Here is a 130,662-nt window from a genome sequence, read left to right on the forward strand (position 1 = left end):
CTTAGGCTGAAGAGAAAAAGGGGGAATCAATCTAAGTTGCTATTCCCCATTCCAAGAAACGTTACTTTCTTGTAAGAGACTTGATAAACAATCTTGAAACGGGTGCATGAAAGGATCACTTTTCTCCCTGAGTGGCAAAGAGAAGTGAGTTCTGCGTGCAAGCCAAGAACTAGGCAACCGGCTTATGAGGGAGCCACGGGCGTGCCCTAGGTGACCGGAGGACAGCGGAGGAACTAGGACTGGGACATCTGGCCCTCTCAGGAGGAGGGATGGTGCAGTTGGTGAGGTCTAAGGGCGGCGAGGGGGACCCCGTGCACAATGAAAATGCGGGTCTCGTCTTAAAAATGGTGAATAATTTGGAGATGGTGACAGCAGAGCAGTAAAGCAGCCCAGGCCCTTCCAGCCACACTAGGGGGCACATTCTCCAAGCAGGCCCGGCCCCGCCCCACCCAGGGAAGTTCTCTAGGCAGGCGCGCAGGACACAGCCACTGACAGGCCATACACCAGGCACTGCCTCGCCTCTGCCTCTGCGGGACACAGTTTAGGCTCGGGCAGCGGGAGTCAGCACCGCCGAGAGTGCAGTGCGTGTTGACAGATCAGAGAAAAAAGGTGCCGACCTGCCCGAGGGCACAAGGAAGGGACTGGAGAGAAGAGCGCCTGCAGGGAGCTCTGCCTCTCAGTTCAGGATCCAGGGGGATTAATGGCACCTCCTCTGGGAGGGGACCCAGGGCTGCGGAGAGAGGGACTTCCTTCAGTCCCCGCACCCTGCCCTGGGGGAAAGGGCTTTTCAAAGTAACCTCTGAATTGAAAACGAAGCTGGAGAAGCGGCCTGCTCTGCTGCTTCCTGGAGTTAGAACCAGTGGGAAGAGGTGACAACCGGCAAGAAAAAGAACCAGTTTGTTTTCTTCATCTTCTCTGTAAACAATGGTTGGTCCTCTGGGAAGTTTTAACAAAGAGAAGATTGAAGCCCATAGGAGAGGGTTAAGAGCATTGACACGGGACAGTGGGGACAGTGGACTTTGATGAGCTTGAATGCGGAGCCACACGTGGCTGCAACGGAAGCTCAGGACATGCGCCCTGCCTCTGGCTCTGTTGACCTCGGGAAGTGGGACCTTGCAAATAAAGCCTTTCACATCCCGCCCCCAGTGCAACTCCCAGAAAGCTCATTTTCTGAAGATATTGCAAGAACCTTGCTCTTAAGAGTGACAGGGGAATTTAATTCTCCCGTAACACTCCTCTTTCCAACTTTACATACATTTAAGGTTTTCTGCAGGGTGAAATCTAACCAACTGAGCTACCTGGCCTGGCCTGGATTTTTGTTCATTTTTAAATTAAGTAAGAAAATTGGATCATTGAATCAATAAAATGCAGAAAATGTTAGCATGTAAGATTAGCATTAATAAGCAATGTATGTTTATTATTGCAAAAGAGATTTTAAAGAAAGGAATTAGTCTAAAGCAAGATAGTTTCCCTTTTTTCCTAAATATGGTAAAACTATAGATTTAACAGAAGTAAAACAACTGGTGTTACTAGGAAAGTGGGGACCCAATAGACTTCTAAAATGTTATCAGAGGGTAGCCCATGAGGAGACTCTAGGCTTTGCTTTTGTCCAGCTTTGGCTTTTGCTGATTTCCTAATAACATAGCCGCGTTTTCAGCAGCACATTGTAGCTCTAAAAAGAGGAAATGAAGGCTCTCTGGTGCCAGGGACCTGCGATCCGGTGGCAAAAGCCCCACAGTACCCTCCTCACATTTCCAGGACCTAGGCCTGCGGCCCGGCCCGGGGGATCCTAATGGAAATCGTGTTCTGAAGGGAAGGGGGGACCCCCGCTGCGGGATGGGCTGTTTTCCTCCCAAATCGCGGCAGCAGCGCTCCAAGGCATCCTTGACCTTGTTCAGAGCTGGAGGGCCGCCTCTGCTGCTGCGCACGTGGCGAGGCGGGGACGGAGCCAGCGGGACCCGTACCCCGCCGCGCAGACATCGGACATGCATTCCCGGCTGGGGGCTGCAGAGCACCGCAGGACAGACACCCCGAAGGACTCCCCGTCGGCGGGTTCGGAGTAACAGCGTAACGAAAGGAAACGAGAATCGACCTCCACCTTCCGGACACACTTCCCTCTCTCCTTCGCCCCGCCCCATCCCCTACGCTCGGCCCCCTCTCGACCCTCGGGCCCCGCCCCGCGCCCTGCGCGCGCAGAAGAGGCGCACCAGAACCCGGAAAAGCGGTTCCATCCGGGTGCTCGGCCAGGGAAGGCATGGGGCGTGGCTTTATGACGACAGAGGGTGGGAGGGGCCAACTCCGGGGCCCTGGACTTCCGGAGGGAGTGGGCGGCCGCGTCCCCGCCCCAAGGACGCTCCATTCTGGACAAGAGGGGGGGTCTCTAGCCTCACACTCCGTTGGAGGCGGAAGGATGGCCTTAAGCAGTTTCACAGCAAAGACTCCGCCTTGTGAAGCCTTTTTCCTAACCCTTCCTCGGGCTCCTCTCTCCTCCCTCCTGGGTAACTCCGACGCCCCGCGCGTCCCGGGCGCTTCCCCCCCTCTGTTCCCGCGCGGGTGGTGAGGCCCTCGGGGCGCGCAGGCGCAGCGCGCTCGGGGCGGTGCCGCTGGGGGGCGGGTGACGCAGCGGCGTTGCTGCCATTTTAAGTTGTTTGTTCTGGCTTCTCGGCTCAAACGCGACTCTGCCGGGACCCGGGAGGCGCCGAGGCCGCCGCCGTTTCCGCAGCCACCGGTGGCGGGGAACGAGGCTGTGCCGCCGCGGACGCGCGTCCTCTACTCGGCTCTCCGCGACCCGCTGTCCCGCGAGCCGGCGCCGCCGGGGGCCAGGAGGACTCGGAGCAGATGCTTGGACTGAAATAACTTTACTTGGGCTTGACCGCCGACGGACCTTAGCGCAGGGCTCCCTCCTCCCGCCCCCTCCCGGGACCGCCGCTCTCCTCCCCTCCCGCTTTCTCTCTCCCGCCGCCGTCCCGTCCGCCCTCCGCCCGGGGCGCCGAGCCAGACTATGGGTCCCAGGTGGGGGCTGCGTGGCGGCAGCAGCGCGGGCGGCCCGGCCCCAGTGCGCGCCGCAGCGGGGATGGGGGGGCTCGGTTGGCTGCTGGTGTTCTCTTGACATGGCTCCCGCCCGAGCCGCGAGCAGCGCCCCCGCCGCCGCCTCTTCCGCCGCCGCCACCGCTCCGCCCGCGGGCTGCGGCTAAGGGCCCGCCCGCGACCCCGCCCTGCACCATCCAAACTCGGGAAACATGGTCTGTTCAACGTGAGCGCGCGAATCCGGGAACTCCATTTCATTTTTCGGGGGGTGGGGTGGGCGTCCTGACAAAAAGCCATTAATATTAACACAACTGTTTCGTTTTTCCCCGCTGACCCTTCCCGTTGGCCCTGCCCCGCCTCCTGGACCCGGGCGGGAATGGTCTCCCCGAGGCGATGAGCGAAGACCTGAGCGACCCGGTGCCTCCCGCGGTGCGAGTGAGTCGCCGCCGCTGACGGCCGAGCGGGGAGCGGGCCTGGGGGGCGGCAGGCAGGTGGTCCCCCGGCGCGGCCTGGATTTGGGAGAAGCACCCGCCCCCGCCGCCTCCGCGATGCCCACGGTCTGGGTCGGGGCGAAGCCCTAGGCAAGGCTCCCCTCGGGGCATGTAGGGCTCCTCGCAGGGCTCGGGGTGCTGTCCGACCGCAGAGCCGGAGCGATCCTCCATCGTGTTCTCGACCCCGCGCCCCTGCCATCATGGTCCCGGGCAGCAGCGTTCGCGGCCGCCCGCGGGTGGGGTGGGTGATGGGGCAGTTGGCCATGACTCCGCGGTTTCTGCTCCTGGCTCCTGTGGGCGACAGCTGCCCGCCCCCGGCATGCACTGTAGTTGATCGCAGGGACACCCTGGGCCTCCCCCCCTCCTTCTCGACCGATTTTGCACTGTTGTCTTTGCTCACCACCAAGAGTAATCACTAGCCGGCACCTTCGATCCGTAGCAATAGTGGAGCCCGAGAGAGCGAAGAACTGATAGGTTCCGCAGCCATGGGCCGGGCTGGGTAAAATCCGATTGGGTATTTCAGTTTCATTCGCCTTCCCTGTTTTGGTGTTTGGGGAAGGTGTTTTTTTTTGTTTTGTTTTGTTTTTTTTTTTGTGGGTTTTTTTTCTTCTTCCTCTTTTTCATTTTTGGTATTTGGAAAGCAAGGATCCCCCTTTCCCCCTCCCTGAACCTTTCATCATCCCTTTTCTAACCGGAGGGGAAGGTCCGGATGGGCTGGGATCGGACTGGTGCCGGCTGTGTTAATTGCACACCTAAATCCTGAGAAGAGGCTTTCCACGCCCCCTCTCCCTCCCCGAAAGCCTCTATTTTGGTCCTTAAGCCAGATGTGTTTTCCAAAAAATTAGTTCAAGTATTTTCTCTTTCCTTCCTTCCTCCGCTTCCTCCTTCCCATCCCGCCCCAAACGAGATTGTCCGAACATGACTGGGCAGCGCCTTTGGCCTCTTGACCCTGTAGCTTGACAGTCTGCTAATATTGCCAGAGGGGCCGTTTGGGGTTGCAGCTGTGACTTTAGCCATTCAATCCTATCAGCAGGGGAAATGACTTGTTTCTGTTGTACTTGAGTCTTAAGAAAAAGTGCCCATAGTTTAGCGACAATTTCCAAAGGCTTTAGTACCCCCTGTATTTCAAAATGGGGGACCCGAACTCCCGGAAGAAACAAGCTCTGAACAGACTCCGCGCTCAGCTTAGGAAGAAAAAAGAATCTCTAGCTGACCAGTTTGACTTCAAGATGTACATTGCCTTTGTGTTCAAGGAGAAGGTAATTTAAAGTTCTTAACGCGAAGTAGCGCAGGTGGTTTTGTAGGTTGTGACAGTGATGGGTCTGTCAGCCTAAAGCAGGGGTCCTCAAACTTTTTAAACGGGGGGCCAGTTCACTGTCCCTCAGACCGTTGGAGGGCCGGACTATAGTTTAAAAAAAAAACTATGAACAAATTCCTATGCACACTGCACATATCTTATTTTGAAGTAAAAAAACAAAACGGGAACAAATAGAATATTTGTATTTGCATGTGGCCCGCGGGCCGTAGTTTGAGGACCCCTGGCCTAAAGAGTGGTCACAGGGTGGGCAGCACTGTAGAACTCATGGATGCTCAGAGGACATTGCACCGGGGAGGGGGTCACAGAGAGGACCCTGGACTGGAGATGGCCTCCCGTGACATAAGGAGGTGGGTTGGGAGTGGTCAATTGGAATCAGATGTTCCCAGCAGCTGCTTCCTCGGGCCAGGATGCAGGTACCTTCCCTGGTGCGTGCAGTGAAGCAGATGGAATACACATTCAGTTCAGGAGCAGTTACATACTCGTGGCTAATTTGTGTAGAAGTGAAGAATTTTACTAAAATTAAAAATGAAATAGAAAGTTTAAATATGTTTGGCCTTAATCAGAATTCCACACTTAAATAGCAAATAATGAGTAGTTTTCTGCAGCTTAAAATGAGTAGTTTTTTGCAGTTTAAAGTAATGGCAGTTTCTTAATCTTTATTTGACATGAGATTAGTTTATGAATATAAGGAAATGTAGGGTTTTTGCACTTAAATTGTGAGCTAATTTCAGATCAGAAGTGTAATCTTTTTTTTTCAAATATATTTATTGACTTCAGAGAGGAAGGGAGGAGAGAGAGAGAGAGACATCAATGATGAGAGAGAATCATGGATTGGCTGCCTCTTGCACGCCCCCTACTGGGGCTCAAGCCTGCAACCCAGGCATGTGCCCTTGGCCGGAATCAAACCTGGGACCCTTCAGTCCGCAGGCTGACGCTCTATCCACTGAGCCAAGCCGGCTAGGGCCAGAAGTGTAATCTTAACATACCTATTTAATATTTGGAAGTTCCAGGGTTTTACCCTCCTCTTAACTCCTGAAGGTTAGGGTGGGAAAGCCCTTCGCTGCTGCAGGATACAGGGTGCAGGTGGCGTCAGAAGTGGTCATCTTTGAGTGATTGCTCCAGGCTGGGTAGTCCCAAAGAGTCACTTCTCCATTCTCTCTCTTGCTTGTGTGTGTGTAAATAAGTTGACTAAAGAATAGATAAGATCAGATTTTAGTTGACGATATTGTAATGCAGGTTCACTAGAAACAAATTCAAGATGTAAGTGGGTAGATTTGATCTTTATGTTCAATCCACTGTACCATCTGGCTCTTTAAACCTGAGAAAACCTGTTTTTATCCTGTGAATGGAGAGGATCTGAAACGAAATTTGAAACTCAATTTGGTCGACTTTTTTCCCCCTTTCAAATATTGACACTTGTAGTTATGTAATATCCTAAAGAAATAATGGAAATTGAGCTTTTTAAGGAGTAAAACAGTTCATTTGTTTTGAATAGCTTTGTCTTTAAATTGCTGAGATTTTAATTTAGCTGTTTGTAGAACCAGTTAAATGAAGTTATATCAAGAGTAAATCACTTTTTTTTAACCTGAGAGATGCTAGTGTTTGTTTCTCACAGCATTTAAGAAATATTTATTTTTAAATATATTTTTATTGATTTCAGAGAGGAAGGGCGAGGAGGGGAAAGAGAGAAACATCAATGAGAGAATCATTGATTGGCTGCCTCCCGCACGCCCCCCACTGGGGATTGAGCCTAGAACCTGGGCCTGTGTCCTTGACCAGAATGGAACCTGGGACCTTCAGTCTGCAGGCCGACGCTCTACCCCCTGAGCCAAACGACAACGGCAAAAAGTATTTTCCAAAATAAATACTCGCTGTGGATACATGATGCTCTAAAACCATGTGGCTAAACATTCTGATGGGTTGGGGTTGGGGGTTTGGGAAGGATAATCAGTATTTTCAGCACAAAAATTCATTTAAGAATTTTGCTGAGTTAGAATGAAGGTATGTGACATTGTAATATGGACTGAGTGTTAAAAGGCAGTGTGTTATCAGTGGGTTGATAACATCTTTTTTTTCTTCTAGAAGAAAAAATCAGCACTTTTTGAAGTGTCTGAGGTTATACCAGTCATGACAAATAATTATGAGGAAAATATCCTGAAAGGCGTGCGGGATTGCAGCTATTCCTTGGAGAGCTCCGTGGAGCTTTTACAGAAGGACGTGGTCCAGCTCCATGCTCCTCGATACCAGTCTATGAGAAGGGTGAGCTTGGCTTTCAGCCTGGGTTTCGTATGTTACAGTGAGTTCCCCTTGTGCACCGCACGCCAACCCTCCCAGAATGTGTAGTTACTGTGGCCATGATTCGCTTTCAAAGCTGATGTGGGATTATGCTGATCAAGGTGTGCGTTATGCTGTAATGTTCTTACTATTCGTTGGGTTTCCTTTGCGGGGGAATGACATGTCTCTAATAAATAAGAAACTTAGAGTAGAAGATACTGCTGTTGCTGCCAACCTTCTGAACTTCTCCAACTCATTGGATGTTACTCCTCGTATCTGCACAAGAGGCCCCTGGCCCCCACCCTGTAGTGGTAGGACCGGGGAGACTGGAGATGACCGTGTGCTGGTCTGGGAGAGGTTGATGGCCTCCGGACATGACTCTGCTGTCCTGTGCCAAGAGGACCATCAGCATCTGGCAACAGTAGCCTTCCGTTGTAACAGGACAGCACGACTTCATATTAGATCTTCCAAGATGCCTTTGCTTACATGGTTCTGATTGTGTGTTTTTTTTGTTTTTGTTTGTTTTAATGTATATTTATTGATTTCAGAGAGGAAGGGAGAGGGAGAGAGAATCACTGATTGGCTGCCTCTTGCACATCACCTACTGGGGCTCGAGCCCGCAACTTGGGCATGTGCCCTTGGTCAGAATCGAACCCAGAACCCTTCGGTCTTCAGGCCGATGCTCTATCCACTGAGCCAAACCCGCTAGGGAGTAGTTCTGATCTTGAAGGGTGGGAATAAACATTCAGGGATTTAAAAAAAAGACAAAAAACGCGAGCCGTAGGTGGAGTCTGCACCTGCTCTGGTGAGTTCAGGTCTTGATGGAGGCACCTGGTTGAGGGACTAGGCTGGACAGGAATTAGAATTCGGTCCTGTTGCCGCCCCTTCAATGAAATCGTACATAGTGGGCCTAGCACTGTGCAGTGTTTCTGTAGTCGGGCCTTGCACAGTGTGTCTATAGTCGGCCTTTGCACAGTGTTTCTATAGTCGGGCCGCATAATTTGTGAATCTGCTCCTTATAGCCATGTCTCTATAAAAGTGATTTTTTCCTTTTTTCTTTCTGTCACCTGATAGGACGTGATTGGCTGTACTCAGGAGATGGATTTCATTCTTTGGCCTCGGAACGACATTGAAAAAATTGTCTGTCTCCTGTTTTCCAGGTGGAAGGGATCTGATGAGCCTTTTAGGCCTGTTCAGGTATTCTGCTCTGAAATAAGTGTGGTGAGCACCTGAAGGAAAACTCCTGGCTGGGTCTGACTTAGGAAATTCTTGGGGCTATGCTTTGTAATGAATTTTTTTTTTAGTCCCTTCCATCCCTTTGAATGTTGAGAAAGCACTGAATTGTGGAGTCTCTTGAGAATGAGGTGGTTCTCAGCTGCCCAGTATGTTTGCGATTATGGCCAGAGGAAGGCTTGAATGTTAAGGTTGGCCTGTTGGCTTTAGGAGGGGTCACGGGTGCAGTTGGCACCACACACTCCTGAGCAGTAGATGCCAGACCGTCCTGTGCCAGCACTGGGAGGGGAAGAGAGACTGGTCACTGCCTGTGCTCAGTGAGCTTGTGGGATGTGGCGAGTGTTACTGAAGAACTGAATCTCAAGTTGCGTTTTAATTCAGCAGCCGTGTCAGCTAGCATGTACACTAGCACAACTGTATGTCTGTGTCACATCGTGTAACATGTTTGTGGTATGGTTACATATATGTGTTTGTGCTTTTTAATTAGGCTAAATTTGAGTTTCATCACGGTGACTATGAAAAACAGTTTCTGCATGTACTGAGCCGCAAGGACAAGACTGGAATTGTTGTCAACAATCCGAACCAGTCCGTGTTTCTCTTCATTGACAGGCAGCACTTGCAGGTGAGCATGGACCAAACAGGGCTGTTTCCAACCCTTCGCTGATTATCAAACTGCTTCCTGTGCGAGTGACTTGATTCTGTTTTGCTCCTTCATCACTGCATTGTTTTTGAAGTTATTTAAAGAACAAGAAGCCGATCTCCTGGGCCTCACCCTGAACATTGGTCCCCAGACTTGGCTGCATATTAGAACTGGCTGGGGTGGGGTTTTTTGTTTTGTTTTTAATTGCTTTTGCGCAAGAGGAAGGGAGAGCAAGAGAAATACGACTTTGTTGTTGTTGTTCCACTTATGCACTCATTGATTGATCCCTGTGTGTGCCCTGATCAGGATCAGACCTGCCACCAGGGAGTATTGGGATGATGCTCTAACCAACTGAGCTACTTGGCAAGGGCCAGACAGAGGTGCTTTTAAAAAGTTATTTTATTTTATTTTTTTTAATTCTCATGTATTGATTTGAGAGGGATAGAGGAGGGGGCGAGAGGAAACATCTATGTGTCCCACTTCATGCTTGCATTAGTTGATTCTCGTATGTGCCTGCAACCTTGGTGTATGAGGACAACACTCTAGACAACTGAGCTACCCAGCCAGGGCCTGGCACATTTTTTCGTTTTAAATATCAACCTCATGTACATACAGACGCCAGGAATCAGGAAGGCCACCTGTTTTCTTCTGCCCTTTGTAGAGGAGCTACAGTGACAAGGTGAGCTCTGAGGCAGGTCTGGTTGATTCATCTGGTGGCTGTGTGACAGCACCTAGCACACTTGCCCCAGGTTAGATGGTTAAATCCAACTTTTTAAATGTAGTCCTTAGAGTTTCATGGATCTGGTTGGTAACACTTTGGCTTTTTTCTAGTTCTTAGATCTTTTATTTTTTACCATTTCTGTTCCCCCCTGGCTTCTATCGCCACGTCTGCTGTCTGTATGCAAACACGACTCAAAGCTCTCTTCAAATCTGTCTCCATGAAATGCCTTTAACCCTGATTCCTTTCAGCAACTAGTCTATGGCTGACCTCTCTTTCAGTCTGCCTACATCCTTCCAACGTTCATTTGTCGTCACACGTCCTGTTTTCCTGTATGTCCTGTGGCAAAGCTCTGAACGCCCAGGGTCCCTGTCTATGGCTAGGAACCATCACTCAGTGCTTTGTCGCTGTGTCCATAAGTGCTTATTCAACGGGGGAGATCGACCTCATGTGGCAATCGAGCACTTATGTTGAAGTCTTATTTATTAAGAATATTAAAACTTTTCCCTTTCAGACTCCAAAAAACAAAGCTACAATCTTCAAGTTATGCAGCATCTGCCTCTACCTGCCACAGGAACAGCTCACCCACTGGGCGGTTGGCACCATAGAGGATCACCTGCACCCTTACTTGCCCGAATAGAGTGCTGACCAGCAAGTGGAGACGATCAGATGCAGCGGCAATTTTTTCTTGTTTTCTTACCACTTTATTCTAGAGTTTAAAGAAAATGGACTCATGCACAGAACACTATGCATTTTGAAACTTGTTCATCCTGGATTTTTTTTTTAATCATTTGTATCTCAGAACTTAACAAATTCAATGTCTTCTGCACAGACTGTGTGAGAGGATGCTTTGCATCTTTGCTGCACTGCGTCAGCATCTTAAAATGTGAAGTGAAGGACTATTATGTACACTGAAATGCCGATGTGTCTGAAAGCACCAGGTGATACCATGGTTGATGGTCTTCCATTTGTGCTGGTTTTGCCTCTTTGGCATCTGTCATCAGTATTTAGAGGGTGAGAAGGGAATGTAACAGGTATAAATAACATTTGAAAAACTTCATAGCTTTGCTCTAATCACCGTTGATCCTGAGCACTGTCAGATTCATTCTAATAACCAGAAGTGGTTGTTTAAAAAAAAACACAACCACAGGAAAGAAACCTTAAATGAAAAAAGCATCTCACTTGTAGGCATTCTTGCCTCCTATTTTACTGGGCCATGTTTGTTTCCTGGTACTCATAAATATGTGTTTTATTTCCAGATCGCTTTCCAGGCTGCTGTTACAAAGTGTTCTGTGTGGACACAGTCAGACACAGGAAAGCAGATCTGGAGCCTCGAGTGGCTAACGCAGCTGTCAACCCGATTCGCTCGTAGCTACAGAAGCCAGGATAGGTAGAGGACTTGCCTTTTGGTTTTCGTTTTCTTTTCTGGTTTTAAAGAGGAGATTTTTATTACAAAGAAAAAAAATTCCAGTAAATTGTGCAGAAATACTGGTTTCTACGCCATCCTTAAGAAAAACTTATAAAGGGTTTTTTGGGAGTAGGAAAAAGTTATTGAAGTTGAAATCTTAAATTGTAAAAGCCACCACTGAGTGTCAAGAGTTACAAAAGCAGAACTCATTTTGTGCAATGAACATAAGGAAAGACTACTGTATAGCTTTTTGTTTTGTTTTTGTTTTGTTTCTTTTAAATGAAGAAAAGCTTTGCTTAAGGGTTGCATACTTTACTGGAGTAAATCTGAATGATCCTACTCCTTTGGAACAAACAGTGCTTACTGGTTTCCAATTGTATTTAGCTTTGGGTTGGAATTTGAAAAAATGAAAACCTAAATAAAATAGGTGAAGTTCCCTGACTATTCAGGTAATACACAACACATGAAGTGGTAACTTTTTTTCCTGGGCTCTGGGAAGGCATAACTGATGACCATGAGGGTTACAGTCCCCAGCTACCGAGCAAATTCAGAAGAAGAAACCCAGCCACTGGGTTTGTAATTTCAGCAAGAATAGGAATCATGAAATAACGCTGTGAGTGTTTGCCATGGGCAGGCACTGTTCCAGGCTCTTGCCCTTAAGTCTCTGACAGCCCTGCGTGGACAAGTGGATGCTTGCCCAAGCTCACACGGTGAGTAGGGAGGGTTTAACCAGCGGCCTGGTTCCAGAGAGCCCAAGCTCCCAGCTGTCTTACTCTAGTGAATTACACCTGTTAGCCAATACTCACCAAGTTCTGCATTTCCGCAGCCATTGGTTTAAGTTTTTCAGAACTAGAGGCCCGGTGCGTGAGTGTGGTCCCTAGGCCTGGCTGGCGGTTGAGGTCGAAGCACGAGTGTCTGGCGTGGAAGGGCAGATCCCAGCTGACCTCTGGGCCCCGAGCGCCCCCACTACCTCAGTCATTGGGCCCCGCCTGGTTCCCTCAGGGTCTGGGAGCCGGGAGGTTTGCCATCTGTGGCCGTGGCCAGGTCCCGCCGTCATTGGGGCCAGCAGTGCCTCCATTGCCACCCACCCTCCACTGCCAGCGCCGCGCCGCCCCCTAGTGGTCAGCGCACATCATAGGGAGCGGTCATGTCATAGGGAGCTGTCAGTCAAGGGGATAGTTTGCATATTAAGCTTTTATTATGTAGAATAGATTGTGAAAAGTTACAAGAGTAATGCCGAAAGCTCCTGTGTGCCCTTTACCCACATGTAGTCTGACATTTGCCACATTTGTTAGTGTGGTTTTTTTAAAAAAATATTTTACTGATTTTTTACAGAGAGGAAGGGAGAGGGATAGAGAGTTAGAAACAATGAGAGAAACACCGATCAGCTGCCTCCTGCACACTCCCCGCTGGGGATGTGCCCGCAACCAAGGTACATGCCCTTGACCGGAATCGAACCCGGGACCCTTCAGTCCGCAGGCCGATGCTCTATCCCCTGAGCCAGACCGGTTAGGGCGCCACATTTGTTTTTGTTGCCTTTCTGCATAACTTTACACGTACTTGAACCTTTGAGTCTGGTGGCACCTCATGGTGCATCTTGGTTTCTTCCTCCTCAGGGCTTAGGCGTAGGTCCCCCAGGAAAGTGATGAAGCTCAGGGAGTGTGAAGGTGACACACCTGAATGTGCCATCTTAGGCTCGTTGTCCTAAGGATGCCCTCGGTGGTGTGTTTAACCCCCTGCCGTCCAGGATCGTTGCATTGGGCTGTTAGGTCTCTGGTCACCTTTGGGACAGTTCCTCAACGGTAGCCAACCTTGGCATTGCTGAAGAATACAGGTCAACTTTTTAAAAATTTATTTTTCTTTTATTGATGACAGAGAGGGAGAGAGAGAAACGTGAAAACAATTGGCGGCCTTCTGCACGTCCCCAGGGCATGTGCCCTGACTGGAACCCACCCGGCCAGGCGAGTACAGGCCAATTTTTAAGGACAGTTTCTCATCTTGATCTGGTGAAGTTTCTTCCTGGTGAGGTGTGGCTTTTGCATTCTGGCCAGTGACCTTACACCCTTCCCAGAGGCTGCCAGCTGGCTGTGCTGATGTGGGTTCTGAGGTCCAAGGTGGTGTCCCGTTTCTGCTCATCAGGAGGGTGCGGGCGCCTTTTGCCATAACCTGCCCTGACCGTCATGGCTGTGGGGAGTGATTACCGTTATCTTCTCCCTTCACACGGGCCAGCCTTCTGTGGCCAGGAAGAGCCCTCCCGCCGGGTACTGATCAGTAACCTGCCTAAGCCATTCGCCTCAGTCTCAGCATTAAGTCTAAAATGCTAAGCATGGCATAGGCAGTGGGACTGCAAGATGGACTGAGCAGTTTGTGAACTTGATCTTTTTGAGGCGGTGCAGTCTGGGAGATTGGAAACCTGCAGGGTTTTATTCTAGGTACCAGAAAAGTGGCTAATGGATGCCCGTCCCCAATGGGCAGTAAGCCAGCCCCCTGACACGCCATTGGAAGGGCAGCACGCCACGCTCCTGTATCATCTGTGCTTTGCCTCCAGCTTTCTTGGGGATAGTCTAGGCCTCATCACTCAGTCTGCTTTGAAGTTCCATAACCTTTATTTTTAGAGAGAGGAAGGGAGAGACTGACTGGTCCCACACACTTACGCATTCATTGGCTGATTCTTGTATGTGCCCTGATGGGAATCGAACCCACAACCTTGGCGTGTTGAAACGATGCTCTAACTAAATGAGCTACCGGGCCAGGGCTGAAATTCCATAACCTTGAAACTGAAATTAAAAAATGAAATGTAAGATGGCATTTTAAAGCTGAGAAGGATTAACCATTAATTTCTGTTTCTCCTTTAGATTCACATTAGAAGTCAGTTTTAAGGCAATCGTATCTCAAAGTGGCCCTGTTCATTTCTTTGCCTACGTTTTCAAAACACTGAGCTAAGAATTTTTCATCCCAGTAGCATACATATAGTTAGAAGCTAACACTGAAGAGGCTTATAATTTAAGAAAAAAAAAAAAAAAGGAGCCACCCACTATCCCACATGGTCTCTGCTCTTTCCCCTAAAAACACTATTTCTCGCTGCTGCTGGTTGCGCTGATTTATTAGGAGGCACAGGAAGCTGTCCCACTCCCCCCGCCGGGTGGGGAGGCCTTCGTCCTCAGCTCCCCAGGTGCTTGGTGTGTCTGCCCTGAGCTACCAGCTTCCCGGTCGTCTTGTTGGTCAGGTCCACGGAGGCAAAGGCCAGCGTCCTCCCTTGCTTCAGGATCTGTGCTGTGATCACCACCACTTCGCCTATTTTCGCCGGTGACATGTACCTGAAAGGAAGCAAGTTGACATACAGTTAACAGCAGTTCTTAAAGGGAAAGCCGTGTGCACGCAGAAGAGCCTGCCTGTGCTGAACTATTTCTAGGAGGAAAGTAGCCGTGCCAGAGAACCGCCTGTCCTTCAATGTGAGTGGTCCTCACCCACACTGGCTGCTTTTCCCATAAAGAGAGGAAGGGCCTTTGCCTCCGCCGCCCCTTTTTCATTGTTTCCCACTTCAAAGGGGCTGGGAGCTGGTGGGAGGTTTCTGCAGAACTTGCTAAGTGAAGTGTCACTTGGTGTGTATATCGTGTCATATTGATGTTAAGCATTTACTCAACTCTAAGATGACTACATAAGGGCTAGAATTAATACAAGGCCCTTACAGTCCTGGTGATGAATTGTGTGTACATATTATTTTAAGAGACACTTCCCAACCCACCTGTACTCACAAATTGTCATTTATTTTTGAAATATCTATAGTGTATCTTGGAGACTACGTCCTAGTTTCTGTTCAAGGGACTCCCTTAAAAAAATGTTTTTACTGATTTCAGAGGAAGGGAGACGGGGAGAGAAACGTGAATGATTAGAGAATCATTGATCAGCTGCCTCCTGCACTGCCCCCGCTGGGGAGCGAGCCTGCAACCCAGGCCTGTGAACCGAACCATAACCGGGTTCATAGGTCGACACTCAACCACTGAGCTGTGCCAGGGGGGCAGGAAGTCACCAGTATTTGAAGCTCAGGCCAAAACTTATCTCAACATAGACTCTGAAAGGCCAAGACCGTCTCACCAGAAACTCGCCACAGCTGTGAAAGCAGCCTTGTCTTACGGTAGACGGTTGTGCCCAGAACCAGGCCTCTGCTCCGGACTCTGAAGGCAGAGCCGTTGGCACGAGAGGCAGACATCTCGTAATCTTCTCAAAAGAACACGTGCCTCTCACCCTGGATCCGCTTACTGCACCCTCACGTTAGGGTCTTTCCATAGTGAAAAGGGACGGAGCGCCGCGCTAGCCTGATAAAAAGACTGGGATTGCTTACACGCCTAATAACTGCATTTCCATCGCCCTCATGTCCCGTGACACTGGCTTTCCCACACTAACCCTTGCCAGTCCCCTGGGGAAAAAGTCATCTGTTAGTTTGGAGGCAAAAGCAATTGTCTGGAAACTCCACCCCTGGCCCCCGCACTTCCATTGGGCAGGACGGGGCAGCCTCGCTGGTTAGCGCTGGAGCTGAGTCGGGTACATTTGGGAACGTGTGACCCCTGCGGGCACGCTCCCCAGGGAGTGGCAGCCTGCCCTCGGGGTGCTGCTCCCACACCGGGCAGGCAAACCCGCAGAGCCTGTCTGTGCGCCGCGGAGACACCCTATCTGTGGTCACCTTGTCACGAGGTTTCTCCATTTTTTCTTTGCCTTCCCTTCAACCTGTACGTGTCCTGAACACGCGTCAGGACTGAAACAGAAGCCATGAGTCTGTGGTGATTTTCCCACCAGCATCTGTGTTAGGGGCCGAATGTTCGCTTTTTCAAAAATCTTGTTGTTAATCTCACCCGAGGGTATTTTCCTTTTTTTTTAGAGAGAGAGTGGAAGGGAGAGGGAGAGACAGAGAGAAACATCCATGTGAGAGAGACACATCTATTGGCTCCCCCCCCACACACGGCCCAGGGATTGAGCCTGCAATGGCAGTATATGCCCTAGACAGGAATCAACCCAGAACCCCTCAGTCTGTGGTCCGACACTCTCTCCACTGAGCCAAACCTGCTAGGGCTGCTTTTTCAAATGTTTAGGTCCCTTCCTTTACTACTGGTACACACTGGACCTGGAAATTAGTTCCTTTACTTCTAGACTCAAGGCCGAGAACACTGTTGGGCAAATCTCCAATCAGCGCAGCGCGGCTACCTACGTGATGTTCATGTCCACGCTGACGCCCGGTAGGGCCCTCTCCGTGCAGAGCAGAGCCATGGTGGAGATGCTGTCCACCAGGGTGGCCGTCAGCCCCCCGTGGAGCGTGCCCAGCTTGTTGGTGTGCTCCTCCTGGACTCTCAGCTCACAGGTCACCTTCCCAGGAGCCGCCGAGACCAGCGTCACCTGAAGGCAGAAGGAAAGGATGGTGAGCACCCTGTGGCCCTGGACTAACCCGAGTCACCCCAAAAAAGGCGACTCAGAAAGTCAATCTTACCCATCTCTCTCGGACAGAAGTTAACCCTTATGGAAACTTTAAAGAAAAAGGAACATACAGGGAAAAACAATAGTAGTCTTTGCTAGTTTCCACTCCTGGCAGAAATCAACATTCCGTGTTATGCACAGCAGCCTGGCACCTCTTCCTGTCTCCTGGGAAATTCTGCACCAACGAAGCCAGCTGGCCCCTGGGATCTGCTAGTCCATTAGAGGTTTAATTTGGATGTTCCCTAGATTTTGCACAGGGTCATTTTTAAAATTACTTAGTAACCAATGGTTTAAAACAATTTTAAAAACAAACGAAGAAATTCCGTAATTCAAGGAGTTACTAGAGTTAATAAAGTTATGCAATAAGCTCATTTTTGGTGCAAACCCTCCGCTTAGCACCTGAGTTTGCTGCCTCGCCACAGCTCCTGGCACCGATACCCGCGGGCTGCGGGCGCGCCCGGAATGCGCTGTCCACCGCCTCCAGCGCCGCGGGCCGCCCGGAAGGGTCGCGCAACCGTCCTTTCGGGCTCTGGAGCCGCGCAGTGCGGTCTCCACGAACGACAACCATACTCAGTCACGAGCCATCACATGAGCTCCCCTGCGCCCTTGACCTGGCGCCCAACGGCGCTCCGTTAAGGCACCGCGATCGCTACGCTGAGCTGCGGGCGCAGCGACAGGACCGGGCGAGATGAGCGCGGTGCCCCTCTCCCGGCATCACCACCCGCGGCTGCGCCTCCAATACCTTTTCCAAAACTTTGTCAAAACCGGGGACCCCGCTGATGGCCTTCATCACCTCCCGCAGGTTCTGGGTCAGGCTCATCGTGACACGTCCGCGGGCTTCCGGGCCCCGAGCAACACTGGACCTTGGAGGCGCCGGGCAGCCAGGCGCTGGCAAACGCACAAGGACGCAGAGGACGCGCACGGGTCGCCATTCGTCCGCGGGGCTCCTCCCGCGCTCGCGCACTGACGTTCCGCGCCCCGTTGGACCGCGCGCGCATGCGCAGTGACGCCCTCCCCTGCGCCGGCCGTTCCTGCCTCCACTGCGCAGCCGCCGACCGCCTCCGAGGGCCGCCCCTTCCCCCGCCGGGCGGTGGGCGCGGCGGCGGGTGGCGGTGAGGAGCCGCGGCGATGGAGCAGAAGCGCGGCCCGGAGACCGGCCCGGAGGCGGGGCCGGAGGACGGGGACCCCGCGGGAAAGAAGCGGCTGCTGTGTGCGGACTTCGCCTCCGTCGCCGGCTGCCATGTCGATGTGGCGCGGCGCTACCTGGCGGAGAACGCCTGGGAGGTGGAGGTGCGCGCCGGCCCGGGGTGCAGGGTCCTGGGCCCGGGTTGTGTGTGTGTGTGCAGGACCCGCGGGGTACAGGGCCTGGGGGTACAGGGTTTGGGAAGTGGAGGTGCGCGCCGGCCCGGGGTGCAGGGCCGAGGAGGGGGTACAGGGCCCGGAAGGGGGTGCGGCGCGGGGGGGTACAGGGCCCGGAGAGGGTGCGGCGCGGGGGGGTACAGGGCCCGGGAGGGGGTGCAGGGCCGTGCGCAGGAGCCCACCCTGTGCCTGTCTTTTCAGAGGGCGCTGAACGCCTACTTCGAGCCGCGAGCAGAGGAGGGCGCCCTCCCGCGCCGCCCCGCGCCCCCGCCAGCGCCGGTGTCCTGGTGAGTGGGCGGCGGGGCGGGCGGAGCCGGGTGGAGCCCGGGTGGGGGGGGGTCCGGGAGGCCCCCTCTGGACTGTTCCTCACTCCAAGTTCAGGAAACATGCCAGCGAGAGGTTCCAAACGAATGGGTGAGGCAAACGCCTCCATGGAAACATGGTAACTTGGAAGTCCGCCTGCGGCCTGTAGTGACTGTTTTTAGTTTGTTCTTCATGGTTTTTATTGATTTTCAAAGAGAGAAACATCCTCGATCAGCTGCCTCCCGCACGCCCGCTGCTGGGGGTCAAGCGCACCGCCCGGGCCTGCGCCCCGACCCGCAATGAACCGGTGACCTCTGGTTCCGGGGTCCATGCTCATCGCTGGGCTCCTTGTGGTTTACTCTCCACGGCAACCAGTGGTTTTCTGCCCCACGCACCCCCTGCCTGTGAACTCTGACCGCCAGGCCTCACCTGCAGAATGACAGACGCATCCGGGGAAGCGCGGTTGCCCTTAGAGCAGATGTGAATGGAGAGGCTGATGGGCTTAGAAAAGAGCACACGTGGGAACCACCGGGCGGTAATGATTTCGGACAGAAATCACCAGGGCTGCTGAAGCCAGTGGTGGGGGAGAGACGTGGGGTAGCATAGTCCCAAAGGCCTGCCCACCAAAGGCTCCCCACAGGGGTGAGTCGGCACTGGGCAGGGAGCAGTGGGGTAGACATCGTCTCAGCCAAGACCAGGCGGTCAGAGGCAGCATGGCCAGTGCTGGGCATGAAACCCACTGAGGAAGACACTCTAGCACCTCCGTGTCATTCCTCCCAAAAAGTGCATAATCCAAATCTGATCCTCAGAAAACATCAGACAGGCCCTAAGGAGGCACATTCTATAAAATACCGGGCCCGTGTGCTTCCCCACACCCAGGTCACGAGAGGCAAGGACTGGAGGACGATTCTGGGTTAAAGGAGACCAAGAGAAACGTGCCAGGTCCTGGAGTAGGATCTAGTAGCACCATTGGCAAAATCTGAATAGGCCTTTAATTTTTTAAAAAAAAGAGAAAAGATTTTGTATTGATTTTTAGAGAGAAAAAGGAAGGGGGTGGGGAGAGAGAAACACCTGTGTGAGACCTGGCGTCGAAGCAGCAGCCTTGGTGCAGGGCACGACGCCCAGCCCGCTGAGCCACACCGGCCAGGGCTCAGTTCTGCACTTTTAGAAACAAGAACCCAAATACGTTTGGAAAGGTCTTGGTCTGACATGGGGTCCTCGTTTATAAAGTCATGCCGTGGAAGGGCCTTGCGTTCACTCTTAACTGTAAGGAGCAAGCATCCGGATAACAGGAAGAGTCTATAACAGGAAAAGTCACTCCCTCAGTCGTGACTTGCTCTGCTGGCAGGGACTTTGGAGTCGGTAAAATGCCTTTAACTGTGACGAAGCACTTTTTAAATTAAGCCGTTTGTGGGCGATTTGCCAAGCTGTGTTTCACTCTGATCTTGCCAGTGTGGACCTAACCAATGAGGAAGCGCCTGACCCCGTCGGCTCTAGAAGCGGCTCCGCTGGACCCCCCCAGCAGGAAGACGGCAGCATGTTCTCTCTCGTCTCCTGGAACGTGGACGGGCTGGATCTGAACAACCTGTGGGAGCGGGCTCAAGGGGTGTGTGCCTCCCTCGCGCTGTGAGTGCTCGCCCGCCTGTGGGAGGGGGCGGTCGTGGGGCAGGAGGCAGCTGCTGAAGTCTGAGACGAATTCAGGTCCAGCCCCCAGGGTGGAGGGGGGGCGGGGCAGGAACACAGGTTTTTGTTAGAAGCCTTCTCGTGCTCTTTGACTCACTGACCTTGCATGTAATCATCGCTGCGAGAATTACCGGACAGCTCTGAGTCTGTCACGCTGCCGTCACCCGTGGGGTCACTGGTGAGCCACGTCGCCCTCCGGGGCTGTTTTCTTCGTCAGGGATCATTGTTTCCAGAGGACGAGGGCGGAAAGGGGTGATCACACGTGAAGTGTCCCGTGGGTGCAGGACTGTGGTGCCTCTCAGATTACTGCTTCCTGTTGTCAATGATTCTCATTAATTTTCCCGTGTGGTGTCACGTATATGTTTTTTAAAATTAGTCTTTGCAGTATTATGTGTGGAATAGCACAGATCTCTCATTTTATAGTTACCAGAGAGCAGCATGAACATGGATATTGGGTGTCTGCGACAGTCAGTTTGTGTTGCTTTTATGTTGTGGTATTTCCTAATCTAGGTTCCGCAGATGAAATGGTACAGACCTGCTGTTCACCATAAACTGATGTTTTTAAATAGGTACAGCCCGGATGTGATATTTCTGCAGGAAGTTATTCCCCCGTATTACAGCTTGCTAAAGAAGAGAGCAAGCAGTTATGAGATTATTACAGGTAACAGCTTTCCTGTCATTCACCTTGTCTTTTTCTTCAAAAAATGTGTCAATGAAAGAAATAAATCAAAGTTAGCCTATTGGAGCATAGGCAAAAAAAAAAGTACAAACACAATAAGTTTAAGCAAAACAAGCCAGACACAAAATACTGAGAGAACTATAGGAGAACATTTTATAAAGCTTTGAAGTGAGAAAGTGGTTGAAATGAATGATATCTCAGGAAAATGTAAATTGTCAAAATTTGAGACAGTGAGTAGCTATTTGGGGACATTAAGTCATTAAAAATTTTAAGTGATAATTGCATTGTAGTTACGCTTTTTTCCAAATTCTTAATTTTTCAGTTACAATTCACATGCTGTATTAGCTTCACGTGGTCATGCTCGTTCAGAAGTATTTCTTTCTGGCTTTTTCCTCTGAATAAGACGGTCTTTTTATCTCCCACCTGTTTTGTGTTTACCGCTTGGGCTCAATCCCCTGTCTCCGCTGCCCTTCCCGTGTCCACAGGACGAGGTTTGCTTCTGACTTACCGTCTAGCCCAGACTCGCTAAGGAGAGGGCTCCCGCTGGGCCGACGTCTCTCCTGCTCTGTCTGTGGGACGGCTTTCCTGCCGTCTGGGGATTCTTTTTCTCGCTCCTGGATTGGATTTCTTGTTTTCTGAACCGGTGCCTGCCTCCTCCCCGGTGTACTTCCGCATTTTATTGGTGCAGATTCTGTAATCACTTTCTACGAAAGAGTGTGTGGGGAGGGGAGTTTCTGAATCCCTGTGATTCGTCCCCAGAATTAGTTGATTGGCTACACATAGATTTCTGGGTAGAAAGGTATTGATCAGTGTTGCCCGGTTTCCACTGTTGATTATAAGTTTGAAGCCGCACTAATTCCTGGCCTCCCCTCTCCCTAAGCTTTGAGGGTCTTCTTTTCCATGCTGGTGTTCTTTGGTGGTTTTGTTTTTTGGGTTTTTACTCATACATTCTGAACACTTGGAAGGAACTTTCAGTCTGGAGGTCTGTGACCTTCAGTTCTGGAAAATTCGTCCCTCTCTCTGTCCCTCTCCGGCCCCCGCCCCCTCTCTAGCCTTCCTCCCACCCCTTCCTTCCCTTCCATTCTCTTTTCCTTCTTTTCTCCTTTTTCCTTATCTTCCTTTTTCTTCTTTGGATCCTTTGTTCCAATAAACCAGTTACCACTCCTCCATCTACTTGGTTGTTTTTATTGAACTGTTGGAGCCTCCCTCCCTGCCCCTTCTGTTCTTGCAGCTTTACACCTTCTGTATTTTCTGTTCATTTATCATAATTCCCCTGGGGCTTCTGAGTGAGAAGTAAATTTGTTTCCTGTTGGCACCATTAACTATTTTGGCACCTATGTGAAGTCATGTTTGTTTTTATATTTCGTCCATACTTCTGTGACATTGTGGGAGGGGGCAGGTAAACATGGGGCATGGTTGGCCATCTTCAGCTATTTTGAAATAATAGTTTTAAGATTGAGATCCATTTGAGTGTCTGTACTTGTTTGCTATAAAATCTTCAGTAGGGGAACCTGTTACACTCTTGTCTTCTCAACTGAAATTCTTTTCTACAAACTTTTGAAGGTCATGACGACGGGTATTTCACAGCCATAATGTTGAAGAAATCAAGAGTGAAATTGAAAAGCCAAGAGATTATCCCTTTTCCAAATACACAAATGATGAGAAACCTTTTGTGTGTGCATGTGAGTAATTGTTAAAAATCAACGGCTTTTTTAAAAAAGAATAGGTTCTTCTTCATAGTTCCATGGTGTTGTCCTTTCTTTTCTTCTTACTGTTTCTTTAGAAAGAATTTGCTCCTCACTTAGAGATTATTCTATTAGTCTTAAAGAACTTTGCGAGTTACATTTTTATATAAATTTCAAACATAGACAAAAACTTGTAAAAATAAAATTCTTGATTTGTTAGATGTTTTCCGAAGAACGTGAAAGGGTTTGTTAATATTCCCTTCGCTTCCGCGGGTGTGCCAGTCAGTGGGCTGATCTGCTGATTCTGGGGTCAGAGGCCAGCATTGGGGCTGACGTAACAGCTGTGCTCTTGGTCCTGTGTCAGGCGAGCGTGTCGGGAAACGAGCTGTGCCTCATGACTTCCCACCTGGAGAGCACCCGGGGGCACGCGAAGGAACGCGCGAATCAGTTTAAAATGGTTCTAAAGAAGATGCAGGAGGCTCCCGAGTCGGCCACCGTCATATTTGCAGGAGACACAAATTTAAGGGATCATGAGGTGAGTGACACAGCCGTTCACTGCTTCGGGCGGGTTGTTGGCGTGGAAGCTGATTCCGGTTCCTTGTGAATAACACTGGTAAAGGGGCGCTTGCCCTTGTCGGTGAAAGCCCAGCAATAGTGACTCAGCCGTGCCCTGTCCAGCATGGCGGCGGCAGAGGCAGGAGGCCTGCTGTGTGCCGGGGAGACGGGCGTGTGAGACACGCAGGGCAGTGGGGAACGAGGGCTCTCGGGAAAGTCACGTTCATCGTGGGTCTAGTTGCGAGGTGAGGAGAACAAAGAGTGGAGCGTCATGGTTGTCCCCTTTCCTGGCACCACGTGTCCAGGTCTGAACGATGTCTCTCTTTCCTTCGTTCCGTTGAGACGTAGTGAGGTTTCCAGGGCCCTTACAGACCCAGAACCTGCCTTCGCCGCGGTGGCCCAGCTCCCGTCAGACTGAGAGCGGCTGGAGATGGAGATTCTGCTCAGGTCCCTGCCACAGCTCCAGGGGCAGGACGACTGAGCAGGGAAGGCAGTTTCCCAGGAAGGAGGCAGCTCAGCCTCCTGGGCGCAGCCGTTAAGAACGGGCCTTTCTGTCGGCTGCTCACAGATTGACTTGTTTATGGCAGCGGTTTCTGAGTGTCTGGTTGAGTGACTTTTAAACCGCGCTTTTCAACAAGTAGTGTTTGAAACTGATACCACGTGCAAGAATATGAAGTTGGGTCTTTACGTCCCATATCAGAGTTCTTCAGCGTGGACCAAAGACCTAAAATCAGAGCAAGAGCATAGGGGAGCTTCATGGCACTGGATTGGCAGTGACTTCTTGGGTATGACACCAACAGCACAGACGACACAGAACAAACAGAGGAGGCGGATGTCATGAAAATAAACTGTGTGCATCAGTGGAGTGAAAAGGCGACCTATGGAATGGGGGGAAATACTTGCAAATCATATATCCCACAAGCAGTTCGTATTCAGAATATATAAAGAACTCTTACGAGGAAAAGCCAACAATAAGAACCTGATTATTATTTTTTCATCCTCTTCGCTTCTTGCCACTTACTGTGCTGGCTGCGTGCCTCACAAAATTGAGGAAATCAAGGATTTGCTGCCCACAGCCAGGCCAAAGGGTGCCACATATGTCAGGATCAAGAAAAACAAGCATAGTGTGAAGTCCAAAGTCCAAGCAGCCGGTACCTTTTATCTTGGCCACGGCAGAAGGAGAAGCTGAAGCAGTGCCTGTCCCAGGTTTGGCTCTGAAGCTGGAATGAACCGGACATGCTGATCTGCATTAAAATGTTAGAAACTCTTCAAAAAAGACAACCTGATTAAAAATGAGCCAAAAAGGCCTGGCTACACAATTATGTGGGTTTACTCAATGCCGTTGATAAATGTATATTTTTAAATGGTAAATTTTACGTATAATTTATAATAATGTAAAAAAACACAAGTGTGAGTGAAAAAAAGGAAGACTTAATATTGTTAGTAAATTTCAAATAAAACTGAAGGCAGTTGACATCATTGGATCATATAAACGGCATCTTCTACATTTATATATATAATAAACAACAAACTGATGAACAAAAATAGAACCAGAGAAAAACATATTTTAGACTATAATAGAAGTAATCCTGTTACTTGCAGACTTTTAATATTTCCAAAAGCACCTTTTTAATTTAGGGGGAAAACACTGGAATCTTACAGAGTTTTCTGTCTTTTCAGGTTACCAAATGCGGTGGTTTACCCAGCAACATCTCGGATGTCTGGGAGTTTTTGGGCAAACCTAAGCACTGCCAGTACACGTGGGATACACAGATGAACTCTAACCTTGGCATCCGTGCCACCTGTAAGCATCGCTTTGATCGGATATTTTTCCGAGCGGCGGCGGGAGGCGGCCACATCATTCCCCAGAGTTTGGATCTCCTTGGGCTGGAGAAACTGGAGTGTGGCCGGTTTCCCAGCGATCACTGGGGCCTTCTGTGCACCTTGGACGTCATATTGTGAAGAGCTTTTCAAGTAGAAGCCACATGATCTGAGTAGTTTTGTGCTGGAGATTTGCACATAGAATTCCTGCCATCTGGAAAGTCAGGGTTCATATGGAAGGAATATATTGGACCACCAGAAGAGAAGGAAAAACCGATTCTATTTTGTGTTTTGTGTCCTTAGGTTTCAGAACAAAGTATTAATGTTTATTTCGAGGGAATATCTGTGTCCAGAATATGAGGTCTCCTGGTGAGAGTACATGAAGGCTGTCAGCTGTCAGTACTGCTGAGGGCTGCTGCTAATAATTGCACTGCCTCTGGGCCAGCCTTTATCCTTGATTTATTGTAGAAATCGGGAACCAAAGTAGTGAATGTTTAGGTAAGTCTTCAAGAGAAACAAACTGGAGGCTACTGAGTCCTTGGCACTGGATCTTTGGTACCAGGTCATCAGCGTTGGAGCAGGTGACAGCTGCCCTGTGTCAGCCGACCTTGCCTCACTGGTGAGCTGTACCTGAACTCGTGACTTAACATTCCTTAACTGTTAAATTCATACCTGTAGTTGTGTAACCCAGAGAGCCACGTTGGGCGTGATGGGGATGAAAGTCCGTTTACAGCAGTTCTGGACTGGTTTTCGAGAGCAGAATAATGTGTAAAGAGAAGCAGCCTTTTAGTTTTGCTACGCTAAATGGAATTATTTTACAAGAGGTGAGGAGCACCTTTAAATGTGCTTTAAGGGAACATTTTTTTCCCATAAGAGAAAGATACTTTAAATAAAGAAATGTACTTGCTTGTAGTTTGTTTTTGTGTGTGGGGGGGCTAGGGAGGGGGTTGAATTTTAACGCCTGTTTCTGGCTGCATCCCTGCTACTTCACCTTGTGGGAGGAAACCCTGCAGGCTTGGGGGTTGTTGGTGACAGACCTAAGCAACAAATAAGGAAGTGGCTGGGGCACTGCAGCCACACCTGCTTTCATGGGCAGTGGTTCTCAGTGCCAGAACTGAGAACCTATAATGTGCAATGCCTTGAGTTCTTTACTTTGAATCCCAAGTTTTCCCAAGACAGTGGCTTCAGGTACTTGACCTCCCTCCTTGGTGGAGTTGCAACTGGGAATCTGATTTCAGCGGCTGAAGCGCCCTTTTGCCCGGATGGGGTGCACTTGGACCTTCCAGACCTCAGTTCCTCCCACCTTCATACCGGAAGTTTCTTGTCTTTGGTTGTGCAGTTCAGTAACCACATAAACCAGAGCCAAGGTGGAAAGCTGTACCAGGAGACATTTCATCTGCCCCCCGCCCCCCAGCCTTCCCATATGAGTGCTGTTATCTCCATTTTATCCTGGGGCAGGGGGCCCCCCCGCAGGCTGGCGGCACTCCTCCGAGGCCTGCCCTGCCCTCGGCCCCAGCTGGGCTCTAGCACCTCCATTGCAGGCAGCAGCATAAATGCCGGCCTTGCTCCTTGCTCCTGGGTTTCTGGGTGGAGATGCGAGCGGTGGTCCGGGCTGCTCCCAGCATCCTTTCCATCCTCGGTCTATAGGCTCCCGCCAGGGGAGCGGGACTACCAGTGCGGGGGTGGGGGGTGGGGGGGAGCGCGCGGCCCAGTGCCTGGTGCTGGGTACCGGCTGGGCCCGCAGGTGCGCTGCAGGTGCAGGTGCAGGTGCAGGTGCGCGTGCGCACACGTTGCCCTGGTAACGGCAGCGACCTACAGGCGCTGTGACTCCGGCGCGCGCTCTCCGGCTGGACGTGTCCGCGTCCTCGGGACCCCAGAGAGCGCGACTGGACCCCAGAGAGCGTGACGGGACCCCAGACTGAGAGCCGCAGCCTGAGGAGGAGGAGGCGAGGGTGGCGGCGGCGAGTGCACGGGCGGGTCTGTGGTTTAGAGGAAGCTGGGTAGGATTCAAATCTGTACCACCAACTTGTTTTTATTTTTTAAATGTTTATATAATTTTTTATTAACTTTAAAGAGGAAGGAAGAGGGAAAGGGGATGGAGCCTGCAACCCGGCCTGGACCGGGACTCGAACCGTGACCTCTTGGTTCATAGGTTGATGCTCAACCACTGAGCCGCGCCCTCGGGCCGTCAGCCAGCTCCCCTCTGGGCCTGAATGTCCATGGCCTTCCTGTGGGCGCCCTGTTTGCTCCCTTTTAAAGGAGAAATGGGGAGTTCTGGGGGTGGGGGGGCATCTCTGGTTTATGTCGTAGACATGCAGGTCAGGTGCGTGGTGAGCTCTGCACACGCATCTTAGTTCCCGGTGGATGACCTGCAGGACGGCTGTGGGTGCGAGGAGGGGCGGCATGTGCACAGGCGCAGGCGATCCCACTGTTAAAACGCAATGGCAGCTGCCCTGGCCGGAGTGGCCAGTGGGTAGCGTGTCCACCTGCCCACTGAAGGGTCCTGGGTCCTTCAAAGGCAGGTACTCAGTTGCAGGCTCCGCCCTGGCTGGGGCGCGTGCAGGAGGCAACCAATCGATGTTTCTCTCACATCCATATTTCTCTTTCCCTCTCTCCAAAATCAATGGAAAATACCCTCGGCTGAGGGTTAACAAAAAATATATAAGTAAATAAATACATGGAAAAGTATTAACAAACCAAAAAAAGCAATAGCACCTGCTACTGCCCCCTCCTTCTCCTCCTCCTTTCATTTTGATTCGGATGGTGAATTTTGTTACTTATATTTAATTAAAATAACTTTTTAAATACACGCAGCGAGCCCAAGTTGTCCTGTAGGCCAGTGTGCCAACACCTGGACTAGATTGCGTTCTACGTGGATCTCTGCCAAGAATTTCAAAACTGAAGTCATTAATTTTGTAACTGAATATATTGGGGTGACATTGGTTAATAAGACGATACACGTTTCCAGTGTACAGCTCAACACATCCGCACGCTGCCTCGGGCGCAGCCGCCTGAGCCAGGGCTCCTTCCGCCGCCACCACCTGCCTCCCCTCTCCCTCTGGATGCCATACGTTGTCTGTGTCTGTTTTTGTTTTGTTTTTTCTCAATCCCTTCACCTTCCTCACCAGACCCTAATCTAGTTTCTCTTGGTGATAAAGCCAGCATCGTGTCCCACCTGCATAAATCCTGTCACCTCCTCAGCTCCTGGGGGAGAAGAGTGGGGTATTACGTGTTGATCCCCTAAAACCTCAGGCAGAGCTTTCCTGTGTGGCTCGTCACTGGCCTCCTCCAGCTCCCGGGGGTCCTCATGCCAACACCCCACCTTCTGGTCCTCTCCCTACCTGTCAGAACACGCTCAGATGATGCACTGGCAAGAAAAACCATCACCGCAAACTTGAACACGGAAACAGGAAGTTGTTAATTCACATTTATTAATGACAGCTGCACAAACCGGGAGACAGGAGCTGAAAAACAGACCGTCCGCACAGTTCCCACGAACTCCCGTTTCATCCCACAACACAGAGCACGAGGAAGTCCCAGCACAGACATGAGCCAGTAAAAGGCTGCCCCGGCCACGCGCAGCCTTTACTTACTGCACGGACAGTGCGTTCACAGTGAGGCCGGCTGAGCTGCTGTGCTTCTGCCCTCATGTGTCTCCCCACCAGGAAAGGTGGGCAGGGAAGGAGAACGAACACTTGGCACAAATTCGTAGTTAAAAGCCACTCACAGGGGTGAGGACCAAGGAGCAGCTGAGCTCTCCAGGTGAGGACTCTGCATGGAGGTGCGGGGGGGAGGGGGGAGGGGGCTCAGTGGGGAATGTGCGTCCTCAGGGCCGAGAACTGTGGGGATGTGTAAACCTGCGAATGACATTTATACAGGACCCTGTGGCCGGGAGACAGGCAATCTTTTAGCCGTAGCTCGAGCCGCATTAAACACCGGAGAATTCACACTGGATAAGGGCCTTGTGGACACTGGAATGTGGGAAATAATTTACCTTCAACCCCGGGCTCCGGAAACACCCGTCAATCGCACGAAAGCCTCGTGCGCGTGGTGAATGTGGGAGACCGTTTGCCAGGCTCCGGCGTCCTCACATCAGGAGTCACACGAGAGAAAGGCCTTGGGAGGGCAGTGGACGAGGGCAGGCCTCCAGCCGCAGGGCTTACGTGTCGGAGACACATGCTGCTTTTTTAAGGATTTGGGGCCGTTTGTATTTCCGTTTACTTTTCCTTTGAGTTACGTGATAACTGCGGGGAGGAGTTCTCGGGAGAGCTCACTGGGCACAGCCCAGAGGATACCGTTACAGGCGGGCGCTCGCCACGAGTAACCGACAATCGCAGGCAGGTCGGTCCCTCGCCCGCTCGGGGTCGAGGTCAGTCGGGCTGGGTCCCTCCCTTGGGGTCTAGGTCAGGGCTGGGACAGTCCCTCCCTCCGGGCCCAGGTCAGGGCAGGATGTTCTCTAAGAGACAGAGTTTGTGTCTCAGGCTTCGGGGCCGCACTGTCCCTGTGACAGGCACTCGGCTCGGCCGGGAGAGTAGCCACAGCCCCTCTGGCAGGTGCAGGGCTGTGGCCGTCTTCCAATAACCTTGTATTTACAGACGCTAAGTCTGAGTTTCATAAAATTTTCGTGTCATGAAACAGTATTGTTCCCTCCCCCATTTGGGAATAGGAAAACCGTTCTTAGTGCTGGGCTGTGAACACGTACGTACACACACGTGTACACACACACGCACACACACGCACACACACACGGCGGGTGACACCGGGCCCCTCTCCTCTGGTCTAAGCTCTGAGCCATGTGCGGGGGGCGGAGTCACGCCCAGAGGTCACCAGCCTTGGGAGGGGCCACCGGGCCAGCTTGCTGCCTGCTGCCCTTTGCTAGAGGCAGACAGTCCGTGGCGGGTCGCGGGGAGTCTGCAGCCACAGGCATGTGGCACCTGATGTCCCTAGTTAGGTAAGGGGAGAGGCAGAGTCCCACCTGTTTAAGATGAGGAGGTCCGGATGAGCTTTAAAAACTTGGTAAAGTTTTAAAAGCGGGTTCGGCTCGGTGGTTAGGGTTTGGTTCAGTGGTTAGGGTTTGGCTCGGTAGTTAGGGTTTGGCTCAGTGGTTAGGGTTCTGCTCGGTGGTTAAGGTGCCCGCCAGTGGACCAAAGGGTCAAGGGTTTGATTCTAGGTCCAGGGCCTGCCCCTGGGTTGCAGGTTGATCCCCAGCCCAGGTGAGGGCTCGTGTGGGAGGCAACCAATCAATGTCTCTCTCACATCAATGTTTCTCCCCCTTCCACTCTCTAAAACTCAATGGGCAATACCCTCGGGTGAGGAGACTAGAGAAGCTACTGTAGTTCAGACGCCTGTGGGTGCATTGACAGGTGGCGTGTGCCACGGGCGCAGGCGAGCTCCTTTATTTCCTAAAGCACACGGACCCTACAGGCCGCCGAGGCACACGTACTTGACCTCCAGGTACTCGTCGATGCCGTACTTGGAGCCCTCGCGCCCGAGGCCTGACTGCTTCACGCCGCCGAATGGGCACTCCACGGCCGAGAGCAGCCCTTCGTTGACGCCCACCATGCCCACCTCCAGCTGCTCCGCCACCCGCCAGATCTGGGCGGGGTCCTGGGAGTAGAAGTAGCCTGTGCGGGAGGAAGGACAAGGAGCGTGCAGGACATCACGGGGGCGTCCTGTCCAAACTGAGGGGCACTGACCCAGCCTCCTCCCTCGGGCTTGGCAGCGCCCGGCTCCCAGGGAGACCCTAAGCCGAGCCTGTCCGATTCGTCCTCTCAGACCCTGTACATTCTTTCTAAAGGACCAAGGCCTGCCCGGCCGGCGTGGCTCAGTGGTTGAGCATCAACCTAGGAACCAGGAGGTCACAGTTCGATTCCCATCAGGGCACAGGCCCGGGTTGTGGGCTCGATCCCCAGTGGGGGGCGTGCAGGAGGCAGCCGATCCATGATTCTCTCTCATCATTTGCTGTTTCTCTCTCTCTCTCCCCCTCTCCTTTCCTCTCTGACATCAACAAAAATGTATGTTTTTAAAAAGAACCAAAGCAGCCTCCCCTAGGCTCACTCTGTGACCCTCCTCGTGTATCTGAAGCCCTTCTCCTGTCTCACTGTCCCCGTCCTTCGGTCCTTAATAAATGTCCTCTCAAGTCACCGGTCTTGGGTGTGAAATCTTCCCCGCGAAGTCAGGGACCCACACGTTCCGGGCCGTGCAAGGGCAGGCCCATGGTCCCGGTCCCTTCCTGGCGACAGTGTGGTCACTGTCCTTTTACTTGGAAATGGTCATGACGCCCTCTGCCCAGCCCGCGCTTCCTCTCCGATCAGCCCAGGCCCAGCGGGGCGGGAGCAGCACTTGGATTTCCAGGCAGCCAGCCCGAGGACAGGGACTCATGGTGTGTGAGTCCCCACCAGGAACCACCCGTTCCGCCTCTCCCCTGCCCCCGCTCCCACCCGAGCTCACGGCGAGGCAGAAGGACGGGAGCGCACACCCGCCCGCCCTCAGCGAGCACCAGACAAGTGTCCTCCGACCCAGCTGGCGTCTCGCGGGCAAATGTCAGCCTCCGCTTGAGACGCGCCCACGGCCCTGAGGCAGGACAGACACCCACCTGCTAACCCCACGTCGGCCGCGTTCGCGATCACCAGCGCCTCCTCCTCCGTATGGAACCTGCCAGGTGAGCGGGCAGCAGAGTGTGAGCTCAGGGAGGAAACGCCGGCTTCCTCCCGACTCATCTCCTCAGCGATGGCGAGAGAGACAGGTCTGCAAGGACCCAGAGCGGGCGGAGGGGAAGGCACCCCAGCTGCGAGGACCACCAGTGCCACGTGTCAAACAGAGCCCCTCCTGCCGGGAGCCGGTTCATCCTTGCTGTTTCAAGGGACCTGGCATATATGGCATACTGTTCTTAATATGTTTGCTCACCTTCTTGGCACTATGTGTTTTAACCAAGGTCACCTCTCTGAGAAAGGTTGTTTCCCCAGGTAGGGATTTTCCCCTGAAGTTAGGGAGGGAATAAAACCCCTTAACTAAGTGCCAGGCGGGTAATTAATCACTTTAACTACGAACAATCATGCTTAAGCTACATAATCTTTACTCCCTGGAATGGAGATAAGAAACGCTCTAACCTTTGGAATAGAGATTGATAGGATTGGAATCAACTGGTATAAATACAGATGTAACAAGACAACAGGACACAGAACCTAGACACAGAACCTACACAGAACCTAGAGACAGAAGAACTTCACTGGAGAGAACATGGCAAAAGATCTTGGACAGAAACTGGAGACAGAACCAAGAGACAGAACCTAGCGAGAGAACATGGCAAGAGAACCTGACTAGAACCTGGTGACCGAACCTGGCTGGAGAACCTAGCGAGGGAACATGGCTACAGAACCTGGCTGGAGAACCTGGAGAACCTGGCTGGAGAACCTAGCAAGAGAACATGGACACAGAACCTGGCTGGAGATCCTAACCAGAACTTCGCTGGAGATCCTGGCTAGGCTGCTGATCAACTGAATGCTGTCTCTGTCATTCCTTCTTCACCGACTCCGTCCACACCTTTGGGGACCCCTGGACCTGCTGGGGTTGGACCCCAGCACCCTCCCTCCACCCTCCCACAGCCAGGCCTCCCGACCTTCCCGCGACCTTGGCGGGCGGGGGTCTTACTTGATGACCGGGGCCAGGGGCCCGAAGGTCTCCTCCCGCGCGCAGAGCATGTCCCGCGTGACGTTGCTGAGCAGCGTGGGCTCAAAGAAGTTGTTCCCAAGTTGGTGCCGCTTCCCGCCTGTCACGAGGGTGGCCCCTTTGGCCAGCGCGTCACTCACGTGCGTCTCCACCTGGGACAGGAGAGGCCAGCCCCGGGAGCTGGTGAGGACACCTCGCCACCACAGACCCCCCCTCGAGCGGGCGGAGCTCTGTGACCCGATTTCTCAGTTCGGCTGGAACCCACACAGCCCGGTCCCTGCCCCTCCCCCACCCTCACTCCATGTGGGCCGGCGTGGCTCAGCGGTGGAGCATCAACCCACACAGCAAGGGGGGGGGGGGGGGGCGGCGTGCAGGAGGCAGCCAATCCATGATTCCCTCTCATCATTGATGGTTCACTCTCTCCCTCTCCCTTCCTCTCTGAAATCAATAAAAATATATTTTTTTTAAAAAACCCCACAAAACAACAAAGCCCGTCTTCCTTCCCTTTCACGCGTTGGGAAAATTAAAGAACTTTGTGTTGAGAGGCCCTGAGGCAGCCAGGGGTGGAGTCCACCGCCCTCAGAGGAAAGGCAGGGAGCGCAGCAGGACTACAGGGACGCTCAGGGGACGCGGCGCCAGGACAGCCGGAAGGGCTGTGGCCAGGTGACGCCCCACGACGCACACACGTTGGCAGGAATTCCGTTTTTCCCCGATGTCTCTGCCGTTTCCGAAACAGCCTTGCCGGGCACCTTGCCCAAGTGCCTTTTGCCAGGGAACCTTCTGATGCCACCACCGGGACACTGAACAGACGACCAACCAGCTACCTTTTCCACCGCCTTCTCGTTGATCAGCGGGCCTTGAGTCGTCCCCTCCTCAAACCCGTTCCCCACGCGCAGGCTGGCCCTCATCGCCTCCGCCAGCTTGCTCACGAAGGCGTCGTGGATCCCGCTCTGCACCAGGAACCGGTTGGAGCACACACAGGTCTAGAGAGAGAAGTACGAGCGGGTGGACTGTGTGTCGGCGGCCGCTGACCCAGCCCAGAACCAGGCCCGCGCGGCCGCCGTGCCCGCCGCGGGAAGAGAGGACGGTTTGATGAAAAGAACTTCCGTGAAGCCAGGGACCCCTTCTTTCTCTCGGGGCCTCCCAGCCTCCGGCCCCTGGTAAAGAGAGGGCCTTACTGTTTGCTGAGGTGAAAGAAGAAAGAACGGACCGTGGAAGGAACCCAAGTTTCCTCCCAGGAGACGCAGGAGGTGGAAGGACCTTCGTAAAACACAGACACGCACGAGCCGGGACACGCCCGGGACTCACCTGTCCCGAGTTCCTGAATTTCGAGGCCATGGCCCCCGCCACGGCCTGGTCCACGTTGGCGCTGTCAAACACGATGAACGGGGCGAGGCCGCCCAGCTCCATGGACACCCTCTTCACGGAGTTGGCCGCATGGTGCAGCAGCGCCTGGGGCAGAGGGGAAGGGGCCGTGGGTGCGCGAGGCCTCCACCACCAGGACCCGCCAGCCCTTTCCAAGTGACCCAACAGCGAGGGTGCCAGGCGCCCGGGGGTGGGGGGGTGGGGCGAGATGTGATGACACTTCGCATAAGAAAAGGGAGGGTGCCCGGCGGTGTGGCTCAGTGGATTGAGTGTCGGCTGCGGACTGAAGGGTCCCGCACAGGCCCGGGTTGCAGGCTCGATCCTCAGTGTGGGGCGTGCAGGAGGCAGCCGATCCATGATTCTCTCTCATCACTGATGTTTCTATTTCTCTCTCCCTCTCCCTTCCTCTCTGAAATCAATAAAAATATTTAGGAAAAAAAAGGGGGGGAATGCCCGGCCAGCGCGGCTCAGTGGTTGAGCATCGACCTATGAACCAGGAGGTCACCGGTTCGATTCCCTGTCAGGGCACAGGCCCAGGTTGCGGGCTCGATCCCCATTGTGGGGCGTGCAGGAGGCAGCCGATCCACGATTCTCTCTCATCATTGATGTTTCTCTCTCTTCTCTACCTTCCTCTCTGAAATCAATTTTTTAAAAAGTCCCCTTATTTTCTGTAAGTACTTTTATACTAAACACAATTTTCATTCAAGTCTGAGACGTGCATTTCAACACCCACGGTGTGTTTCTGGGAGCTTGGTTCTAGGTTACGAACGAAACCTGCATTCCAGCACTGAGACCCGGACGCGTCCTAGGCAAGCAGGCCCTGTGCCTGAGAGCCTGAGCCTCTGCTGGCATCTTCCTACGCGGCGGCCGGGGCCATTGTTAAACGTAGTAAAGGGAAAACACGAGAACGAACGACGTACCTTCCCGGTGGCCGTGGAGCCGGTGAAGGAAATCTTGGACACGAGCGGGTCGGTGCAGAGCGCCTCCCCCACCTCCTGGGCCCTCCTCCGGGAGCAGGGCACCACGTTGTAGGCCCCGGGGGGGATCCCAGCCTGGCTGGCGAGCTGTGGAGGGACCAGCAGGCACGGCAGCGAGTGAGAAAACAGAAGAGAGAAATAAACCGACGTTTTCCTCTTAAAAGAAACGGGGGAGACTCAGCTGCCTTTGGGGACAGGATCAGAATATATTTGGGAGTGAAACGGGCGCCTCATCGGTGCCGCTGGGATACGCGTGTTGTCACTCCTTTAAAATGAGGAGTCGCCGGGACAGGCCTGGCGGGAGCAGCAGGAGAGCTGAGGGACGGGTGGCTACAGCCCCGCAGTCGGGCGCTGCTTTAAACACGGGAGGCCCTTTCAGCCAAGAGGCATGGGGAGGGGGGGGAGTGGCGGGGGCCGATGGGTCAGGGGCTCTGGAGGGACGGAGGGAGGGGGAGCGAGGCTGGGCAGGTGGCATCTGTCAGGGCCTGAGGGCACTGCCGGAAGCTTGGGCTTTACTCTGAGTGACAGAAGCCGGGGGGCTTCACGCACAGAATGACCAGACCTGACCTGCCGCAGACGGACCTGGAGAAGGGAGGGGGCGGGAGCAAACGCCCAGGTGTTGCCATCTGACTAGGTCTGCCCCTTTGATAAAAACGATGGCAGATGGCATTTTTAGGGCAGCCCACAGATGTCAGGAAATCCTCACCATTGTTTTGTCTAAAAAGGGCACATCTGACTTAAGAGAATGGCGGAGACGTTCGAGCAACGCCATCCAGCGAGAGGCGCGGGCCAAGCGGAGGCTCCCACCTGCGTCCTCGTCCCGGGGCCAGCGGGGCCAGCGTCCTCGTTGGCAGGGCAGGCTCACCTCGGCCAGCGCCAGGGCTGAGAAGGGCGTGTCTTCGGCAGGTTTGACCACGACGGTGCAGCCGGCGGCCAGGGCGGCCCCCACCTTGCGGGTGATCATGGCGCTGGGGAAGTTCCACTGGGGACAGAGGTGCAGAGGCCGTTAGAGGGGCGCCGCCCCAGTGTGCACCTGACCCCCCGGGCCAATGCCCCCACATACCGGGGTGATGACGGCGGCCACTCCGACCGGCTGCTTGAGCACCAGGGCCCGCTTCTCCCGGGAGGCGGTGCTGATGACGTCCCCGTAGATGCGGCGCGCTTCCTCGGAAAACCACTCCAGGAACTGGGCGGAGTACAGAACCTCCCCCTGCGCCTCCTTCAGCGGCTTCCCCTGAATCCGGGCAGGAAAGGACCCCATCACCTGGCGTCACAACAGCAGGACTGTGCTCGGACCTCCCCCAGGCTGCGAGCAGGGGGAGCCCCATCGCCAACGGGGAGGGGGGCGGGGGGAATAAGCAGGATCCGGCGGCGACGGAGTGCGCTCGGGCCACGGCCGGCACCGGCCCTTCAGCGTGTTCCCGTGCCCGCGTTAGAGACAGAACCGCACCTGCTGACTTTTTTTCTCCTTCGCACCTCGCCTCAAAGTGGTGGCCGGGGTGCAAGGAGCTGATGACAGCTACGGAGATGCCAGTGGTACGTCTTTAAATGCACAGACGCAACAGGAAAACCAACCAAAACAGTCGCAGGGAACAGACGGGACGGGAACAGCAGTGTTCTCAGTTACACCCAAAACCCACCTCCCGCACACGACTGAAGAGGACGTTAGAACACAGACAGACACACACACACACACACACACACACACACACACACACACGTTGTCTCAGAAAACCAGGGCCGGGCTTTAATGAGGAACAGTCCGTGCCTGGCACTGAGATTCGCTGACATCTGATCACCAGGCAGGGAACCCCTTGTGCAGCCACCCGGGGGAGGTCGGGTCCCGCCAGCTCCCAGGCAGTGCCCGCCGGGACTCACGCTCTCGGCTGTGATGATCCTGGCCAGGTCGTCCTTGTGTTGCATCATCAGGTCATACCATTTCCGAAGCAACGCGCTCCGTTCCTGGAAAAGAGATGAAACGGTAGAGAAAGAGTGAAAGGCCAAACGTAAGAGACACCAGACAATCTTCAGCTCCGACAGCCTCAGCCACGGCTCCTTCCTGGGGAGCCGCAGCGCCCGTCCTGGGAGGAGCAGCACAGACCCCACCTCGGGGCTGCAGGAGCTCTGACCCCATTGAACACCGCCCCTCCCCGCGCCCCCCCTCTGTCCCTGTGAGGTCCCACTCCAGGGCCTCCCGCACTGGAGTCACACAGCACTTGCCCTGTGTGGCCCGTTTCCCTGGCATATGTCCTCCAGTGCAGCCCCCTTTTTAAAAAATACATTTTTTTTTTATTGACTTCAGATAGGAAGGGAGAGGGAGAGAGAGCGAGACAGATGTCAGTGATGAGAGAGAATCATGGACCGCTGCCTCCTGCACTGCATGCCCCACAATGGGGATCCAGCCCGCGACCTTGGCCAGGAATCTAACGGTGACCTCCTAGGAGGTTCATAGGTCCACGCTCGACCACTGAGCCACGCGGCCAGGCTACAGCTCCGTCCTTCAACAGCTCAGGGCAGGTGAAGCTGGGCTGCGCTCCCTGTGCGGTGGGTGTCTGCAGGGCAGGTGCCGAAGGGCAGGTGCTACTCGGTGCAGGAGGAGGAGGAAGATGCGTCTCCCAGTTTTCTTCCTCCAGTTCCCCTCTCACCGCACCCCCACTTCCCCAGCGACTCTACGAGGTCAGTTCTCAGCTGTGTTTCCCTCTTCAGGCGGAAAGGGTCCTGGGCCCCTTGCCCAGGGCATGGCCCGCCCAGGGCGCTCCCCCCGCCCTCCCGACGCCAGGGGGCGGCGTCCGCGGGTCTCCCCGCAGCCTGGGGCGGGCTCCGGTGCTGCGGGGGCCCGGAGACCCGGACACCCGCGGCGGCATCGGGCTGCACCGGGCTCGGCGCGAGGCCCGCGCTCTGGACCGGACTGCGCAGCCCCGCGTTCTCATCCGGTGAAGGCCGGGTGCGGGCGCACTCACCTTGGCCAGGGCGCCCTTCCAGCCGCGGAAGGCGTCGTGGGCGGCGCGCACGGCGGCGCGGGCCTCGGGCGCCCCGCAGTCGGCCACCCGGCCCAGCTCGGCGCCGCTGGCCGGGTCGCGCACGGGGAAGGCGGCGGCGGCGGGGACCCAGCGGCCGCCCACGAAGGAGTCGGTGCGCAGCAGCGCCGCGGGGAGGCCGCCCGGGCCCGGCGCGTAGGTCCGGAGCGGGCCCGGCCGGGGCGCCCCGCCGCCGGCGCGGGGGCCGAGGAGCGCGGGTCGGAGGCGCGGGGCCCCGCAGCGCGGCAGCCGCACGCAGGTCGCCATGGCCCGGGCGCGCGGAGCGGAGCGGAGAGCCGGGCGCGGAGGCGGGTGGCGGGCGCGGAGCAGCGCCCCCTCGCGCTCCAGGCGGGACCTGACGGAGCGCCGCGCGGCCGCCTCCCCGCGGCCGGGGGAGGGTCAGGTGGGCGTGCCCTGCGGGCCGCGCCCCCTCCCCTCGGTGCTGTGTCCCTACCCGTCCCCGGCGCCCAGACCGCTGCCTCTCCCCTCTCCCCATCCCGTCGCCCGTCGCCCGTCTCCCGTCTCCCCCTCCCGTCTCCCCACCCGCATCTCCGTGGTCCAGGGATGCGCGGAGCGAGCCCAGCCGCCAGGCCGCCGTCGCGCGCCCCGGTCCCCGCCCCGCTGCTCGCAGGGACGCGCGCGGGCTCTGAGCTGCGGGGCCGCCGGGAGTGCCTGGGGCGGGCTGCCCGGTGCTCGCCCCTTCGGTGGGGAGCAGCCCTTGTTACGGAACAGCCTTTGGCGACAGACCAGCCAGGATCCAAACGCGGACTCCGGCGGACAGGCTGGGCGCCCTTGGACGTTGCTCACCTGGGGCTCCCTGCGTGTGGCGTGGGGCCGAGGCCGGTTGTGGGAGAACTCACAGCAGTGACCGTCGCCACCACCGGAGATTCAGGGCCGAGCCCTGGGTGGTGTGGCTCAGTGGATAGAGCGGCCTGCGGACTGAACGGCCCCCTGTTCGATTCCAGGTCAGGGCACATGCCCCGGCTGCAGGCTGGATCCCCAGGATGGGGCGTGCAGGGGGCTAGAGATCACTCACTCTCATTATTGCTGTTTCTATCCCCCTCTCCCTTCCTCTGTGAGATCAATAAAAATATATTAAAAATAAAGTAAAATTCAGGTCAGAATTCAAGGTCATACTGGCTGCCCAGGTCTAGCCACTTAGACTGGTAGGTCCCCAACCAGTCATGAGGCCCCGTGTCAGAACCAGAACCAGAACCAGAACCAGTCAAGGGGGTGTGATGGGTGGGACTTGGCCCCCAGCTCAGGGGCAGCCGGAAGCAGCACCTTAATGAGCATGAAGGAACAGAGGGGCCCTGGGGTGGGGGTGGGGGCCTCTGTGCGCTGACTCAGAGTGGCTTCAGCCCACCCCCCTTCACAGCGGGCGTTCCTTCCAGGCCAGTGCTTGTTTGTGTGTTTTGTTTTTTCCAAAGAGCTAAAAGTCTGAATTTCTGTGTGAATGTTTCCACTTCAAGAAAGTTGGCCCATGTTTGTAAAACACCCTGTCAGCCAAACAAAACAACCAGCCATGGTCTCGGCCTCCGGCAGCGCCCGCCCGGAGGAGCCCGGGAGGCTGAGTTAGGTTACAGGGAAACTTGGCAGCCGGCTGAGGAGCGAAGATATCCCATCTTCCAGGCTCCTCTCCCAGCCGCCCCGCTGAGGCGGGCGTCCTTTCCTCCCCTCTGAGGGTCTCCCTTCTGGCTTTTTAAAAAATAATTTTTATTTTATTCATTCATTTATTATATATATATTTTTATTTCAGAGCGGAGGGGAGAGGAGAGAGAGAAACATCAATGATGAGAGACTCACGGATCAGCTGCCTCCTGCACGCCCCCCACGGGGGATGGAGCCCGCAACCCGGGCGTGTGCCCTTGACCAGAACTGAACCGTGACCTCCTGGTTCATAGGTCGATGCTGAACCCCTGAGCCAGGCCGGCCGCTCTCTTCTGGCTCTTAATGCGCAACCTGCTCAGCTCTAAGCTCAGCGTCACCCCCACGAAGACTCACCTAACTGTCCCCACGATGAGGGGCTGCAGCCCGGACAGCACCGGGCAGGTGTGTTCTGAGCCCACGGTTTTGGGAGCCCTGAGCCTGGGTCCTGCCTCTGTCCCCTGCCTCCGCCCCACGTGGGACGGGCATCTTGGCTGGGGCTGCAGGAATCCGGCCCCACAGCAGGGAGCTCTGGGAACGCAGGGGAGAGAGCAGGACTGGCTGCTCTTGTGTAACCCACACGAGTGTCAGTATCTGTTGCCAAACACGGAGGGAGAAGCCACCCCAGCTGGTCCTCCGGCCGTCCCAGCGCAGGCGGCGGAGCCCGAGGAGCCGCGGCCGGGACAGGATGCTCGGGCCGGCGGCCCTGGGAAGGTGAGGGGCCGGGCCAGGGACGCCCCGGGCGACAGGGAGGCTGCTTTTGAGAGAAAGCAAATGCTTGGAGGCCGCTTTGCTCGTGACTCCATATAACTCCACGTTAGAGGGGAAGCCGGGAGCCTCGCAGGAGCCGCTGCTCCCACGGGCGGGCACGTGGGTCTCCCTGCAGGTGTTTGCTGTTCGAGGGAAGTTAACAGTAAACAGCTAACTCCCGGCCAAGGATATTCTCTAGAAACGAGGCTTGGTTTCCGTGCCAGCGACTTGCTCACGGGAGAGCGGAGGGTCGGGCCGGGCTGGGGGCAGGTGGGGGGCGGGGCAGGGTCTGTCCCAGCCCCGGGAGCCCTGAGCCGCGGGGCCTGTCTGCCTGCAGGGTCTGGTGCTGCCTGCTCCTCGTGCTGGGCGCCCTGTGCCCTGGAGGCTCGCCGTGCGGCATTTCGACCCACATAGAAATAGGTGAGTGCCGGCAGGGCGGGTCCTGGTGCGAGGGACGCCAAGTGTGTCAGGGAGGTGGAGCGGCCGGCAGTCCGGCCCTGTGTGGGGGACGGTGTCCTGCTGTGCTGGCCGCACACCGGGAGCCGAGAGGCCAGGGCCGAGGCCTCCAGGCTTGGGGGCTGTCGGTGGGCTTGGAGGAGAGCTAGGAAGCTAGGGGGTCTGGAGCTCCTGTCGGGGAGAGTGAGGCGCTGGGGGGACAGAGGCTCCAGGAGGGAGGGCAGGGGTGCAGTGTGGGTGTGAGGAATGCTTTCCACGGGCAAGTCCACGGCAGGTACATGTGTGGCCACGGGAGCGGGTCCCGGGGTCAGGTGGCTTTAAGGGGTCGGCTTCAGGCCCGGCCAGCGTGGCTCAGTGGTTGAACATCGACCTACGAACCAGGAGGTCACGGGTTCGACTCCCAGTCAGGAAACATGCCCGGGTTGAAGGCTCAATCCCCAGGAGGGGGCGTGCGGGAGGCAGCCAGTCAGTGACTCATTGTTGACGTTTCTCTCTCTCCCTCTCCCTTCTTCTCGGAAATCAACTAAATATATATTTTTATATGAAAGCAGGAGGGAGTTGGCCTCCGTAATGAATCGTACAGTTCTAGGAAAGTGAAATTGCTCAAACTATGGAAGTGTGCCGACAAGGACCCAACATCAATGGGAGTTTTCACGTTTTTAATCCTCAGAGCTCAGCAATTAGCAAGATGGATGAAATCCAAAATGCCAACAAAATCAGATCCTGGCTTGCCTTTCTTGAGCAGGTGCCAAGCAAAGGTCCTCACAGGGGAATACATGTTAACAACATGAGATAGATTAAGTATGTATAAACATGTTCACGTGGACGTAACTGAAGGCAGCTCCTAGCCTGCAACGTTGAAGATGTTTTACATAAGCGGAAGCTGTAACCTCACTTAGTGACTAGGGTGGAAGGTTTCATGAAGATGGCGGCTCACGTTCCCTCGCCTCACAGAGGGGCTGTGTGGAGGGCTGACGTGGGTGTGAGTCAGTGCGTCAGAGTCCGCCTCTTCCAGGGGTCTGAGTCCGTAAATCGCAGAGTCCTGGTCCCGGCTGCCTGTGTGGGCTGTGCCCGGCCGAGTCTCTTACGGCACCGATGTCTATAGCAGTGGCTGTTTTCTTGTATGAATTTAAAAATTGGATGTGGCCCTGGCCAGTGTGGCTCAGTGGATAGAGCGTCGGCCTGCAGACCAAAGGGTCCCGGGTTCGATTCCAGTCAAGGGCACATACCTCAGTTGCAGGCTCCTCCCCAGCCTGGGCCCTGGTTGGGGCTCATTCAGGAGGCAACCCATCGGTGTGTTTCTCTCACATCAGTGTTTCTCTCTCTCTCCCTCTCTCTTCCGCTCTCCCTAAACATCAATGGGAAATTATCCTCGGGTGAGGATTAACAACAACAAAAAAGAAAAACTGGAGGTGATTCCCAATAGAAATGAGGCATGAATCGCCCTCGAGCGTCTCTTCGGAGGAATGTTGACTCTAAGGAGGTCGGGTGTGGTGTCCCCTGTGGGCGTGCGGGTGGTGCAGGTGGCCTCTGAGACTGGTTGTCCGAGTAAAGTCGTCCCGCGATAAGGACACACCTGGGCTCCCTGCGGCTCAGCCCCGTGGGGCCGGCATCGCCTCTCCCGCTGGGTTATGCTGGGGGTGTGGCGAGGTAGGTTCTGGGACGGGCTGACTTCTGTCTGCTGAGCTCCTGCCAGGTGCCAGCCATGCTCGTCGCAGCACTGGTTTCCTCTCGTTCTCTCCATGGGCTGCAGGTGGATATCACTTACTTTCACACAGGAGGGGGCTGAGGCCTCAGCGGTTAGCTTAGCCCGGGGAGTGGAGCGGGTGAAGCAGGAAATGTAAATCATCATGTAGACGTGTAGTGCTGTCCTGGTATTTACATGAACTTATATTACATAAACAGTGCATGGCTCTAACTATGGCTGATGAAAATGACCAGTGAGAACAAACTTCATTTTCACTTCCCACTACCTTCACAGTTACAACCATCTCTCTATATAAAAGCCTAAGCGACCGTCTGACCGTTCGACTGGTAGCTATGATGCGCAATGACCACCAGGGGGCAGACGCTCAACACACAGGCATGGAGACATGGAACAGACTGATGAATCTTAGAGGGAAACAGGGGAGGGCAGGAAGAGATTAACCAAAGATCTTATATGCATACTAGAGGCCCAGTGCATGGATTCGTGCACCGGTGGGGTCCCTCAGCCTGGCCTGTGGGGATTGGGCCAAAACTGGCAGTCCAACATCCTTCGAGGGGTCCCAGATTGCAAGAGGGTTCAGGCCAGGCCAAGGGACCCCACCAGTGCACGAATCTGTGCACTGGGCCTCTAGTAAAATTATGTTTTCCGTTTCTTTTTAAATATATGTTTTTATTGATTTCAGATTGGAAGGGAGAGGGAGAGAGAAACATCAGTGATGAGAGAGAATCATGGATCGGCTGCCTCCTGCACAGCCCCTACTGGGGATCAAGCCCACAACCCAGGCCTGTGCCCTGACTGGGAATCCAACTGTGACCTCCTGGTTCATAGGCCGACGTTCATCAACTGAGCCACGCCAGTCGGTTATATTTTCCTTTTAAAATGAGTCTGGGCGTCTGTTTTCAGCATGTGGTTGAACTTGATTGATGTGTGTGTCTCTTTCTCAGGACACAGAGCTCTTGAATTTCTCCACCTTCAGGATGGAAGCATCAACTATAGACAGGTATCGTCGGATTTTTCTCTGATTCCAGGTGCCAAAGGTCCTTGCAGACTTAACCAGTAACTTTCAGAGCCTTTTCATATCTTTATGAGCCATTAGTAATATTTTGGGCTAAAAGGCACATTCCCTCGGCACTGGAAATCCCTGAGTGCCCGCGTGCCCGCCCCTCCCTTTTAACTCACAGAGGCCTTTTATAATGACACCCTCCGATCCCTTCCAAACACGGGGGGCTGATTTATTGTTTTATCTGCATATGTGGGTCCCTTGCAGATTCTCCTCCCTCCCACAGCCTGCTCTTGGGGGAGGGTGGAACGCGGCTCACTGGTCCAGTTGGTTCGAGGCTGCAGAGGGCGTGGGCAGGGGGCTGGCTGGCTGGCACACGGGCGGATCCCCACGGGCTGGGCTGCAACAGCTCGGCCAGCCTGCACGCTCCAGGTCCGCGTTGGGTTGGCTCTGGGTTGTCTTTTGGTGAAACATCCGGAGGCGCCTGCTCCTTAAAGACTGGCGCCGACCAAATGAATCGGGAGCAATGCCTAACGCGGAGAGACCGGGCACCCGTTGGCGAGACTGTGAGGACCACTGCGCCTCCCTCGTGCCCGCCCGCCCTGCCGCCCGCCCGCCCAGAACAGGTTTCACCTCCCGATTGTGAAAGTGGTAACTCCCTGCAGCAAAGGAACCCTCCGATGACAACGCTGACATTTTGCTTTATGTCTCCAGGCGTTTTCCTGCATTTATTGGTACTTTTCCCCCCAAAGTGACGACAGTCTCCACATTATTTTATAGCTTGCTCTTTGCATTTAAGGCGGCGGGCATCTTTCCATGTCACGGGAGGGCTGCGGAATAAGTTTTAGCAGTCACACGTTCTCCTGTTCCCCGGAGCGCAGCAGCACGTGTTCAGCCAGTTCCTTGCTTTACTCTTCATTTCGGGAAGTTGTGAAACCCGTGGCAGCTGGAACAGACAAGTCGCTCCCGAGTGCCCTCTGCCCGGGGCCCCAGTTGTTGGCGACGTCGTAGTTGCCTTTTCGCCCTCCCTCTGCACATTGATTTTTCCCACGTGGTCCTGATTGCCCTTTCACCCTTCGTGGTGTGATTCCCGGAAACGAGGCCGTTGCCCTGTGACCACAGCGTGATCCTCTCGTTCAGGAAACCGACGCTGACGTGACACTGCTGCCCGCACCCCGGCCTCCGTCCGGCTCCTCCGGGGCCTCAGGCACCCGTCGGGGTTCCCGGACCCGTCGGTGCTCAGGTGTGGGTTCCCAGCGACCCCCTCCAACCGGGGACAGGCCCGCCCTCGCCGTTAGCGACCTTGACTTTTGGAAAAGGGCAGTCCAGTAACGTTCAGCTCTGCCTGCCGGTTCCCTGTCATTAGGTTCTGCTGCGGGTATATTTTGGCAGAAACATGGTAACACATCGAAGTGATGCTAGATTCTTCTCATTGCATCGTATCGGCAGGCACACGGCGCTGACGTTCACCGTTTGGGGCAATCATTTTTGTTGCCATGGTTGCATTTTTAGTCCTAAATTTCCATTCGTCTGGCGAGGCTCAGTGGTTGAGCATCAACCTGTGAACCAAGAGGTCAGGGTTCAATTCCCGGTCAGGGCACAGGCCCGGGGTTACAGGCTCGATCCCCAGTGGGGGCCATGCAGGAGGCAGCTGGTCCATGATTCTCATCACTGATGTTTCTCTCTCTCCCTCTCCCTTCCTCTCTGAAATCAATAAAAAGTACTTTTTTTTTTTTTTAGAAAAGCAGGTGTCGTTAACCCTCCCGCAGCCACAGCACAGCCTTCCTCTGCAGCGCAGGCCGCGGGCGGACAGCCAGGCCCCCTGCTGTTCTCCGTCACTGCCTGTCACTGCGGCCTGAGCGCCTCGCACACCAGTCTGGGGGAGCCGGGGGCAAGGCCGCTCCGCGGGACGGAGATGAGGGGTGCCGTTCCCTTGGGGATGGGCTCTCCGTGAGGCTGTGTCCGCAGGCGAGAGCCGGGCTCTGCAGGCTGGGGAGTCGCGCTGGCCTCCACGTGAATTTCATTTTCCCTCCACCCGGTCCCGCCTCCATCTGCGGACCCTGCCCTGACCTCTGCTTCGCCCCCAGCTGCTGCTCGAGCACCGGGACGCGTACCAGGCCGGGGCCGTGTTTCCCGACGCCTTCTACCCGGGCATCTGCCAGAGAGGTGAGGGCCCCCCCACCTCACCCGCCGTCTCCCACCTGCCCTGGGCTGAGTTCAGAGTTGCGTTCCCGTGAGCTGAGGTCCCGTGAGCTGGGGTCCCTTGCCCTTCCCCTCTTCCTTGGGGCCCACAGGAGCGCCCACAGGCCTGGAGGGCAGGTGGAGGGAGGCGGTGCGGGGGGCGGGGTGGGGGAGGGGGCCTCCTGCTGCTCCAGGCAGGTCCTGAGCCCTGGCTCTGTCTGTCAGGGCGCTTTCACGAGGTGTCCGAGAGCACCCACTGGACCCCCTTCCTCAACGCCAGCGTCCACTACATCCGGGAGCGCTACCCCCCGCCCTGGGAGAAGGTGGGCCCTCGTCCTTGGCCTCCTTGCCCCCACCCCGCTCTGCCCTCAACGCCAAGCACGCCACCGGGGACCGGCAGGCGCTGGTTCACACGTGAAGTTATTTTGCGAGTTTGGGGCAGGTCACGGGGCCGTTTTGCTCCGACACTAAGTCATCGGGAAGCACCTGAAACACGGCACAGGTCCTCCGTGGTTTTGGTAACTAGACACGGACTTTTGTTGTTAATCCTCACCCGAGGATATTTTCCATTGGTTTTTAGGGAGTAGAAGGGAGAGGGAGAGATAGAAACATCACCGGTTGCCTCCTGCACGCACCCCGACCAGGGTCAGGGCACCTGCAACCAAGGTACGTGCCCTCGACCAGAATTGAACCCGGGACCCTTCAGTCTGTGGGCCGATGCGCTATCCACTGAGCACACCGTCCAGGGCTAGACATGGATTTTCCATTAAGCGTCAGTAACGGAAATGAATTCACATTTATTTTTATTTCTATTTAAATCTTTATTGTTGAAAGTATTACACATGTCCCCCCTCCCCCCATTGACCCCCTTGAGTTCACGCTTATTGAAACGCCCCACGGGGTGTCATGGAAGAGCCCAGGCTCAAGGCCGGTGTGTGTGCGGGCAGGACACGGAGAAGCTGGTGGCCTTCCTGTTCGGCATCACGTCCCACATGGTGGCCGACGTCAGCTGGCACAGCCTGGGCATCGAGCAGGGCTTCCTGAGGACCATGGCCGCCGTGAGTGCCGCCCGCCAGCCTTCCCGGGGACCCGCTTGGGGGGACACGAGGGGCCCCCCAGGGAAAGGGACACGTCCGGCGCTCACACAGCGGGAATAGGCTTCCTGCCCAAAGCGCAGTTAGTAGGTTTCCTCTTTTTAAAAAATGTATTTGTGCTGATTTCAGAGAGGAAGGGAGAGGGAGAGAGAGACACGGCAATGAGAGGGAGTCATGCATCGCTGCCTCCTGCACGCCCCCCACTGGGGATGAGCCCGCAACCCGGGCCTGTGCCCTGATGGGAATCAGACCGTGACCTCCGGTCCCTAGGTCGATGCTCACCCACAGAGCCTCGCCGGCCGGTTATTTTGGGCTTTTTTTCCTTTTTAGTTTCCTGAGTGGAAATGCCATTTCCCAGGGGCACTGTGGTCTCACCCGGGGCCTCAGCCTCCGGAGCCCCGTCCGTCAGTGCGGACAGGGCTCTGTGAGGCGGCGAGGACTCGGGGAGACGTGTGGCTGCCGTACAGGCGCACGCGTCCCCGCAGCTTCATCTGGCAGCTCAGCGGCCAGTGTGACTCCTCCAGCAGATCAGTGGGAACAAGGAGGAAAGCCCAGGGCTCCCCTGGACCCTGAGCCGCCGCCCGCACCCTCGGCAGCCGCCCGCCCGCCCGCCCGCGGGGAAGGAGCGGCCGCTCGGCGACGCCTGAGACATGGTTCTCTGCTCCTCAGATGGACTTTCACGGCTCCTACTCCGAGGCGCACCCGGCTGGAGATTTTGGTAGGTTTTCTCACTTGCCAAGGTTTCTTCTGCGGTAGATTTCATGTGTAATGAAACCACTATTTAAAAGTGTATTTTTAAATACGTTTTTATTGATTTCAGAGAGGAAGAGAGAGTTAGAAACATCAATGATGAGAGAGAATCATGGATCGGCTGCCTCCTGCACGCCCCCCACTGGGGATCGAGCCCACAACCCGGGCCTGTGCCCTGACTGGGAATTGAACCCCGACCTCCTGGTTCATAGGTGGACGCCCAACCACTGAGCCACGCCGGCCGGGCTGTGTGTGTGCGTGTGTGTGTGTGTGTGTGTATGTATATATGTTGTTTTTGTCATACCTTGCCAGCAGCACATACTGACTGCTTTCTGCTTTCATGTTGTGGTTTACCCAGCGCATGGGCACACCTCGTTTAACAGCCATGCACTTCCGAGCAGTTGTGTACATGTGTATTTAAAAAAAAAAAAAATCACATTTTATTGACTTGCGTTATAGTTTTAGAAACACTTTTCTTTTATATCAGATGGACGTTCATGACCTCGTGTCTGCTAACGCACCAGCTCTTAGTTGGTAGCTGCCCTCCCTTCTCTGTAGGCAATCACCTGTACATATCCACCGGGATGGTGAGCAGAGGCGTCTGAAGGAACGTCGTGGCCCGTCTTTCCTTAGCGCGAAAAGCACTTTGGTTATGGGGTCACTTTCCCCCTCAATTCATGCTTCACTCGCTAAGATTTTAAAAGATCAACTTCCATAGCCCTGACCGGTTTGGCTCAGTGGATAGAGCGTCAGCCTGCGGACTGAAGGGCCCCAGGTTCGATTCCGGTCAAGGGCATGTACCTTAGTTGTGGGCACATCCCCAGTAGGGGGTGTGCAGGAGGCAGCTGATCGATGTTTCTCGCTCATTGATATTTCTAACTCTCTATCCCCTCCCTTCCTCTCTGTAAAAAATCAATAAAATATATATTAAAAATAAATAAATAAAAAATTAAAAGATCAACTTCCATAAAGACATGCCTGCACCTAAAACAACAAACAAAAGCATCTAACAGCTGAGCGGACGCGTGTAACAGCTGAGCGGACGCGTGTAACAGCTGAGCAGAAGTGTGTAACAGCTGAGCGGACGCGTGTAACAGCTGAGCGGACGCGTGTAACAGCTGAGCGGACGTGTGTAACGGCTGAGCAGACGTGTGTAACGGCTGAGCAGACGTGTGTAACAGCTGAGCGGACGTGTGTAACAGCTGAGCGGACGCGTGTAACAGTGTCGAGCGCTCACAGTTCGGGTTGCGGGAGCCTGTGGGCAGCGCTGCCCCTGTGGTCTCTGACCCCTGTGTCGTGTTTTGCTCCCGCAGGCGGAGACGTGCTGAGCCAGTTCGAGTTCAACTTTAATTACCTCGCGCGGCACTGGTGAGAGCGGGAGCGGCAGACAGGCGCCGTGTACACGCGTCTACGGAGCGCGGCCCTGTCCCCCGGGAAGCGGAGCTCACCGTCCTCAGGCCTGTGCTGTGTGGATGCAGACAGCAGAGCTGCAGACCAGACGGCACAGGGCACAGCGGGCTCCTCACGGGTCTGAGGGTCGCAGCGAAGAGGAGAGAGTGCGCGTTCCCTGAGCGGCAGGGCGCCCTGTGCCGCGGCGGCCGGAAGGAGCCACCGTTTCCTTTTAACCGGTCTCCTCGCGGTCCCCGAGGGGATGGCTTAGAATCCCCCTGTGGGTGGTTTCGTTCCTCCTGGCCTTTTGCTGTCCATGTGCTTGAAAGGACGTTGTTAGGAGCATTCACGTTTCAAAACCTGGCCCCTTCCTGGTCCCTTCCTGGCCCCTGCCTGGCACCTGTCTGGCACCTGCCTGGCCCCTTCCTGGCCCCTGCCTGGCACCTGCCTGGCCCCTTCCTGGCACCTGCCTGGCCCCTGCCTGGCCCCTTCCTGGCACCTGCCTGGCCCCTGCCTGGCCCCTTCCTGGCCCCTTCCTGGCCCCTTCCTGGCCCCTGCCTGGCACCTGCCTGGCACCTGCCTGGCCCCTTCCTGGCCCCTTCCTGGCCCCTGCCTGGCACCTGCCTGGCCCCTTCCTGGCACCTGCCTGGCCCCTGCCTGGCCCCTGCCTGGCCCCTGCCTGGCACCTGCCTGGCACCTGCCTGGCCCCTGCCTGGCCCGCGGAGCCTGGGTCACGAAGCCGTGGCCTCCATCGCCCGTAACGCTGTTGCCCCTCCCCCCCCCACCCCCCCGGTAGCCTGACCGGTCACAAGGCTTTTTTCTCTGAATGTTTACGAAGCTGTCGGAGGTGGCGGAGTCTGTCCCCAGTCCCAGCCCTTGAGGGGGGAGGGCTGGGTAGGAAGGACGCCTGCAGACCAAAGAGAAGGGAGGCACGGGGTGGGGAGGGGGTCGGCGGGGAGGGGGGGCGTGGCAGATGTCCCGGCAGTGCCCGCCCTGTCCCTGGTCCAGCTGCCTCAGAACTAAGGGCGCCCAGAACCAGCGAGTCACTCAGGTGACCGGAGGCCCGCGGCGCCCAGGGAGAGGGGGGACACGGGGGCGTCCGCACCGCACTGCCGCCTCCCAGTGTCCATTGGTTTGGGGCCTTTGGAAATTTTTCACTTTCTTGCTTGCCCGGTGATTGACATAAGAAATTATTTTTGTTATTTTCAACAAAAACCTAGCCTTTTAGGCTATTTTTATTCGAAGGACCATCCTGGGTTCTTGTAAAAATAGAAACTGGGCCCCAACAGATTCTTTCTCACAGACACTGACGTCTGGAGAGCTAGGGCCTCGGGGAGGAAGCAGGGGGCGGGGGGTGGGGTGGGGCGGGGAGGAGGGGAGGGGCGCCCAGCACAGAGCGGAGGCGCTGCCCGTCCCCCCGGGAAACAGCTGGTGTCTGTGACCCGACCCAGTTCTCCCCCCTCCTCACGGGCCGGGGAGCCGGGGGTCGGGTGGCAGCCGTTGTCTTACAACAATGATCTTGAGACCATTTCAACTGAAAAGAGTAAAAAGGCTGCCCTGCTCCTGGGACTCTGAACCCACAAAACCAAACCCCCGCGCACCCGGGAGCCTCCCTCCGGGCTGTGCCTCAGACGTGTTAGGTGACGGCTGCTCCGCGGCACTGGGCCGGGCCCTGTGAGTGGAGGGCCGACAGCGGCCGCCGCCATGCGCCTGGGACCAGGCACTGCCCTGCAGGCCCTCTGGTGGCCCCGCACGGCAGGCGAGGGATGGCGGGCAGGTGGCGTCACCTCTGCTACCGCCTTCACCTTCCGAGTCCGCACTCGGCCCTGATCTGCCGCTCCCCCAGGTACGTGCCCGTCGAGGACCTGCTGGGCATCTACAGGAAGCTCTACGGCAAGGACGTCATCACCAAGCACGTCATCGTCGAGTGCACCTACCTTCAGTTCTTGGAGATGTAAGTGCGGCCGGAGAATCGCACAGGAGCGTGTCGCCGCCTCCTGGCCCACGTCCTGGTGACTCTGTGTCTGTCCTGGAGGCCCTGTGTCCGTCTGGGGGGCGCTGTGTCCATCTGCATGGTCCTGTGTCCGTCTGGGGGGCCCTGTGTCCATCCTGGTGGCCCTGTGTCCGTCTGGGGGACCCGTGTCCGTCTGGGGGCCCCGTGTCCGTCTGGGGGACCCTGTGTCCATCTGGGGGGCCCTGTGTCCATCCTGGTGGCTCTGTGTCCGTCTGGGGAGCCCTGTGTCCATCCTGGTGGCTCTGTGTCCGTCTGGGGGGCCCTGTGTCCATCCTGGTGGCCCTGTGTCCGTCTGGGGGGCCCTGTGTCCATCCTGGTGGCCCTGTGTCCGTCTGGGGGGCCCTGTGTCCATCCTGGTGGCCCTGTGTCTGTCTGGGGGACCCGTGTCCGTCTGGGGGCCCCGTGTCCGTCTGGGGGACCCTGTGTCCATCTGGGGGGCCCTGTGTCCATCCTGGTGGCTCTGTGTCCGTCTGGGGAGCCCTGTGTCCATCCTGGTGGCTCTGTGTCCGTCTGGGGGGCCCTGTGTCCATCCTGGTGGCCCTGTGTCCGTCTGGGGGGCCCTGTGTCCATCCTGGTGGCCCTGTGTCCGTCTGGGGGGCCCTGTGTCCATCCTGGTGGCCCTGTGTCCGTCTGGGGGACCCTGTGTCCGTCTGGGGGGCCCTGTGTCCATCCTGGTGGCTCTGTGTCCGTCTGGGGAGCCCTGTGTCCATCCTGGTGGCTCTGTGTCCGTCTGGGGGGCCCTGTGTCCATCCTGGTGGCCCTGTGTCCGTCTGGGGGGCCCTGTGTCCATCCTGGTGGCCCTGTGTCCGTCTGGGGGCCCTGTGTCCGTCCTGGTGGCTCGGTGTCTTCAGTGCGGGTTGGTGGGTGGATTTAGCTGGCCCTGGGCGCTCACACGATCGTTGATGCAGCTCTTTCTTCGTTATTTGCTTCGCTCTCGGTGGGGCCACAGCTCACGGCCACGCTCACTGTGTGTTGCAGGTACGGTGAGGTGCTGGCTGTCTCCAAGGTACAGCCTCCTTCCCCGGAACCGCCCCGCGAGAGGCTCCGTGGGCCCGGGCAGCGCCCGATGCCGTCTCCCCGCTGTGTCCCCCCAGCTCTACCCCACCTACTCCCGGAAGTCCCCGTTCCTGGTGGAGCAGTTCCAGGACTACTTCCTCGGGGGCCTGGACGACATGGCCTTCTGGTCCACCAACATCTACCGCCTCACCAGCCACATGCTGGCCCACGGGACCCGGTGAGCGGCCTGTCCTCCCCCACGCCCCGCCCCTGCGTCCCACAGCCCTCGAGGGTTCCTGTGAGCACACGCCTGCGCTCCCTGAGCTCCGCCTCCTCCTCCGTGAATGGCAGGCAGGGTCCCGCCGGGGCTGCTGGGAGAGGGGCGGAGGTGGCCCTGGTGGCCCGCCGCCTGGTGCGCACTCCTGCCTGGGCTCTGCTGCTGCTGTTGGAAGGGAGTTCAGTGTGACGGGTGGGGTTTGAACACGTGGCCACAGGGGGATGGCCTGCACGTGTCTGTTTTATAAAGTTCACGTGGCTCACATGGCTGAGCATCGACCTATGACCCAGGAGGTCACAGTTCGATTCCCGGTCAGGGCACAGGCCCGGGTTGCGGGCTCCATCCCCAGTGTGGGGCGTGCAGGAGGCAGCCAGCCCCTGATTCTCTCTCATCACTGATGTTTCTCTCCCTCTCCCTTCCTCTCTGAAATGAAACACAACAACAACAAAGATTTTAAAAAGCAGACTTAGCCCTCACGGGGTCTGAGCGGGCTCCTGGGCTCAGGGCAGCTCAGCGGTGCGGGGCAGGGCGGGCGGCTGGGCCTGGGTAGCTGTGGAGGGTCCTCAGTCGCTCCCCCGCCCCTGGAGGAGGCCTGACCCCGAGCTGCCCCGCAGGGACTGCAGCCTGCCCGAGAACCCGCTGTTCATCACCTGCGGCGGCCAGCGGACCGGCCCCCAGGGGTAAGTGTCCCAGCCTGGCTCCCAGCGACATGCTCACCGGGGTGTGCCCTCCCAGCCGGTGGGTTCAGAGCGGAATCACGGGACGGGCTGGGCACGAGTAGGCGCTCAGCGAGGCACACGCCAGCCTGCTGCTCCGTCACCATCACGTGGGAGCGAGTGGTGTTAGTGATGCCGCTTCTGCTGTCCTCACCCTTAACCTTGACCCAGGCCTCGGCCTTAACCTTGACCCAGGCCTCGACCTTAACCTTGACCCAGGCCTCACCCTTAACCTTGACCCAGGCCTCACCCTTAACCTTGACCCAGGCCTCACCCTTAACCTTGACCCAGGCCTCACCCTTAACCTTGACCCAGGCCTCACCCTGAGGGGCAGTGGCCAGTGAGGCCGTGTCGGAGGACGAGGCCGGGCCTGATCGGGTGTGGGACTGGGTGCCCAGGCTGCACGTTTCATTCAGGGCTGTGCAGTGAATAGTGCAGGTGACACATTCCTCCTCGTTGGGTGGGTCCATGGGCCCCAGGTGCTCGTCAGGGTCTGTGTTCCTGGGGCCACGTCGTTGTGCGTTTGGGGAACGAGGACATTAGACGTTGAAGCACGACACGGACGGTGGTGCCTTGTAAGGAACCGTGTAGCTTTAGGCAGGAACTCGAGCAGCACGGGGACGGGAGGGGGGACTGTCAGGGACTCCATGGCCCGTGTGGCTCAGTGGACAGCATGTCGGCCTGTGGACAGAAGGGTCCTGGGTTTGATTCGGGTCAAGGGCACGTACCTTGGTTGCAGGCTCCTCCCCGGCCCGGGCCCTGGTCAGGCCGCGGGCAGGAGGCAACCCATCGATGTGTCCCTCTCACATTGATATTTCTGTCTTCCCCTCTCCCTACAAATCAATGGGAAAATATCCTCGGGTGAGGATCAAAAAACAAACACAAAATGGGCTCTGAACCTGTGACTGAGGCGACGACATGCTTCAGCTCAGGGCGGTTCTGGTCTGTCCCGCTCTCCAGCTCCCAAGTGCAGAAAAGCGACGCCCACAGAAACCTGACTGCCTCCCTCCGCCAGGACGCCGGGAGGAACATAAACTACACGGCGAGGGGCGCCGTCTTCAGCGTGGACTCCTGGACCTCGGTGAGGAGTGTCCGCTCTGCGAGGAGAGGGGCCCCTGCGGGCCTGTCCCGCGGCGTCACGGACTGTGTGACGGACGCTCCCTGAGAGGCACTCGCGTGTGCCAGGCCCCAGGCCTCGGCCGCCAGTCTGGTCTGTGCCAGAGCCGCCGCGGGAGGGCGAGCCGCCGGCGGGAGGGCCGCTGGCTCGGGGGTAATGGTCAGAGGCCCCCAGCGGCTGCTCTGGGCTCCCTGGGCCCTCGTTTGGCCTCGGTCTCCCTTGTGTCCCCGAACTCGCGAGGGTCTGGCTAGCGCTTGGTCACTCCAGGCCTCTCCCGTCTGCGTCTGTGTCTGCAGGGCCCGCGTCAGGGACGGTCGGCCTCCCACGGGGGAGCTGCTTGTGCCCGGTTCACAGAAGGCCTCCCCCATCGCCACGACTCTCGTTGCAGGACTCGATGTCCTTCATGTACCAGACCCTGGAGAGGAACCTGCGGACGCTCTTCACGGGCAGCTCCCAGCGGCCGCGGAAGCACGTGTCCGGCCCCCTGGCGTCGTACTTCCTGTCCTGTCCCTACGCGAGGCTGGGCTGGTGGGTGTGCGTGTGTCTGGCTCCGTGTGCCTGTTCCTGTCGTTTGACCGATGGAGTGAGTGGCCCCTGTTGTCCGTCCATTCGTCATCATCAGCGTTACCTTGGTTGTGTGGTTGTAACGCTAAGATGTCTCCTTCACGTCGGTCAGGACGTGTGTGCCAACCTCGCGGAGTTGCCCCACCTGCAGGGCTGGAGCGCACGGGGTGCTGCCGGGGTCCTGTGCGCAGGGACAGGTGGCCGCAGGCTTGGGGAGTGACGGCGTTAGAAGGAGAAGCGCAGACAGTGGTGTGGTGACGGGAACAGTGTAGCTTTTATTTTTTTTAAAATATATATTTTTAATGATTTCAGAGAGGAAGGGAGAGGGAGAGAGAAACATCCATGATGAGAGAGAATCATGGATCAGCTGCCTCCTGCACGCCCCCCACTGGGGATCGAGCCTGCACCCCGGGCCTGAGCCCTGCCCGGGAATCCAACCCTGACCTCCTGGCTCAGAGGTCGCCGCTCAACCGCTGAGCCCACCGGCCAGGCAACAGCGTAGCTGGTAGCAGACACCAGGCGGGCTCTCTCGTCCCCACAGGGCGATGACCTCGGCCGACCTCAACCAGGACGGGCATGGCGACCTGGTGGTGGGCGCCCCGGGCTATAGCCGCCCCGGCCACATGCACGTGGGGCGCGTGTACCTCATTTACGGCAACGACCTGGGGCTGCCCCCCCTCGACCTGGACCTGGAGTCCGAGGCCCACGGGGTCCTGGAGGGCTCCCGGGTGAGGCGGCGTTCCCACAGGGGCGCCCGCTCCTCGGGCAAGTCCCGGGTGAGGGGTGGGTTTTTGGTTCGTTGGTGTTCACATGGGCCCCGGGGTTTCCAGACCTTTCCATCCCGGGCTCCCCATCTTCCTGTGTCGCGGGCGCTGCGTGTTGTGCGTGGGACGCGCGGCTGTCTCAGGGCTGCCTGAGCCGAGCTGAGCCCAGGACTCGCTGCCCCAGCCCGCAGGCCGCTTCGGCTCCGCCCTGGCCGTGCTGGACTTCAACAGGGACGGGCTGCCCGACCTGGCCGTGGGCGCCCCCTCCGCGGGCTCCGAGCAGCTCACCTACAAGGTCAGGCTGGGGGTGGGATAGGGGGTGGACAGAGGGGGGCCGAGCCGCTGGCAGCAGCAGACGGTCGGACAAGCCGGCCCAGCCTCTGGGTGGGTGACCTGGGGCGCCCCCTTCGGTCCCTGAGGAGGCCTCGGCCCCTGGCGCACCTGTTCCTGCCTCCTGGCCTCCTGCCTCCTGGCCTCCTGCCTCCTGGCCTCCTGCCTCCTGCCCCCAGCAAATGCTTTGCTCCCCGAGGTGCGGGGGGAGGTGGGAAGGTGACACAGTCCAGGCCATGGGGCTCCCGTCGGGCACAGACCCGGCCGGGCCAGGCTGCCGTCCTAACCGCTGGGCCTCGCACACGGGGGCAGGGTCATCGCATCCCACCAGGGACCCTGGGGCGGCAGAGCCAAGGCCACGCCCGCTCTGGGGCTGCAACAGCCTCGAGGCAGAGAAATGCCAGGCTGTCGGCGCCTCCCACCTGCCCCGGGAGCCAGCGGGGCCCAGGCCCGTGTCCGTCACGGGAGCCTGCCCGTGGGACGGACGGGACTGCCTGGTCCTCCCGCTCTCCCGACCTCACGGCCGCCCGGCCTGTCCTCGCCAGGGCGCGGTGTACGTCTACTTCGGCTCCAAGAGAGGAAAACTGTCCCAGGCCCCCGACGTCACCATCTCCTGCCAGGTACGTCCCCTCGGCCGGTGAGGCCTGGGGCTGGGCGTCCCCCCCAGGTGAGGACACGTGGCCTCCGTCCCCAGGACACGTACTGCAACCTGGGCTGGCGGCTCCTGGCGGCCGACGTGGACGGAGACGGCACGCCCGACCTGGTGCTCGGCTCCCCCTTCGCGCCGGGCGGCGGGAAGCAGCGGGGCATGGTGGCCGCCTTCCACTCGGACCCCGGCCGACGCCACGGAGGTAGTCCCTGCTCGGTCCCGGGCCTCTCCTCCTCACCCCACGTCCTCCCGCGTCAGTCCCGCAGCCGCCCCTTACAGGCGCTCGGGGAGGGTACGCGGCGTCCCCGAGGACAGGGAGCCCCGCCTCTGGGCCCAGGCCCCAGGGCCAGTGGCTGAGCCTGAGTCCCCCAGTGACGGAGCAGGGACACCGCGGGCGCCCGAGAAGCACTTCCTGCGGGACCTGCGAGTCCCTCTAACGTTGGGGCCTGGGACAGGGGTGGGGGTGTCCAAGAGCTCTGGGGAGAACCCGTCCGTCCATCGTTACCTACAGAGGGCCGCCTGTCCTCCTCCCTCCTGGCCTCCCTCCCTCCGGCCTCCCTCCCTCCCAGCCTCCCTCCCTCTGGCCTCCCTCCCTCCGGTCCTCCCTCCCTCCGGCCTCCCTCCCTCCCTCCAGGCCTCCTTCCTTCCCAGCCTCCCTCCTTCCTAGCCTCCCTCCCTCCCAGCCTCCCTCCCTCCGGTCCTCCCTCCCTCCCTCCAGGCCTCCTTCCTTCCCAGCCTCCCTCCCTCCTAGCCTCCCTCCCTCCTAGCCTCCCTCCCTCCCAGCCTCCTGGGTAAAGCCAGGGGGGCTGCCTGTCTTGCAGACCAGCTGAAGGTGGAGGCGGCCGACTGGCGGGTGGGGGGCGAGGAGGACTTCGCGTGGCTGGGCTACTCGCTCCACGCCGTCCGCCTGGACAACAGGACGCTGCTGCTGGCCGGGAGCCCCACCTGGAAGAACAGCAGCGGGTGAGCGGGCGCTGCTGGGCCCCTCGTCCCCTCCCCTCGTGGGCTCGGGAGACAGCTAAGTGCTCAGCCGGGGAGACGCGGAGGCTGGGCGAGGCCGCGGGTTCTCCGTAGCCATGAGAAGTGGTGCTCGGGGCCAGGGCTGCCCCTGTGAAGGGCCATGGCCTCCGGGCTCCGCGGGACTTGTCCTCTCGGCTCTGGGTGTTGCACTGCCGGGCTGGTGTCTCCAGGCCCCCCTCCCCATCACAGGCCCCTGGCCTGGCCTTCCGTCCCTGCCGTCTTCCTGTCCTTCCCTCCCACAGATGCCAGTCACGTGGCGTTAGGCCTGCCCACGCTGACCACCTCATTTATTTGTTTTGCTCATCCTCACCCGAGGACATTTCCCCACTGGTTTTTAGAGAGAGTGGAAGGGAGGGGGAGAGACAGCGACGCAGAGACACATCCATGTGCCTCCTGCACGCCCCCGACCAGGGCTGGGGCTGGAGCCGGCACCGACGGCCTCGTTTTAACAGAATCTTCTCCTTAAAGACTCTGCCTCCAAATCCCGTCACAGTCTGAGGGGCGGGGGCCAGGGCTTCAGCTGCGGATTTGGGGGACAGGTCAGCCCGTACTGGCGGGCACCCCTGTCCTTGCTGTCAGTCGGGCAGAGGGTGGGCCTGGTATCGGAGGGTCCCAACACCGGGCCTCCCTCCCTGACGCCCGCTCTGTGCCCGTGGTCACCCAGACGGACCCAGGTGCGCAGGGGGGACCTGGCGGGGGACCTGAGCACCAGGCCAGCTCCCGCCCCGGGCCCCCTGTGCCCCGTGTGCTCCCTTCCAGTCTGGGCCAGTTGTTCCACTCGCGGGACGAGAAGCAGAGCCTGGGCCGGGTGGACGGCTACTTCCCGCCCGGCCGCCAGAGCGCGTTCTCCATCTCGGGGGACAAGGTAGGGCGCCCTCGCCCAGGACGGGCGCCGCGGGGAACGTCGTCCCAGCCGGCCTTTGACTCGTGACCCTCCACAGGCCATGGGGAAGCTGGGCACCTCCCTGTCCAGTGGCCACGTGATGGTGAACGGGGCGCGGACGCCGGTGCTGCTGGTGGGCGCCCCCACGCACGGTAGGTCCCGCGGACAGGAGCCGACGCCGGCTAGGAGTCCGCTCGGCGCGCGACGTCCTGTGCCGTGTCGAGCCCGGCCCTGACGGTGTGGTTCGTTCCAGACGACGTGTCGAAGATGGCCTTCCTGACCATGACCTTGCACCAGGGCGGGGCCGCCCGCATGTACCGGCTGAGCCCGGCCGCCCGGCCCGCCCTGCTCAGCACCTTCAGCGGAGACCGCCGCTTCTCCCGCTTCGGGGGCGCCCTGCACCTGAGCGACCTGGACGGTGACGGCTTAGGTAGCCTCCTTCCCAGCACGGCCCCTCCCCCCGACCCCTGGCGGCCCGGCCGTTAGGTCCGAGTCAGGTTCAACCAGCACCAGGTGTACAGGGGGAGCTGCACTTTTTCAATGAGCGAGAATCGCGCCCCAGATAAACCAGTGGCTACGACACTGCCACCGCGCAAAGCTGCAGCTGTACCTTTAAAAACACACACACATATTTTTATTGATTTCAGAGGAAGGGAGAGGGAGAGAGAGAGATAGAAACACCAATGATGAGACAGAATCGCTGATCGGCTGCCTGCACGCCCCACACTGGGGATGGAGCCTGCAACCTGGGCCTGTGCCCTGACCGGGAGCTGAACACTGACCTGGTTCATAGGTCGACGCTCAGCCCCTGAGCCACGCCGGCCGGGCTGGGCTGTACTTTTTTATATGTACGTGTGTATTTGTATTGATTCCAGAGAGGAAGGGGGAGGGGGAGAGAGAAACATCAGTGAGAGTGAGCTGTCCCGTTGGAAGGTGGTGGCGGGTGATGTCAGAGCCACACGTCAGTGTTGAATGATCAGCAGGAAGCCGGGGTCTTGGCTGCGGGAAGGCGGCCTGGGCGCCTGTGGGAGGCGGGCGGGCGGGCGGTCGGCCAGGAGCAGGGGCAGTGGGGGGCCGGGGAGTGGGCGCTTCCCGCTGGTCTCACCGTCACAGACGAGGTCCTCATGGCCGCCCCCCTGAGGATCGCGGACATGACCTCGGGGCTCATCGGGGGAGAGGACGGCCGCGTCTACGTCTACAACGGCAGGCGCACCTTCTTCGGCGACATGACGGGCAAATGCAAGTCCTGGACGTCCCCGTGTCCAGAGGAGAAGGTAGGGTTCTCGGGCAGAGCGCGGCCCGGGTCCCAGGCGGCTCTGCGGCCTTGCGGGGTCGCGTCCACCCTGGCACACACCGTCTTTACCGGAACCGAGTTCTGGTCAGGACACAGCCCTCGGCTGCGTTTTAAAGGCCCAGCCGCCTAGTTCTTGCCCTGCAGCTCGCCACCGGGACCTGGTGCCCCGTGAGCTCTGGCTCCGCCCACTGCGCCCGTTCCCCCCCTGCGTCCTGGTCCCCCGCCTCGTTTCCTGGGCCTACAGCTCCTGGCCATACTTATTTTCCAATTTAAAAGTTATTTTTTAACTTGAAAAAGTTAATGAAAGTTTATTGTAAAAATTTACACAAAATGGTACAAAGAAAAATGAAAGACCATCTACCTCGAATTCCACTCTGCAGAGATAAGGCCTGCGAACCTTCTAGGATTTTTCCCTAGAACTTGATGATACATCGAATCCGCATCAAAGCTACTGGGTTGGTGTCAGGCCCCTTTATGTGGAGAAAGGAGACCAGGGAGGCTCCCGGCACCTGCGGGGAGCCCAGAGCAGATAGGAGCACAGCCCTCCCCCGCCGGTCACACTGTGCGCATCTCCCCCGCAGGCCACACTGCGCACATCTCCCCCTGCCAGCCACACTGCGCGCATCTCCCCTGCCACACTGCGCGCATCTCCCCTGCCACACTGTGCGCATCTCCCCTGCCGGCCACACTGTGCGCATCTCCACCCGCCAGCCACACTGTGCGCATCTCCACCCGCCGGCCACACTGTGCGCATCTCCCCTGCCAGCCACACTGCGCGCATCTCCCCCACCAGCCACACTGCGCGCATCTCCCCTGCCGGCCACACTGCGCGCATCTTCACCCGCCAGCCACACTGCGCGCATCTCCACCCACCAGCCACACTGCGCGCATCTCCCCCGCCGGCCCCACTGCGTGCATCTCCCTTGCTGGCCACACTGTGCTCCGCACCACACACAGCGCTGCCCCGTGTTTGCTTTACCTGCCAACGTGCAACACGTTCCAGTGCCTCCCCAGCGTCTCATTTATGTTTAGCAGTTGTCGCGTATTTTATCTGTAGGCGAGCTGTAGTTCATTTAGCCACTGTTATATGTAATATTCACATATAGACACTTTTACGCACGTATTTTTCTTTTATTAAGTATATTTTTATTGATTTCAGAGAGGGAGGGAGAGGAAGAGAGAGATAGAAACATCAATGAAGAAAGAGAATCATGGATCGGCTGCCTCCTCTGCACACCCCCCTTGGGGATGGAGCCTGAAACCCGGGCATGTGCCCTGACCGGGAATGGAACCGTGACCTCCTGGTTCATCGATCACGCCAGCTGGGCCACATGTGTTTTTTCTGGCCTGAATTCCTCTCAGGGGAATTCCTGGTGTCGGAGAGCACGTGCATCTTAAGGCTCCTGCAGACGGGGAGGCGGGGCTCAGGGAGAACTGGCCGAAAACCCCACTTGAACGTAGGAACTGAGCCCCCTCCCTCACCGTGTCTTTCAGGCCCAGCACGTCCTGATTTCCCCGGAAGTAAGTACCGCGGGAGTGAGGGGGGCTGCGGGGCCCCTGCCCCTCCTGGGAGCTGTCCGCGTGGCGAGTCTCCCAGGGCCTGTCACCGCTCTCTCCGCAGGCGAGCTCGCGGTTCGGGAGTGGCCTGGTCACCGTGCCATCCCAGGACAAGGTGGGGCCAGGGCTGGGCTCTGGCATGCTGTCCCCGGGCTGGGGTTTGGGGGGGGGCCTCATTCAGACGGGTTGTTTTCACTTGGGAAAGAGAGGAACACCCCTCACCACACACACACCCCCATGGGAGAGGTCCCCGAGGACAGGTGGGCTCACAGCTCTGTCCCTTCGGGGCCCGGGGAGCACGGGGCTGAGGACAGGGAGCCAGAACCAGGCGAGGCCCCACCTGAGCTGTTTCTGCTGCCTCTGGTGGGCTGGGACGGGCACGGGCGTGGGTGAGGAGCGGGCCCTCTGGTGGGCTGGGACGGGCACGGGCGTGGGTGAGGAGCGGGCCCTCTGGTGGGCTGGGACGGGCACGGGCGTGGGTGAGGAGCGGGCCCTCTGGGCCCCAGGCGGGCAAGACAGCCGAGGTCCCGGCCCATGTCTCCAGGTCCTCTGATGACTAACGCTCTGTCTCTCCAGAACCAAGTGGTCGTGGCCGCGGAAAGGAGCTCTCTGGGAGCCCGACTGGCCGGGGCGCTTCACGTCTACAGCCTGGACTCAGACTGGAGCCCTGCCCGTGTGCCCGCCGCCCCCGCGGACACCGGGAGAACCTGATGGAAGGAGGCGAGGCTCCTGGGAGTGGAGACACGCGCAGCCAGACTGTCTGGAAACGAAACAGTGCGTCCGACTGCGCCACAAGCACGCGGCATCGTGGGCACCGGCCGCTCTCCTGCCTAAGTTAACCCCTAAGACAGCACGTGGACACCGTCGCGCGGGAAACTAACACCCGCGGCCGACGAATTAAATGCTCACGGCGTGATTCTGAATGGAAATACCGTCTAGAGTTCTAGTCTCATTAACACACACCTGAACCTATAAGTTTAACTCAAAATTACCTTTATTTCAAGATCTCAGAACACATTCCCATATGTTGGCAGTTGTTGGTTTACGTGTTTTTTGCAACGTTTGTCTATGCGACAACTTTCTTCAGAGCGAAGGGGCGGGAACGCTTGGTGCCTAACAGACCAGCTCTGATGGGAAGAGTGGGGTGAACGCGGGCTCCACCCATTAGACCTCCTCCTCGGGGTCACACAGGTAAACCCGAAACTGAGCTGGGATTTAAACATGGCAGTTCCCCAAAGGAGGCTGCACAGCTCTGGGGGCCTCAGCAGGACAGCCTCTCGGGGGCTCTGTGGGGCTGTGGCCTGTGCAGCGGGGGGAGGGGGTGGAGCTCCCTCAGAGGCCGGCCTCCCGACGGCGGCCCGCGGTCCTGGCACCGCGGGTCCTGGCACCACGGGTCCTGGCACGGGAGCTCGGTGAGCGGCGCAGCCTGCTCACTGCCTCACGCTGCCGAGCATTTGGTGCTCTAGCACCTACTTCCAAAGAATTGTTTGCGCTCAGTCCATTTCAACTCAAAACTGAAAACCGCTGAGCGCTGTGCGTGTGGGCACAGGCTGTCCCTGCTGGGAGATGTCGGTGTAAGGGGCCCCGCTGTCTCTGCGCTGGGCTGACACCCGGACCCTGCTCATCGCCCACCAGGAGGCCCCTTTACCAGCCGAGGTAGGTGCACTATTTCCCTTTTATCCGCGGACACGACTCTCCCCAAAGCCACAAGCGCACACCAGAAAGCAACACCAATCGATTCTACGCCTGGTCAAACGGAACTCTGCTCTCTGGGCGACCCACTCCTGTCACAATTGAGGGTTCTGACCCGTTTTACAAGAACAGGACCAAACCCGGCACAGGGAGCCCTGCCACGGGGACTGCACGTGGCCCTGCTGACCGAGGGCTTTCAGCCACGGCAGAGCGTGGAGCGCAAGAAACTTCACCTGTGCCCTTCACATCAGCCGGGGTAGCAGTTTTCTTCCGATCGCCAAGCCCCGTACAGGGGCCTGGCCACCGCCTCCCAGTGTCCTCTGGAGCCGGGCCCAGCACGGGGTGCCTTTGTGACGCCTGCCCGTGCTGCCTGCAGGGCTGCTCTGGATGAGCGGTATGGTTAGGGCTAGGGCAAGGCTATGACTAGGCTCAGGGCTAAGGTTAAGGGATATGGTTAGGGCTAGGGCAAGGCTATGACTAGGCTCAGGGCTAGGGTTAAGGGGTATGGTTAGGGCTAGGGCAAGGCTATGACTAGGCTCAGGGCTAGGGTTAAGGGGTATGGTTAGGGCTAGGGCAAGGCTATGATTAGGCACAGGGCTAGAGTTAAGGGGTATGGTTAGGGCAAGGGCAAGGGCAAGGCTATGACTAGGCTCAGGGCTGGGGTTAAGGGATATGGTTAGGGCTAGGGCAAGGCTATGACTAGGCTCAGGGCTAGGGTTAAGGGGTATGGTTAGGGCTAGGGCAAGGCTATGATTAGGCACAGGGCTAGAGTTAAGGGGTATGGTTAGGGCAAGGGCAAGGGCAAGGCTATGACTAGGCTCAGGGCTGGGGTTAAGGGATATGGTTAGGGCTAGGGCAAGGCTATGAATAGGCTCAGGGCTAGGGTTAAGGGGTATGGTTAGGGCTAGGACAAGTCTATGGTCAGGCTTAGGGCTGGGGTGAGGGTTAAGGGAATGGTTAAGGCACAAGGAGCTGAGCAGCTCAGAGACGGCCCGGCACAGGGGTGCTGGTGGAGAAGAGGGTGAAGCCTGTGACTGTTTTGAGGGACACAGGAGGGGCCAGCTGAGCCCGCCCTGGGGATCTGGTCTCCCTGGCCCCCAGAAGATCGGGGGTTGTGGCTTATGCTGGCCCCCAGAAGATCAGGGGTTGTGCCCTAGGAAGTGCGTTTTAAACACCCACCCAGGTAGGTGAGCAGGTCCCGGGAATCGCTGAAAACATGGGGGCCTGGGAAGGCTGGAGCGGGTGGGGGAGGCTCGAGGTCGCCTGCCCCCGGGCACTGGCATGTGGGTGAATGTTGGCTCAGGCCAAGGGAAGGTGGGACCTGAGGGGTGAGGCAGACTGTCCCTAGAGCCCAGGGAGCCTCTCTGTCCTCGTGAGCCCGAGGCTGGGCTGTCGGGGGAGGAGACAGAGGTGCGTGGGTGGCTGCCTTAGGCTCTGGGCAGAGGGTTAGGGTTAGGGTAGGGTTAAGTCTAGGGCTAGGGTAGGGTTAAGTCTAGGGCTAGGGTAGGGTTAAGTCTAGGGCTAGGGTAGGGTTCGTCGAGGCCTAGGGCTAATGTTAGGGCTAGGGGACTCCTGCCTTGAACCTCCAGAAACAGGAAAGGTTGGGCGTCAAGGACGGCAGCTCTGAGGCGAACAGCCATCAGCCACTGCTCTGACCCGAGCTCTGGTTGAAAGCGAAGGGGAAGGCAGAGCTAGGCATCTCCCCTCCTGCAGCCTGGGGGTGCCCCTTCCCCCGCTCCCAGGAACCACCAGCAGCTAAGAGCCAGGAACTGAGGACACTCAGCTCTACTTCCAAAGGCATAGTTGCAGCCAAGCAAACAGAGCAGTTTGGGGTTGAAAGCTGAAATCTTGATGAACTGGAATCCACATAAAGCTGACGTGAGAGGATCGTGCCCCCTTTATTCACCGTCCATGAAGGGAGCGAATGGAAGAAACGAAGGCGCTGCCAGCGGCTCCCAGCATGGACTGCGGAGTGTGAGGCTGGTGTGCGCTGCCAGCCCTCGGCCGCCTGGGCAGGCTGTTCGCGGACGGGCCCGTCTCAGCACCGCGGCTGCTGGACACTCCTTTTCTCGATGCGCATGGAGTCAGGTCCAGGCCGCACCGCGGTTCAGTCAGCCCCTGCCTGCCTCCGGCTGTGAAGGCAGCTCTGCAGGCTGCAGAGCAGAGTCCTGGCCTCTGACCAAGAAGCCCCTGGTCTCCTCGGAGCCCGGAAAGCGCGGTCACGTCCTGGTCGGTCGCTCGCCGGGCCTCCCTCGGACGACAACGTCGCTCTGTGCTTGGCTCGGTCTCACCAGCGACTGCCGTGCGAGCCGCGCTCACCGGGGCGTGAGGACGCTCCTGCTGGACCCCAGCCCGTCCGGCCTGAGGCTGGGCTTCGTGTCCAGCCGCCCGTCTGCCCGCAGCGTCTTCCTAGGCAAGGAGGCCACCTGAGCAGAGCAGGAAGCGGCGTGTTAGTGGCGTCTTTCCTACAAGGCAGGCCATCCCGTCACCGCTGAGGGGACCCGCCCACGGACCGGTGTGTCGCGTGGGACGGGAGAAAGGGCGGCAACCTCTCTTCTCCCAGTGACAGCGCTGGCTCCTGCGTTTCCGTTTCGTAATGAAGCCGCAGCAGGGTCCCTGCCATCTCCTGGGCTGCAGTGCTTGTCCCCCCGCCCCCCCTCCCCCCAGCAAGCAGTCCTCCTTCTTCTGGGCGGCTCCTAAGTGCTTCACACACATCGTCTTACTCAGCTCCCCTAACCCCGCGAGGCAGGTGGTGCTGACGTGACTGGCGGTGGGGAACCGAGTGGCTTTGAGGCATTAAATAACTGCTCAGGTCCAGGAGTCTGCCTGACCCACACTGGCTGTGGCGTGACAGCCATGGCTGTGGCCGCTCGGCCTCTGGCCGGGACCCACACTACGTACCATCGGAGGCACGGGAGCCTCTAGCTGCCGCCCGAGGAAGGACAGCAGCCGCCTCCAGATCAGGCCACTGCCCATGAACATGATCCCGGTGACCAGCCAGAACACCCTGTGGTCCTGGAAGAGAGCGGCGTGCGTGTGGATCACGGAGGCCCCGGGGGAGGTTCGTCTGGTTCTGACCTTGAGGGCATCCAGGGCTACTGAACCGCTGGAGGCCGGAGTGGCCTCAGGTTCATGTCTCTTAACGACCACTTTTCAAGGTGAACAGGGGTCCCGATGGAGACCGTGGACAGCGCAGGCTGCCAGCCAGAGACACGGCCCGTTGGACTCGCCAGGACACAGACCCGAGCCAGAGCTGAGCGCAGGGTCGGGTTCATGCCTAGGAGTCTGACAGGGACGAGCCGAGCTCGGCCAGCGCCACGCCACGTTCCCATGCCAGGCGCAGAGCAGAGGGACTGCAGGTCTCTGGGTTCAAATGTGACTGTGACTCTCAAGCTCTGCCCTGGGCAAGTTACTGACGTTTTCTGGGCCTCACTGTTCTCATCTGTGAAGTGGGAACAATCACGCCCACTTTCAGAGCTGTGACGGCTGAGCCACACGCTGTGCCGCTGGCCAGGGCGCTGCCTGCCTCCCGCCGGCCAGCGTGACTCCGTCTGAGAAGCAGGAAGCCTGCTGTCTGTGCCATGGAGACAAGGTCTGGAGCCTGCCTGGCTGTGGACGGGCCAGAGAGCACATTTCCTGTCCCGAGGGGAGTGGACAGTGAAGACTTACTTTTTAAAGTCTGTTTTAAAAACGGACCTTCAAAACATGAAAAAACAACCCCTGGCTCACTGAAACAACACCTCACCTCCTCAAGGGACGATTCCAAATTCATTCCAAAGGCAACTCCGATCAGGCCGAAGAGCGAGAGCGAGAAGGTGCCCATGGTCAGCTGCAGGTTCAGCCGCATCATGACGTTGCGGTGGCTGTGGGACAGCGTCGGGTCAGCTGGCCCACGGCCAGGGCCCCCGGGGCCTGCAGGCACTGCCTGCCCCAGGAGCCAGGCCCACGCCGGCCGCGGCAGGCATACCTCTCCCTGAGCGGCCCCTCCGCCGCGCCCACCTGTCCAGGTTGAGGAAGATGACGCTCTGCGAGTCGTCGATCAGTGCCCGCAGCTCACGGGCCGCGTGCGCCAGGTCCTCGGCCAGCCGGTGGCAGTTCTCCAGCAGCAGCTCCATCTCCTCCGCGTGGTCGATGCCCGTGCTGCTCTGCTCACTCCAATCACAAGCGCCACGTAAGCAGCGCCCACGCACCACACACCCAACCCCCGCGTGAGCACATGACGCTCGCTCCCAGCGAGCCCACTCGCCTGCCCTGTCTGTCACGGCCGTCTGAGGGCCATCCCCTGACCCCGAGCACCACACAGGGAAGTCCCCGCACAGGCACCTGCTGCACAGGGAGGGAGCCCCACTACCCATGACAGCGACGTCCAGACGTGTGACACGGACGGACAGACGGGTACAAGTTAGTACAAACCAGTGAACCAAAACCACAGGCTGAGCACGAAGGCACAGAGATTCCCTGCCCCAGGCCCTGGCCTCGCACAGAGCGATGCTATGAGGATACGACACAGCTTTTCCCCCCCCAGGAGGCGGGGCAGAGCTCCACCAGCCACGCTGCTGCCGGCAGAGGAGACCCGCCCAGGACACAGCGAAGGGCGACAGCGTGTCCCCGTTTCTGCTGCTAGGCCTTGCTGGGCCCAGCTCTTGTCATCTCAGCTTCCTTATGGGAGAGAGGTGACGCTTAAACCTGCAGACCGTCCTCTGTGCACATTACAAAGCGTCTGTGTGAGCTTCTGACCCTGATCTACAGACAACAGTGGGACACCGAGTGCAGGAGCCCCAAGCCCCGAGCCCGAGGGCCCTGAGGGAGGGCCCAGTGCCCGGAGGGAGGACCAGTGCCCCCGAGGGGATGGCTAAGGGCCCCCGAGGGATGGCTAAGGGCCCCCGAGGGGAAGGCCAAGTGCCCCCGAGGGGATGGCCAAGTGCCCCCGAGGGGATGGCCAAGTGCCCCCGAGGGGATGGCCAAGTGCCCCCGAGGGGATGGCCAAGGGCCCCCGAGGGATGGCTAAGGGCCCCCGAGGGGAAGGCTAAGGGCCCCCGAGGGGATAGCTAAGGGCCCCCGAGGGGATGGCTAAGTGCCCCCGAGGGGATGGCTAAGGGCCCCCGAGGGGATGGCTAAGGGCCCCCGAGGGGATGGCTAAGTGCCCCCGAGGGGAAGGCTAAGGGCCCCCGAGGGGAAGGCTAAGGGCCCCCGAGGGGATGGCTAAGGGCCCCCGAGAAGGAGGAGCTCGGCCTGGGAGTCGGGGCAGGAAGGCCACTCACAAGACCTCGGGGTCGCTCCACTTGCTGAGGCAGAGCTCCTCCAGCCGCTCCTCGTCGTCCAGGATCTCCAGGATCGCCTCCTTGAACATCTGGACGTCCGTCTCCAGCTCGGACAGGCTGAGGGCGGGTGCACGGGCGTGATGGCGCCATGGACTACGGATCCGTGTCACCACGAGGACAGTGCCCCCCCTCGCACACAGGCGGCGGACAGGGATGTGTCAGCGGTGCTCTGCCTTCTACACGCAGACCAAGAACTGAGCCCCCAAGCAGGGCCCGGACAGAGCCGGACGCAGCCTTCCTGCCCCATCACCCTTCCCTCTACTCGGCGCCCCGACAGGAAGTCACCATCAGCAGCACTCGCTGGCACTTTACAGACCAGTGGTGACCCCACGGATTGTGTGTCTGGGCTGACGCTACACACGTCACTGAGAACCAGGACAGGGACGTGCCGGACACCTGCTCACCTTTTGCCGTTTTGCAGCAGGATGTGCAGTTTGCTTCTGTCCACAGAGGAGTGTTTGGGGTCCACTAACGCCTCCAGGGTGTCGAGGATCCGGGGCTCCAGCAGGCGCAGCTTCCCCTGCAGCTTGCTGATCTAGAGCAACACGACCTCGCGTGAGAAGCCAACCTTCTCAGAACGCTCAGGGCCAGTGAGCCGTGGGGTCAGACACCGTCTGGAACAGCTGGGGCAGCGGGTAATGCTGCAGAGTGCGGCCTGCAGGAACGGCTGTCCCGGCGGCCCAAACACCCGTCTGCTGGGGACAGAGGACCAGGCACATGCTGTTACCAGGCTCGCACCTGAGGGGGACTAACTCCTGTCACAAAAGGTGGGAGGATCGATTAAGTGGAAGGAAATCCGCCCTTCCGTGGTTACAACTCGAACTTCCATTTGGTAAATACATCTGCTCTTTGTAAACAGAATACAGTCCAAACTCCTATGAACAAAACTCTTTGGAAACTAAAACACAGCTTGACTTAAAAATAAATCGGTGTGAAGTCAGAAGTGCTCTTCTTATCCAGGCCCGCGGCATGGGGCGCCCGGCGGGTGTGCACTGAGACAGCGGTGCCAGCGGCTCTTGCGCCGGGACCCGCCCCTGCCTCGGGAACCGCAGTGGGACCGAGGGCACACATTCCAGCAGATGCGCCTCCCGCCGGGCAGCTGCGCCCATGGCAGCTCCTCTCCTCGCCCTCGCCTGCGCTGTCCTGGCCTGCTAACGTGTCTTCCTCCTCGGCAGCATTTGGACCAGGACCAATGCAGCCGGCTGCATGGACGGGCTTACCCGGTACTGCAGGAGTGCTTCCATGGCTCTGAACTCAAAGGGCAGAGGGTACGTGACCAGCTGGCCCTCTCCGGCCAGCTGCGCGGGGAGCTCCCGGAACAGCCACTGCTCCAGGTTTAAGTGACGATAATCCAGGATCAGGAGACACTCGGGGGTGATCACCGCTTTCAGGTACTGCGGGGAAAGAGGGTGTGACAGGCGAGGGTTCTACAAAGACGGTGCCCATTATGCTAGAAAAGCAACACAGGAAGGAGCCTGTGCCACTGTGTCAGTGATATAAAGCCTACAGGGTGGTTTCTTCACACCTTTTCCAACATTTTATTATGAAAATTTTTATACAGAAAAAGTACACAGTGAACACCCACGTCCGTGCCACCTACACAATTAAATGGCGGCTAGCTTTGTTTTGCCGCGTGCTTCCCTACCCGCCTCAGAGCTGCGTTTGTTCCAGAGCCACTTTAAGCCGCCGGGAGGGACCTCACCTCCATCCTCAGGATGATCCTGTTGTTTCTGGTGGTGATGCTCATGAGGTGCTGGAAGCGCAGATCTCTGGCCTGAAGACCTAATTCTTGGTATAAGTCCGTTTTCTTCCTTTCTGAGAAAGAAATGTTTTCAAGAAAAAGAAGTGGCTGGTCTAATCCAGCAAAGAGCTTAATCTTCGTATCAGAGCACCCCCCCCCCCACCAAGATAGTTTTGTTATTAGCAGAAGCCAAAGATAACAGGAGTGTTTTAAATGCCTGTTTTTACCTCAAGGACACACTCAGGCTAAAGCTAGTCTGACTCTAGTATTCTTCCTCCTCCTTCCCCACCTCATGAAGCCTCTCTGTGCGCAGGCGCTCCCGGGGCGGAAATAGAACCACGCGCGCCTGTCAGAGGGGCACGGCACCTTTAACAGGACCTGCGTTCTGTTATTCTCACTCCCTTATCACCTTCGATATTTTAAATCTGGGAAGAGAGAGGTTCAATTTTCTTTCTTCTTGGACTAACACAAAACGAGAAAAAGTCCGTCCTCAGACTAGACTCTCGGCCTGAAAACTCAATGTATTCCCCAAGAGGAAGCAGAATGGGTGACAGGTCCCAAGCGGTGGTACTGGCGACACTACTGTCTGCACCTGTCCAGTCGAACCACAGGTGTGGCAGTGCTCCAGGCAGAACAGCCTTCGGAGGAGCTACTGAGCAGAAACACCGAAATGTGTCCGAGGACCTCAGGAACAGCAGGAGGGGTCATGGAGGGGTGCGTGGGAGACCCGAGCCTGCCTCCGAGGTCAGACCGTGAAGGGATCTGTGTCACTTTAGAAACAGAGTGACCAGCAGAGCCCAGCGCCCACCCGCCCCTCGTCTCCTGTCCCCACAGTTGGTGGGGGCCCGTGACTCCGCCTCCCCCAGAACACGGGGGGCACGGCTGCGGACCAGGAGTGAAGAGACGGAGGGAAGAGTGTTCCTGTGCCTTTAACGTCCGGGCAGAGCACGAGTGGCCCTGAGAACAGTCCAGGCACCCAGCCCCAATGAGGACAGATGGACACGCTGCACAAAGACCGCTCCCTGCACGCACCCATCCACGCTAAGGGTGCTCTGTTCACAGCACCGCCTGCCATTCCTTGATTTCCGTCAGACTCACGCATTCAGTGATTACAAAGAGACGATGCAGAAGAAACGTGAAGATACTCACCAAAAGACGTCACATTTCCTCCTTTGTCAAATTTTGTCTGGAGAGAGATAATAAAAACAAAACATTTGTTCTCCCAAATCAGTAAACTCTCTGGTATCACACCATACGGTACTGTATCCCACAAACACTGACATACACGTGGAAACCCACTGCGCTTGTTTGGGTTAAAGTCGGTTCTGAGTGAAGGGTTGAAACTCCCTTTTCCTTTGCTGGACACGCTGACCGGGGGCTCTGGAGTCGTCAGTGAAGTCCCACTGGCTGAGCACAACCCCAGGACGAGACGACGCAGGAGAAGTGCTCTCTCTAAGTTATCAGGCGCCTGGCACGTACTCACCACAGTAAACACGGGGGCGACGCTGGCGAGCGTGGCCTGAGCGACATCGGACGTTCTCAGCAGGTGCATTTCACCTGGAGAAGGAATGAGAGAATTCCGTCAGCCCACGACTGGCTGTCACATGTGGCCTAGAGACAACTCTCAGGAGCGTGCTCTGCAGACTATTCTGCTATTTTTTAAAATCTTTTCCTGGGGGAGAAAACACTCATGTGTGCAGTCTGCAGGTGCGTATGTTCGGTTCAAAGGGGAAAGGTTTTCAGACGGCTTCGGTGAGGCAGAATTACGGTGGGTTCCCACCACTGTCCTTCCTAATCACCTCCGAGCTGGGTGAACAAATGTTCAACGCGGTGTTGAGACGAAAAGGAAAGGCCCGTCTTTTCTGCATAATTTAAAAGGCTCCTCATGGGCACGGCGTCGGGAGGCGTATGTTAGGAAGCAGGTCCCAAGTGCCCGGACCTCTCACATTCCAGGATCAGGTGGGTTGCTTGACCTGCACACTAGGGAACCTACAGACTTGACTTCCTTGTATTAACTTCTTTTCCACACACTTTACTGTGGCTACGTGCAAAATACCAACGGCACTGGAACGAAGGCAATGCTACTTGAAAATCATTTAAACCGCGTGACTCGACTGCGCTGACGGGGGCTCTGAAGTATCACCAGGCCCATTCAGCACCTAACAAAAAGCACTGTTCAAAGCCATGAACCCGAGGGGAGCGGGCGGAGGTGGGAAAACACTTCCCATTATCCGATCCGTCCAAAGCAGACGCTCAGCTCTGATCCCCGCCTCCCACGTACACCGGCCTACAGTCTACGGTGCTGTGGATGCTGTGCTTCTTAGCCCCCAGGCCTGTTGTTACCATTTGCGAAGTGCAGACCGCATTTTAAGGGTCAGCATTTCCCCGGGCGGAGATTCTGCATCTCAGTGTTTGCCCTAAAACACCAGCGGGCCTGGCTGCTTTGGCTCAGTGCTCAGAGGTGGGCCTGCAGGCCGGGCGGGGTTCAAGTCCCAGTCAAGTGCAGGAGGGACCCCAGCTGGAGGTGCCCCAGCCCTGGGAGGGGTGCGAGCAAGAGGCAACCAATCGATGTCCCCCCCCCCCAGCCCCCGCCACTCTCTCTAGAAATCAATGGAAAAAATGTCCTAGGGTGAGAATTTTTAAAAAAGAGACCTCTATTAAATTATAAACAACAACAGCAACAAAAAACAATCGGACGGGCTGAACCCGGGGAGCGTGGCTGGGAAGGAGGTGGAGGCGCCGGGTGGCGTTGGGAGCGCAGCCGACTGCCGGCAGCGCGAATGGGGAAGCCGGGCTGCTCGGCCACATGAGCACCGCGCGCTCCGGTTGGTGGAAATGCCGGCGGTCGTCGCGCTTCATCATCCGGCGAAGACGCACCGCTCCGGTCCCTCCTCCGGCCGCACCGACCCGCCAGCGGTCGGCCGCGCTTGACACCACAGTCCGCCCTTGCTCGGCGCGGTTCTTACCCAAGTCTCCCCAGGGCGACCCACCCCGTTCCCGGGACCAGCGGAGCGGCGCCCGCGAGGAGGACACCTATCCCAGTATTTCAGGCCGCGGGGCCCGATCCTGACTTCCCAGCTGTCACGATGAGTAAGGGCGACGCTGGATTCAAAAACCACGGGTGCCCCGGGCGCTTCGGGCGGGAGCTCTGCCCGGGGACCGCGAGGAGGACGGGCCGGCCAGGGGCCGAGGTCACCGCGGCGTCCGGGGCTGCGGGCGGGGCCGTACCTGCCAGGCGGGGCCCGCGCGGTGCGCCGGGCAGCGCGGCCCAGCTCCCTCCGAGGGGTCCGGCGGCGCGCGCGGGGGTCAGGCCCCAGGCCGGAGCGCACAGGACGCGCGGGGGCAGCCGCAGCGCGCGCGGCAGGAGCCGGGGCAGGCCCCGCAGGCATTCCATGGCGCGGCAGCGAGGCGGGGGCAGCAGCGAGCGCCCAGCCCGTCATGCCGGTCGCTGGCGGGTCAGCGGCACTTTGCGACCCCGCGCACGCGCCCGAGGTCCCGCCCTCCCCGCCGCGCACGCGCACGCTCCCGAGGTCCCGCCCTCCCCGCCGCGCACGCGCACGCGGGACGGCCCTGCCTGCCGCGCCAGTGCCGTGCGCGCTGCGCCGGCGCCTCACTTCCTGCGCATGCTCAGAAGGGGCCTGTGGGAGCGCTCGCGTCCCGCCCGGGTGCGGGAGGAGGGGCGGGCTCGGCCAGGTGGGGCGCGCTACCTGCCGGAGGCGAGCGGAGGAGCCCAGGCGGGACGCTGCGGCCCTGGCGCCGCTGGTTTCCGTGAACCAGCGGGAGAGCTCCGTGCTTGGTTGCGCGGGTGGCGGCCCGGGGGTCACTGGACTTGTCCGTCTCCTCCCCGCGTAGCTCAGCTGGCGGCCAGGCCGGGGTCTCAGGTGCAGGTGCAGGTGCTCTGCACTGGGAGGAGCTGATGTCGGGGTGCCCCTTCGTGGTGTTTGGAGGACGGTGACACCCTAAATCCTGTCGTTGCTTCCGCACCGCTGCGCCGGGACCCCCTTAGCTCTGCGGTTCCCAGGAGTGCGGTCCGCTGGGGAGGTGGGGCCTGTGCTCCGTCCTGTCCTTCCGTTTATTACCGGCTCCCGAAGTAATGACTTTGCCCCTAGAATCTTCTAAAGGCAATCAATCGATGAGGCTTTATTTCTATGTTAGTGTGAGTTTATTAATATAAACATATTTGGTGTGTTACAAGAACAGGGTATTTATATTCTAGGGGTTTTTTAGGGTCTGGTATAAGACAGGTCTTTTTTTTTTTTAGATAACCATTTGGGACTAGCCAATGCTTTGTTAAAAATTCATTTTAGAGCCTCGCAGGTGTGGCTCCGTGGATAGAGCGCTGGCCTGCCGACTGCAGGGTCCCTGGTTCGATTCCGGTCAAGGCAGGTGCCTCGGCTGAGGGTTGATCCCGGACAGTGGCCGCGGCGCTTGCAGGAGGCAACCAATCAATGTGTCTCTCTGTCTCCCCCTCCCTTCCACTCTCTCTACAAATCAATGGAAAAGGATCCTCAGGTGAGGATTAACAACAACCTTTTTATTTTAAAAATATTTTTTAGCCCTCACTGGTTTTGGTCAGTGGATAGAGCATCAGCCTGCGGACTACAGGGCTCCAGGTTCGATTCCGGTCAGGGCACATGCTGGGGTGCGGCTCATCCCCAGAGGGGAGCGTGCAGGAGGCAGCTGATCAATGATTCTCATGATTGATGTTTCTCTCTCCCCCTGCCGCTTCCTCTCTGAAAGCAATAAAAATAAAAAGTATTTTTATTGCTTTCAGGAAGGGAGAGGGAGAGAGAGAGAAACATCAATGATGAGAGAGAATCATCCATCGGCTGCCTCCTGCACGCTCCCCTCTGGGGATGAGCCGCACCCCAGCATGTGCCCTGACGGGAGCCGGGGTCTGCTGTTGCTTCAATTCCGCTAACATCTCCGTCGTAAAGGGAGGGATAGGACTGTCCCCAGACCAGGCGAGGGAGGCGCAGACCCCGAATTCTTTCAGCGCCCCCAGCATCTCCCGCCCCCACACCTGGAGGCCTCCTTCAGCCCCCCACCCCAGGGTTTCCTCCTTCACAGACTTCCTGCACCACGTTTGACTGGTGGCTTCGGTTTCTCAGGACAGACTGTGGGGGCCCTGGTGGGGTCCGCAGACACCCGCCTTGAGGGCGTCCCTGGAGTGTCGGGGTTCAGCCCCTCGCCCCACAGTTTGCCGGCTCCATCCCCTGGGCTCCCCTCACTGCCGACAGGGAGACGGTCTGTCTGCCGTGGGCGCTCTGTGATGCCCGCGAAGCAGTTCGCACAGCACCTGCCCGGCCAGTGCCGCTCACCTGTTGGAGGGGGACCCACCGCACCTGCCCCGGGCCCTCCGGGCGGACGGACGGACTGGCAGAAGCCTCCTGCTTCCCGCTGCAGCAGGTGGGCGGCGGGGGGGGGGGGGGGGGGGGCGGCGCCTCTCCTTCCCGAAGGGGCCGGTTCCGTGGAGCCACCCGCGCTCGGAGGCCGCCGCCGCCGGGGGCGCTGCGCCTCTGCCCGCCGCTTGCCCCGGGTTTGGGTTTGCCCGCTGCGGGCGCTGCGTGGCCCCCAGTCCCGCCTGGAGCGCAGGATGCGGTGCCTCGGTGCCCAGAGCCCGGTGAGTGCCGCTCGGGGAAGGGGAGGGGAGGGGAGGGGCGGACTCGGGGCCCACCTGCGCGCACCTGCCCCGCTCTGCGCGGACAGAGCCCTGCCCGCACACCGAGCCCTGGGACCCATGGTGGGCTCCTCGGACCCCACTCTGCTGGGGCGCTGGCGGGGGGAGGCTGGCCTAGGGGTGCGACCAGGTGCACCGCCAGGTCGGGACTTAGGGCGAGGAGCAGGTGTTTGCGAGCTCCCAGAACAAACACACACACAAAGGACGTTCCTCGGCGCAGTCCTCCAGCAAGTTTGGGCTGCCCCAGGTGGGACCCACAGGTGACCGCGCCCTTTCTTCCGCGCTCCCCTCTTTTCCTGGCAGGTTTCTGCAGAGAGAACCCCCCAGCGAAGAGAGTGGCGGCCTCAGATTTACAGGAAATGCACCGACAAGGCCTGGCTGCTCCTGTTCTTCCTCTTCTGGGCGGGATTGGTGAGCGTGGCCGCCTGGCGGGGAGGGGACTGGTGTGTGGGCCCCACAGAACTGTGCCCCACCTGTACATCGCACGGCTAGACCTTTCCTGGGGGAGCCTAGGTGTGTATGTGGGGGGGGGGGTCGGTCCAGGTGAAAGCTGTGCCACCATGGGAGGCACCTGCCTAGGGCAGGATGAGCACTATCCCGGAACGCTGGTCAGGTGCGTGCTCACCTGGACAGCTGCCTGGTCCTGCAGGGCTTCCGAACAGAAGGCTTCGTTAGGGGCCAAGGCCATGGGGTAGGAGGAGAGGCTGTGGGGTAGGAGCGGGGAGATGGGATCGTTTCTTAGCCCGCGTGCGGTCTCTCTTCCACACTCACTTCGTGGAGGTGCTCATACCTCCTCAGCCCCTAGGTTAAAATGTCCCTCAGGCGTTTGCTGTTCCTTTAACACAGGACAGCCCAAGGTGAGCCTGGACATAGATGACTCTTAGCCGAGGGAAGCAGGCCTGTGCCACGAACCCGCTAGTGCGGTAGCTGATCACTGCCCCCCACCCCCCACCCCCAATTTCTTTCCGGTTTCCAGGTATGTGGTTGCTGGCAGACCTGCCCAGGCTGTGCTGCTTGGTCCTGGGTGTGTCCCGTGGAAGTGGGATCTCGCGGCTCTGCACTGCCTTAGAGTTGTAGGAGCAGCAGGGAGAGCCTCCCTCACCCCCACAGGCCACCGGGTGAAACCGTCCATGGCGATGGAGGCTGCATTTGCTGCCTGGCGGGTGGTTAACCCACAAAGCCCGCTGTTAGCACCAGCGAGGAGTGCCTGTGCTGAGAAGCGATAAAGTGGAATAGATTCTAAGATGCCATGTTTTCTCTCCTTAGAAAAGCGTTGGTTGTTGACTTTCCCAACTGGTTCCACATAGACAGGCCGGGCCGTACAGGTGTAACCGGACGTCTGTGTTGCCCGTATCGCGGCCCTGGGGCTGCCCACAGGTGGCTGGTGTTTCTGCCGGGCCCCTGTCCCGCCGGCACTGGGCAGCTTGGACCTGGGGCTCCTGTGTTACTTAACGGTCTTCCCCAGCCCCTGCGCTGTTCAAACCTAGACGTCACGGCTGCGCTCCCGGCCCGATGGCCGCTGGGTCAGCACAGCCTGCACAGTGACGGGCCATCTGAGAGGGGCCCTCAGAGCAGGCCATTTGCCAAGTAAACCGGAGGCTTCCCTGTGCCCGTGCCCTTCCTCCGTCAGATCCGAGCCCTTCTTGAGCGGACCGGCTTTTAGGAGCTGCTGCCACATTGTTAAAGGGCAGACGGAAAACAGCATGGGGCCTGTTCCTCCTGCCTCTGCGGGGCGGCCTCTGTCTGTCCCCGGCTCGGTCCCTAGCCCACGCTGGGCCCTGCAGGCTGTTGCTCTGGTTTCTAAGTGAACGAGTGCGGTGCGGACCCCCTGCAGCATTTGGCTGGGACAGTGCGTGTGGGAAACGCATGGTGTCCCAGGGCACGTCCCCGGAGGCGCCGGACGGGTGCTGCATCCTGAGTCCTGGGTGGTGCTCTGTGCAGCGGGCGCGGCTGGGAAACTCACGCCCCGTGTTTGTGTTCGCGGAAGATCTGACAGTCTGCCAGGCCCGTCAGTGCTTGTCACTGGGACTGAACTTTTGAGGTGGGATTTCAAATATTCCACATTCACTGTGAAATCGGATAAAAGTGACTATCAACTGCCAGGTGTTCTCGTCCGGCAGAATTGTTGGTGTACATCAGCTGTGTCGCCTCAACCCTTGAGGGCCAGTGTTTGTAAGACAAGAGCAGAAAGGGGGCGAGGAGAGGAGGAGGAAGGGAGGGGAGGAAGGAAGGAAACCTGGGAAAGGTAGGAAGGGAGGAGAGAAGAAGGGTTGGACGGGTGGACGGACAGACGTCTGAAAACTCGGGGAAAGAAGTGGCAGAGCCCTGGCCCTTGGATAAAAGCCGGGTGACCTGGTGAACGTGTGAGGGGAGCACTTGATGCCCCCCAGTTTGTTTGGTTTCATTCATGTCAACATGGGGGTGAGTGCCCCTGTGCCCCTGGCCAGGCTCTCATGTGCCACCTGGGCTTTCCCAGATGTTCATCACGGGCTCCGCGGTGGCGGCCGGAGCCACGGGGAGGCTCCTCTTCGGCCACGACAGCTTCGGCAACGTGTGCGGCAGGAAGAACTCCCCCGTGGAGGGGGCCCCTCTTTCCGGGCAGGACATGACCCTAAAAAAGTAAGTGTCCACGTGAGCCTCCAACCTGCAGGGGGCTCCATGTCACACTTTGCGTCCATTGGTCATTCTGAGCCTGGGACCGTTTTCCCGTTAAAACTCTGAGGCCACGGCTTCAGAATCAACAGCCCTCGGATCAGACTCGGCTCTGCTGCCTGTCGGCTGTGCGCCCTCGGGCAGAGCCCGTCACCTCTCTGAGCTGAGTTTCCGTCCGGTGAAGCCCGGTTCATTATCCCCCCCCCCCCCCTCGCCAGGCTGTGGGCGGGATCCCGAGGCACTGCCCGAGCTACGGCTCAGTGAACGCTGGCATTGCCGTCCTCCGCCTCCTCGTGTGCCGGTCATGTGAGCACGGGCACACCATCCCCAGTGCTGCTTGCGTGGAGAAACACCCGTGTCCCGACTGGGAGCGCCGGGGACTGTCCCTCCCCCGCCCCTGTCTGCACTCTCATCCGTGGCCCGCGGCGCAGGCAGAGGCAGGCCTCAGGTTCACAGCCTCCCCTCCTGCGGCTCTGGGTGCAGCTACTCTGAAGTAGATGGACTCGGGGCAGAGGTGCTTCCTGCGGGTTTCCTAGAGCGGACTGTGCGCTGCCCGCCTCCAGCCCCTGGGAGGTCCAGGCGGCCCCTGCTGTTGTCCCCCAGAAAACGCGGAGCTGGACAGGGACGTTAGGTAAAATGTTTCGTGTACATTTGTGCATGCTACTAGCAAAGTCCGTGGAGACAGGTTTAGCTTCATTATTATTTATGTTTAAAGTAAGTCTTTATTGATTTTAGAGAGAGAGGAAGGGACAGGGAGAGAGAGAAACATCAATGATGAGAGGGAGACATCGATCGCTGCCTCCTACACCCCTACCTGGGATCGAGCCCACCACCCGGGCATGTGCCCTGACCGGGACTCTAACCGGTGACCCGGCTCATGGGTTGCAGCTCAACCACTGAGCCCCGCCCGCTGGTTAACAGTTGAGTGTGGCTCCCGCTGCGATGGCCTGGGCATGGCGCGCACTGACTTCTGCGGAGGCGTTCGTCGTGAGGCTTTGCTCGTTACACCCGCATCTGGTAGCTTGTGGCTATTTTTTAAGGCCCACGCTGACCCCCCGGAGAAGACCTGCTCTGAGGCGGTCCCCTCCTGTCTCCTGTCTCCCAGGCACGTGTTCTTCCTGGATTCCTGCCACCTGGACGTCAGGGATGGCCGGCTCGGCTCCACGGCCCTCTGTGTGGCCAGCTGCCCCGAGGAGCAGCTCCCCACCCTGGAAGAAGTGCAGCTCTTCGCCAACAACACTGGTGGGCGCCGAGGGGCCCCGAGGGCGGGCCCCGCCCCAGGGGGGGCCGCAGTGGGGTCACCTGTGTACACCTGCCGGAGACAACCTGCCCTGAGGGCCCCCCTTGACCTCAGGGGGCACGTGTGCTCTCTGTCTCTAGGTCCCCCACAGGCCCTTTCTAGATCCCAGGGATTCATCCTGTCTCCACACAGTTTTGTATAAGGACGGGTTGCTGTGCTGGCTCCCCCAGGGACAGGGACAGGTCCTACAGTGTTCTTATCTCCTGCTCCCAGGGTCCTTCCTGTGTGTGTACAGCTTGAGTCCCGCCAACTACACCCAGAATCCTGGTGCAGCCTCACTGTGCCCCAGGCTCCCAGTGCCTCCCAGGTAAAAGCCCATATGTCTCCTGTCTGTCAACAAAGGTGATTGGGTGTCTGGCCTGTCTATCACTCTTCTAGGCATTGTGGGAGGGGCAAAGGAGAGAGCGTGGAGCTGTCTGCAGGGAGCAGGTTGGCCAGAGGCCAGGGACCAACCAGGTGGGGCTGTTTGCAGCGTTTGTAAGGACAGCGGGGTGGGAACCAGGCCGAGCAGGAGGAAACAGCAGTAAGGTGCATGTGGCCCTCACACGGCACCTGGAGCCAGCAAGAGCGATGCGCGCACGTGTTAACGTAAGAAACATTCAGACCCGGAAAGAGTTTTTGTGAGTTTGAGCCAAATTGTTGACAATGGCCAGGAAGCAGGATCTCAGTGGATTGGGACAGTGCCCTGAGAGCGGCGGGTTTCACCTTGTTGTAAACATCACAGTCCAAGGAGGGGACACAGTGGGCACTGAATCCATTGGTGATGGATTAGGGGGCGGGAGAAGGCAAAGGGGGGAACCCTGGGATTGGGTAAAAGTGAAATGATGGACACAGGCTGCCTCTACGCAGGTGGGTGCAGGGGAGTTACAGTCAGCAACTAACATGCTAACAGTCACAGTGAGGGAACCTGTGGGCTCCGCCCTGGTGGCCAGCTGTGCCCTGAGGGGTGGGGAAATGGAAGTTACAGTTACCCTGACTTTCCCGAGGTGTGTTATCTTAGATGCAAAAGGACAACGGGCTCAGGAAAGACGGAAGTTGGTCTTTGTCAGGGAGGACACTGGCCTAGGACATGACTACCCACCATAAGCTGCTTTCTTATTTAAAGAGTTTTAATTTCCAATGGAACTCCCATGGGACCCAGTGATCCCACTTCTAGGAATATATCCTAAGAAACCAGAAAGAGTGTATGCACCCCCATGTTCATAGCCGCACAATTTACAATAGCTGAGATCTGGAAAGTCCATCGCCAGGTGAGAGGGTAAAGCTGTGGTCCGTCTACACCACGGGACCCTGCGCAGCCGTGAAAGAACGCTGACCCTCTGCAGCAGCGTGGGTGCGCCTGGAGAGCAGCCCCTCTGTCACAAAGTAGAATCCATTGACTTTTGCCTTTTTATTGCAACCAGGCATTCCTGGGGCTTTTTTAGAATTTGCAGATTCATTCACACTGTGATATTCATTCACACTGTGATATTCTGCACCGTCACACAGATGTTTTTTCTATTTCCCTTGACCATCACATGCCTCTTCTGGATGCATTTGTAACCTATTAGGATACCGAGCCCTGGTGTCAGGCTGCCACGGTGTGGGTGTGAGTTTTTATTTTTAGCTACTCATGTAATCTTGAACAGATTCTCTACCTCTACCTTCTAGTTTCCTCCTTAACCACGTGGGGAAATCCTCATACTCCCATTACTCACTCATTCAAAGCAGTTTACGGAGTAAGAGCCCTGCTGGCGGGCTTTCCTCGGACAGAGTTGGGGACATGGAGGCTCCACCTCCTCCTCCCGCACAAGCCAGTGTCTGTCCTGAGGTGGGGCAGTCGGGTTTATCCTGGGAGAGCCCTGCCAGGAGTGAAGGCTGGCAACCCGAGAAGCGTGGCTGCGGGGCCACAGCACATTTCCTGAACGCCTCCCTGTGACCCGCCATTGTTCCTCCCCCGCTGATCACGTGAGGCTCAGGTGCCCTCTCAGAGCAGTGGCTGGGTGCCCGGAAGGTGTGGGTGCCCAGGTAAGAGCTCTCAGGAGCAATGAGAAAAGGCTGCGGCCAGTCCCTGACCAGCAGGCCCTCCCCCTCTGGAGTCCAAGGTCATGTAGGACTTTGAGTCCCGCATGCCTTTGAAATCTGAAAGGCTTAGGTTTCCCTCCGGTGAATTCTGGTTCCAGTCTCCCCCCTCCGTGCCCATTCAGTCACTGTGCCATTTGCTCGGATGAATTCTGTTAACGTAAGAAGCATTCAAACCTGTAAAGAATTTTTGTGAGTTTATTAAAGCCAAACTGTGGGCAGTTGCCGGGAAGCAGACTCTCGGTGTGTCGGGACAGTGCTCCGGAGAATGGCGTTTTCCCCTTGTTCTATACGTTGCAGTCAAAGGAGGAGACGTGTGCGGCACGGGAAACCCATTGGTGATGATGGGGGGCGGGAGACAGCAAAGGGGTGGAACCCCTGGGGTTGGATAAAAAGTTAAACGATGGCCACAGGCTTCCTTTACACGGGTGGGTGCAGGGTGGTTAACAGTCAGCAATGACTGTGATAACAGTAACAAGGAGGGGCTTGTGGTCCCGCCTGCTGCACTGGTTATGCCCTGAGGCGCCGGGGAAAGGGAAGTTACCAGTTACCTGCTGGCCTCGGGCGTGACCACCCACCATGGACGGCGTTTAATTAAAATGCTTTCAGTTCAGACCACCCTTTGGGGTCACTGAGGTCTCTGAGTTTGCAAGGCCGCCTTTCCCAATCATCTCTGGGTGCCTGCTTCCCAGAGTTCCCTTGGTCACTCCCCATCCAGAGGCATCAATCGGCTGTCACCATGGCGACAGGGATTGACGGCAGGCTCTCTGAGGGCCTCTGCTCGCAGGGTACTAAGCTCTTCTTATTACTGCCTCTCTTATGCTCCCTTGGTTGTTGAGCAGCGGTTCTCAACCTGTGGGTCGCGACCCCTTTGGCAGTCGAACGACCCTTTCACAGGGGTCGCCTAAGACCATCCTGCACATCAGAGATTTACATTATAATTCATCACAGTAGCAACATGACAGTGATGAAATAGCAACGAAAATAATTTTATGGTTGGGTCACAGCATGAGGAACTGTGTTTAAAGGGCCAGAAGGTTGAGAACCACTGTTTGAGGATTCTAAACATCTTTAAAAAAAAAAAAAGACAAGTGATTAAACAAACCTCTCCACCATTTCCCCACCTTTTATTTTTAGCAAGTCTTTCCCCCTGTTTAGCCGCTGCGTCCCCCAGACGCCGGAGTGCTACTCCCTGTTTGCGTCTGTCCTGATCAACGATGCGGACGCCCTCCATCGCGTGCTCGGCGGGATCATGTCGGGAAGAAACACGATCCTGGGCCTGTGTGCCCTCGCACTCGGTAGTCTTCACTTTCACTCATGACCCTCCGCGCGGGGCTGCCAGGGTTCCTCCCACTTACGGATGTCGGACGATGAAAATTAGCCTCTTGATTAAATGTAGAGCCTCGCTCTGTATGTCGCCCTCCCTCTGGGGGCGGAGCCTCTGGGCCCTCACACCGCGGTGGTCGCTGAACTCCGTGTTTGGTTTCTTTCCAGCCTTGTCTTTGGCCATGATGCTCACCTTCCGCGTCGCCACCCGCCTTCTGGTTCACACTTTGGTCGCGTTGGTTATTGTGGGGCTGCTGTGTGAGTATTTCCACTTGGTTTTCCTTTAAAAAGAATAATAAATTATTTTTTTAAATTGATTTCAGAAAAGAAGGGAGAGGGAAGGGGGAGTGAGATAGAAACATCAAAGAGGAGACTCATCCATCGGCGGCCTCCCGCACGCCCCCTATTGGGGATCGAGCCCACAACCCGGGCCTGTGCCCTGACTGGGAACTGAACCCTGACCTCCTGGTTCCGAGGCCGGCGCTCAGCCATGGAGCCACGTGGCCGGGCTGGGTTCCTGTTGGACCAGGTGAAGAGCCTTTCCATTAAGCGTAGAAGTCAAAAGGCTCCAGGTTTGGGGTGAAGTGGGGCCTTAGAGAGCCTCCCCTCTGACCCCGTCTCGCTGCTCGTGGGGGACGAGCCTGCCGGTCGTGACCTCGTGTCCATCCTGGAAAAGGGCCCCCACTGCTTCCCTCTTCATTGCTGGGCTGGGGGAGGGGCCCCAGAGGCAGGGTGGGCAGGAGGCTCGGGGCAGCAGCCACACCCAGGGTCCAGGGATCTGAGCTTCCAGTCCCGGGTGCAGCCAGTGTCCTTCCCGGGAGAACCGCTGTGCCCTCTGCCATGCGGCGCCCTCGGCCCAGGTACACAGTGGGTCCCTGGGGGACACGCGCCAGGGCTGGCGAGGGACTGTGACCTTCCTGTCACTGTGGATGTGGCGAAGGTGGCAGAGTGTCTGCAGTGCCCCGGCTCCTATGGGCTGGTCACCAGCAGAGCCCGCCGGGAGGTTTTAGACTTTGGGTCGAATGTTGTTCCTCTCACCGTCCTGTTGGCACAGTCTCTCCCCTGCTCACACCCAGCCCGGCCTGTTTCCCGGCTCACCCTGCATCTCCCAAAGACACGCATCCATGGAGTCACCCAGACTCCATGTCTGGGTGGCCCTGGCCTGCCAGCCCTTCAGGGCGCCCAGGGACATGTGGCCCCACGAGCTGGGTGCAGGTGGAGGTGGAGGTGGATGGGCACCTGGGGCAGGTACTGAGCCGTGCCTGGCCTCCCAGTTGTCTGTGGCGTCCTGTGGTGGCTGTATTACGACTACAGCGCTGACCTCAGCGTGGCGCTGGACACGGAACGGGACAACGTGACCTGCTTGCTGGGCTTTGCTGTGGTGGCCACGGTTCTCACGGTAAGAAATGCGTGTGGGCAGGGGGGAGGGGGGAGCCGGCCGCAGCTCTGAATCCAAGTGCCTGGTTTTAGCCGGAACAGGCAGAGCTTCTGTGTCCTCGCCTAGTGAGCGAGGACGCTGGTTGTGTGTTTACCTGTGGTCCCCACGCAGGGACACACCCGGACCTTCCAGCACTAGGGACGCGTCTTCCCTCTCCCCGTTCCCGCCACCTCTCCGAGGCCGCCCTGCTGCCGTGCTTTCGTTGGCCTTGAGCGCAGTGGAGCCAAGTTCCAGGTGGCTGAAGGGTGGGCGCTGCGGGGCACACTGTTCCCCGGGTGAGGACGATGCTCACGCCGCCCAGCAGAGCCCTCTGCTCCCTCCCTGGCTCTGGCCCTGGCGATCAGAGAACCCGCCACCTCTCCCAGACCCCCCCCCCCCCCCCCGTGGCAACAGGCAGACACGGAGGGTGTGGGCCACTCCCCAGGGGCGGGAATCCATGGGGCCTGCTGTGCATGACCCCCCGCCTCACCCCACACACACAGTGTGTCCCAAGGCAAGTGCAGGACGAGCCTCAGGTCTAGTTCAAGACCCCGCCCACACGGTGTGCCCTCTGCCTGTCGCCTCATTGGTCGCATGGGAGCACTGACAGGCTGTCGGGGTGTGGCTGTCCCTCCTCCCTCCAGGGTGCCCAGTGTCATGGGGAGACCGAGGCTGGGGAGCGGGCTGCTGGGGAGCAGGGGATGGCAGAGCCCAGGAATCCACCGCCCGCCCCCCGCCCGCTTCGTCCCTGCTCCTGCGCGGGGAGGGCACTGGCCTCCCCCTCAGGGTCTCCCAGCTGGTCTGGCGCTCAGACATGAGAGGAAGTAACCAGGGACCCGCACACACGAGACCCACCTGCAGGGGCTCAGAGCCGCTGTGAGACACCCTGGGCCAGGGTGTGGGGGGAGGGGCTCTGTCCTTACGGGAGGCTCCTGTGCAGGGAGCAAGGCGGAGGAGGCGCGAGATGCTTTGCGGCAGTTAGACCGTCTGCGTCACGCGTGTTCCCTGCCCTTCGCAGCCCTTGCGTTCCCAGTTACCTCCGTGCTGCAGGGGCGGGGGGCGGGGGGTGGGGGTAGGGGGGCAGTCCCCAGCCCAGGGCCTCACTCTCATGTTCTCTTGCTCCCCAACCGGCCACAGGCTCCTCAGGGCCGGGAGTGTGTCCTGCTCATGCCAGGGCGGCAGGGCCTCGTGGGGACCAGCGCACACTAGGTGCTCAGTTCGCTTTTTAGAATGTGTTCCCGGACAGCGAAAGCGGGAGAAGCTGTCCTAGCAGGGCTGCTGGCTGGGGGGGGGGGGGGGGGGGGTTGGGGGGTTGGGGTGTCCCAGCCTCTCCCTCTGCAGCACTTGGAACAGTTTAACCCCTTTCTCGCCAGGCCGTTCTGCTGGTGCTGATTTTTACCTTGAGAAGGAGAACGAAGTTGGCAGTCGAGCTTCTGCAGGTCACCAACAAGGCCATCAGCCGCTGCCCCTTCCTGCTGCTCCAGCCGCTGTGGACGTGCGCCGTCCTCCTCCTCTTCTGGTCGCTTTGGGTGGCCGTGCTGCTGAGCCTGGGCACCGCAGGTGAGGTGGGTGCCGCCGTGTCGGGGCCACATGTCAGGGCCACGTGTCGGGGCCGCCGCGTGTCAGGGCCACGTGTCAGGACCGCCGCGTGTCGGGGCCGCGTGTCGGGGCCGCGTGTCGGGGCCGCTGCGTGTCGGGGCCGCGTGTCGGGGCCGCGTGTCAGGGCCGTGCCGTGTGGTGGGATGGTTTGTGGGGCTGAGCCTCCCGGCAGCCAGGTGCCTGGTGAGGGTGACGGGCCCGGGCTGGGCCTGGGGAGGCGGGAAGCTCTCTCCTTTGTGGGTTGGAGAGCAGCTGGTTTTGTTTCACGAGAGAAACGGCAGGGAAGAGGGGGAGGGAGGGTCCCGGGAGATTCTTGGAAAGGCGTGCGAGGTTCTTGGGAAGCAGATGCCTTCAAGTGGGTGAGAAAGAGGATGTTGGGGGGTGGCCTTAGGCTCAGGGCAGAGAGGTGACCGTCCAGCCCAGGCCCGTGGCCACTGCCCCCCGGGGGCTTCTGACACGTGTCCAAGCTGAGCCTGGAGCCAAGTCCTTTCTTAGGTTCCCCAAGACCCATCGCATCCTGGGTCTGGTCCCTGAACTTCCCCACACTTTCTATTGCTACGTTGTAACAAAGCTCAGCAACAAAATAGCCTCTGCTCGCAGGGCTCCTGACTGCAGGGCCACGGCCGCCCAGGAGAGGGCAGCCACGTGCTGGGGACCGCCCGCCTGCCTGGGACTTCCCTGGGCTTTCAGGGAAGGAGCCTAACCCTAACCCTAACCCGGGGTTCGCTTACAGCCCTGGTTCCCGGGCACTGGTTTTGTCCCGCAGGTGGCGTTGGGCAGTCTGGAGACATTGGGGGCTGGCAGGACTCGGGTAGGGGCAGGAGGATGCTGCTGGCATCGGATGGGTAGAAGCCTCGAACCCTGCTGGACACCCTGCAAGGCACAGGCCTGCCCCCACCCCCAACAACGAGTTAAATGGTCCATAGTGCCCGTTAGTACGGGCAGAGCTGAGAAAGCCGGCCTGGAGCAGTGGTCGGCAAACTCATTAGTCAACAGAACCAAATATCAACAGTACAACGATTGAAATTTCCTTTGAGAGCCAAATTTTTTAAACTTAAACTATATAGGTAGGTACATTGTTATTAACTTAATTAGGGTACTCCTAAGGCTTAGGAAGAGCCACACTCAAGGGGCCAAAGAGCTGCATGTGGCTCGCGAGCTGCAGTTTGCCGACCACTGGCCTAGAGGAAAGGCTGTGAGCCGCCGGGTGACCAGAGCGAAGAGCAAATCGGAGACGGCTCCCCAGACGTTCATATCCAGCGGCGTCCGGTGGCGTGGGGCTGCCCGGGTGTGAGGGCTTGGGGGGCCTCGGCTTGTCCCGTTAGCCGCTGCCACCTGTCGCCGTGCCTGCACCTCGTCGCTTTTACCAAGGCTACATTTCTGGTGGCTCGGGGTTCTGTCCCGGGGCCCCCGCAGCTTCGGGGGGCTCGGCCGCAGGAGGCCTGTTGTCTCACAAGGCGGTTTGGAGGAAGATGGGTTTCAGCGCCCGGTGGGCGTGGCTTCCCGTTCTCCTCCCGCTGATCTCGAGTCCGAAAGGGTTGTGGCCCTTCCGAACCTCCGTGTCCCCCCCCCGCAAAGTGGGGTGAATGGGAAGGTGGACGCCGTGTGTCCTGCTCATTGCCCACCACCCGTCACTGCGATTATGGTTCACTGTGTCCGTAAGTTAAATGGGATCGGAATGCTGCGTTTTGCCGTGGGGATCTTAGATTAGGGTGGGCGGGCACTTGACACGTTACTGGGGCGTTTGTGTTTCATGGATGCCAGAGGCCGGGGGCGGGGGGCGGAGGTGGGCCTGTGGGTCGGTGCTCGGACGGCGCTGGCGTGAGCATGTCTGTGCTCTAACCTTAGGAGCGGCCCAGGTCACCGCCGGGGGACGGGTGGAGTACCAGCCTCTCTCTGGCCTCCGCTACCTGTGGGGGTACCACCTCCTGGGCCTCCTCTGGACCAGCGACTTCATCCTCGCCTGCCAGCAGATGGCGGTGGCGGGGGCCGTGGCCGCCTGCTACTTCAACAGGTAGGTCCAGCCGCCCCGCTGCCCCTGCTGGCTGGCTTGTGTCGTCACATTGTGCGACTCAGAGGAATTTTGCAGTGTGGATGTGACCCCTTCAAAGGGACTGGCCAGAGCTACACGAAGCCAAAACTCTGGGTGCTTATTTGGTGGGAAAAGAAATGGTGTCCCTTCCGTCCGCCACAGGTGCAAGCTCTTTAAGACAGAAAATCCCGCAGGAAGCCAGACGGGGAAATACAGGCTGCGTGGAGGGGAGAGAGCTGGAAGGCAGGGCTGACCTAAAGCTCCTGTTCCCGTGTGTGCGAGCGCATGGCTTCCTGACTGTGCTTCCCGTGACTCTGCAGTGTTCACACCCATGACCTCACGGTGCCCGAGGACATGCACACCCACGCACCTTCACCCGACCTGTCTGGCGACTCTCCACGTGGGGCAATGGTAACACCTCGGGCTAAAGAGGACCGGCCAGGACAGGCACAGGCCAGGACGCGGACAGGAAGCTCAGTCCCCGCTGGGCTGGCCCCCCTCTAATCTCCGAGACCACGCGAGCAGATAACAGGGAGTTCCTGGGGGAGGAGAGTGGAGTGGGGATGGCCCATGTCCTGAGCAGTCACCTCCTTCCTGCCCACAAAGAGCAGCTGGGGTTTCTTTTGTTTTGTATGTTTGTTTTAAAAATATTTTTTTAATGATTTCAAAAAGGAAGGGAGAGGGTGAGAGAGATAGAAACATCAGTGATGAGAATCATGGATCGGCTGCCTCCTGCAGGCCCCACACTGGGGATCGAGCCTGCAACACAGGCATGTGCCCTGACCGGGAATCGAACCGTGACCTCCTGGTCCATAGGTTGACGCTCAACCACAGTGTTGCACGTCGGTTAAATCTCACTGAGGCTGGAAAAGGACTCTAACTGGAAGCTTCAGTGTGATTGTGCTGAGCGGAGGGCGTGGGAGAATGAGGCCTGTGAGAGCTGAGTCTGCATTTCACGCGGGGCGGCGTACTCGGCGTGGCGTCCGTGGCTGAGGATCAGGAAATGGCAGGAAGCCTGCGCACAGCGGCTGGGCCCCGGGCCCCTCCCGGCCGGGAAGCAGGGGTGCCCTCTGCCCCCAGCGCCCCCTCCTGAGAAGTCCTGAGGCACACAGACCTCCTAAATGGGAACATAAACATTCTTTAAAAAAAACAAAAACAAGGACAGGGAGCAGTGTGTCAGACTCCCCTGGCCTGGCTCTCTGGTCAGATCCCCACGCTCCCATCAGCTGTCGCTCCCTGGCATTTCCTCCTCCGGCCGGATGCGGAGTTAAACACGCTCTCTTCTCCCTCCTGGAAGACTGACCGCAAAGTGCGCCTCTGCCAGCTCCGGAAACCGCGGCCGCGCCCCTTCCTCTCGCAGGCCTAGGCGCCCTCAAAGCCTTGGCTCCGCAGGCCTCTGGCAGCGGCTCCCCTCCCCAGGCGGAGCAGTGGCTTCTGGGAAGGGCCTCGGGCTCGGGAACCGGCCTGGCGGAATCCAGAGGGTCAGGGAGGGCCGCCCAGCGCTGGCCTTGGTCTCACCCTCAGGGCTGGGGGCGGCTCTGCCCTGCTCTCCTTCCCCTGCCTGTGCAGCTGGGCTCCGCCTGCTGGGAGCCCTGTCAGGACCAGTCCGTCCAGGAAATGACTCCACGGGGAGCCCTGGGAGCGGGAGGGATCAGCTGGGTGTCAGGAGCCTGGGGCTGTGTGGAAGCCAGACTTCCCGGCCAGCCGGCCAGGGGAGCGCCCGTCCCTCCCTGGCCACGGTCCCGGTCCCTGGATTCCGGAGTGATTCTAACCACCCGGCCAGGCAGGCAGCGTTCCCTGTGCGATTATACCTGGCAGACGATTACAGTGGAACTTCTGAACGTGAAGACGAGATTACCAGGCAGCTTAAAGGGCGGGTGGAAGGGGTGGCTGCTGCAAAGAGGGAACCTGGTTTCTTTTACCCACCAGTGTTTTATTTATTTATTTAATATATTTTTATTGACTGCAGAGAGGGAGGGAGAGAGAGAGACACATCAATGATGAGAGAGAATCATGGATCGGCTGCCTCCTGCACATCCCCTACTGGGGATGGAGCCCGCAACCCAGGCATGTGCCCTTGACTGGAATCGAACCCGGGACCCTTTGGTCCACAGGCCAATGCTCTGTCCACTGAGCTAAACTAGCCAGGGCCCCACCAGTGTTTTAAAAAGTTTTCTGTTCTACGTTTGTTTAGCAGCAGTTCTCAACCTGTGGGTCGTGACCCCTTTGGCGGTCGAACGACCCTTTCACAGGAGTTGCCTAAGACCATCCTGCATATCAGATACTTACATTATGATTCATCACAGTAGAACATTACAGTTATGAAGTAGCAACGAAAATAATTTTATGGTTGGGTCACAAGATGAGGAGCTGTATTTAAAGGGCCAGAAGGTTGAGAACCACTGGTTTAGGGCATTGAGTGCCACCAACAGGAATTATCTTAGCCCAGGAAATGCTTTTCCCTCAGCAGCCGACGTGTAGGGACACGTCGCCACATGCTCTGCATCGCTGCTGGCCACCTGCATCCTGGCCGGGCACCCAATCCGGGCCGGGCACCTACATCCAGGCCAGGCACCCACTCTGGGCCGGGCACCCACTCCGGGCCGGGCACCATTAGTGCCATCGCCCATCTGAACCAGAGTTGGTGGTTCTCTCAGCAGTGGTTTAAAATACTGTCCTCTTCTCCTGTCCCCAGGAATGAACAGGACCCTCCCCATCGCCCCATCCTGTCGTCTCTCTCCATCCTTTTCTGCTACCACCAAGGGACAGTGGCGAAAGGGTCGCTTTTGATCACCGTGGTGAGGGTGCCACGAGCCGCCCTCATGTTCATTTCCAGGGCCCTGAAGGACAAGGTGAGGCCAAGGACGGCAGGGCCGCCCGGAGGGCCCTCCCCCACCCCACCCCCTGCGGACTGTCCCAATCGGCTGTTTGTGCTTTTCCAACCACACGGCGGGGGCGGGGGTGGGGTGGGGGGGAGGAGTTCCGAGTGGGCGCTTCCCTTCTTGTTTAAATGCTGAACAAATGGGAGGAATTCTTCCGAGGAAAATTTAAACCATTTTTTAAGGACGTTTAGATGCTTTTTTTAAAAGGGAAAAAAATACGCTACAAGATCTACAAGATTAGAATAATATTTGTTTGTGTTTTAATGCTAAAGTATTTCTTGCCTTTTGCGTTTCCTAAAGGGCGCCGTGGGGAGTCACTGGTGTGTGTGTGTGTGTGTGTGAGAGAGAGAGAGAGAAAGAGAGAGAGAGAGAGAGAGAGAGAGAAAGAGAGAGAGAGAGAGAGAGAGAGAGAGAGAGAGAGAGAGAGAGAGAAAAGGGCAGGATGACCCACATCTCGGCTCCAGAGCGGAGAACTGTGGCCCTTTGTGCGGCTGCCCCGGCTGCGTTTCCGTGCCGTTGGCTGTGAACGGCGGTGGAACCCGAGCTCCAGGGGACAGCTGTGCACAGACTGTTCCTGGCCGACAGGCAGGGCAGGTGGGCCTTTCCCAGCTCTGCTGCCCCCACAGCCTCCGCCAGGGCCAGAGTTCACAAACCTGACTCCGGCCGCTGGGCCTGGGGACCCGTGCTGGCCGAGCGGGGAAGTGTCACCCTCTGTGCCCTTCCAGGCAGCCACCTGACCTGTCCGTGTGTCAAGTCCACACTCACGACCCGAGGTCGGCGCCCGTGAGCGGAGTCGGGCAGTCCCAGGTCAGGTGGCCCAGGCTCTGGTCTGGAACTGCGGGCGGTGCGGCCCTGGCCAGTGTCCCCTTGTGTCGCCGTTGAAGTGGTGCTTTGTGAGCGCTGGTTATGTGCCCGCGTTAAAAAAGAGTTATGTTGAACCTTTTTGAGGGGAAATAAATCCTATGGTGAGACTTTCAGGGCCGAATTTCGAGGGATGAAAGAATGCATCCATTTTGGGAATTAAAGGGGCGTTTCCACCTCCAGGTGGATCCGGCGGCTCTGGCTCCTGTGTTTGAAGTTGATCCTTCATATTAAGGGCCTTGGAGGAGGAAGTCTTGAACAGAATATATGTGCAGCCCCGTGTGTATTTATGGGGGAGGAGACAGTCTTCCGTCTGCTGCTGATCTCATAATGAAAATAGACAGAGCCTGGCCGGGTGGCTCAGTGGCTGAGCGTCAACCTGTGGGCCAGGAGGTCAGGGTTCGATTCCCGGTCAGGGCACAGGCCCGGGTTGTGGGCTCATCCCCAGTGGGGGGCCTGCAGGAGGCAGCCGATCTGTGATTCTCTCTCATCATTAATGTTTCTCCTTCTCTCCCTTTCTCTCTGAAATCAATAAAAAATATTTAAAAATTCTAAAATAATTAAAAAAAATAGACATGAGACAGACTAACAAGAGAAAATGGCCCCATTTAATCACGTGTGTGTATGGGAGCTCCACGCACATGCGAGGCTCAGAGAGAGACAGGGAAGTGAGGGGAGAGGACCTCTGAGCGGGGGATGAGGTCACTGCCAGCCAACGCGAGGAACAGATGTTCAGTAATTAGACGTCTGTCCTGCCGTATAAATAGGTCGGAGAATGTTATTTCTGGTGGCCGCTCTTGTGAGCCCACAGGGTCTCACCTGCCTTCCGCTCTGAATATTTCACATGCCGGGTGGGGGGCAGTGCCGGGAGGCCTGTGCCGAGTGTGTGTGTGTGTGTGTGTGTGTGTGTGTGCGTGTGTGTGTGTAATCATGAGTTAGTGAGCAGTCGGGCACCTCGCCTCCCCTCCCTGTGCTGCTAGCATCTTACCCTCCAGGGCAGCAGCCGTCCCGCACTGTAAAAAGTCAGGCTGGTCCCTCGGGCAGAGGACTGAAAGGTCACTCACCCCCGAGGCCCCAGGGACCGAGGGCCGCACCCCCTCTGAGCCATGTGCCTGCGGGAAGCGTGTCCCTTTCCAGGCTCCGGAGGACGTGCTCTGTGGCCTTGCAGGCTGCCCTGCGTGGTCCTCGCTGGGTGAATGGCACACCCACAGCGGCCAGGCTGGGAGGTCTCCAAGTTTCCTGCCCGTGAATCACCGTTAGGAGGAGAGCATGTCCACCGAAGGCCGGAGCTCCTGGGCCTCCCAGAGGCCTGTGTCAGGCTCGTGTCAGGCCCCGGGGGCAATTCTGTAATGATTCCCGCTCGCCTTGCACACAAGTCCAGGCGACATCTCATAGGACTAACTTCTCGCTTAAAATGCAGCCCTGAACGTCTCACTATCGGATTCATTTCCCAAAAAAGTTAGACTTGAATCTTTTTTTCGTGCGACCACAGGACTAGTGTCTGCAGAGCATACTTCGTTTTACTGACTTCGGGGTGTGAATTTGTCATGACGCTGAGCTGGTTTGAAAAAGCAAAGTCTCTCATTGAAGACACTGGAGGGAGGTGAAGGGAGAGGCTTTTACACGAAGTCGGGGCTAGGCGTTATCTTTGTAGCACATATGAGTGAACCCACTTTCCTTCCTGTTGAAGGCGACAGCGGGGTAACAGGTGAGCCCCGAGGGAGACACCTCGGTCGTCAGTAATAATAATAATAATAATAATAATAACAACTCGTGGCCGTGGCGTGTGCAGCAGGGGATCTCTGGCGCTCTGAGCGCCGCTGCTGGGCGTCCCGGGAGTGTGAGCTCCGGGAGAAGCAGTCGCAGAGCCTGCGCTCGCCTCGCCTCCCCTCCGGTGGTCCTGACTCTGTCCTTTGCTTCTGCTCCTGTCCCGCAGCGGAGCGCCTGGTCCAGGTGCCTGCTCAGGTGCTGCTCCTGCTGCCTCTGCTGCCTGGACACACACCTGCGCCATCTCCACCAGGTAGGTCCCCACACGGCCCAGGACGCGCCGCGGGGCTGCGGGTGGGCTCGCCTCGGAGGTCAGGGGTCGTCCTGTAGGTCAGGGTCTGTCAGCGCCGGGTCGTGTAACTGTTTTCGGCTTCTGGTCCCTGCAGTCGTGGTCACACCTGCTCTGCTCTGCCGTGGTCGTGGGCGAGCAGCCACGCACGGAGGGAAGTGGCCGGCCCGCTTGTGTCCAGGGAAGCGTTCCTGTGGGCACTGACGTTTGAATTCCATAGAATCTTCCCGTGTCCAGAAACCTGTGTTTTCCCCACTATTTAAAATATGTGAAGAGTGGGCTTCCCTCCGGCGGGGGCGAACGGGCTGCTGGCAGCCGTGGGCTGGGCGCGCAGGCCTAAAGGGGACAGCTCGTTGGCGCCATTCTTCAAATTCGGAAAGAAAGGCGCCGCTCTTCTCAGAGCTAAGCGGAAGGGGCAGAGATCAGTGAGTGCAGTCTGTCAGTGACAGCTCGTTTCCAGCGTCTTCTCCGCGACTGTCATTTCCCTGAAGTAGGAAGAGCTGCCTCCCTGACTTTATATGTTTCCCTGCCTTTCCCGCTCAAGCTGTAAATATATTCCTGTAAAAGTCAGACAAGCTGCACACTGTGATGGTTTGAATTTCTGATTTTTTTTTTCTCTCTGGAGTCTCTCAAACTGAGGAAATCTGCATATGTTTTATGTTTCTGTCGCTAATCTAGGAGATTTTAATAGCCCTTTGCCACGTGTGTGCAAAGCTGTGTTTTTGTGAGGGAGCAGGCTGTTTTCATTTAAGCGTCCACAGACTCTCACTTAGCCAAGCTCTTCTGCGCTAAAGACGTGAGCACTGATTGGACGTCCGTGTTTGTGGCTCCTAAGTGGCACGACAGCGTCTCTCATTGTTGGGGGAGAGGGGAGTCTTCCTGTGCTCAAGCCCTATCTTTAAGGCTCTTCCTAAGGACCTGGAGTGCCTTTCGTTTCCACTGGGGCTGCTGTGAGCCAGCAGGTATGACTCAGTGAGACACCCACACCTTTCAGAGGAGTGGGCGGAGCCGGGCCTGGGGCTGCCTGTCACCGTGGACTAGGCCCGCCTCCCTCTGAGCTGTGCACCATCCATTCACCGCTTACTCCACAGAGACCCGCGATGTGTTACGAAAACGCACTGGGATAAGGGACATGCGTGCAGGAAAAGCAAGGCTGAGAAGCCGGGGGCGGACTAGGAAGACAACAGTAGCGGGACCACCAATAGGCAAATATGGCCCGGCCGGGGGGCTCAGTGGTGTGCGTCGGCCTATGAACCAGGTTCCATTCCCGTCAGGGCACAGGCCCGGGTCGCAGGCTCGATCCCCAGCGTGGGGCGTGCAGGAGGCAGCCGATCCATGATTCTCTCTCATCATTGATGTGTCTCTCTCCCTCTCCCTTCCTCTTGAAATCAATAAAAATATATTTTTTAACAAAAAAGACAAGTACGTTGGCCTGTGCCTCTTGGGCCTGAGTGGAGTGGCCCTCCCCTGGCTGTGGTGTGTAAACACAGGGCCTCTCCATGACCCTCTGCCCTCGAGTGTGGGAACTGCCCCTGGAAGCCTAGAGCTCCCTGTGGACGGTGGGGGGAGAGAGAGGAGCGAGGAGAGGTGGCCCTGGCCCCGCGCCTCCCCTGCCCCCCCCCCCAGCAGCCCACCCCCATCTGGGTGGGGAGTGGAGTTCCACCCAAGGTTTCCTTTGAAGCGGGCTCTGCGGCCAAAACACGCTGGAAAGCCATCCTCTCGGGCACGTCCACGCTCGGGTCTCTGCCCACCGTCCCGTGTTGTCAGACTTCCTTCACTTCACCGCCTCACAGCAACCCAGGCCCATTCCCCTGGGGAGTTCGAAGGTGTCCAAGATCCCAGGTAGCTGAGCGTCGGCCACCCTGTTGTTCCCTGTGTGAAGGGGAGGCCGCTCAGCTCGCCCACCCAGCTGCAGAGCATCCGCGCTGCCAGCAGGCACCGCCTTGGAGTCTGATCGTGGTGCTGGGGCAGGAGGCCTTCGCCATCAACAAAACGTCACTGCCAGCGACCAGCGCAAACGGGGGAACCGAGGCCTGTAGGAAACCTGGAGACCAGAGAGGTGGGCTCTTGTAGAGAACGGTCCTGCCTGGTCCCTGATGGGTCCATTTCTATGCAAATGAGGAATCCAAATTTGCACAGTCTGATTGGTCAGGTTTGTGCCTTCTGATTGGGCACAGCTGGGCAGCCTGAGGGTTAAGTGATTGGGAAAGCAGAGGAGAAAGAAGAAAAGAACTGACGTGAACGTGGCCGGCGAGAGCACCTGCAGCGGGAATGAATGCTGGGAAGCAGGACGGAAGGAAGACCAGGCTCCTGGGTGGCGCTGGGTGATGGTGGTCAGCGCTGCGTCCGCCTCGCTTGGCAGTGGGGAAGGAAAGTGAGCTGAAAGGGAGGCCAGGAATGTGGCCTTTTGAAAAGTTTCCTGGCACTGGAGCGAGTTGCTAGGGGAAGATTTCTCTGGAAACCAGATGAAAAGAGCAGAGACCCATTTTGTTTTTCTTGTTTGTGCAGCAGGCACTGGGCAGTGCTAAGGAGAGAGACCCACTTCCCACCAGAGCCCAGCACTCTTCTTCTTCTTTCTCAATCGACTTGAGAGAGAGAAACATCAATGCATCAACATGGACCGGCTGCCTCCTGCACACCCCGACGGGGGATCGAGCCTGAAACGGGGCATGTGCCCTGGCCGGGCCCGCCTGGCTCACAGGTCCACGCTCCACCACGGAGCCACACGGCCGGGCCCGCCTGGCTCACAGGTCCACGCTCCACCACGGAGCCACACGGCCGGGCCCGCCTGGCTCACAGGTCCACGCTCCACCACGGAGCCACACGGCCGGGCCCGCCTGGCTCACAGGTCCACGCTCCACCACGGAGCCACACGGCCGGGCCCTCCTGGCTCACAGGTCCACGCTCCACCACGGAGCCACACGGCCGGGCCCGCCTGGCTCACAGGTCCACGCTCCACCACGGAGCCACACGGCCGGGCCCGCCTGGCTCACAGGTCCACGCTCCACCACGGAGCCACACGGCCGGGCCCGCCTGGCTCACAGGTCCACGCTCCACCACGGAGCCACACGGCCGGGCCCGCCTGGCTCACAGGTCCACGCTCCACCACGGAGCCACACGGCCGGGCCCGCCTGGCTCACAGGTCCACGCTCCACCACGGAGCCACACGGCCGGGCCCGCCTGGCTCACAGGTCCACGCTCCACCACGGAGCCACACGGCCGGGCCCCAGACAGCCTTCTTGAGGGAACATCGAGGAGCTGGTCGCTGCTTTAAAGCCTCACCTGCCCTCCCTGGTCCTGGGAGGGAGGCCGCGGCAGCTGCTGCATTTTGGAGACACCCAGGCTGAGGCCGGCAGTCATTCCCTTGCAGGGGGCGGAGGGGGTGCAACCCCACATCGCTCCCCCCTCCTGTCTGCGTCGTAAATACCAGATGTGTGTCTCCCTGGAGAAATTATAGGTGTGCGCCTCGCACATCTGTCTACCCAGCCGCCACTTAGTCATGCTCTGTCCAGCCTTTGAACTCGGGCGCGATGGGGGCGGGGATGCGAGCAGCAGGGACTCCAGAGCAGGGCCAGGCCTCGTGGGAATTCTCCCTGTCCACTCCGATGCCGGAAACCCACGGTGGGAGGCGGGGGGGTGCACAGGACACTTCCCAGGGGCTCCAAGGTGCCTGGACGGTCCAGGGTGCCCTCCCCAGCTCTCAGGCAGTGGCCGAAGCCCCTGGAACATCCTCTCGCCCGCGGCTGAGGGCTGTGGCCCACCGTAAAGCTCAGGGTGTCGCCAAGCTCAGGAGAGGGCGATGCAGGACCCCACACGGGTGTTTTCCTCGTGTCCTGACGACTCCACTCCGGCTCAGGGGGGGCCCTGGGCCCTGCCAGCGGCTGCGCTCCCCTCACCTGCACCTCACGCTGCCGCTCCTACCGCGTGAGCCCTGCGCTGTCCACCCCTGTTCTCCGGGAGCCTAAAGGCGGCTCGAGGGGCGGGCGTGTGAGGGGACCCGGGTGATTTGACCCTCCAGGGCCGTGCTGTTCGCTGCACCTCAGGCGGGTCTGTCTTCAAGCCTCTCCCTGCCCCCCATGGGGTCCCCCCCCCCATCAGTGGCAAAGGCTCGGTGTTCTCTGTGCCAGGATTGGGCTCATCCCGCGCCACCTGCCGGTCCCAGCGGCTCCTCCTGTCCGCTCCCCGAGGCCACAGGGGTCTCCCAGGGGAAGAGGCGACCGCGGTGCCGTCTCTGGCTGGGTCCTGGAAGGGGGTGACCGTGCTCAGGGGGACACCGCTCTTTTGGTAGCGGACGTGCCACAGCGGTGGCCTCGTCCCAGGGCCTCTGTGCGGCCGCCTCTCGACGCAGTGGCTCCGCGTCCGCAGTCCCGTCCCCCACCCCCCCAAGTGCTATTCTGGCCGAGAGCCGGGACGCCCACGTGCGGGGGTCCGAGAAGGAAGCTCGCCGTGGGCTGCTGGATGGTGTGCGTGGAGGCGTGTTCCTGGGCAGGCAAATGGCCACAGCAGCTGTCGCACTGCGGGTGCTGCTGCCGCTTTAGATAGAAAGGAATGGAGGCGCCTGCTTATCTGGCCCCAGACTGGGGGGGGGGTGTTTCCTGCCACCACTCAGCAGCCCCTCGGGCGCCCGCTCCCACCTGCTGGGCACTGGGGTCCCAGGGTCAGGGCTCAGGAGGGGCCCTACGGCCTCTTCCCCAAGCGGCCTTAGCACCCCTCCTCCTCGCGGGGGACGGGCCTCCCTCCGCCTGCCACCTCCCCACGGGTCATGCTCTGGCCCAGGGCCGCTAGCCGGGGTGGCCTGGGAGCAAGCCCTGCCCCTCCTGGCCCTGTGGGGGGACTGGGGCCTCCCTGTCCTGGGTGCGGGCAGAGCTGCCCCTTTCCCAGCAGTAAGTGAGGTCGTGTTGCGAGGCCTGTGACTGACGCCCCCGGAGACACGCTTCCCACGCTGGGCGCCAGGCACTTTGCTGGCTGTTTTATGGGGACTCGGCTTTCATCCTCCCAGCTCCCTGGGCGGCAGGTGCTGTAACTCCCTGGGGGAGGGGGCTGAGGTCTGAGGGGTGAGATCATTGTCCCCCCACCCCCCCAAGGCAGCCAGCAGGTCCACTGCGGGGCTGGGATCTGAGCCCAGAGACTGGCTGCGGAGCCGGTGCCTCCGGAACCACCAGCCTTTAGACGCCTCTGTTCTGGTGAAGATGGGCAGTGACGTCCAGGGGGAGAGCTTGGGCTCACTGGGGGGGGGGAGGGGGGGGTCTGCGGAGGTGCTTGATCCTGGTTTCTGTCCATAAAAAGACGGTTATGCAGCCCCCCCCCCCCCACACACACACCTGTTCTCAGGAATGATGACCCGGTCAGAGGCTCTGGGAACTGGGGGTGATTGAAGCTGCTTCGTTAAGTGGCGAGCGAGTGAGTTTGGGCCTCCCTGTGCCAGGTGTGGGTCCCCCACCCGGGTCAGCTCCCACCCGCCACCAGTGGGGTTTCACAGGCCAGCGATGCACAGGTTCCCTCTACGTCGGCCCAGGAGGGGGTGGGCCCTCCAAGGTGTTTCCTGGGGCCTCCCCGGCCGTCTGACTGAGAACGTCCCTCCGACAGCAGGAGCCGGTGGGCGGGCCAGGCTCCTGCCGCTGTGCTGAGGGGGGAGTTCGCTGGGGGCGGCAGGTCCGCCCTTGGCTTCACCTGTTACCGCTGTTACCGTCGCACGGGCTGCAGGCTGTGGGCTGAGTGGTTGTGGGGGACCCCGTGGTGGCCTCCTGGCGACGTTGCTAAGGGGCCGTGTGACGGGCTCCTGTGTCAGGAGAGGAAACTCTCATCCTTCGTCCAAGCCCAGAGCATGGCCGACACCAGGCAGGTTGTGTGTGGTCCCCGGAAAGCGACCGGCTCCTCCCTCGCTGGAGTGGCCGCGCACGCGGTGCTGGTGGAGGTTTGAAGGGAGATGTAGGAACAGGTGCTTTAGAGATGATCGTGTCGTTACAAGGGAAGGTGCTTGGAAAAATGACCCAAGAAACCTCCTCACGTGAACGTGCACACATACACAACACACATGTGCACACATGCGCGCACACACAACACATGTGCACACGTGCAGCACACTCGCGCGCACACACACACTCTCTCTCTCTCTTTGACTTAGTGATCCCACTTCTGGAAGTTTATCTTAAAGAAATGGTCCAAAATCGGGAAGTGAAGATGTCCATTGCATAGTTATTTATAAAAGCAAAATATTAGAAATAGTATGATGTGTACCAGTCCCCCACCATGGAAATTACATTCATTGCAGATTAAAATGACCACTAGAATGGGTGTGACTCCTGAGTCTGCAGGGCGCTCAGTTCCCTCCCAGGGCGTGGTCTCCCGGGAAGGGGTGACGCCCTGGCCCAGCCTCTCTGATTCCAGCCCCACGGGTCTTGGGGGCAGCTCACCAGCCACCGGGGGCTGCTTTGTGTCCGGCACTCAACTTCCTCTCCTGCCCTCGGACTCTGCAGGGCGTCACAGCATCATTCCTCCGCCCTCGTTCCCGTATGCTTTTAAAAAATATATTTGTATTGATTTCAGAGAGGAAGGGAGAGGGAGAGAGAGAGAGAGAGAGAGAAACATCAGTGATGAGAGAGTCATGGACCGGCTGCCTCCTGCACGCCCCACACGGGAGATGGAGCCCGCAACCCGGGCCTGTGCCCTGACCGGGAATCCAACCCTCACCTCCTGGATCATAGGTCGACGCTCAACCATCGAGCCACACTAGCTGGGCCGATGTGTGTGTAGTGCGATGCTCTAGCCACCCTACCGACCCCAGGTGCTTATGTGTCTCCATTGACTGCCGCTCGGTGAGAACTGAAATCTGAGACGTCGCAGCGGCAGGATGTGCTACGGGCGCCTCGTGACCGGTTTTCTTCGGGACGCTCGTAGCCGACGTCACATTGTTCTGAGACCGGGCACGCGGCGCATCATCTTTCTGACTGCCGCCTGTCATTCTAGAACGCGTACGTGGCCACGGCCATCAACGGGACCGAGTTCTGTACGTCCGCGAAGGACGCGCGCAGGCTCTTGTCCGAGAACTCGAGTCGTTTCACGTCGGTCAGCTGCTTCGGGGACTTCGTCGTCTTCCTAGGCAAGGTGAGGCGTGTCCCCGGAATAATAAGCAGGCACGGGGTGGGGGCCGACGCACAGCCCTGCAGCGGGCTGGGCGTGCGGGCGCCTCTCTGGCTCCCCCGAAGGCGGACGCCTGCCTCCTCTTTGTGTTGGATCCCCAGCCCCAGGGCCCACACTGAACAAGGCCTCGGCTCCCTTGTGGGGCCCGTGGCTGCTCCTGTAGCGTGTCCGCCTCCGTGGGGGGCCACACATTAGCCCTGACCCAGGCCCTGGCTGCGCGGGGGCCGCATCCCTGTGCGAGCCCGTGGGCGCCGATGGCTCCGTCTGGCCTCTGATGTTCGAGGGTCTAGCATTGGTCTCTCCACATTGCTGTCCTGGTGAGCTGTGGTCAGTGACATGCCACGACATGCCATGACACGCCATGACACGCCACCGCACGCCTGGGCCCAGCCGGTGGGTGTGACATGCACATACGTTAGGCTCCGCCGGCCGAGAGGCTCCATGTGGCGGTCGCCGCAGAAGCACCGCTGCGGCCGGTGCCGCCTTCAGAGCCGCCGGCCACCGAGGCAGACGGCGGGCGGCCTGCTCTCTCATAACCGTGTTCCCAGACGCTCTCTGGGCCGAGGCTTCGCCTCTGAGACAGACGTGCCTTTCATTTAACTCGGGAGCAGCCGTTTCCCTCGTCTCCCATGACGAGCCCGTAGTTGCCCAGAGCCTCCCGCACCCGTGGACACCGGTGACCGTGTGTGTGTTCAACCAAGTGCCGCTCCGACGTCACGTCCCCCTCGCGGGCGCCGAGGGCCCGCAGACTCCAGCTGGCGGCGCTGTGGCTGTTGAAGAATTGGGTGCCACCTGGCCTTGTCCCGTCCGGGAGATGGAACCTCTGCATGTGGACGGAGCCGATGACCCCCCCCCTCCCCCCCCCCCGCTGCACGGGGAGCCCTCCGCCCAGTCCTCGGGCGCAAGTGACCGCGTGCTAAGGGCAGTGCCTGTCGGGACCGTCGCCGCACGTGCAAGGGGCGCTTATGAAGAGTTTACCGTGGGGCGCACTGCGGGGTGAGAGTGAGGCCCCAGGGCCCCAGATAAATGCAGACGAGGCGCCTCCCCCTCCTCCACGGCTGCTCCCTGTCACAGCTTCATGTTCTCGTCCCCTTTCATCGTCCCAGCGGTTCTGACGTGCGTGCTTGGCCGCAGGGCACCTGCAGTCCCCCCCCGCCCACACATACGCAGTCCCACACGCACACATATGCAGTCCCACATGCACACATGCAGTCCTACGCGCACACACAGTCACATGCACACACACAGTCACACATACACACGCAGTCCCGCACGCACACACACAGTCGTGCACACACAGTCACACACTCGCACGGCCTCCCCTCCCACACACAGCCCCGCACACAGTCCCCCACGCACGCACACGTGTGAAACTGCAGTAACTGAGACATTTTCTGAGTGCTCCCACGGCGTCTGAGGACGTGAGCGCACTCTTGCTCCGACAGGTGCTGGTGGCGTGTCTGACCGTGTTCGGAGGGCTGATGGCCTTTAACTACCACCGCACGCTGCAGGTGTGGGCCGTGCCGCTGCTCCTGGCCGCCGCCCTCGCCTACCTGGTGGCGCACAGTTTCCTGTCCGTGTTCGAGACCGTGCTGGGCGCCCTGCTGCTGTGCTTGGCTGCTGACCTGCACACGAACGACGGCTCGCCCGGAAAGCCCTACTTCATGGACCACGAGCTATTGGTGAGCACACACCGCGTCTGCGGCGACCTGCACGCTCCCGGCGGGGGAGCCTCGGCCTCCACCGGGACAGGCAGCCTGCGTCTCCTCTGCCGGGGGGGGGGGGCGGGGGGGGAGTGGGGGTTCTCTGAGCTCCCACTCAGCCGGCCAGTTGAGACCCCTGGAGAGGAGGGAGGCCGCACGTGAACACTGACCCATGGCCCTGGCTACAGGGGGGGACGCCTCATGTCTGAGCCCCGTGGGTGCTAATGGCTCGGTCTGGCCTCTCTGACGTTTGGGGTTTAGCAGTTGATCTTTTCCCAAAGCATTTGGCACCCGCGCACCCGCCACCCCCACAGTCGGTCAGGGGCCGTCGCTGCAGTGAAGGCTCCGTCTGGCCGGGTGGCGGCGGGTCTGCCATCGCGGGCCCTTTGCTCACCGGCAGCCCCGGCAGCTGTCCCTGCTCATCCCTGCAGACGGGCCTTTGGACAGCTGGGCGTCTCTCATCTCCCCGCTGTCGGGGCCAGTGGCGTCCGGATAATCCTCGTTCGTTCTGTCGCCATAAAACGTAGGCGTTAAAGCCCCTTCGCTTCTGAGAGCAGCAGGCGCAGCCCCTCCGCGTCTGTAACGACGTGTCCTCAGCCTCCATGCGAACAGGAGGCGCCCGCGGAGCCGCGGAGTCACGGAGTCACATGTCCGCAGTCGCGGGAGGTGCTCCGGAGATGGCAGGACGAAGGCAGGGCTTCTTGTTCCGGTTCCCACTTTTCTGACTTAAAATCCACTTGGAAATCTACCCCCCTCCCCCCAATATTTTAATTCAATAGGGGACACTTTTTTAAAAAGGTTTTTAGAGAGAGGAAGGGAGAGGGAGGGAAGGAAGAAGGGGGGAGAGATATTGATGTGAGAGGGGAACGCCCTGTGAGAGCAGAACTTCGATCGGCTGCCCCTGCCCGCCGCCCCCGGGGATCGAGCCCACAGTCCCGGGCCTGTGCCCGACAGGAGAGTGAACCTGTGATCCTCAGCGCATGGGACGATGCCCAACCAACTGAGCCACCCAGCCAGGGCTGGGGGGACTTTCTAAGGATTCAGTTCCCCAAAGTGATGTGGCCAGGCACACGGCTGCCAAGCGTATGTAGGCCACAGCCCTGGCCACGCGCCCTCCTGCTTGCAGAGTTTTGTGAAGAGGATGAACAGATGGCACCGCGAGGGGCCGCAGGGCGCCGGGGGCTCCACGAGGAACCGAGAGGGAACGGAACTCCGGCCTGTGGTCCGCTCCACCTGCTAGGTACCGGGGAGGGGCCTCCTCCTCCCAGCCCTTCACCCAATAAACACACAGGCCAGCCGTCCTTCACACGTGGTCCTTGCTGCCGGCCCCTCCCAGCCCGTCCTCCACACGTGGTCCTTGCTGCTGGCCCCTCCCAGCCCGTCCTTCACACGTGGTCCTTGCTGCCCCTCCAGCCCGTCCTTCACGCGTGGTCCTTGCTGCCCCTCCAGCCCGTCCTTCACACGTGGTCCTTGCGGCCCCTCCAGCCCGTCCTTCACACGTGGTCCTTGCGGCCCCTCCAGCCCGTCCTTCACACGTGGTCCTTGCGGCCCCTCCAGCCCGTCCTTCACGCGTGGTCCTTGCCGCCGGCCCCTCCCAGCCCGTCCTTCACGCGTGGTCCTTGCCGCCGGCCCCTCCAGCCCGTCCTTCACGCGTGGTCCTTGCCGCCAGCCTCTCCCAGCCTCTCACACTCGCTGGGTCGAGACCCTCTAGGACCACGTTTACGCCCTGCTCAGGGGCGCAGTCACACTCGCGCTCCGGCAGCAGTCGGCACCTCGGCGGAAAGGCTGGCGCCCCGTCCAGAGCAGGGCCCCGCCATGGGCCGTCCTGGAGCGGCTCAGCTGTCACAGCTGCGTGTGCAGTTCTCCCACGTGACCGTGACCATCAGCGCCACAGCTCCCCCCTGGCGGCCGCCATGACGCGGGCCGGGCAGGGGCACCAGATGTGATGAGGCTGGTGGGCCCAGCCCCCCGCTCACAGCCAGCAAACGTCGGGGCCAGCCCCGCCCCAGAGCCACGGCAGCAACCAGGGCAGAGGGGGGTGGGGCCGCTTTTCCCCCCTGAAAGCTTCGAACGGGGTGCAACGCTCCACGTGCCGCTGGTGCCTCCCCTCAGCTCGGGGAGCGGCGAGCAGGTACCACCATCCCGAGGGACCGGGTGGCTCCCGCAGGGCGGGCGGGGCAGAGGCTGCGGCCCTGGGCTCCTCAGCCAGCGCAGATGCACCATCGGATTTGCAAAGGGGGTCACAGAACGGGCTCCGGAAACAGTCACTGTGCCGATAGGCAAGTGGACGGGGCTTTTGTGGGCACGTGGCACCCGGGCACATCCTCTCCCCCCCCCCCCCCCCCCCGCCTCAGCCAACACCAGCGGGTGCCTCTGCCCCAGAGCCAGTCCCTCGGGAGGAAGCAGGTGGCCAGGAAAACGTTAGAGTGTGTGTGTCGCCGGGTCTGTTAGCGAGTGGACTTTGTCATCATCGTAACCACTCAGCCCCTTGACCCTCTGTGTGTCTCGAGTGAAGGCTGGATTTGCTGACACCTCATATCATACACCCCAGTTTACTATCAAAGGTCCTGTTCCTGACCCAGAGATTAGAACTGAATAGATTGCCTTAAAGTAACAGCATTATAAGTGATTTTAAAGTTATTCATCTGAACGTTTTGTGTGGTTTATTCCTCGGTAACGTATTCTTTCTCAGAATTTGCTTTTCAAGCGGAGGTGACGTACAGTGTCACGCAGCGGCAGGTGTACTGCGTGTGGTCAGGCTCCTACGTAACTACGAAGCGGTCGCCCCGTAAGCGCGGCACCTCGGGCACACACAGCTGCTGCGGGGCCGCTCACCGTGCTCCCTGCTGAGCTCACATCCGCCACTGGCCTCACCACCGCCATTTGTACTTTCGATCCCTTCCCTTTGCACTCATCCCCCCCAGCTCCCTCCCATCGTGCAGCTAACAGCTTGTTCTCTGTGTCTGAGTTTGTGTCTGTTTTGTTCATTCATGTGACTTTTACATTCCGCATGTAAGCGATATCGTGCAGTGTCTGACTTATTTCACTTCACGTTACCCTCTAGGCCAGCGGTTCTCAACCTGTGGGAAGCGACCTCTTTGGGGGTCGAACGACCCTTTCACAGGGGTCGCCTAAATCCATCCTGCACATCAGATATTCACATGACATTCATAACAGTAGCAACATGACTGATGAAGTAGCCACGAAAATAATTTTATGGTTGGGGGTCACCACCACATGAGGAGCTGTATTAAAGGGCCGCGGCGTCAGGAAGGCTGAGAACCGCTGCTCTAGGCCCATCCCTGTTGTCACAGACGGCAAGACTCCATTCCTTTCACGGGGAGTGCATCCGTCGTGTTCACGCACCTCCGCCGTTTTAGCCACTCGCCTGCCCGCGGACACCAGGTCGCCTCCGTATCTCGGCGGTTGTAAATTTTGCGCAGTGAACAGAGGGGTGCGTATATCTTTTCAAAGCAGCATTTAGGTTTTCTTCAGACATATTCCCAGAAGTGGAATGGCTGGGTCACATGGCAGTTCTATTTTTAATTTTCTGAGGAATCTCCACACTGTTTCCCACCGAGGCTGCACAGCCTGCCTCCCACCAGCAGCCGTGGGGTCCCGTTCTCCACGCCCTCGCCCGCACTTGTCTGCGGATTACTGACGGCAGCCGTCTGACAGGCGTGAGGTGGTGCTGCGTGTGGTTTGATTGGAATCTCTCTGACGGTTAGAGACGTGAAGCATCCCTTCCTGCGTCCGTTGGCCACCTGGGTGTCCTCTTCGGAGAAGCGTCTGCACGGGTCCTCGGCCCTTTTTTAAATTCCATTGTTTGGGTTTGTTTTTTGTTTTTATGTTGAGCTATGCGAGTTCTGGATAAACTTGGATCTTGACCCATTATCAGATACACCATTTGCAAATATCTCCTCCTTCGGTGATGGCTTTCTTTGTGATGCGAAAGCTTTTTAATTCGATGTGGTCTCATTTGTGTGTTTTTCATGTGTTGTCTTTGCCCATATAAAAAAATTACCAGGCCCACATATGTGGGCCTGTCATAGATGCCTTTATTATGTCGACGTACGTGCCCTCTACCCCCACTGTGCTGAGAGCTTTTATCATCATGGATGATGGGTTTTGCCACATGCTTTCTCCGCATCTAGTGATAATGATCATATAATGCTTATCCGTCATTTTATTTATATGGTGTATCACGTTCATTGATATCTGAATATTGAACCAACCTTGTATCTTGAGAATAAACCCCTCGTGGTCACGGTGTATTATCCTATCAATGTGTTGCTGGATTTGGGTTGCTGATATTTTGTGGAGGGTTTTGCATCTGTGTTCATCAGGGATGTTGGCATGTGGCTTTATTGCTGTGTAGTCTGTCTGGCTGGGGAGTCAGGGCGATGGTGGCCTCGTGACGTGAATTTGTGACATTCCCTCCTCTTCAGTGTTTTTGGGAGAGTTGGAGGACAGTGTTCCTTGAACGTTCGGTAGAATTCACTGGTGAAGACATCTGGTTTGTTTTTTTATTACCGATTTGGTTTCATGACTAGTAGTCTGTTCAGGTTTCCTGCTTCTTCTTGAGTCAGTCTTGGAAGATTGTATGTATACTTCCAGGAACTGATCCATTTGTTCTAGGTTGTCCAGTTTGTTGGCATATACCTGTTTGTAATAGTTTCTTATAATCCTTTGTATTTCTGCCACTTCTCCTCTTTCATTTCTGATTTTATTTTTCAGCGGCAGGGTGGCGGGGGGGGGCTCTCTCTTTTTTCTTGATGTGCCTGGCTAAACATTTATCAATTTTGTTTAACTTTTCATAGAACGAGCTCTTGGTTTTATTGATCTTTTTTATTTCTTATTATTTATTGTACTTATACAGGATCTTTCTACTTTAGTCTTTGCACTAGCTTTAATTGCTTGATTCCCTACTCTTACCAAGTGTTTGCCTTTGTCATGAGGTTTTTTCCCCGCTCCTGTATTTTCTTACTCATATATTTTGATCTTTTTTTTTCTGCCTAAACAAGCTCCTTTAACATCTTTTGTAATGCTTGTTAGTGGTGATGAACTCCTAGCTTTTTCCTATCTAGGAAACGCTCTCTCTCCTTCGATTCCAAACGATGCCCTTGCAGGGTAACCTCGGCTGTGGGGCCTTGCTGTTCATCACTGAATGCCACCTGCCAGTCCCTCTGGCCTGCAAAGTCCCTGCGGAGAAACCAGCTGACAGTGGTATGGGAGCTCCCTCGCAGGTAACTGACTGCTGGCTTTTGCTCCCCGTCACGGTTTTGTCTGTCTCTAACCTTCAGCATTTTAAATACGTTGTCTTGGTGCAGCCTCTTTGGTTTCCTGTTGTTTGGGACTCTCTGTGCCGCCTGGACTTGTAAGTCTATTTTCTTTGTCAGGTTAGGGAAGTTTCAGTCATTATTTTTTTAAATAGGTTTTCAATCCTTTTCTCTCTCTCTTCTCCTCTGGGACCCCTATGTTGTGAAAGTTGTTATGCTTGATGTCCCAGAGATCCCGTAAACTATCCTTTTTAAAAATATATATTTTTATTGATTTCAGAGAGGAAGGGAAAGAGATAGAAACATCAATGATGAGAGAGAATTATTGATCGGCTGCCTCCTGCATGCTCCCTACTGGGGATTGAGCCCCCAACCCGGGCATGTGCTCTTGACTGGAATCAAACCTGTGACCCTTTGGTCTGCAGGCCAATGCTCTATCCACTGAGCCAACTTGGCCAGGGCAAACTGTTCTTTAAAAAAATTCTCTTTTCCTTTGCTGCTCTGATTGGGTGTTAGCTGCTACCCTGTCTTCTGGGTCACTGATTCCATCCTCTGCTCCAGCTGATCTGCTGTTGATTCCCTCCAGTGTATTCTTCATCTCAGCTATTGCATTCTTTAGCTCTGGTTGGTTCTTTTTAATATTTCCTATCTCTTTGTTGAAATTTTCAGAATTCCTTCCTCCTTCTTCCATGTTCACCGAGGAGCCTCATAACCAGTGTTTTGAGTTCTGTAGTGGGTAGGTTGCTTGTCCATTTTGTTTGGTTCTGTCCTTGAGGTTTGTCCTGTTCTTCATCTGGGACATGAGCTAATCTCATTTGGGTGGACCTCCATGTAGCAGGCAGATGTGCTGTGTCTCTCAGTCTACAAGTGTCCTGTGGGCCAGTGGAGCAGCCCCCTTAGCCACCCGGGCCAGTTCTCCAGGGGTGTCCTTGTAGGATGTCACGTGCCCTCCTGCTGGAGCTGGGCTTTGCCGCTGCAGGCACTGTGGTGGCGGCTCGCCCTGGCTGACTGGCCGCGTGGGCTGTAGCTGTCGCAGAGGAGCACTGTGTGGGGACCGGCCCCCAGAGTCGTTCCTTCAGAAGGGCTGGTTGGGTGGGCATCTGGTGTGGCCTGAGCCAGCCTCCAGGTGCGTGGGGTCTGGAGTCCTGGGAGGGCCCCGGTGTGGGTGGGGCTGCCTGGTGGGAGCTGTAGTGCTCCCCAAGACTGGCTGCCGCTGTGTGGGGCTTGCTGCCCACCCTCTGAGGGAGCCTGCAGCGGGAGCTTCTGCCAGAGGCTCGGGGTGCGAGAGGGATGGGGCGGCCTCAGGGAATCACCGGGGCCGGCAAAGGGTGGTCGCCAGGCTAAGGGGGAGCACGAGTTTGTGTCCACCTGCGCGGGGCAGTGGGGGAGGAGAGTGGCACAGAGGAGCAGCGGTGCCCGCGCTTCGTCCTGGGGAAGGTTCCCGGCCCTCGTCCCAGCCCTCACCCTGGACTTGGGCACCCGAGCTCCCCCGCTGGAGTCCCTGGTGCCGCTCCAGCCGCTCCCCTTGCTGGGCGTGAGAGTGGGGCCCAGCCAGGGGTGGGCCTTCCCAGCCAGGGGTGGACCTCCTCTTCCCGGAATTGGTGTCCTGTTCTGGGAGCCCTGCTCCTCGGGAAGGGGCGGACCCCTGCAGCCCAGACATGGCCGTCACATGGTGTGGGCCCCGCCCCTCTGGGGTCTCCCCTGGCCTCTTTCTACCTGAGTTCCGGGCGTTCTGCTCGGCTGGTCTCCCAGGCAGGGGCTCATTTTTGTAAGTCTGATGTGGTCGCGGGAGGAGGGGAGCTGTGTATCTACTCCGTCATCTTGACTCCACCCGAGAATGCCCCCTATTAACATTGATTCACCCGAGAGCATGAGCGTAGAATCCCACCCCATCCCCACCCCCACCATGTTCCTGAGGATTAAGATGACCCAGAGCTGGACGTGAGGCACACTGGGCAGCTGAGCCACCAGGCTAGGCAGGGGCCCAGGAGCAGTTTGAGTCCTGGCTGTGGGTCCCCATGTGCAACGGCAGGTCCCCCATCCTGCCGGCCCCCCCATCCTGCCGGCCCCTCCCAAGCAGAGTGCGCTGTGGTGGAGGTTGAGGAGAGAAATGTTAAGGCAGCAACTGATCACAGACCTTGGGGAGGAGTCCTTAACATAACCAGCTGCTGGCTCATGTGAATGTTCAAAAAAAATATTTATTTATAAAAAATACACTGGGATAAGTTTATGCTGAGAAATGCAGCAATAAATACAGTTGAAACAGAGCAAGTCTACACCGATACGTTGGCACAACAGGAAGGGCCTGCGCCGTCAGACCCCCGCGCAGGTGGGAGCGACTCGGGCGTCCCCAGAGCGCGGGCCGCGCCTGCATCTCCACCCGCGACCCACACCGCGGGCATCGGTCACGAGCGGCTGACACGCTGCGTCTTCTCGGTTTAGCTGGCGGGCGCCTGAGCGCTAAGCACGGGTTTAGTCTCCCACGGAGGAGCCAGACACTAATGTAAGAGAAAAGCCTCCTATTGCTTGTGAACACCAGTTCCGTAAAGAGTGTGAGGATGCAGAGATGTCGGGGGGAACCCGCGCCCCTCGGGCTCCCTTCGCTCCAGCGCCGGGGGTCACGTCGCTGCAGGCTGGCCTGCCCAGGAAAGGAGCTGCGGAGGGAGAGCGGGCGGAGGAGGAGGGTGCGAGGCAGCCTCTCCTTCAGGGACAGGAAGCGCACTAGGGTTCAGAGGGCGAGGAGCGTCACTCCAGGCTGGCCGGGCGCCCACGAGTGACCGCGACGGGGCCGGCGCCTCCGCGCCTAGTAATCGAGGCCGAGGCCGGGGTCGCCGTACTGGTACTCGCGGGGGTCGTCGTCGGGGTACCCGCCGTGGTACTCGTCGGGGTACTCGGCCTGGGAGTCGCTGTCGCTGACCTCGGAGCCATTGGTGCCCGTGCCCTGGCTGCCGTTGCGGATGACGGGCTCGGTGGGGGCGGCGCAGTACTTGGGGTCGTAGACCTGCCGCCCGAGCCCGTACACGCTCATGCCCTTCTGCGAGGCGACCTTGTTGGTGCCCATCTGCAGGGAGATGGTCGAGCTGTCCACGGGCTGCAGCGTGAGCTTCTGGTCGTAGATGTCTCTCCGGGTGCCCGGCGCCAGCATCCCCGCCTGGGACGGGCAAGGACAGATGTTACCGCGGCTCAGGGCTGCGCTCTCGGGAGCAGGTACAGGTGATGGGCGGGGGCAGGAGGGACAACAGCGGCCGGGCCGGGCCGGCGGGGCTCCTGGCTGAGCGTCAACCTCTGAGCCCGGAGGTCACGGCTCGATTCCCGCTCAGGGCACAGGCCCGGGGTGCGGGCTCCATCCCCAGTAGGATTCTCTCTCATCACTAATGCTTCTACCTCTCTCTCTCTCTCTCTCTCTCTCTCTCTCTCTCTCTCCCCCTCTCCCTCTCTCCCCCTTCCTCTCTCTGAAATCAATGAAAAAAACAACACACACACACACACACACACACACACACACGTGCGTGGCGGAGCTCTGGAAGGAGCAGTGCGCTTGGAGTTGGAGTTGGAGTTGGTAGCCTTTCAGCTTCCCACCGGGAAGGGAGGAAGGCCGGCTGTTCTAACTGCCAACCAAGCAGGAGCCGCGCACAGTGTGGCTGCAGAAGGGGTCCTGTCACTCTTGTGCTTTCCCAGCAAAACCTCCTCCTGGAAGGAACCCCCTGTCCGTGTCTCACACCCGCAGCGGCTGCTCTGCGCTGGGCCCGACGGCGGGGCGCGGCCCCCTTACCTGGCTGGCCCCTTTGTTGGTCCCCATCTGCAGGCTGATCGTGGTCTGGTCAAAGGGCTTGTCCGTCTGCATTTTGGGGTCGTACAGGTGCCTCCTGGTCCCGTAGGCGGTCATCCCCGCCTGGCTGGCACACTTGTTGGTCCCCATCTTTAAGTTACAAAATAAAACGGCATCAGTTCCCGGACGCCGCAGCCTTCAGGGCGCAGTCTCCTCCGCCCTCTGAAGGGCGTGTTTACAGGAAGGATTCCAGCAACTCACTGGCTATAAAGGCCTCATCGTTAACCGCACAGAAACCGCAGCAGGAGGGACAGACAGACGGACACAAAGCTGCCACAGAGGCGGGATTATGAGAAATTAACTCCCGCCGCTGCCTCCCTCCCCACAGGCCAGGGGCCGCCTCGGGGACGGGAGGGGAGGGGCAGCAGCTTTCGCCCCAGGTGCGTTTGGCATAAAATATGGCAGCAGCCGCCAGGGGTCCTCTCTGCAGCGGAACACGCGCAGCTTCAACCTTTCCCCCAACGGCCCATTTTCACGGGGAAAGAGCCGCAGGGCAGTCCTGCCACCCCCGAGTCCACGGGACAGAGCCTGGAGGGTGGGCAGCGGTCAGAGCCGCAGGAATGAGCTTCCCTTCCCTTCCCCGCAGGGGCCGCGTGGCCAAGGGACGACAGTCAGCTGGGATGGGCGTGTTTCTACACTTGGGTCTCTTTTTCCTTAAAAAGCCCGATTAAAAGAAACATTTTTTTTACCAAAAGTGAAGCCTGTTCATTGGAAAAGATTCAGAAAACACACAGGCGCATAAGCAGAGAGGAAGGGACGGTCACACCCCGCCCTCGGGTGTTTGCCGTGAGCATGGTGCCCCCTCCCAGCTTCCCCTGGGGCGTGTGCCTGTCTGTGAACCCACACGCGTGGAAACACCCCAACACGCACGTGCAGCTCCTAACAAAAAGGGATGAACTGACCAGAGACGTGTTTGCCTCGTCCCCGACGCCTGTCGTGCTAACGTTACCGCTGTCTCCGATGGAGCTGCCATCACGTAACCAGCTGACTCCTGGGAAACAGGTTTCCAGCCTCTCCCCGGGTACCCTGTGTGCCTGCAGCTACGGGCCCACCTCACATCCACCGTCTGGAGGGGGCGTGCGGCAGACAGTGCTGGGGCTAAGCCCACCCCGGGCCCCGAGCCGGGTGTCCCCAAGACACCCTCCAGGGCCCGCGGAAGGGAAGACACCCCGGCTGGAGGTTCCCCAGGAGCGGAGCCGACACCCTGAGCGCTTGCCCCGGGTAGACGTCTCGGCCTTGAGGTCCGGTGAGACTGCCTCATGGGCCCATGGTGCCTGGGAGTTCAGCAAGTGCATCCCCTTCAGAGAAGCAGTGCAGGTAGGGAAGGGTCGTCGCCCGCGGCCACGTCTGTGGTCGGATGACGTGCCGGGGTCTCCTCTCCGCCGTCACCAGCATCTCGCGGTTTTACGGGGACACGGACTGTAACCCACACCCGCCCCCAAACCGCACGAAGTCTGTGTTCCTGCGACGGCGGCCACCTCGCTGGCGGGGGTGCGTGCGGTTGCACAGGGACCGAGCCCCCCCCACCCCCCCTCACCTGCAGACCAATGACGCTCTGGCCGGCCTTCAGCTTCCCTTCGTCGAAGCGCCGCGTCTGCTTCTCGGCGTACTTCACGCCGATGTCGATGGTGGTGTGGAAGCCTTTGGTTTTAGCCTGGACGGGACACACAGGCCCTGAGCCCCGCTGGCCGAGCTCGGCCGAAGGTCTACCCACAGGCGAAGGGCTCCGGCGCTGCCACACTTGGGACCCCAGGCGTGTGAGCGTCTGACGGGCTCAGCAGCCCCCCACAGAGCCAAGGCTTACGGAGGGGACAGGCCCTCCCTGCCCGTCTGAACCCCCGGGGAGGGAGCGAAGAAGCCGCTCGTCCCCGTTCCCCGCGCCGTGGAAGCTGCACATCGGCACGGACGTACCAGGCCGGCCAGCGCCACCAGCGTCGTCTGCACCTGGGTCATGTTCCCGTTCTCGAACAGGTCGTTGGCCTCGAAGATGTCGTGGGGCTTCATGCCGTACGCCTGGATGGCTTTGATGAAGTTGCCGATGTTCTCCAACTGGAAGGAGAGGGTCACATGGCACCAGCAGCGAGAGGGACCGTCACCGGGGCCTCTGCGTCCTCGTGGCCGCTGCTCGGCGAGGCTCTGGCCACTCCCGCGGGGCACGGCTCCCCCCGGGAGAGGAGCGAGTGCAGAAGAGCCCTTCCCAGGGGGAGATGCACTGGTCTTTCCTGGGACCCGGCCCGCACCCCGGGCCTGTGCCCTGACCGGGAATGGAACCCTGACCTCCTGGGTCACAGGTCGACACTCACCACTGAGCACGCCGGCCAGCCTTTTTAGGAATTTTAAAGGATTTTTTTTTTAGTTTTGCAAAACCATGCTCTTCCTTATGTGCTTTTAAGAATTCTGTGCCCGTGTTTTCCAGGGCTGACGCTCTCTTTGTCAAAAGGCACATAATCCATTCATCGTGATTTGGTTTTAACTTACCTATAAATTTGTGGCTGCTAAATGCTTATTCTCTTCTCTATCAAAACACACCCTGAAGACTCAACTGCAGTTTTACTGAATCGCATGCATTCCTGTGTGTCACAGAGTCCGTGCTGTGGTCGCCCGATAGTCGTTAAATTCCTCGCTTTCCTCCCGTTTCTCCCCTAGTCTAGGTGGCATTGCTATGTGTAAACTTGTCAGGTCTTCTCTGAGAAGAGACTAAATATAAGGAAACTTCTAGACGAAACATCTAATAATCACAGAGCTAATCCTAAGGAATCACGGAAGCGTTAAAAACAACATGGTACAAAAAACCAAAACACAGCCACCGTGCAGACTTCTGCTAAAATGTCTATTTTGAAAACGTAATCAGGTTTCGCTGCCTAAAGAGGGACCACCTGGCCCGGCCAGCGGGGCTCAGTGGGTGCACATCGACCTATGAACCAGGAGGTCACGGTTCGATTCCCGGTCAGGGCACAGGCCCAGGTTGGGGCGTGCAGGAGGCAGCTGATCCATGATTCTCTCTCATCACTGATGTTTCTCTCTCTCTCTCCCCTTCTTCTCTGAATGATTCTCTCTCATCACTGATGTTTCTCTCTCTCTCTCTCCCTTCTTCTCTGAATGATTCTCTCTCATCACTGATGTTTCTCTCTCTCTCCCTTCTTCTCTGAAGTGAATAAAAATATATATATATATATATAAAAAGGAAATTGTGAAGTAGGAAACACCTACAAGCTCCCCACTTGATTTATCTTAAAAAAAAAAAAAAAGTGACCCCTGAGGGGGTGTTACCTGCCCTGAGGGGGGTGTTACCTGCGGCCAGTTCAGCGAGGACTCGTTGACCTTCTTCACGGAGCCCGGCTGGAGCTTGTTGATGAGCCTGGGGGGAGAGGATAGCTCGCTGCGGGTCCCAGGAGGCGGCGGCTGGGCCCCCACGCAGGAAGCATAGGTCCTGGCACCAGTGGGGCCGGGCGGTGCCCTGGCCAGGGTGGGGGTGGGGGTGGGGTCGGGCGGTGCCCTGGCTGGGGTGGGGGGGGGTGTGGGGGTGTGGGAGGTGTGGGCCCCCAGGGGCTCGGCCCGGGGCGGACTCACTCGCAGAGGATGATGCCGTCCTTCAGGCCCAGCTGGAAGCTGGTGCCGATGCTCATGCCGGTCACCTCCTCGATCCAGCCGCGCAGGTCCTCCTCGGCCTGCGGGTCGTACTTGGACGCGATCTGGAACACAGGGCCGGCGTGAGCCTCCCCGTCCCCCGGCCTCACACCCCTCGGCTGCCGGTCTCCGCGGGACCACGGCGGGACACGCGCTCACTGGCCGACCCAGCGCACCCCTGGCGCTTCAGGACGAATAACCTGCCCTGGGTGAGCGGGGAAGCGGGGCAGTGTGGGGAGGAGCTGGGACCGAGGAGGGGAAAACACGCCCGACCCCACGCGCCCCGCTCGGGACATGCAGGGAGAGACGGCCCGTAGGGCCTTACGACACGGAACGGAGACTCCGTGAACAGAGCTGCGTCTCCACGCGGAGTCAGCGAAGGCGCCACGTGTCCCAGACCCAGCCTCGGCCTGGGGGCTGGCCTCGCGGAGACACTCAGGCTCCGGGGCAGCAGAGCCGGAGGATGGAGGTCCCGCCATCGGCAGGGCTGGGAGCAGGAGGCGCCCACGCCGGGTGAGCGAACCACGAGGTGTCACCCACATCACGTGACTGAGTTTTGGCTTTTACGCCCAAATACTGTTAATACTTTGAAAAGAAGTGAGCTTCCTGCAGCCACGCCAGCTACGGAGAATTCACGATTTAGGAACGAGTGCTCTTCTCTTACAAACAAGGTGAAAATGAGAAGAACATTCTCATGAGACCATCTGGGAAAAGGAATCTATTTCACGAGGTCTCTCCTCCCGGGCGCAGCGGGTCGGAGCCAGCCAGCCATGGCAGGGACACTCACCACCACTCACCACCCACCACCCACCAGGCGGCTTCCGGGGGTCTGGCGCGGCCCTCGAGCAAGTCTGTGTAGAAAGGAAGCTTCGGCCGGTGGAGCTCACCCACCATTTCCACCTAAAAGCTGTCATTTCCAGGCGTCAGGCGGGAGATGCCGACGTGTCCTTCCTGGCCACGCACTGTCGGCCTAACCCACCGAGTGAAAGGCCTGGCCCCCTCCCCGTCCTCCATCAGCAGCATTTCTTTACGCTGCCTGCTGGTGCTTCCCCGTCCTCGGGTGCCCGGAGCGGGGCCTCCCACCTGTCCCCCGCCCCCCGGCAGACACCCCTGTACGGAGCCTGTGGGAGGCCCCTGCAGGAAGTCCCCCCGAAAGCGAGAGACACGAAGAGGAAGTGGGTGTGGGGAGGTATCCGCCCCAAAGAGAACGAAGTCAGGTGTCGAACATGACGGGAGACCAGAGACGGGGACCGGCCACCGCCCCCCCCTCGCTGCCTGGAGACCTGGCACAGGATGAGGGTCAGGCCTAGCATCGGCCCCACCTGGGACCTGCCCCCTGGAGCCCCTGCATCGCACCCGCGTCCACAGGGATGCCACCGGCCAGGTCACATGCCTTGAAGGAGACGTCAAACACTCTAACGTGTGACCTGAGGCGGTAACCTAACCCGCCTGTTCTCCCAGGAGTCGCTGTCCTCCCGGGGCCACCGGGGCAGGGCTGCCGGGATGTGACTGCTTTAAGCTGGTTATTTGTAAGAAACAAAAGACTAAAAAGAACCTTCAAAAATACCCCAAAACCCCCCTCAAGAAACCTCAGCCTCTGGCCTCCCCCTCCCGGCCTCCCCTCCCAGAATGCTACTGCGGTTCACTGGGGCCGGTGTGGGGGGCAGGGAGGCCTGTGTGAGCAAAGTCCACCCTCCCGGCAGCCCGGCCGGCACTCACGTACCCAACAGCTGCTCTGCTGTCTCCACGTGACCTGCCTTCCTCCCCTTCGAAGCCCCGAGCCCCACCCGCGTGTCCTCCGCTCACGGGGCGCCTGAGCCTCCCGGCCGACTGTCCCGGGGCCCATGCTCTGGTGGCGGCCTGTCCGCACAGACGCACACGTCTAGTCACACTCCTGCGAACCTGTCTCCTGCTCATCTGGTTCCCGGCTCCGCCAGGACCTGGAGGGGGAGGGGTGACCGTCACCCACGCGCATCGGTCCTGAGGACGGAGGTCAGGGTCTCTGCTCGGAGAAAGGCGGCCAGCCGCCCTCAGGTGCAGCCGTCCTCGGACCAGGCCGGGCACCACCTCCTCCCTCCAAACGGTGCCGGTGGACACCAAGCCCTGAGGCCGGCGCGCAGCCACCGTGAAAGCAAAGACGCCCTTACACAGCTCGAGGTCGGGACCCAGGCCTCGCGCAGACGGCGTCACTGAGCGGGACAGGGCGGCCCTCGGGGCCTGCCCTCTGTGCGGACCGGACGGCGGAGCTCAGAGCAGCTGCCGGGGTGTGACGCTCACACTGACGCAGGGAGGGAGCGGGCAGGTTGTTCCCGAAGAACCAGAGGAGGTAACGACTCAGGGTTCACGCACTGCACAGCTCGTGGGTGCGCGGGGCCTTGGCACACGCGGAACCCAAGGGACCCCGCTCCGTCCTCACCCCCACCCGCCGGGGCCCGCGGCAGGCTCAGAGCCCCGCCCAGCCAGTGACTCCTGGGAGGTGTGGGCCCCTGGGGGCCGGGCCTGCGTCCCTGAGACCACCTGCCCGTGTCCTCCTGCGGGCGGCCGGCTGTATCATCCTCCAGCCCGAGCCCACGCCGGGTGCGGTGGGCACCCAGTGAGTGGTTTCCCTGCACCGGAGGTGAGACCAGACCAGGAAAACGCCAGACGCAGAGCGTCCCCGGTCACGAGGCTCGGCACCTGATGCCTGTGCGCTGGGCAGCATCGCCTTCATCTCCCCTCTAGTCGTCGCCGATGGAGCCGGCGCGGGTTTGTTTTGCTTCTGATAAAGGGCCCTCTGTCCACGGCTCCGGGAGTCCGCGGAGAAGTAACCGGAGCCGCCGCCGCTGCCGGGAGGGACAGCCACGCCCGCTGGGCCCGGACGTCAGCCAGGGGCACCTGGCGACTCAGATTCAGGTCTGCTCTCTCTGGTCGCTGACGATTTGGAAGCGAGTGGCACACGTGCTGCCCTTAGAGAAGGTGAAAGTGGGGCAGCTAAGAAAATCCGGGTCCGAAAGATCCCGGCTTAATGACAAGTTATTCAAGGTGCGCGCAAACCCTGCCCCGAAGCCTCAGGGGCAACTACTGGTCACACACACTCGGTGAGCCAGAGAGCCAGGCTGCCTTGGTCTGCGCGAGTCTTTATAAAACATTATTTTTAAAAAATATATTTGTATTGATTTCAGAGAGAGAGAGAGAGAGAGAGAGCGAGAGAGAGAGAAGCATCAGTGATGAGAGAGAATCATGGATCGGCTGCCTCCTGCACACCCCCCCTGGGGATCGAGCCGGCAATGACCAATGACTGGGAATGGAACTGTGACCTCCTGGTTCCTACGTTGACGCTCACCACTGAGCCAGGCCGGCCGGGCATCTTGTTTGACTGCAGCAGCCTCAGGAGCCAAGGAGGGGTCCCTTCAACGAGACAGGGGTGGGGACTGAGCTGGGAGACCCTGGGCAACCGTCCCTGCCCCTCCTTACAGATGGGGAGGTGGACTCGCCAGGCAGGCCAGCCTCCTCCCTCCCCACGGAGCTGTTGTCGCCCTGGCTGGAGGGCTCCCTGGGCACAGACCCCGAGGGCGGAAGCACCGGGCCAGGTCTCCGGAGGGGAGGCTGCGAGGGCTGCTGACAGCCACCCGCAGAGCCACAGGCCCCAGAGGCCTCGGCCCAGGCCCAGGGCAGAGCAGCCCCAGCCCGAGGCTCCTCCTGGCCCCGCCTCCGCCATCCGGCACCACTTCGCCACGGAGAGGGGCTGAGCCATGGGTCCCCCACTCCTGCCAGCTTGTCTCTGGGAACCTCTTCCCTCGGCAGGTTGCCCCTCCCCTGGCCCCCCTACCCCCCAGCACCTTCCCTTCACCGGGCCCAGCGTGGGCACCCCCTGTCTGAACAAGAGCACCTTTGATGGAGCCTGCGGCTCAGACACTGTCCCATTCTGCCACCTGGAGACAAGCATCGCCGCTTCCTCCTTCCTGCCAGTCTCCTGGGAAGGTGCCTCCCGGAGACCCGCTCAGCGGTCCCCTGACCTGTGGCAGCCGGAGGCAGGGCCAGTCCAGGCCTCCCGTTGGCGGGTCTGCACAGGGCCGCGGCCTGGAGCTCCCGGGCTGCCCTCCCCTCTCCCCAGGCGCTGGCCTCAGTCCCGTGTAGGAGCCAGGGCCTTAGCAGCTCCAGCCCCGGTCAAGTCCCAGGAGGGTTTCCTCCTTCCTCCTTCCGACATCACAAAAGCCGACCCCTCGACTGCTTCCCAGCCGCCCTGCTGAGATGGCGCCATCGCCGCCTGCACTTTCCATTTGCAGGAAAGGGTTTCGATGATCAGTAAGCGAGAGAGATGCCCTGAACCACTTAGTCCGGCTGAGCGCCCCTCGTGGGGCTGGCGATGAACCTCAGACCAAGAAGCTCCGCCCCCTCCAGGAGGCAGCCGCCCGCCTGGGCTTTAGAAGGTGCTGGAAGGTGGCAGAACCCACCAAAGGGGGAAGAATGTTTCAGAACCCTAAGCCTAGCCGGGGGGGGGGCGGGGGGGGGGCGGGTGCGCGGGCACATGCAGCACACAGGCCTCTGTAGACAGAAGAAGGCAGCGGCCAGCAGGCAGGGCAGGGGGCGCCCTGTGGGCAGAGGGTGCCCTGGGGGGGTCCCAGCTCAGCGGTGGCTCGGTGGGCGTCTGACGAGCTCGCGGCCCCGCACTGGGTTGGAAGTGGGGCGGCTGGTGCTAGTCCCGCATCCAAAGCAGAGCCACGTGTGTGAACTGATTGTCCCCCGCTTCCTTCCACGTCAGGCACCAGGCCCGCTCCGTCCACTGTCCACCGGGCGCCTTCTGCAGCCCCTCGTGCCCACATGACCGGGCAGGGGCAGAACCCGCAGGAGAAATGCCCCCATGCACGGAGGGAGACTCAGGGTTAGTCTCTGCTCAGGGACCTGCTTCCAGGGCTGGGCCCGGACAGGGGCCCGGGGAGCGCGCATCCCGCCGCGAGGGGAGGGGAAGGACAGCGCCGGGTCAGGGCGGGCCGGGTGCCAGGCGGCAGCTGCCCGCAGACACACCCGTGTCTCCCCACAGCCCTGGGAAGGCAGGTGACACCCCCCCCCCCCCACGTCACAGGTGAGACACAGGTTCCTCGGCCAGCGTCAGAGCTAGAACCGAGGTTCCGACCCAGTCAGTCCCCACGGTCCATCCTCAGCCACCAGGCTCCCCCTTCTCGCCGACAGCCTCCGAGTCCCCAGGGCCAGGTTTTAGAAAATGCAAGAGACGTGCTTGTATTTCTGTGTAACGACGGCCCCAAAGTCCAGCTCCGGCCCCGCAGTCAGCCTGCCCAGCCCCACCAGCCCCGGGGTTTCCACCCTGAGCTCAGGCTGACGGTGCAGCCGTCGGTGCCCGGGCTTCTCCAGGGCTGAGGACACCCAGTGCCTGGGCCTAGAGCCTGGAGCCAGGCCTGGAGCCGCAGGCACCTGCCCCTGCCCCCCTAGTCCGCTGCCCCGCGCCCCCCTGCCCCCGAAGCAGCTGCCCGCTCCCTGGGTGGGAAGGGGAAGGACTGGCTGGGACCCAAGAGCATCCAGTGGTGTGATCTGTTTTGTTGTCACAGATCATTGTCATGGTGGCTCAGGACACACTGGGGTCTCCCCGCCTCCCTCCCAGCAGGGGGCAGTTCCAGCAAGGCCTCCAGGGGGCGACTGCTGGCCCCTAAGGGAATGGGGAGAGGCGCACAGTCCCCTCGCAGGTCCCGGGCGTCAGGGCTGCCCGAGCCGGCCACTGAGCTTCAGGGCCACGGGCTCTGCAGATGGGCCGGAGAAGCTATAAAACCACGACGGGCCGTCAAAAACATCCCCCTCACCCCGGACCCCCCACCCCGCCCCCGCAGACGCCGCCCACAGCACGACAATCCCCATCCGAGGGGCCAGCTCATCAGACCCAGCGATGCTCACTGAGCTTCCGCCTGCGCCCAGTTCTGGTGTAAAACACAGATCCCAACGGACGACCTCGTCCGGGAACAGGAGAGCCTGTGGCTGGCGGGGAGACAGACCAGGAGAAGGCCTTGAATGAGACCCTGTTTCTGAGCCGGGAAGTGGGGGGAAGCTGTAGATAACCCGTGGGTGCATCTGACCATGAAGCTGGGGCTCTGGCAGCAAAACAGGGCAGACTCCTCCGGGCGTGACTGAGCGCTGAGTCGCGGGGTCACTCCAACCAGGGCCCCCTCGGAGCGACCGCGTGTGCCCGGGCACGGGTGGGCCTCCGGGACCGGGGCCTGCGGAGCCATCTCCGGGGGCTCTGCCACTTCTCAGGGACCTCCCGGCTGGCAGCAGTCTTCCCTGTGGCTTTTCGATGCTGAGGGACGGGTACCCAGCTGTAACCACGGAGATGCTGTGAGCTCGATCCCACATTCCCTGGGGCAGAGCTGTGAGGCTGTGCCTGCGATTCCAGGCTGAGCATCCCCATCAGCTCCTCCCAGAGCGCCTCCTCCCACCGCTCCCCCCCAGAAAGTGCCCCATGTCATTTGCTAGGACTGTGTCCCGGCAGCCTCGGCCACACCAGGAACCCCCGGACCGACGCCCCGTTCACGCCACGTGTCAGGAAAGGCTGCTTCCTCCAGGCTTCGCCCCGCTTCTCAGACACACGGTTCCCCCCTCTTCCTGCCGCCCTGGAGGGCTGGGTGAGCCACCTGGGAGCTTGCTAATCCCACGGCTCCTGGAACTACCTGCCCAGCTGCTACACTGCCCCATCCTCGGCTCTAGACAGGTCTCTGGGGATTGCTAGTTATTGACCCTTTTACTGCTATTAAAGAGACACTGATCATAAGCCAGGCTGAAAGATTCGACCTTTTTGGCCGATTTTCAAACATCTTCTTGCCCATTTATTTAAAAAAGAGTAACTTTGTGTTTCTACCAAGCAGCATCATCTTGGCAAGCAAGTATCTTACGTTTACAGACTACCCCTCGCCCTGAAGTTTTAAAGTACCTGAGATCAAAGACTGTCCGGATGCTTTCACAGGTCCGATAGAAAAGACCAAAGGCTTTAAAGACCCGGGAAACTTCCAGAGGCGGCTCACGCGTCTGAGAAACAGCCCGACAGGCATGTTCTCTTACGAGCCAGCGGCGTAGACATGGCGCACTTACTACAAGCCCCCATCTCAGCCTCTCGGATCAGCAGCCTGAGCGCAGAGAGCGCATCACCTGCCGGCGTCACTCAAGGCCGAAGTGGAGGGAGCGGACGAGGACCCCGTGCGCTGGACCCCAAGGCCCGTGCACACGCGCCCCCCCCCCCCCGCCCGGGGCTTATGCTTTTTCCATTCAGTTAAATGAGGTTTTAAGGAAAAAGCAAAACCCTTGCAGAGAAGAGACCTTATGCAGCACATGAAGAAAAAGCGGGGGGGGGGGGGGGGACCAGGTGAGAAGAATACCTGAGCCCGCCCTCAGAATCCTGCTTAGCGTTAATGTGCTTAGCGTGTTCCAACTTTCTTCTTGAACCCTTAAAAATAATGTTTTATTGATTTCAGAGAGGAAGGGAGAGGGAGATAGACACATCCATGGTGAGAGAATCATGGATCGGCTGCCTCCTGCGCGCCCCCCGACTGGGGACCGAGCCCGCCACCGGGGTTCGGGGTTGAGGCTCTGCGGCTGAGCCCGCGTGGCTCTTCCTTAACCCCGAGCCTCGCACCCTCCTGGTCTTTACGACGACGGCCACCCAGCTGGGGCTGATCGGGCAAGTGGGGGAGGGCTGCTGGCAGAGGCCGGGTCCCAACTGAGTGTCCAGTGTCCGAACCCCAGAGTCTGACCAACCATCACAGCCGCGGCCGCGGCGGAGCCTCCCTGCAGGGTGAGGAGAAGCTGCTCATCTTCACAAGGAGAAACGAGCTGGGTGCTAACGCGGAGAAAGGCCGGTCCCCGGACAGACCCCAGACCACGTGTCAGCTCCCCTTCACAATGCAGGGGTTCCGGCTGGCCGCTGCCGCCAAGAACCAGAACCACTGCACCCCCCAGGCCCAGGATGGACCCCCAGGCCCAGGGTGCACCCCCACCCCTGAACCCGGGGGGCTGTCTGCAAGGTCTGCCGTGGGCGGGGACTGGGATCCGTCAGACCCAAGCCCTCACTTTTCTGCTCTTTAAAAAGTTCAGGAAACTTTCCCAGTGGGCGACGCACAGGAACACGAACAGGAACAACGCACGGGCTGTGTCAGAGCCGGGGCTGCCGTGGCCCCGCCGTGATCTCAGGGCTGAGCTCCACCGGATGCGGGGACCGGCGGGCGAGCCGGCCCAGCCCCCCGGTCCGCCGGGCGGGGGGACGAGACGCCCCGGGCCGGCCCCGCGCTGGGCGCCCCGCTCCGCCGGCCGGGCACTCGGACGCGGCTCCGGAGGCGGCCCCCGCCCGGCGGCGGCCCTTTGTGGCTCCGGCCAGCGGCGCGGCCAGACAATGAGCGGTCTGTGCGCAGCGCCGCGCCGATTGGCTGCGCCCCGAGCCCTGATGTCACGGGCCAGGAATGCGCGGCGGCAGGAAGGAGAGGATTTGGGGAGGGGGCCCCCATCCCGGCCCCAGGCCGCAGCCCGGCCGAGCCGAAGCCAGCGCCCACCGCCCGGCCGCCGCGCGCGCACCCCGCCGGCCTCCCCGAACAAAAGCAGCCGCGGAGCAACCCGAGACCGTTCCGGCCTCCGGGAAGCAAACTTCTGTTTTCATCAAAAAAGAAAGAAAGAGAAAAAGGCACAAAAAGCCCTCAGGTCCCCGCCGATGGCAGCGCAGAGCGGCGCGCGCTTTGTCCCGAGGCGCGAGGTCCGGGAAGCCAGGTCCCGCGGGGCCGCGTCCGGGGCCGCGTCGGGGGGGGCGGGGGGCGCTCGGCGGTCCCTCCCCGGGAACAAAGGGCCCGGCGGCCGCGCACCCCCCAACTTGGCCCGCGGCGCGCTCAGCAGAGGGGTGGGGGGAGGGCGCGGGGTCGGCGGCGCCCGGGGCGCACGGCGGGGGCTGTCCCCGGTCCCTCTCAGGCGGGTGGCCGCGCGGGGTGCACCCCGGCCGGAGGGAGGGCCCGGGACCCCGGTCCGCGCGCAGGATCCAGCGGCCCGGACCCGCCCGCCGACCGTCCGGCCGCGGCGGGAACAAAGCCCGGAGGCGCCGGGGCGGGAGGAGGTGCCGGGGCGGGAGGGGCGCCGTCACTCCCGCCGCTCGACGTCCGGCTCCGCGAAGCCCGGGCGCGGGGCACCGCCCGGCCCGGGGACCCCACCCGCCGGCCCGCGCACCTTGTTCTTGACCTCGGCCGAGAGCCCGTAGGACGGGCCCTTGTTGAAGTGGGTCATGGCGGGCGCTGCTCGGGTCTGGCTCTCGGCTCCGGGCCCGGGAGTGGCCGCCGCGCACACGCTCCGAGCTCGCTCCCTGGGCGGCGCGATCCAACTGGTCCCGGAGCCCCGTCCGCCCGCAGCCCCGCACGCCCGGCCCCCGCCTCCGCCCGCCCGAGGGCTGGGCCGCCGCCCGCCGACCAATGAGCCGCCCGCTCCCGCCCCGCCGGCGAGGGGCGGCGCTGCTCCCCCGGCCCAGCCCCGCTCACGCCACCGCGGCCGGGCGCCCCTCCTCCGGGCAGGACGGCGGGCGGGAGGGTGTGTGGGGGGTGGGGGCTGGGGTGGGGAACGGGAGCGACCGGGCCGCCGAGCCGGGAATTCCAGTCCCCGCGCCGGGCAGGGCCGCCCCCAGGGCGCGCTCCAGGCCCCCGGAGCGAGGACCCCTCCCGCGGCAGGACGCCCGGGAGCAGCCGCGCCGCCGGGAAAGGCCCCTCCGCGCCCGCCCGGCCCGCCCGCACCCGTGGGTCTGACTCCCCGCCGTCGCCTTGAAGGTCGGGGCCCGCACAGCCCGCGGGGGGCGCGTCCTCCTCCGGACTCGCCTCGGTCCGGATGGAAGAGACCCGGCCCCGGGCGCCCGTTCGCCGGCCGCCTCCACCCCCACGGCCACCCCCACCCTCTCCCCTCTGATCTGGAGGGACCAGAACCCCGTTTCCCCGGGGCGCGGGCACTGCAGTGCACCCCGACACCCATGTACTCAGCCCCCAGCCACCCTGCCCCTCGTGCAGCTGAGGGAGCGGGTCAGGACCGAAGATCGGGCGCCGGAGCCCCCGCCCCGCCCGCGCCCCCGCCCCGCGCACAGCTGGGCCTGTCGGTCCGGGTCCGGGGTGAGTCTGGGGGCCGGACGCGCCCACGGAGCCAGGTGAGGCCAGAGGAGCCACGCGCGGCAGCCTCACCGGGACCCCGCGCGCCGCGGCGGGAGGGGCGGCGGAGCGCGGGGAGGAAGTCTGCGCTTTGCCCGCGGCCAGGACCTCAGCACCCTTACCTCCCTCCTGCCCGGTGCAGGGCCCCTGTGCGCAGGCGCCTGCGGAGGGTGTCGCGGCCTCACCCCGGCGCGTGGGACCCCGGGGCGTGGGAACGGCGGCTGGAGGAGCTTCCGGCCTCGCGCTGCCCCCCTGGAAGCCCTGCTCCAGCCCCGCCGGACTTAACCTACTTAACGGTCATCCCTCTAGAATGTTCGCGTTCTCTTCAGTCTGGTCATGAAAAGCCAACAGGCAAAGCGGGAGTCTGGTTTCAGGGGTTATTGTCCGATGGGTCCAGGGCCTCAGTTCTGGATGATGAACAAGTTCTGGGAAGATAGCGGGGCCGTCCCGCACAATGCACCCCGCTCCGTGCAGAGGGGGCCAGGGAGGCACCGGAGGCCGGCTGCTGGGGGGAACAGACGGAGGGGCCACGGGCCGAGGGACTGGGGAGGGAGGCCTCCTCTCCTGTCAGCCCTCCTGCCTCCGTCTCCCCTTCTCACGCTGGCCTTCCTGCCGCCCCGCTCCGTTCCCGTCCTCTCTGCTTCCCCCCCTCTCGCCTTCCTCCTCCCGGAAGCAGTGAGTGACACCCCAGGAGGTTCACCCGCTGTCATTCAGGGTCAAAGAGGTTGCCACAGTTGAGGTTCCATGGTTGTAAGGTACCCCGCGAGTCACAGGAGGACGCCTCCAGAAGTCGAATTGAAGAGTCACATTGATTGCAATCCGGGACTACGAGGGGCCATTCTGCTTCCCCAAATCTCATACTAATAAGATGGGCGCAACACCAGACTGATACAGGCAGAGATCACAGAGGTATTGATTACATCCTCAGGTTTGGAATGAAGAACCTGGTTTGCAAAAAAGCAGTTTACAGAAGCAGAAGCAGCATGTTATCTAAATTACAGTTTTGGGCTTCTGGATCCCTGAATTGACAGAAACACATTATCTAGAGCCCTCGGGTCTGGCATGAGGAACCTGGTCAGACTTAGCCTGTTATCTAAAGCACAGTTTTTGTTTTGGGCACACGTTAACTGGAGCCCTCTGACCTTGGGATAGCCGTGCTGTCCTTCCCAGGGAAGTGAAAATGCGCTTTCTAAGACCAGTATGACCACAACCCAGGGGATGTTCACATAATCAATAGGGTATTCAATCGAATGGGGTGATTTATATAATTCAGAAAATCAAAATAACCTGTCTATTGTTAAACAAAGCAAATAAGTACAGAAGCCAAACAGCAGGGTTAAAGGTAAACTGTAGTTTCTACCTGAGATGGTTGCTACCATACTCACCATGTTCAAGACAAACCGGCCTGAGCCAGGCTGGCATGGCTCAGTGGTTGTGCATCAATGATTCCTGGTCATTGTGGGCTCCATCCCCAGCAGGGGCCGTGCGGGAGGCAGCCGATTGGTGATTCTCCCTCATCACTGATGTTTCTCTCTCTCGCTCCCTCTCCCTTCCTCTCTGGCATCAGTAAATATATATATATATTAAAGGGAAACCGTCCCGAGAGGGTGGCTGGGAAGAGGGGAGAGGCCTCAGTGGGGTTCGTGACCTTCGCAGGACGTTGACGTGGGCTGGGCACCCCTTGGGAGAGGGTCCCACTGCTTCCTCCAGGCTCGGGGAGAGAGGGGCAGGCAGTGTCTGGGCTCGCCGCCTGTCCCCTCGGCCACCGGCTGCTTAGTTGTGGCTCCACAGTCGCGCGGGTCCTTGATCTGGGGAAGGATGGGGTGTGAAGGCTGCTGTCGGGGCGGGCGGGGTGACACCAGGACGCACTCCAGCCTCACATTCCAACTTTGCTGCTTACCCGGGACCTGGGACACCTAAGATGGTGTCATCCGGGCGCAGCCCAGTTCCTTTGCGGCTGGTTCCCTGTGAAATGCCAAGGCCCAGCTCCCCACGGACACGCGGTACTTTCTCGCCGAGGAGTCATTTTCTCAGCACACGGCCCTGTCCCCACGAAGGACAGAACCTCTAGATGGTGCTGAAAAGCGGCTGCCCCGCCTCTCTCTTGAACTGGCAACGGAGACACATCTGGCCGACAGGCGTTCCCTGCAGCAGGACTGACAGCGTCAGCACAGTGAGCGGAGAGCGGAGCCAGCGGGATTGTTCTCGTTTTTCTAGTTGGGATGTAACCCGGGGAGGGCAGGGCGGACTCTGTGCAACGCTGCCTCCCCGCACGTGGCACCAGCAGCCGTTCCCCAAGCCTGGCCTGGGGAAGGGATGGGAAAACCAGGCTAGGAACAGAATGCAAAGAATGCAGGTTGGAGGCTGCCCTTTGCCGACCTTTCTGCTCGGTCACGCAGTAGCCGCGGGGCCGGGAGGCCGGAGCCCTGGCGGCGGGACTCAGATCCCGCCGGAGGATAAGAGCCTGATTGGGGCGTCCACGTGCACACCCCGTGTTTAGAGTTCAGCGGAAAGGTGTCCCATTAGAGACATTTCTAGAGCCACTCCTGGCTTCAGCACCGGGTTTTTCCTCCCTGTTTTCTTCGTGTTGATCCTCACCCAGGGACATTTTTCCGTGGATTTTCTTTAGAGAGAATGAGGGGGGCGGGAAGGAAAACATCACAGAGAGACACAGCGACTGGTGGCCTCCCGCACCCGCCGGACGGGCTGGGGTGGGACCTCCCACCGTCTCTGAGAAGTGTTGACAGCCCATCGGTGAAGCAGGGACGCTCCCAGGGGCTCGCAGGTCCCGGGGGGGCAGGTCCCGGGGGTCGTCACTGCGGGGCCGGCAGCTGAGGCGACGGGAAGTGAGGGGGCACGGAGCTCCCGCCCGAGGCCTGGCGGCTTTCTCCCCCGCCTGCTCGTCTCTTTCCAGGAAAAGACGCCAAAGGCATTGACACGGAGGCTTGTTCTAGAAGACACGGGGCGGACGGTCACCAGAGGCCGCGGCCGGGCACGGCCAGCACCCGCCCCGCCGTCGCTGGTGGAGGACCGACACCCCGAGAGGCGCGCCGGCTCCCGGGCCTGCGTGTTTATGCGGCAGAGGAAGCACAGCCAGTTCTGGGCGGAATTCTTCATTTTGCTCAGTTTCTGCCGTTTCCGCTCCTGCTGCTGTGCTGGGGGGCAGGGCAGTGCCGTGAGGGGGGCACAGGCCTCCGGCTGCTGCAGGGGCCTCAGCTGTGGCACCGCCGAACACATCACCCCGTGACCCGTGCTATTGGCACCCGAGGGCGGGCGTGCCCTTGGGGGAGGCAGTGCCCTTGAGCCCGTGACGCTCTTGGCTGGGTGAGGCTGGACCCCTCAAATATTGACCGAGCCATGGGAGCCCAGCGCTGCCTGGAGAAGGCGACACTCGGACCTGCCAGCGGGGAGGGAGGGGGCGAGGGCTCAGCCTGGGAAGCACCGGCCAGGAGCCGGCTGCAGCCCCCACCGCTCCCCAGGGTCAGACACGAGCAGAAGTGGCCACGGGTCCCGTCCTTGTTCCCATGGGAAAGCCTGGTGGCCTCCCTGTAGGAGGGACCGCACCTTCTCTGGCTGGTGAGCGTCTGCAGGGCCCTCACGCCGGCGGTTTAAAGCTTCTAACTGTGGGGACGGACACATGTGCGCGGTGGAGGGGCAGGAGACAGGGCTGGGGTGAGGAGCCCCGAGCACCCACTGTCCCCAAGCCCACGCAGTCCCCAGCGGTCCTCACAGAGGTCCCCACGGAGGTCCCCACAGCGGTCCTGACTCACCTGCACTGCCCCCCCCGCCCCAGCGGTACAAGCAGAACCAAACCTCACACCTTCTCTCACACCAGCCAGCAATACTTTGTTTCTATACGTTTTATTTTTAAAATGTTTTTATTGATTTGAGAGAGAGAGAGAGACATCGATCAGCTGCCTCCTGCACGCCCCACACTAGGGATGGAGCCTGCAACCTGGGCATGTGCCCTGACCAGGAACCGAACCGTGACCTCCTGGTGCATGGGGTCGCTCAACCACTGAGCCACACGGCCAGGCAGTTTCTCTAAGATTTGGAAGGACAGTTTAGGCTCCGCCGGCATGTGGCTGTTTGGACCCGGCTGTTGGCTTGGGGCGTCCAGGCACTGGGCCGGGCGGCTGGAGGCCTGGTGCACTGACTGTCCACAGGCCCAGGGCCCGGCGGCTGGAGGCCTGGTGCACTGACTGTCCACAGGCCCAGGGCCCGGCGGCTGGGGCGGCTGGAGGGGCTCTGACCCGTCCTGCTGCCGCCTGTGGAGACGGCGCCCCCACGAAGCCCTGCTTTCCCCCTTCTCCCTGAAGAAGGAAACGCCTTTCCCTTTTCACTGTTGAGAGGAGGAGCCTCATGCCAGCCCCTGCGGGTGGGAGGGTGGCCTCCCCGTCGCTGACAGATCCTCGTATGATCAGCCAAAAGCTTACCCAGTTCTTGTTGTGACCATTGAACTCCCGATCATCCCCCTGAATAGACTGGAGGCGGGGGAGGGGGGGGGCGGTGAGACAGAAGGCGCCCGTCTCCTGCCAGCGCCTGGGGTCAGCCTGGCCTCTGTTCAGACGCGCGTTACCGAGGCAAAGCCGGGTCCCAGGGAGAGATGGGCCCAGCAGCTCTCAGCAGGGGCTGCGGCTGGAGGAGCCAGAGCTGCCGGTGGAACCTCTCCTTTCGGCCACTCGGCGGAGGGGCCGCTGCCTCTCCTGACACTGAGCCCACGTGGCTGCACAGGCGGCTCCACGGGAAGGTGGCAGCCTGACCACCACTGCTTCGTAACACACTCCGCAGAACGCAGTGGAAGGGCGCGTGGCTCTGCGCGTGGACTCCGTGGTCAGATTCAGGGGCGCAGCGGGCAGGGTCTCCCTGTTGCGGCCGAGCCTGGGCTGGGGGGACAGGAAGGCTGCCGCCCCCGATGGGTTTCTCTCCTCCCAGCCCAGCCCGGCGCCTGGCCAGGTCTCTTCAGGGGCCGCAAGGGTCTGGGAGCCCCAGGCCAGGGGATGGCCCCACTGCGGGATGGTGAGGGGCTGCTTAGGGCGTTTCTGTTCGTCCCTCGTGGGGCACACGTGGGCAGGACAGCCCCATGTGGAGCTCCTCGGGGTCCCCCTCCAGCCTGGGTTCGCCCTCCCTCCAGCCCATGGTCCCCCTCCCGCCAGGCGCGGCTCCCCGGGACTCCCGGCTGTGCTGAGAGGGAGCTGGCCGGCGCCCAGGCCCGAGGACAGCGGAGGCGCGGTCACATCCCCGGGCGGTGGGGCTGGGGCCGCCCGGAGCAGACCAGCAGCCTGAGTGAACCAGTCCAGGTCACCAGGCCCCCCAGAGGTGCTGGGGCTGTTTCCACGGATGGACATGAGGTCACGACCAGCAGGCTCGTCCCCCACATGCAGTGAGACGGGGTCAGAGGGGAGGCTCTCCAAGGCCCCACTTCACCCAAACCTGGAGCCTTTTGACTTCCACGCTTAATGGAAAGGCTCTTCACCTGGTCAGA

The 130,662-nt window shown here is 59.3% G+C and overlaps 8 protein-coding genes across 10 annotated transcripts; 4 read left to right on the forward strand and 4 right to left on the reverse strand.

The window, feature by feature from the left end:
• The first annotated feature begins 2,616 nt into the window (after positions 1–2,616).
• On the forward strand, positions 2,617–11,571 carry LOC308534278 (uncharacterized protein C6orf62 homolog). The gene is made up of 5 exons (XM_081112713.1): positions 2,617–4,777; positions 6,919–7,095; positions 8,185–8,307; positions 8,831–8,965; positions 10,216–11,571. Exons 1-5 carry the CDS (start codon positions 4,649–4,651, stop codon positions 10,339–10,341), a joined length of 690 nt encoding a protein of 229 aa, XP_080968839.1. The 5' UTR covers positions 2,617–4,648; the 3' UTR covers positions 10,342–11,571.
• Positions 11,572–12,946: 1,375 nt separating this feature from the next.
• ACOT13 (acyl-CoA thioesterase 13) lies at positions 12,947–17,574 on the reverse strand. Its single transcript, XM_081112714.1, has 3 exons — positions 17,318–17,574; positions 16,313–16,497; positions 12,947–14,426 (listed from the first exon to the last, which is right to left on the reverse strand). Exons 1-3 carry the CDS (start codon positions 17,393–17,395, stop codon positions 14,270–14,272), a joined length of 420 nt encoding a protein of 139 aa, XP_080968840.1. The 5' UTR covers positions 17,396–17,574; the 3' UTR covers positions 12,947–14,269.
• Positions 17,575–17,671: 97 nt separating this feature from the next.
• On the forward strand, positions 17,672–25,568 carry TDP2 (tyrosyl-DNA phosphodiesterase 2). Its single transcript, XM_081111952.1, has 7 exons — positions 17,672–17,865; positions 18,136–18,221; positions 19,690–19,863; positions 20,490–20,581; positions 22,163–22,281; positions 22,649–22,819; positions 24,520–25,568. The coding sequence occupies exons 1-7, from the start codon at positions 17,704–17,706 to the stop codon at positions 24,799–24,801; spliced, it is 1,086 nt and encodes a 361-aa protein (XP_080968078.1). The 5' UTR covers positions 17,672–17,703; the 3' UTR covers positions 24,802–25,568.
• Positions 25,569–28,073: 2,505 nt separating this feature from the next.
• ALDH5A1 (aldehyde dehydrogenase 5 family member A1) lies at positions 28,074–38,080 on the reverse strand. Its single transcript, XM_081111951.1, has 10 exons — positions 37,631–38,080; positions 36,549–36,632; positions 35,734–35,904; positions 35,536–35,652; positions 34,614–34,757; positions 33,637–33,780; positions 33,153–33,311; positions 32,311–32,480; positions 31,256–31,314; positions 28,074–30,284 (listed from the first exon to the last, which is right to left on the reverse strand). Exons 1-10 carry the CDS (start codon positions 37,952–37,954, stop codon positions 30,079–30,081), a joined length of 1,578 nt encoding a protein of 525 aa, XP_080968077.1. The 5' UTR covers positions 37,955–38,080; the 3' UTR covers positions 28,074–30,078.
• GPLD1 (glycosylphosphatidylinositol specific phospholipase D1) lies at positions 37,953–61,875 on the forward strand (the record flags this gene model as incomplete). The annotated part of the gene is made up of 24 exons (XM_081113247.1): positions 37,953–38,090; positions 45,336–45,414; positions 45,655–45,752; positions 46,377–46,487; positions 47,193–47,241; positions 48,587–48,641; positions 50,509–50,616; positions 51,655–51,682; positions 51,771–51,910; positions 52,564–52,629; positions 53,626–53,746; positions 54,171–54,310; positions 54,888–55,074; positions 55,295–55,405; positions 55,986–56,060; positions 56,135–56,291; positions 56,911–57,052; positions 57,869–57,974; positions 58,051–58,144; positions 58,246–58,422; positions 59,106–59,266; positions 60,781–60,807; positions 60,908–60,958; positions 61,420–61,875. The coding sequence occupies 24 exons, from the start codon at positions 37,953–37,955 to the stop codon at positions 61,552–61,554; spliced, it is 2,556 nt and encodes an 851-aa protein (XP_080969373.1). The 3' UTR covers positions 61,555–61,875.
• A 2,428-nt stretch (positions 61,876–64,303) lies between these two features.
• Positions 64,304–73,103, reverse strand: MRS2 (magnesium transporter MRS2). Of its 2 annotated transcripts, none has more exons than XM_081111955.1 (11): positions 72,826–73,103; positions 71,081–71,154; positions 70,747–70,783; positions 69,559–69,671; positions 69,077–69,250; positions 68,261–68,391; positions 67,797–67,913; positions 66,535–66,687; positions 66,281–66,398; positions 65,437–65,550; positions 64,304–64,961 (listed from the first exon to the last, which is right to left on the reverse strand). In XM_081111955.1, the coding sequence occupies exons 1-11, from the start codon at positions 72,989–72,991 to the stop codon at positions 64,851–64,853; spliced, it is 1,308 nt and encodes a 435-aa protein (XP_080968081.1). In that variant the 5' UTR covers positions 72,992–73,103; the 3' UTR covers positions 64,304–64,850. The 2 variants fall into 2 exon arrangements, with proteins under 2 accessions (XP_080968081.1, XP_080968080.1); XM_081111954.1 differs by having other exon boundaries at positions 70,883–71,154; positions 72,826–73,071.
• Positions 73,104–75,104: 2,001 nt separating this feature from the next.
• SLC44A3 (solute carrier family 44 member 3) lies at positions 75,105–104,083 on the forward strand. 2 transcript variants are annotated; one of them, XM_081111956.1, is made up of 16 exons: positions 75,173–75,220; positions 75,581–75,688; positions 77,754–77,896; positions 79,035–79,171; positions 79,443–79,536; positions 82,428–82,588; positions 82,785–82,874; positions 83,891–84,015; positions 85,407–85,593; positions 87,481–87,646; positions 90,360–90,516; positions 93,344–93,427; positions 100,430–100,567; positions 102,049–102,285; positions 103,433–103,546; positions 104,041–104,083. In XM_081111956.1, the coding sequence occupies exons 1-15, from the start codon at positions 75,194–75,196 to the stop codon at positions 103,544–103,546; spliced, it is 1,968 nt and encodes a 655-aa protein (XP_080968082.1). In that variant the 5' UTR covers positions 75,173–75,193; the 3' UTR covers positions 104,041–104,083. The 2 variants fall into 2 exon arrangements, with proteins under 2 accessions (XP_080968083.1, XP_080968082.1); XM_081111957.1 differs by lacking the exon at positions 104,041–104,083 and having other exon boundaries at positions 75,105–75,220; positions 102,115–102,285; positions 103,433–103,681.
• Positions 104,084–109,765: 5,682 nt separating this feature from the next.
• On the reverse strand, positions 109,766–124,365 carry CNN3 (calponin 3). Its single transcript, XM_081111958.1, has 7 exons — positions 124,222–124,365; positions 114,985–115,106; positions 114,706–114,772; positions 113,326–113,463; positions 112,952–113,068; positions 111,358–111,504; positions 109,766–110,736 (listed from the first exon to the last, which is right to left on the reverse strand). Exons 1-7 carry the CDS (start codon positions 124,276–124,278, stop codon positions 110,389–110,391), a joined length of 996 nt encoding a protein of 331 aa, XP_080968084.1. The 5' UTR covers positions 124,279–124,365; the 3' UTR covers positions 109,766–110,388.
• Positions 124,366–130,662: the final 6,297 nt, after the last annotated feature.

Source organism: Myotis nattereri (assembly GCF_964212035.1).
Source record: "Myotis nattereri genome assembly, chromosome: 18".
Lineage (NCBI taxonomy): Eukaryota > Metazoa > Chordata > Mammalia > Chiroptera > Vespertilionidae > Myotis > Myotis nattereri.

Excerpts from the sequence above, each read along its gene's own strand:
- LOC308534278 (XM_081112713.1), top strand. The coding sequence starts at position 4,649 with ATGGGGGACCCGAACTCCCGGAAGAAACAAGCTCTGAACAGACTCCGC. Across the intron at positions 7,096-8,184 it reads GATACCAGTCTATGAGAAGG|GACGTGATTGGCTGTACTCA; the intron begins GTGAGCTTGGCT and ends GTCACCTGATAG. Across the intron at positions 8,308-8,830 it reads AGCCTTTTAGGCCTGTTCAG|GCTAAATTTGAGTTTCATCA; the intron begins GTATTCTGCTCT and ends CTTTTTAATTAG.
- ACOT13 (XM_081112714.1), bottom strand. The coding sequence starts at position 17,395 with ATGAGCCTGACCCAGAACCTGCGGGAGGTGATGAAGGCCATCAGCGGG. Across the intron at positions 16,498-17,317 it reads TTGACAAAGTTTTGGAAAAG|GTGACGCTGGTCTCGGCGGC; the intron begins GTATTGGAGGCG and ends TTCTGCCTTCAG. Across the intron at positions 14,427-16,312 it reads AGCGTGGACATGAACATCAC|GTACATGTCACCGGCGAAAA; the intron begins GTAGGTAGCCGC and ends GCTTCCTTTCAG.
- TDP2 (XM_081111952.1), top strand. The coding sequence starts at position 17,704 with ATGGAGCAGAAGCGCGGCCCGGAGACCGGCCCGGAGGCGGGGCCGGAG. Across the intron at positions 19,864-20,489 it reads GTGTGTGCCTCCCTCGCGCT|GTACAGCCCGGATGTGATAT; the intron begins GTGAGTGCTCGC and ends GTTTTTAAATAG. Across the intron at positions 20,582-22,162 it reads CAGTTATGAGATTATTACAG|GTCATGACGACGGGTATTTC; the intron begins GTAACAGCTTTC and ends AAACTTTTGAAG.
- ALDH5A1 (XM_081111951.1), bottom strand. The coding sequence starts at position 37,954 with ATGGCGACCTGCGTGCGGCTGCCGCGCTGCGGGGCCCCGCGCCTCCGA. Across the intron at positions 35,905-36,548 it reads GGATCATCACAGCCGAGAGC|GGGAAGCCGCTGAAGGAGGC; the intron begins GTGAGTCCCGGC and ends GCCCGGATTCAG. Across the intron at positions 31,315-32,310 it reads CCCCTGGCCCCGGTCATCAA|GTTCCATACGGAGGAGGAGG; the intron begins GTAAGACCCCCG and ends CTCACCTGGCAG.
- MRS2 (XM_081111954.1), bottom strand. The coding sequence starts at position 72,991 with ATGGAATGCCTGCGGGGCCTGCCCCGGCTCCTGCCGCGCGCGCTGCGG. Across the intron at positions 68,392-69,076 it reads AAGCACTCCTGCAGTACCGG|ATCAGCAAGCTGCAGGGGAA; the intron begins GTAAGCCCGTCC and ends GTGTTGCTCTAG. Across the intron at positions 66,399-66,534 it reads ATCTTCCTCAACCTGGACAG|CCACCGCAACGTCATGATGC; the intron begins GTGGGCGCGGCG and ends GCTGTCCCACAG.
- SLC44A3 (XM_081111956.1), top strand. The coding sequence starts at position 75,194 with ATGCGGTGCCTCGGTGCCCAGAGCCCG. Across the intron at positions 87,647-90,359 it reads GCCGCCTGCTACTTCAACAG|GAATGAACAGGACCCTCCCC; the intron begins GTAGGTCCAGCC and ends TCCTGTCCCCAG. Across the intron at positions 90,517-93,343 it reads CCAGGGCCCTGAAGGACAAG|CGGAGCGCCTGGTCCAGGTG; the intron begins GTGAGGCCAAGG and ends CCTGTCCCGCAG.
- CNN3 (XM_081111958.1), bottom strand. The coding sequence starts at position 124,278 with ATGACCCACTTCAACAAGGGCCCGTCCTACGGGCTCTCGGCCGAGGTC. Across the intron at positions 113,464-114,705 it reads CCTCGCTGAACTGGCCGCAG|TTGGAGAACATCGGCAACTT; the intron begins GTAACACCCCCC and ends CTCTCCTTCCAG. Across the intron at positions 113,069-113,325 it reads TGGTGGCGCTGGCCGGCCTG|GCTAAAACCAAAGGCTTCCA; the intron begins GTACGTCCGTGC and ends TGTCCCGTCCAG.